The sequence below is a fragment of the Pyrgilauda ruficollis genome, unplaced genomic scaffold (genome assembly GCF_017590135.1).
Source record: "Pyrgilauda ruficollis isolate IOZ18807 unplaced genomic scaffold, ASM1759013v1 scaffold5, whole genome shotgun sequence".
Classification (NCBI taxonomy): Eukaryota; Metazoa; Chordata; class Aves; order Passeriformes; family Passeridae; genus Pyrgilauda; species Pyrgilauda ruficollis.
The window spans coordinates 8,717,496-8,861,674 of NW_024526599.1; the positions used below are offsets into that span (position 1 = coordinate 8,717,496).

At 37.9% G+C, this 144,179-nt stretch overlaps 1 protein-coding gene across 1 annotated transcript; it reads left to right on the forward strand.

Annotated features, from left to right (window-relative positions):
• Nucleotides 1–1,570: 1,570 nt before the first annotated feature.
• Nucleotides 1,571–58,224, forward strand: CPE (carboxypeptidase E). Its single transcript, XM_041479920.1, has 9 exons — nt 1,571–1,937; nt 39,430–39,626; nt 41,370–41,537; nt 42,466–42,583; nt 43,585–43,767; nt 49,950–50,089; nt 52,127–52,226; nt 54,200–54,318; nt 55,508–58,224. The coding sequence occupies exons 1-9, from the start codon at nt 1,652–1,654 to the stop codon at nt 55,604–55,606; spliced, it is 1,410 nt and encodes a 469-aa protein (XP_041335854.1). The 5' UTR covers nt 1,571–1,651; the 3' UTR covers nt 55,607–58,224.
• The last annotated feature ends 85,955 nt before the right edge of the window (nt 58,225–144,179 follow it).

The following is a 144,179-nucleotide window of genomic DNA, read 5'->3' on the forward strand; positions in this document are numbered from 1 at the left end:
TTCCTGTTTGGAGCCCTGAGAGGGCTGCACATGTTGCACGTGGTTCTAAAGCAATGTGATGTCATAAACAAATTTTTTTTAATGTAATCCAGTTAATGCTGTTAGGAAGGGGAGAAGTCAGAGAGAGAGCCCTTTTGTGATCCTAAATTCAAACAGTGATCTTTGGTCAGAGAAAAGACCATATCAAGGAGTCTCTTCACGTCCAGGTCTTGTGAAACACTTAGCGCAAATTAGTGTTGTGATAACCTCAGAGCTAATGGAACATGCTATGACAGGCATCTCCAAAAGTTTTCTAGCAGTAAGAATGAAGAGTTGAAGGCTTCAAAAAGTGCTCTGATGGTGACTTTGCTTGTGGCTGCCTGGAATTAAAGTGGACAGGGCAGCTTCTGAACCCAGTTGGCTTTGAAAGACGGTGAGAACTGGAAGGACTGAACTTTGGTTCTTGCTATGAAGAAACACATCAAATAATTCAGCACTGAGATTTAGGGCTCTGGAAGGTAGGAAGTATAGGTAAATAGAGACAGATATTCAAGTATTTATGCGTAGTAGTTTTACATTCAGGTCTGTTTCAGATGCTGAATCACTTTCTGAGCTGGTATATCACCAAAGGTCAGTGAAAACATTCTCCTAGAAGAGATTGTGTCCATTATCACCTTATTTGAAGTAGACACCCACAATTTAGGAAAATATTAATAATATCACCAAAGATCTTTAAAAACAATCTTCCTGAAAATTGATTCAGTATTCAGGGTCACCCTTTAAAATCAGAATAAGCATGCGTTAAATTATTCAGGACAAAATTGTGTTTGTAGAAGGATGAATTGGATGTGTAATTTTCAAAATTTTGAACCTCAAAATTTTCTGGCAAGTCTTTGTGTCCTTAAAAAAAAAAATTAAGCAAGCAAAAAAGCCCAAATCAACAACCTGATATGGAAGTTGCTCTTTAGCATTTAGCCTTTTGCTTTCAGAACTCGTCCTTTGCAGGCTGTTTCAACATAATCTAAACAGCTGTGCCTATGAAATTGAAAAGAACAAGGCTTCAGAAGACCTGTAGTATCTGCGGTCTAAAAGAAACGGATTTATTAATACATGGTTAGTGGTTCTTCACACGAGCATTTGCTTTGAACAGGCTGGAGCGTGCTCTCTAAGTACTGTCGGTATCAGAAAATAAGTCTAGCTTTATTCTCTCCTTTCTGTAATGCAGCAAAGACGCCTTATAAATGGGGATCAAAGCGACCCTGCAGATGACGGTTTACAGTTTTCCCTGTCAGTCAAACGCATCCGTGCTGCCCTGCAATAGCACTGAATCATTCATGGAGCGCTCTGTTACTTCACGCTTGTGGCAGTGGGTGAACCCGCTGGGACCGCATAAACTGATGAGGCGGTGCGGAAAACGCGCACCCGGCTTCTCGCAGCGTGTTTATCGCAGCTGGTAGATGACAACAGCTTGAGCGGCTTTCGCCTGCATCGTGCGGTGCCCGCCCTCCGCGGGAGCGCTCGGGACGCGGATCGGGGCGGATCGGGGCGGAGCGCCCGGTCCCGCCCCGCCCCGCCCGCCGCCCCCCGGCTCCCTCCCGCTCCCTCCCGCTCCCCGCTTCCCTCCCTTCCTCGCTGGGTGCCGCCGGCGCTGGCGGAGCAGCAGGCGGGCGGGATGGCGGCGCGGGTGCGGGTGCTGCTGCTGGCGCTGTGCGCGGTGCTCGCTGCCTGCCGGGCCGCGGCAGAGCCGGCGGCGGCGGCCGCCAGCCGGCGGCGGCGGCTGAGCGCCGAGGAGGGCATCTCCTTCGAGTACCACCGCTACGCCGAGCTGCGGGAGGCGCTGGTGGCCGTGTGGCTGCAGTGCCCCGCCATCAGCAGGATCTACACGGTGGGGCGCAGCGCCGAGGGCCGGGAGCTCCTGGTCATCGAGATCTCGGACCGGCCCGGCGAGCACGAGCCCGGTAAGGGGGGGCGCGGCCCGCGCTGCCCGCACCTGTGCGCCCGGTAACGGCGGCGGGCGCGGCCGCTGTCCCTGGAGCGCTCGCTGCGGCGCCGGCACCGGCACCGGCTGCCAGCGACCGCTGCTTTGTGCCGCTGCTTTCGCGCCCGTTGCAGCAAGGAACGCCTGGATTCCCCGTAACATGCCGGGTTCGCCGGCAGGGCAGGCGCTGGCCGCCCTTCCCCGCAGGAACCGCAGCGCCCGGGGAGCGGCGTGAGGCAGGAGCGCCCCGCGGGAGCGGCGTGTGGCGGCCAGGCTGTCCCCGGGGATGTGTCACCCACCGCGGCGCGCTGCGGGCGCCGGCACCGGTGCCTCGGGATGCGTGGTTGGGCGTACTTAAGAGTTTGGGACACCTTTATCAAAGGGAATGTGATTGATGCCGTGCGCTTGTATTCCACCTACGATGGTGTCAGTTTCATTGTTTTCGCTTTTAGAATCGATAGTGTCGCTGATGTCCGTCTGTGAAAGGGCTCATCCGTGAGGGCTGCTCGGTACCTTTGGCCCAGCCATCAGCCTTCTGCAGTCATGTCCTCACATTTCCCTCTCTGGGTTACAGCACAGGTCTGGAAGTCCGTGACTTTTAGGTGGAGGTGTGGCTTCTGTGTCTCTCCGGCGATTTGGCCAATACAATTAGTGCTTAATATTCTGCTTTATGGCCTGAATATAACCTTGCTTTGTGTCCTCAAGAGACTTAATGTTGGGGCTACAGATAGAACTTAGAGGTTATAGGATATTGGACATAAGGGGGATGCAAGAGGAAGCCAGGGTAGCAAAGCAATGTCTTGGAATGAAAAATATGGGGAATGCAGTGAAATTTGAAAAATTTCCTTGTGGTGTGTTACCATCTGATAAGAGGGGTAAGGATCCTGAAGCTAAGAATGAGTCTATTGCCGCTGTGTAATTTGTACACTAGAGTGCTAACAGTAATTCTGGGATTTTGCATTGCTGCCAGGGAATAGCAGCTATAGCTCATTTATGTGACTGTTGTGTCAGGCCAGCTGAAAGGGACAAAAAGAGCAGCACACTGTGCAGTCTCAGATGGGGCTATGCCTCTTCCCGGAGACACACTTCTCTTGGTGTCAGTGATGTGAGAAAAGGCTTGTCATTGAGCCCAAGCTAAAGGGAATCCACAGTATATTAATAAAAAACTGCAAAGAAGAAAATTTCCTATGGATTGCATTCACATACAAGCTATAGGCAGTGTCAAACATGTCCTGGAACCTGCTCGGCACCTTACTAAGGGAGCCCTATAGACAAAAATGCCACATGTTGCAATGTCCAAATCACGTGTCAGGGAATGTGATGAGGCCTGGCAATCTTTAGTGGTGGATGCTGAAAATGCTGGTTTTTGAAGGGGATTAACCAGGGTTTGAACCACAGCAAATTCATTGTTTTATTTCAATCCTCACTTTCATTCTGTCAGGTTCTGAACATTTCTCAAAAAGTGGAGTGCTACTCCTCTCTGCAGTGGTGCATGAAAAATACTTGGGATCTTTTTGGGAAGGGCACCAAGACAGACCTCATGCATAGTTTCCCTTGCACTCCTTAGAATCGTAAAAACATTGATACCACCCCTGCTTCTTTATTACAGAGCCTAAGCACCTATATATTGTGCCAATGGTTGCATTAGAGGTGTTTTCTTCTTAAAAATGTGCCCTTTCTTCTACTGTGTAGTAAAAGGCAGCACTGTTTATTTTTCTATGGGAGCTTTTTTGAGCTGTGCAGTAAAAGAAGTGGAGCCTTGTACCAGCCTTGGCAGGAAATGTGAGACTGATTCTGCTCATACCTGAAGGGGGAACCCTGCTCTCTTTTACCATCTGTGCTTGATTCCCAGGGCAACAACCAGAGTAAGGATATTTTGTGTGGTAAAGCTTGCAGCATCAGAATGTGATTTATCATCATCTATTTTTATTAAAAAATTATGTAATCAAAGACACACATATACATACATATAGTTACTTTTCATTTTTCCCAGACAGCCAAAAAGTTGTAAGTTCTGAACATAATCAGTTCCTGCAGGACATCCTGAGCGTCACAGGAATTATTTTTTAAATATAGGGAAGTATGAACAAAATATATGCTGTGGTTCACAGATTTATAGTCTATAGAGAGCTCATGCTTCTAGAAGGCTGATGAGTACACAGGGATGATACCTGAATCATCTAGTGAACAGCTGTGAAACAAAAAAATGTTTGTGTTCACTTAGTGAGCAAGTTGATGACAAAATAGATCAGGAAAGTGTCAGCAGAGCATCAGTAAAGACTCTTTGTACTGAGTAAAGAGGCTTTGTACTGAGCAAATCAAATACTGCATATACATGCAACCATTGCATAATCACATGTATGGCATGGCTGTGTAGCCTTGTTTGAACGCATTTGATTGTATGCAAGCGCATAAAATAAATCAAGTTCAATTTTTGAGTATCAGCTGTTTTTGAAAATTAATTTGTAATATATGTGCAATATTTGAAAAAAATTGCTTGAGAGAAATAGGAAAACTTAGAAATGTGCTTTAGACCTCCAAGGCAACTGGAAAAAATCCTCAGTGAATGAAGAAACTGGAACAAATCCTAATGGCCTCGTTTTTTCCTGGGGTAAATATTCATTAGGAGGATTTTTTTAAAGTCCTGATACTGCATTGGAAGTCAGAATGACTTCATAAGAGCCAGTCTGGTTTCTTGCACAGTCATACCACTTGTCTTTGCGAATGTTGGAAACCCGAATTAGTCACCTGCGCACCGCGAGCTGAGCCTGCACTGAGCTCTTCCCGAGGACACGATAAATGCCAGAAGCGTGAGACTGTCTGAAGCTTCTGATGCTACATTAAACACTGAGAGAATGTGCTGCCTTTCTGCAAACTTGAACACCACACTAGCTGGGCTTCAACTGTGCTTCGTGCCAAACAGTGTTTGGACTAATATTTGTAATTTTGTGCATTTTGTGATGTTGTTGTTTTTTTTGGGGTTTTTTTTTTTGTTTTCTTTTCTTTTTTTTTTTTAATGTTTGTTTGGGCTTTTCTTGTGGCAACAATTTCTTTAGGGTGATACTGCATTTATATGGGAGATTGGAGCCTGCAATCACTAATGGAAAAGAAGCCCTTGAATAAGCAAAAACACAACCCAGAGATGAAGATATTTGAACTTCATCAAGTTTTATACCAAGGCAGAAAACATCACTTTGAGTTGCTGAGGGCAAGGCAGTGAAGGCAGAGAAGACTTGAATGAGACTGTCAGTGTAGCAGGTGTTGCATGAACGTAGACTGGAAGCAATCCAAATATTTTGGAGTAGCTTTGATTGCATGAGAAAATATAGTTTCGTCCCTGTGCCCACCCAAAATTGACAAAGTTGACAGAAGCCTGTGGACCGCAAGGTCAGACAAAATGAGAAGAAAGAAGTTGGGAAGTGGGAAGTTGATGGTGGACCAGGGGAAAACAGGACATTTGATGGCAAAGCACAGATTTATTTTTGGTTTTTTCTGGGACAATACTTTGCCTTAGTTCACATGCAGGAGAATACCGACTACTCCTGAGAGAGGAAATAGGCTCTTGCTCTGGATGTCTGATGTTCTATTGAACAGAATGTTAATGATTTTATCGTTCATCCTTTTCCCCACAAGCATCTTTAAAAATATTTCAAATGGAAGGAAACTACTACTAATTTGTAGTAGAGTGAGACAACTGATTTTCTAGAGAATGACATTGTTTTTAGTTTCAAACAACAGGGCATCGTGAAGTGGTGAGGCAGGAGCACACCGTGTGTGAATTGAGCGGTGCAGCTGTGACTTGGAACATTCACAGGGCCCTGTGGGTGTGACTTCAGTCAATTTTATGAGGTGCAACTCAGCTACAATAATTCTTGGACCCATCACTTTATCAAAGACTCCACTTGGCAGGGTGAGGAAATGAGCTGGGTTGGTCACTGCTGGCGCTGAGCCTAAATAAGCTTCTAGGCTTCCCAAATTGCAGCTCCTGAACTAGCCCCTCCAAAGCCCCCAGATGTGAGGCTCTCAGTTTCCTAACACCCCAGCCATGCAGTACTGGAACCATTTCCTCCTGCAAAAAAATAATTAGAGGGTGACTAAGAGAGAAGTGAAAATCATGGCTCTGTATTGGTGAATGGATAAATCCAAGATCTGTCTGCTAATACAAACAGGTTTTTATTCTGTCAATGAAGTGCTCCTGTATTCAGCTGTGGCACCAGCCATGCAGACTGGTACTTTCAGTGGTAAGAAGGTGCCATAAGTAAAGCTGATGAATTTACAGGGAGAAAAATTGTTTCTCGTAATGCCTTTGTCACTGTTGCACAAAACCCATTTTAAAATATTTCTTGATTTATTGTAATCTAAATGAGTCTGCAGCCGTTTAAGAGAACCATGAGCAGGTGCTGCTCTTTTTCAAAAGACAGCAGGAAGAAGAACAAGCAAACGTGTAGGAGACTGCTGAGGTTTCAGGCCAGCATGGGCAGGAATCAGCTGTGCCACTGTAGGTGGCAGCCAGAGTGGGGAGTGACACTGGATGTCACCTGTGGGTGTTACGGGCTGCCCTGCTTCAGAGGAGTGGGTGCGGTGCTGGGCTTGGTGGCAGTGTTGTGTCCCTGGTGATGTCAGAAAGCACACAGCTCCTCTCTTGGTTATGGAGATGCCATCAGACACAGTTGTTCTAACCTCATTATCTGCAGTTAATTGCACTTGATTTTCTGAATCTTTGTTTTCCTTGTGCCCCAAATCTGCACGTAAAAATCTTATGAGCTCTTTGATTGGACCTGTTGATCTTTCCCATGTGTGAAAAGCATTAATACAAATTGCACATGGCAAGAGCTTGTTATTAAATCTAGATATTAGAGAGCAAGCCCAGTTTGTGTGCTCGAGGTTTAAGCAAACACCAGTTTATATCAAGGGCCACTCATGTAGTGTTCCCTTTTTAAAGGGAGACGTTGAAGGGTACAGAGCTGGTCGCTGGTGGATGTGTGTGCACTTCGTTCATGCTCACCCAGCTGCACTGCACAAAGGTAGGGGCTGTAAATAGGTCGGTGTCAGCAGAGCACTTTGTATCAGGAACACAGGAGGTGCTGTGCTGACCCTGTCGTGCTTTCACCCTTTCTGTCAGCTGTGCTTTAGCTGCTCTCCTGCTTAGGTTTGCAATCCTCTTTAAAGGTGAGCTGCTGCCTGGGCGCCTGCAGCACCAGGCGAGCAGGAGCAGGGCAGCTGCTGGTGTCTCCATAGGGGTGGATAGAAAATGCAGAGTAAAACATGGTTGAGCTTATTCCTCATTCTGCAGTTGGAATTTTTCTTTCCTTTGTGCCTCAGGGAACAGATTTTCTTTCAGAGTTGGTGAGGACGTTCTGGCTTTCTCATCACAAACTGTCAGGGATATGCTGCCGGCTCGCCTGCTGGGAGCGCAGATCTGGGGCGGGCTGTACCTCCTGCATTCTACGGAAGGCTGAGAAGCTGTAATTACCTTTCCAGCAAAATCCCTCATGGGTTTTTGTGCCGGTTAGGGTATCCCTCTGAAGTCACCCAGCTAGGATTTGGCCTGGGGCAGTTTCTGGCAGGATGATTTTAATGCTGCCTGCATTCAGAGTGGGATGTTCAGTGTCCTTCACAGACTGTGCGGGTTGTGCAGGTCTCGGGAGGGCTGTAGAGCAGCATGAAGATGGCTGCATGTGCGTGCTGAGTGAATTTTTTAGACTTTCAGATTCTTCTTCCTTAATTTTATCTTTCTTAAATAATATTTGCTTAATAGTTCCGATTTCATCCTATCTCAGTTCTCATGTTCAGCTAAAAATGGAGGTGTAGAATACAAAGCAAGAAACGTCTCACTGGTGCAAATCAAGGAGAGGCAGACACATTTACAGATCTCATTCGCAGCTCGTTGTTAATGCCATTCACGTTCCCATTGAAGTCAATGGAAATTCCCAGTAAGTGTGGTTAGGCAGCTGTGCTAGGCAGTCTGCAGTGTTCCCGACAGATACAATGCTCTCCTCACTCCAAATCACTTCACTGACCGGTATTTAAAGACATCCCTTTTTGTTAGAACATTTAAGAAAGGGTTAATAGAGGCTGTGTGCTACCTGCGGAAGCACAGTGCATCCCAGCTACAGCATCTCAGCTGTTTATCTTTTATTTACTGGAATGACACAAATGGCAAACAAGCCGGGTTAAAAAGGTCTGTAATCGTTAAGAATAAACATGGCTCTACACAAGGCAGTTGTTTTACTTTTCAGACTTGAAATGAATCTGAGTATGCAGACTATTCAGGGTTTGTTGATCTGACCCGGGCTGCTTTTGACAATCCCACTCCTTTTGAAAGAGTTGATTACTTTAATTTCTTCCAAAGAGAAGAGTTGTCATCACCTCCCACACCTTCAGAATGCCTTATCAGTTCCCAAAGAAAACAGAAGGGGAGCCTGTTTTGTTGTTGTCTCGTCTTAAAGTGATGTTTTATTAGGGTGGCAATAATGCAAACTCCAGACAATTTGTGAGGAGTCTATAAAGCATTGGTATTTCCCAAGATTTTGTGACATGTATTGTCAAAGCCAGTAAGTTGGAGTTGTGTGATTTATCAAAAGTGACCTCGTTATTAAAATATTTAAATTTTTTTTTTTTTCAGGAGAAGCTGTTTATTATTCTGTAATTTAGTAATCAATATCTCAAGTCTTTAAATAACATGGAGGATGAAAAACACAAGAGGGGTCTTCTGATTTCAGCATAAACACAAATTTTTGGTTGTGACAGTGGAGTTGCTGCTAGACTCCTCTGACAATTTAGTACTAAAACTTGTTTGGAATTAATTCTGTGTTCATTACATCTAATTTCTGTTTTCAAAGATGGCATGTGATTTAGAAGCCTACATACTGGGCATGCATATTCATGCTGTAATCTCCCTTTTCCTGGTCGGAGGAACACCTCTAGGCTAGGCTGCAGTGCCCTCTGAAAGGATCTGTTTTCTCCACTGGCTGTAAGAGCAGCTAACATTGGGTAGGCTTCTGACTTAAAAACGAGTGCAAGAGCTTATGGTTAAGATCTGGTGAATCCCAGCCTTCATGTATCATCATCTAATGTGCCTTGTTGTGCTTTATGCGCTATTTTTGCAAAACATACAGTTTATGAACCATGTCTGAGCTTTTTTCAGCACATTAATTTATTTTTCTAAGTCCTCATATCTATTTTAATTCATGTTCTTCCTAAGAGAAAAAAAAACCTCCAAAACCAAAACATCATGTCACATAATTTTTTGGTCTACATTTTCTTTTTAAACAAAAGTCTCATGCATGTATTACCACAGAGCCTTCTTGCTGTTTTGTTTTCTTGGTGTTTTTTTTTTTTTTTCCCCTCCAATTGGATTTGGAATTAAACTGTGAAGAAGACTAGTAACTCAATTCTCTTAAAACTTTTTGGAATCAAAAAAAGTGAAAACCACGGTATGTACCTCAAGGCATCAGGGTAAGGTAATTGAAATTATTGCTAGGGTTACAAGGAGCAGAGTAAAGGGTGTAAACAGCATTTTGGAGCGAGGTGCACATCAAAAGCCAGCGTTCAGTGAATTCAGTGGGAATGGGGTGTTATACATGAAGATTATTTTCTAGTGTGCTGGGGCTAAATGAAGACATCAAGGGTCTATGTAGTAAAAAGGCTGGAAATAGAAGTCCTTTTGAGTAAAACGGTGGCAGAGTAGGCAGGTTTGGTCTGCTGTGGGACAGGAAATTGAGCTCTTTTTTCTGCCATACTCAGCTTGTATCGTCTCAGGATAAGGGTGAAAGCTGGTGTGTTCTGGCAGTGGGCTAGGAGCTCTGCAGAGCAACAGTGCTGAAATTGAGCTAGTCCCAGCTTCACGTGCTGGGGTTTTGGGATTTGGAGCAGAAGTGCTGCCATACTGTGAAGAAAAGACTGTACGTGCCAGGGTGCCGTAGCTGCCCCTGGCAATGAAGTTGTTGCCTCTCTTGCTGCTTTCAGGGACACTGTTGGGGAAAAGGACACAACTAAAAGTGAGGTCTTGGTCCATGGTGTCCTTCCCTTTGAAATGGAGGTTTCCTGCAGGGTGCCAGCGCTGTGCTGGCTGAATTGGCATTGGTCACATCTTCGTGTTACAGCAGCAGGTATTGTCCAAGGGCTGTGAGGTTTGGGTCAATATGAAGCCGTATGTTAGAGATGTGTCTGTGTACCTACAGTGGCCAGGTAAGAGAGAATCTTGAATCATAAACCTGTGGCTGGCAGTTCAAAGGCAGTAAACATTTGTTTTTAATTAATTTCCAAAGAGAGACATTTATAATGTATAAGCTAGTAGCTGCTTCCTGTAGTTGTTCATACTGAATTATGAGCAGAACCTCACATCCTTGTTTGCTTGCAAATGAAGTCCCGTGGAGACAGGTGTTCTTTGCATGGAGCTGCACATGGCCTTGGAGTGTGAGCTGCCTGATTTATGATCAAAGATACTGTTCTGGCTGCAGAACCTGCCCAAAGCAAGAACAACCTGATATAAAATTTCGATAGCCAAATCGAATTTAATTTTTATACGTTTTAAAATATTAAAATATCTCTTCTTTTTAAAGAAAGCAAGCAAGCAGCACTGGGTGGCCGGGGAGTCACCGCTCTGCTCACGGCACACACCACTGCAAGTTCACCAGAGTATATATACTGTTTGTAAGCCTGCAAAGCATTTTCCAGTGTGCTTGGTTAGTCCAAATCAGCAAATATCAGTAAGCTGGGATCAGCAATTTCATAATCTTTCCAGGTGGTCGTTGGCTTCCTGTCATTCTTGTGGTTGTCTGCAGGGAGGCCTTTCACTGGTCTCTGCTACATCTTGTACAAGTGCATCAAGCTTTTTGTTATACATAAGCATGTAGTTGCTTTGTTGCAGTATCCCTCAGCTTTACCTCAACTTCCTCTATTTTTTCCTAAGTATCAGTCGTTTTTCCAACCTCATCTCTTTCACTCTACTACACTTGTATTTCTTTGTTTGATGCTTTATTTGGCTGTTTGGTCAGAAAGTTCAGAATCATTCTTTGTATCCACTTTTGGCACAGCATTTGCTGATTGCATTGCCAATTGACACGAATCACAAAAGCATTTTTCACACAACCTGAATGCCATTTTGAGTACTTATGCTTAGGGATGGACTTGCCTTAAGGCCAAAGGAAAAGAGTTGTTTGATCAGGGGAGACATCAGACTGGCCAAAGTTTATTGAACTGTTCTCTTGGCATCCTTGCTAGTCTAATGATCTGGTAGGTGTCTAGAAGGTATGGCCCAGACATTTGCCATATGAGTTCTCCAAACAAAAGAGAAATCATCCAGTACTTTGCTATGAGAAATGCAACTAAGAATTCAAAGATACAAAGAAAATGGAAGGACAGTGAGACATTTCAAAGGTTAAAACTTTCTGCATAGCTGTTTCCTCTACCATTACATTAGAGATATCTGGATAATACATGTGTGAACTACCACATGGTTGTCTCCTGACATTTTTGGCTGCAAAACATTCATTTGAATTTTATTTTTGGGTCCCTCAAACTCAGCTTCACTGTCCTTCAGTTACACATTGTTATCCTTCAGTGTTATGAGTGGTGCATTCCTTGCACATTGATCATTCAAGAAGAAACTTTTTTTCCTGTGCTAAACCAAATATTTTGCGGTTTTGGCAGCATTTTGGCTTATTGCACACAAGCACAGTTCTAGAACTATAAGCAAAATTGGGGTCAGTCTAAGACATGAATAGACACTTTTTACACACCTGAAAAATGGTACTTCAAAGGAAGCCTTGTGACTATGGTAAGCTGACTCTCCATGTCAGATCTGCACCTGGTAAGACTAGACTGTGATGAAATTTTTCCTCCCACCCAGCTACTGAGCATCCACAAATCAATCTGAAGTCAGTGGGAGATATTAATCTGAATTTAAACAGGAGACTTATAAATCCTGATAATAATGTACCCTAAATGTTTAAGCCAGCTTGCATGTGTATTCTAAAAAAAGAAAGCTAAATGTGACTCTAATTTTGTAATAGCCTGCACTTAAGGAGTGAGTGGTCCAAGTTTATGCTGCTCTTGATGAAATGTCTTCCTTTCTTTGGTGACATCAGTACATGGAGAGGGAAAAAGCTGTGTGGTTGGGAGCTGGGCTTTCATATGCTTAAATTTTAAACATGGCCATTGTAAGAAGTTGTTTCACAGAGAGGAAAGTCTACTTTCTGGTGAAGGATGGCTGGCTGCTTTCCTGGCTCTGGTGGGAATGTTTTGTGGTTTTGGGCAAGAGCACCCTCTCCCTGTGACTCAGGTTCTCCTCTCCTTGCCTAGGTTCTCAGCTTCCACGCTGGGTTTGCGTGTGGCTGTGCTGTGTATCCAGTGTAGAGGTACTTGAGAGACAGCATGTGGCTCAGCATTTGATCTGCCTTTAACAGGCAGTTCCTACCTGCTTCCTGTCAGATTTTGCCGAGTAGCAAGTAGCCCCAATATTTGTGTTGATTTAGCTATGCTAATGGACATATGGTGAGGAATTGCAAGAGTTTCTCCCCCTATTTGCCTGCTGCACAGCCACAGTTTTTTGTTTTGTTTAAAAATCTGCCTTCACAGCAGATAAATATAAAGAAGGAAGCAAATCCTTTTCTTCTGGTGCTGATAGGAAGAGTCACAACAGAGACATCAATATTTGCAAGGTTTCCACGTGTTGCAGATAAGGGAACAAATCCATAGTCAGAATGAATTGCTAACCTTCAGTGAAAATCTTTCAGTACAAATCTTTAGTGGAAAAACCTATAAATAAACAGAAACAGAGGAACATCTGTTCCTTGATGCTCCATGAAGCAGCTGATAAAAATAAAATCTGTATTATAACAGTAGCCAGTACAAGATGAAAAAGTACCTGACAATGGAACTCCTCCTGAATAGAGAAGTTTAGGAGCCAAGAAGCTCATCTGACTTGAAAATTGAAGAATTGTCTGAAATAGATGTTGCCATGGAGACAGATAGGATTAGCAGCCTGAGACTGATTTCATTGGTCTGCTGCTAGCACAAGTTGCTTGTTTGAGTAGCATTAATATGTTGTCTCATGCTGCTTTATATGCTGAGACCATCTGGCATTAGTGGTATTTAAAGGTGCAGTCCTGTTACGGAAGGAGTTGGCCAGCATGGCTTGATTTATGTTTGTAAGACAAGCTAAAAGAGTTGCAGGGTCTTTGAAAAGCTGTCTTGTGCACAAAAATATTCTGAAAAATCCTAGCTTGTACAGAGATGAAGTGGGGCTTTGGGAAACAGCGCGAGGAATTTCAGAAGTTTGCTTTATACTCAGTCAGCACATATTTGAAATATTCTCTGCACAAATACACACTTCTGCATGTTTCTTCAGGTGTGAATGTGAAAACAGCCAGAGTTTTTCAAAAATAAGCCTTTTCCCTGTAAAGCTGCTTGGGAACTACAGCTCCACCACCTTGAACGAACACAAGATCATATTGTTTATTAAGGAAAAGTATGTTGTAATGTTGCAGGGTTAAATGAAGGAATTAAGGTCTAACCAAACAGAGCCCCTTTAGCTTACTTCAGAGTCCATGATTTCAAGAAAAAATTTTTTCGTTTAGTTTGACTATATGCCTTCAAAAATATATATTTTTAGCAAAGGATTTGATAAGAAAGACAGTTTGTAGAGACTAAGATAAACCTTATCTTTGATCTATTTATATCAATGAGTCTTCATCTGCTTTCCTTAATACCACTCTGGAGTGGGAGTTATCTTCCAAAGGAGCTTATATGACAGTGCTGACATGCCTCAGATGCTTTTAAATTTTCACTATTTTGTTCTTTGATAATTATTATCACGGTACTTAATTATTGTCAGGACTTTTTTCCCAGACAGAGATGAATGGTTAGAGTGACCAAATAAGAGCCAGTAAATATTCCTGTCTGAGTTTGAGTTTTTCTGGAGGCTGGGCATGGTAAGGAAAGTGGCTAGGAGGAAAACTAGCTGGAGGCTTTGTTCTCCTGGGTAGACTTAAAACTGGGTGGAATTTGAAGTCAAGTCTCGATAATTATTCCTAAGCTTGATAGGCATTTTTACGTTACATTTTTACAGCTTACTGATATTCTGAAACTACTGATGGAGAGCATTTCTAGCAGTGTTCTTCAGCAGTGTAACATTTGTCCTCAGGTATCAATGTGATTGATATTTCTTGGATATCAGTGTGAAGTGTGTAGTACAATAATAAAATGAAACAAGGACAATGGGTCTGTTCCACAAATCTTTAGGTTTTAAGCTTTTATTCTGGAGCTCTGACTTTGGTGCCAAAACAAATTCTTCATATAATTTTGCTTCAAGTGCAGGACCCAAGAAATACATAGCTGTGAATGTCCTCACTCCTTCAAATAGCTTTAGAATGATTATATTTGGTGCTTGATGTTTTTACAGCTTAGTTCTGTTTTAACAAAATGAATATAGGGCATAGGAAGAAAGCCAAATAACTTGTGTTCCCAGCCTGCTCCCAACCCCCAATTCCTAGTTTGCAAATCAGTTTGCCCCGTTTTGTTTGCTTGTTTTTAATGCTGCCATTCAGTTCTCTCTGAAACAAAGCTCAGGTGCAGTTTTGGGTGTCAGTGCACCCCAAGACCCACCTCATGGTGACACAGATGTTACTGCCACAGAGCTGTTGGCTGCTGTTACCCCTGAGCAGTCTTCCAGCTTGTCATGTCTTGTGGCCTCCCGTGCATCTTCCTACTCTCACAGCACATCACGTTTCCACAGAGTGCTAAAGTATTAAAAACACCCTGAGAGGCTGTGCCCTAAATGACTGTGGGCACTGTGGTTTAGATAAACCCACAAGTAAGAACTTCCTGGAGACCCTGTGGTCCAGGAGTAGCCTTCTCCATCCCTGGGGAGGTCAGGAGGGATCCTGGCCTGAGGAGCTGGGGTGTAAGCCACCTACAGTGCTTGATGTAGGGGTCTTCTGGGTGCTTGTTGGTTTTCAGTTTTATTATTCATACTTAAATCTTCATTTCTGATTTTGGCCAGATGCTACTTCATTCCTTCACATTATTTCATTTGTTTCAGTTCTCCAGATACTGACATTTGACATACCACTATTTATAGTCTAGGAATGAACTTTTGTTTTTTCTCCATTCCATTCATTTCCAGGGATAGAATGATGCTTCAATTCTTGCTGCATTTCCATAGTATTGAAATGAGCTGACTGCAGCCGATTAAGCTATTCACTGAATATTTCAGTGTGAAAAAAGGTGATAGAATTGAGAAACAATAGCATCTGAAATAGCACCAGTTGTGCTACATAACATTCTGCTGAGTTGCAAAGTCTGCTAACTTGACTGTCTGAAACTGAAATAGTTGCAGTCAGGCTTTCTTGTCTGAAGTGTCCAACACAATTATTTAAATTTACTATTAAAGTGAAGTGGACTTAATGCAGATTAATGTTTTTCAAGTTTTGTGATAAATTTTACCAGTAGCCCTGAAAACTAATGATATGGAAATGTGCTTTTGAAATAGCCAGCCATAGGTGGCTCATGACACATTGTTCTCAAAGTACCACTGCAATAGCACTGTAGATACAATAGATTTATTTTAACAATAGATTTTCTATTTTCAGTGGATTACTAAAATATTATTCCATATGAGGTGGGCAATTTCAGAAACTTGTAGTTAAAAACAGCTGAATCATCAGAAGGTGGAATGTGTCCTGTATGAAGAATCAACACAAGGCTCCAAAAATGCTTTGCTTAAATATAAACAGAGCTGTTATTAGATTTATGCTTCCTAAGGTTTGTCCCAGGACAGTTGCTCCTTTGGATATCCTTCCAGTGCTGCTCCTGTAATCCCAGTGAAATCACAGTATGAGGTCAATCTGGAGTGCTCAGTTATTTGAAGTGAAGGCTGGAAGAAGATTTAGTGCCTGTGTATACCTCTGACTTCCCCCTCGAAGTTGCAGGGAATATTTGTTGTGCCTGCACTGCAGCTCACCCTCTGGGACCCTGGGGCAGCAGGGCTTGCGCAGCTTGTGGCAACCTGTGGCAGGGAATCCTTTGGTGTCTGAGATGGCCAGACACCACAGAAACTGGAGATACTGTCTGGTGCAGTCCAGTCCATTCTTCATTTTCTCTTTCCTAGCAGCTGAAAGGATTAGGATGACCTAAACAAGAAAAAAAGGTTCTTTAGTGTCCTCTCTAATGACTTAGTGGCATTGTCTTCTGCTCATACCCATCCACTCTGTATGGACTTGATAGCTGAGAATATGGTGTCTGTATGAGTTCCTTATTCACTTGGTATCAAAATTTACTTTATGTAGCTTTAAATATAAATTACAGCTTTCATGTTGGTTTTATTTTTTTTTTCTCCAGCGTAAAATACATTGTGAGGCAGGACATTGAGCATCATGCTACTAGAGTCTGGGAAGAGAGCTGCATGTTGCAAGGGGAAAGTGACCATCCACAGCTGAATAAATTAAAATTTACTTGTTGTCAGTGCCTGCATCTGGGAGCACTTCCCAGATTATTTGTATTAAATATATGAACATTGAGCTAGATAGATTGTACCCTATTGCTGGTATAAAAAATATAAGTCGAAACCTCTGCAAGCTTCCAGTTGGGATTTAGACACATTGCACCCTAGAAAGTGGGGAATGGCTTATATGTTTTTCTGTACAAAGATTAATTTTAAACATTTTTTCTTCCTTTGTTTTGCTAGCTTTTCTATCCTTTTTACCCCCTTTTTTTTTTCTTTAGTCACTGCAGTTGTCTTTTAAAAGCAAGCACTCAAAATACAGCATGGGTGAAATAGAGGTGAGGAAACAGAGAAGACTAAAAAAATGTGGCTTTGCTACAGATTCTGTAGACTTTCTGTTTTCTTCAGCCTTAAAGGCTTCATTATAGGGTGTATCAAGATTGTACTGTCTAGAAGGAGGCTGTAGTTGTAATGTACAATAAGATCATGGCACATTAGTCAGCAATCTGTTTATAGCATTGTGGTTTAGAGCAGAAACCCTTTCTGTAGGAGATTCTCCAGCAGAATCTCAGGAAAACTGAAGCAGCTGCAGCTGGAAAAGGAATTGTACATTAAAAAGGCCAGGGAGAAACCACGGATAGAGATCCTCCTCTGTTATTTATAGCTGTATCATTAAATGTCCCTTTCAAAGCTTTGAACAGAGATAGAAATCACATTTACATTTAGATACATAAAAGGAATACACAAATGATGACATCAGTGGTTCAGCAGATGGCAAAATGATTGCTGCAGTCCCTTATGAACTGGGATCTGTCATTGCAGTTTTGTCTAAATGGAAACCTCTGAGCAAAAGAACAGGGGATTTCAAGAGATAGGAAATGTACAGGGTCTAACCTAGTGTCTAGGAATAGAAGCAAGCAAAAAAAAAATTGTAATATTTCATCATTCAAAAAACAGGACTGTGGATCAAGCTCTTCCCTGCAATTGCTTTAGGTTAGAAATAAGTGCAATTCAGTTCAGACATCCTGCTTTTCTGTTGTTATCCCTTTGATTACCCTTGTTGCTCTTTGTTGTTTAAAAATACATTGAAATTAATGCAGAATAATTTCTCATTGTGTTTACTTGGCAAACTGGGTAGACCTTGTTTAATTTTTGAAGCAGTTTATAAGACATGCATAAGTGCATTTCAAGAAATGTATGTCAGGAGTTGCTTCTTCCAGCTTTCCCATTAACTGATTCACACTGTGTCTTCCAGGTAAGCAGTCAAAATTATAACCTGTGGAAATCTAGATGGAATTCAGTTCTGCATGCAATGAAGTCAATTGAAGCTTTGCCAGTGACATTAAGGATCCAGAGTTCGATATATTGCTTAAACTATTAAGTACTATAAAAGCAAGACTCAAGAGAGAGCTATATGTGTCTTCATAAGCCATTAATAATAATATGAAATAACATACTGTTAATTAAAATCATGTGATTGTGTGTACATATTCGTGTGTCTGTGCACATTTTATATCAGGAATCTTGCAAAAGGTCCTCATAGAAAGGGAAAATCCAATCTCTCAGCTATTGGCTGCAGAGAATCTGGTTTTTGGGCTCTGTAACAGAAGGTGCACCAATCTGTGGGTTAATTTCTGAGCTGATCTTTAAAGCTCCTGGAATACTCAGTAAGAAAAAGTAAAATTAAAAGACTGGAAAGACTTAACTCTAGTCCTTATCTTAGATAGGAGTCTGCATTAAAACAGATACCTGGTAAACTTTCCAGCCCTTCATATTCATGCTGCAAATACCTTTCATAAAGCAGTGGTAGGAAAATCTGAAAAGAAGCACAGCACCAATGGCTGTAGGATTTTTTCAATTCTTCTGTTTGATAAGCAAATGAATCCCAGATCGTACAAATATATTATGCAGATATGAATTAGGACATAATTATACCTGATCTCAGGTTGGAAGCTGTTTTGTGTTAAGTGTCACAGTAAAGCTTTAATGGCAGATACAGTATGTGAGGCCCATGATTTTCCCATTTCTAGTCATCCACAGACAATTGTGACCATTGTGACACAATAAATTGGGATGTTTTCCTTTTACTAATGTTATTAGCAAAGATTTCATGGTCTTCAGCATGTGCAAAATTGATCCTTTGATTGTTCTTCTTTCCTATTTGCTTGGCTATTGCTAGTAGCAGTTAAAATTTCAGACTACTTCAAAGACCAGGCTTTTTTGCTAAGCTCTTGGGGAAATCAAAAAACCCCCAACAAATGAAAACCAAACACCAAAATCAAATGAGAAACTCTTTCCAAACTGCTTTTGATTTTTAAAGCTTTGAAAAGCAGAAATTTTTAAAATTTCTTTGAATTTTGTTCTGTGCAAAATTACCAAAACAGAAACGAAGAAAAAGATCCATCTAAAAAACATTACAGTCTTGGCAGTTAAAAAAAAAAAAATTGTTTGATTTTTGAATTGTCAAAAATCGAATGTCTGCTGCCTTGTGTTTGTATTCTTTGTTTTCCTGGTTCAGTCAAGATGCTGTGGGCTTTTCTAAAGTGGTCAGAATATTCTTCAATGGCAATGTTTCACTTGAACAAAGATTTTTTTTCCCCCAAAAAAATTTGATTAATTGAGTTTTAATAAAAATGAATAAACTCATAAAATTGCCCAATTATGAATCAGTTTGAAATATGAAGGTATAGTTGAAATTCAAGTTTCAGTTTGCCATTCTTACATGGCATTGAAATTCACCAATTTTTTACCATGTCTTTTCAGGTGATTTCCTGGCATATATTTACCCATTTTTCAAAACTTGAAGCATTATTGCATGTCATAGAAAAAGATCTGTTGAGCTTTTTATCAACTCTATTAAAAAGTTACAGTGCGCTGAGGGAAGGTTTCTCAGGGCAGTCTGTTTGCTTGACTTGCAAGACTGAGGTCGGTATCTGTGACACTGTGGACACTCTGTCTCTCCAGAGGATCAAGGCAAATCAGAATACCATTGGTGGGTGGCCAAATGAAAGATACCCCAGAAAACAGTGTTTCAAATGTTCACATTAGGCTCAAAAGCTTCAAAGGTCTGCTACGCTTAAACTACGTTCAAGTCAAGAGCTTGCTTTGTCTGCAATTCAGTAATTTCAAAGGGGAAAAACATAAATAACTTCAAAAAGGAAGTGGTCTTAGAGAATGGGAACAAAAATACCAAAAGTAACTTTCTAAAACTTTGTCATGTATTGAAGGGGTAGGAGCAGATAGGTTAGAGGGATATGGTGCATTTTGAATAACTGTTTTATTTAGTTCTCTGCAAATAGAGAAAAGACATGAAAGAATCTAGCTAATGTTAAAGTCTGTGAAAGTTCTTTAGATAAAAAGAAACAGAATTCTCCCAAGAGTGCTGATGTGTTGCTATGTGAACAATTATAGTGTGGTAGCAGAAAATGTTTACTGAGTGCCCACTATTCTAGGAAGGATTTTCTGTAGGCTATATCAAAAGAGAAAGAAGTGTTTTGATGCCAGTTAAAAAGATCTGTCTGTTTTGAGATCTTTTCAGTTGTATTTACTCTGAAGAATCATGGCAAGCCTATTTACCACGACTCAAACAGACTGAAATCACACAAGAGTTAAGAAGATGTTCAAGGAAAGTTTCGTTCTTTTAAATTATTGATATGTGGATAATTATGTGTGTGGAGGTTTCTGCCTCTCTCTTCTGAATAACTTCATAGAGTATCCACTAAATAATAAAACTGCAGTTGTACCAGAAAGTAGAAATGAAAATATGTTACCAGAGGTTTTCCTCTCTGTTAAAAGAGCCTGAGGGTGTTATAGCTGGAATTTTTTGGTGCTTATTTGTAGTGCTAGCCTGTGCTTAAACCTGCATCTTCATCACTGTTGTCACCCACTTAAGTAGATTGAACTTGTCCATGCTGCTTTCACACCTCCATTGACAAGATTTTCTTGTGCAGCAGGACTCTTCAAATTGAAAGTTAAAGCAAAGACCAGGATGAACAACCCACTCATTAAAGGAAACATCACAGAATTTTTAATGAGGACAGATAGGAATTTATTATATTTCCTAATAATCTGGAGGTGGGCACCCTCAAGAAGAAATGATCTTCAACAGTGTGAGACATTCATTCCCAATTGGATTTGAGGTATTGTAATTGTGAAAAGAGGCAAGGAAAGAAATATTCTTTGTTGAAATGATGATGACATTATTATTATTAGGTTTTCCTTGATATTTTTGTGTGAAATAGTGTCTCTAGCTGATATCACAGAGATATGAAGTTGATTGTTCTCATTTTTTGATACCACTGTGTTAATAAACTTCTTAAGATGGATTCTTTTTCTTCACATTTCCCTAGAAAAATAAATATAATTTTTTAAAGTAGTGAAATTGAATATAGCTATTATGAGTTCTTAAAAAAATATTTGCTTTCTTCGAGGAACACTTTGGAAAGTAGTATAAAACTTAATTATGATTTTAAAGTTCTTTCTATGTTCTTCTTTACATTGTTTTTATGTTGTGTTTTTTTTTTTTTTTTTAATCACAACTCTGGAGGGAAATTCCTGACCTTTTCATTTTTCCCATGGAAATGCTGAACTGTGTTTGACATGTCAACTCTATAAAGTTGTCATAATGTCATAATTATGGTTTCAGACCTGTGTCTCTGTGAAATTTCCTCAGGAACCATGAATCATAAGCAATGTTTGTAGATAGACTCTGGAATTACATTTCACTGATAAGTGAAGTGCAAACAATGAATGAAGAAGTGTCCTTAGTTAATTATCAAATGTTAACTATTTTAGAATGATCAGAAGAGAAAGAACTGAGCAAAACTCTTTGTAATTCTAGTAAAAGTAAAATCACTTTTACTTTTATAGTAAGTATATATAATTTTTGTATGAATTTGACTTTTGAGAATAATCTGTAGTTGAAATGTAATTTTGGATGGGAAGTCAACACAGTAGTGGAAACAATGAGCTGGCTTTTCTATGAACAGTTATACAGTGCACTGCTTTCCACTGATCTAAGTGAGGGTAGAAATTGATTACAAGATATTTTCCAGAGGTAAGAATACTGTGATGATGGATATAATGGAAAAATGCAACAGAGCAAGGCTGAAAAATGTCTCAGAGGGAGCAGTAAGTTTTGAAGCACTGAGCCTGTAGGGACAGCAGCTAAAATAATGTCACCTTTTGACACATAAACTGGGATAGTGCATGTCCCAGCGCTGTTCCAATGCATGTGATGTTCCATCAGTTCCAGTCACTGGAATAAACAACCCCAGTGTTATGGTGGGGGCTCTAGGAGGCCAAGCACTGGTTTTAGTGCTTGTTAAGACCATAAAGGGTATAAATGCAAATACATCAGTGTGGCAGTAACCCAGGACACATAGCTGCTGCTGCTGCTGCTTTGGGTGTCTGACAGGTCTCCAGTGAATTGGTGCTATTACTGTGCCAAATTGAATATTTTTCGGGACAGATGGACAGAGAGGAAAGGGTAATATTAAGCAGTGGTGAGGTCACAGGTGGAAACACTATTCACTGTGGAATACTTCATCAGAGAGAAAGTAATTATTTAAACTTAGTAGTGAGGAGATGGTATAAAAGAAGAAGGTGAGTGAAGATGTGAAGTAAAAAAAACAGTCATTAAAAAAAACCAAAAAAACCCAGAAAAAAATCTAGTAGGATTGAAGCTAGAAAGTTAAATTGAGAATAAAAGATGGACAAATCCCCAGAAGTGTTCATTCTCTGCTTGTTCTTAGTCCAGTGCTAGGTGGTGTTGTCTGTGGTATGAGAAGTCAATGAAGATGCCCCACCTCCTCTCCTTTTTGTCCTTGGCAGCTCTTTGCAGTTTTAGGTGATGTGAAAACAGCAGAATGCTGTGGCTGATTGGTCTGGGCTCTTGGTCTTGTAGGAGGAATGATGATGAAAAGCTCCTTGTTACCGTATAGCAGGGCCATGGAAACATTAAGGTGGCCCAGTGCTGCCTGTCTCCGAATCTCTGCACAGCGCCTGGAGGAACTGGTCTGTGTTCCACCTCCAGGACCACGCAGTATTGGAAATGCAGGCGAGCCCCATGGCAGGGAAGAACAATGCATCTGACTCCGTGTTCTGAGAAGGCTAATTTATTACTTTATTATACTATATTATATTAAAGAATACTATACTATACTAAAGAATACAGAAAAGATACTTACTGAATGCTAAAAAGATACTAAAGAAAACTCATGACTCTTTCCAGAGTCCCGACACAGCTTGGCCCTAATTGGCCAATGAGTCAAAACTACTCACACTGGAGTCTAATCAGGCAATCAGCTGTGGGTAAACAGTCTCCAAACACATTCCACACCAGCACAACACAGGAGAAGCAAATGAGATAAGAATTGTTTTCCTTTTCTCTGAAGCCTCTCTTGCTGCTTTTCAGCTTCCCAGGGGAAAAACCCTGGGCGAAGGAATTTTTTCAGAGACTGTGAATGCCACAGGTGCAGCACCGAGGCGCTGCTTGTCTGAGGGCCGTGGGCTGCATGGCTCCACATCTGGCACCTCTGTTTCTCAGGCTTCAGGGAATAGCACTGTTTGGGATCAGACTGCCAGGTTTGCACCTTTTTCCTGTTGTCCTCGCTCTTTCTGGGTCCCTTGTAATAAAAATTTCTTCTCCCTCACCCTTTACTTTAGAGGACCTCCAATTTCTTCAAAGTATTTCTCTGCTGTTCTCAAAAACATTACCTTGAATCACGGAATAGGCTTCTGGGGAAGTGACTGAATTTCAAAGTGCTGTTTTCCAGACACTGCATTGCTGTGAGGCTGCTGCCTTTGTTCACTTACAAGCCTTGCAGCAGAACTGAGCTTGTTCCTTTCAGAGGCTGGCATGGTATGTGATTTCATATTTCATCTTATTGTCTGCTTCGAGTAGCTTACACTGGTCTTGTATTCTTCTCTATAATTGCCTTTATTGTTTGACCTCTTATGGCAGCTTAGCTCTTAACTCACCCTAAAATCCACAATAACTTTTGAAATATTTTGATTTGGTGGAAAAACTCAAGAGCGATTATCTTCTGTATTGAATACTAACCTCGGGAAATCCTGGCCTCCTGCTCCCCAGAATGAAGGATGTGTAAGTGCTGCAGGAGCACAGCATCATTTGTATTTCCACAGTGATTTTCAGAGGAAATCTTAGCATGTACTAAGTATTTTCTTCATTTTTTAAAATAAACTTCTCTTCTGAGTAAGTAGTTTTAATAAGCCTCTCTGTCTTCTGTTTTTAACATTCTGTAAATGGTAAGGTAAATTAAAAATGCACAAGCGTTTCTGAATGAAGAAAAGTTCTTGGAAGTTATAAAACAGACACTTTGTCTTAATGCTGTACTTCATGTATAGGATATAGGTTTATGAAAATAATTACAATGCCATAGCCTTAAAAATTTTAAGGAGAAAAAGTTTTCTATCCCCTCTTCAAGCCTTTATGATGAGAAATGAAGTTTTTGTGCAATGTGATGTAAAGTAGGATTTATAGCTCTGCTACGTAAACATTGATTGGATGCTTTTGGCTTGCTTCATTGCTTTTTGGATAATTTTTGCAATGTGCAAATCTAGTGGAGAGACTTGAACTTAGAAAAAGGTGGCGTTTAACTTGGTGTGCTACCCAGGATTCTGCTTCCAGAATAATTCTTTGAAATTACCTACATCAAAGTTTCTGTAAGAAAAAAGTAACACTAGGAATTTGTGCCAGCAAAATGTGTCAGGTTCAGTATCTCCAGGCAGAGAATATTGATGCCAAAGTAAAATCTCAATTTCCTATATTTGGCAGAAAAAATACATCTAATGGAAACTCTGCTTGAGGGGGATCTGTCATGTCTTTTTAGACCTCTGAAATGCACAGTGTCACTGAGAGCAGTGTATCTTCAGGGTGCATTATTCATGGAATGCACATCTGTTTTACAGGGTGCTCATTAGAGCTGTTCTGGGCTGCTTCTGTGGTTTGCTGCCACCCATACTTGGCTGTGCCCATCTGTTTGCATCTGTTACTCCTTTAGAACTAATCACAGTCAAATTTAGGAGAGAGGGAGTAATCCCATACCACGGAACTGAATGAGTAAACCCACCAAACAATAAGTCCAGCACAGAATAATTTTAAAGAGCAAAACTCTCTTTCTGTATGAAATAATTTATATAGCTAGGACCACATGTAATGGAAAAAAAGAAACAATAAAACCCAGAAAATGTTACTTATCCAAACTTAACACTTGTTTCTTTCAGATGTCCTTATGCATTTGAAGTGTGGTGGTTTTGCACTTTCAAACATCTGGGTTTTAACCTTTTATTAAAATGTGGGTACTGAAGTTATAATAAATAGACAAATAAATCATGTTATGAAATGGTATAGTGATCTTTATGCCAGCTCTTCAAACTTACTTCAGGCTACTTTTCTGCTCACCAGTAACTTGTTTAAATGCAGTATTGTAGTCTGATCATTTCAGACATTAATTCTTCAGTTGGTAGGCAATTTGGCACAGGATTTGGAGCAATGTGGTTTGACATTGTTTTGTCAAATCTCAGAAGTGCTGAAATATTTCTGTATTCTGTAGAGCTTTGATTTTTTATGAATTAATGTTTCCAGCCCTTCACAAAAGCCAGAAGTGCTTTTTGAGTTTGCATGCTCACAGAGGAACCGTAACACTCTGATCCCTATATCGATAAAGGTGAGAATCTGAACTGTCACAATACATTTAAATATCAATGTTTACTCTCTTACTGATGAATTTAACAGCCAGATTCACTTTAAAAATAAAATTATTGTGTCATGGACCTTTGCCTTTGACAGGTGCTTGGATGCTGGCTCTCCAGGATGCTTGCAGTCTCTTACATTGTTCACTTGGGGAGGGAAATAAAAAATTGTTTAGTTCTACTTCAGAGCAAAATCTTCTGGCAGAAGGAGGAGACAAAATTTCTGTGCAGACATTGTCAGCTTCTCTATCTTTCTCACTTAACTGATTAAAAAATAGTCTTTCACTCTTAGAACATTAATGAGATTTAAATGAGCCTACACAGGAAGGGCACAATAAAAATGCTTCTCTAGTTTTGTGTAATTTACCTGAAAAATGTTATGTCCACCAGTTGTGACATTGTTTTCACAAACCTTGTGTTCTTCTTTGTAGATGTATTTGTGTGACTGTAATCCCAATTCAACAAACCTAAAATAAAACCATAAAGATAGGACATTTCCTTCCTTCATGTAAATAGAAATGTGTATCTATAAAGCCAAATGATAAGCAAATAGCAGCTGAACATCACGTGTCATCCTGCTTTCCCTTGTGTGCATCGATGTGATACCAAAATTGCATCTGTTAGGATATTTCTGTAGCGAAAATCCATGAAGAAAAAGCTCTGCTGTTCTGCTGCCTAGACTTTCAAAAATATCATAAGGCTCTTATTTTGGTTTTTTTTAGTGGAACCATGTTAGCAATATACTGAAGTAAAATTTCAGTGTAATGAGAAGTGAGTGCTGTGTATTTTTTTCTCTGCCATTATTGTCTTGCTTTTGTACTAACTGTTCAGTGAAGCGATTTCATTTTGCTCACTCTTGCTTTTCTTACACCATCCTGTTTCTTCATTTTGAGGTGTTCCTATTAAAAATATTGCACTCATATTCAGTTGTCTATTTGAGCTGAATATTGCTTCTTCTTCCTGTTTTGGGAGTTTCTCTGAGTCCAAAGGCTTGGAGTGTAATTTAGGATAGGTACTTGATTTTGTTGAAACATTAACAGACAAAGTATTAGTAGATGTTAAAACCTCAGTGTAAGGTAATACAAATAGTAGATGTTAAAACCTCAGTGTTAAAATATTAATTTGTACTTCTGATCTGTTAATGATCACTTCTGTTGTCCACTGAGCAAATTTTCAAACCACCTTTCTTGAACTAACTCTTGTGACAGGTAGCAAACAAATTCCCCACAGCAGTGTCAGAGGCCATGCTTGATATTTTTCCTCACATCTCTCCTTAATGCTTGCTTTTGTCACAGCAGTTCTTAAAGGTAAGGGAGGAAAAGGGGTTAATGAGGTCTGTGGTAAGATCATGGCCTGCCCTGTGCCGGCCATATGGTTCTATTCTCTTTTTTTTTTTTTCCTTTTTTTGCCTGCATAGCAGACGCTCCCAGAGCAGGTACATTCATTGCTCAGCGATGGCACAGTGCTGCCTGTCCTTTCCTGGGGGTGCTGCAGGCTTTGTGACAATGGCACTGATGCTTGTTTGGGAAGTCTTGCACTGCTGGAGTGGCAGCTTCGAGTAAACCATGGTTAAAATCCTAGAATGGCTTTCTGCACAGTGACTATCCCTTATAATCATGCTTGTGTGCATGTTGGCAAGGAGGGACTGTCAGCTCTCACTGATGTGTTGGGTTTTTTGGTATGTGTTTTTTGGGGGGATTTTTGTTTGTTCCTTTTAATGTCTGTTGTTTAGTGATCAGTATAGTAAAGTGATTTTTTGTATTTCTTTGTCAGACTCAAGCCACTTTCCATTAACAAGCAATCTTAAATAGGAACTTTTCTTTTTCTGGGAAAAAACATCATGGTTGGACTATTTTTGCTTATTTGAAAAAGCTGTAAGCCAAAGCGTGAGATGCCTGTAGCAGACGTGTATAATGCATGGGCCAGAAAGCCTGATAGAGTCTGGCTTCCTACGTTACAGTGTTATCTTTTAGCTTGGTAGTTTGTAAGTTATAAAGTCATGAAAGAACAACATTTCCTAGTCAGGAAACTCACAGTTCCTGAAATTATCTCTTGGACTCCTTTTATTTTTTTTTTCTCTTGGGTTTGCCCTCATATCCTGCTTCCTTTGACATGTTGAGTTGATTATTTAGATCTAGTGGGGCCTTCTGAGTAGCGTAAGATGTGATAACAGCATTGTTCCCAGTGTGAAATCTTTTACAAGCAGACCTTGGTTTTGAGTTTGTCGCTTTTGTGGGGTTGCAGTACTAGACTTCCAGGTCCAGTGGGGGACAAAAAGCTTATTTTGCGATCCTGGAATGTATTTGGCCCCAGCATAGCCTTATTGCTAAGTGCTGCTTTGGTTTCCCTCTGTAAAAAAAGGGTAATTCTCTGATAGGGAGAGTCTGAAATAGTTGTCTTAGCATAGAAATAGTGTAACATAGATGTGATTTTACCTTCTGTCTTCCTTTTTAAGCAAAATCAGGCAGTTAGGCATTGACACCCCACTACACCTGTGTGCCCTTCTGTGCACTTTTTCTAGTAGCTTTTCAAATAGTGCCAGGATTCTAAATCATATTCAACATGGTGTTGTCAAGCTTGGTATAATCTTTTGGTTCATACCTGGTTTGAAGAGAAGGTTTCAGTGAAAACAAGCTGCCTGGAGAATTCTAGCGTAAAAAATTAATTTTTCTAGGTACACAACTGGAAAGAAAACATCTTTGAAAATAAAAGAGTTACTGAATAGTGCCTAATTTTTTTTACCCTCAGATAACTTATAGATACATGAAAAGCTTTTGCTTAAAAAATTGTTAAATGTGAATAGAAACCAAACGTAGATTAAAAAAATGCATCTGGAGAGGAACTTTCAGAAATAACTTGATTGAAAGTATACAGGAGTCAGTGGAAAATCTTTTCTCAAAGTTGCTTTTTCTTGAGTCTAATACCTTGTTCTGTTGAACTCCTGAGTATGTGCTTGACTTGACATTCCAGATGAACTCCTCCAGTGCTAATATGTTGAAAGTATTTATATGTTTAATGGTTCAAGTCCTACATAAAGGAGAACAGAACAAAACTGAGCTCTCAGTGCAATTTCAGTGGTAGTTTTGGCTGCAGGTAAAAGGGAAAATGTCCTTGTATACATATAGAAGAAGAATGGTTCTATGGTTAGAATCAGGTCAAATATCACTGGGTTGTTTGGGGAGAAAAGTATAGTTCCTTCATGTAGGGTTAGTAGTTGTCTTAGTGAGTTATGTGTTGGCTGCTCTTTCCCAAATTTGTTGCCTTTTATTAGGTTCAGTTTTTAGTGTTCAGTGTGGTAATCTTCAGTCCCTTTGCCTTCCTGTTATTGTGTTCCTAAAACCTGAACACGTTTTTTTGGATTACTTACATTTTGTAACTATTTCTTTTTTCTTTATGGTTTAGCTGGAAAAAATGTCCTGAAGCATGCTTTTGGCAGACATCACACTGATCATAAAAGTTAAGACCAGGTTGAAAGAAAAAGCGACATACATATAAAAAAAAGTAGAAAATGTGTCAAATACTGGAATGCTAATATTTTATGAAACAATCCAAGCAGTTTTGTCTTTTAGCACAAAAATATAATAATTTCATAAAAAATATTTTGTTTCAGATTGTTTAATTAAATAAGAATGAACTACTGTATCATATGATGTAACAGGGTTAATAAAACCAGGGAATACTAGGTCACTTCCCAAAAGGTTTTTTTCTCTGTCTGTCTTGTAATCATGTGGTTTTGATTTTGTTTGTGAACTGTGCCAAATCTGTCTTTGCATATGATTTTGAGTACCTGCAAATGCAATTTATTTAGTTAAAATTAGATGTGTGCTTTAGATCAAAGATGATGTTAGTGAAAAGAAACACAAAAATAATTTTCATGACCGGGGGATGACCTCCTTGTTGGTTGAGTCTCTCAGTGAGGGATGTTCCTGCCTTTTTATGAGATGTGTGTATCCACATACAAACACAAAGGTAGAGAAGTGCTTGTATAGTTAGAAAAGATTTTGCAGCCACACTACTCAGTACTGTTCCTCAGTTTGTTGTATTACTGTTCTTGAATTAAGAGCTTGATAGATGTGTTTTGGATCAGACATCACATCATCGTCCTATTTGATTGGCCTTATTATTTCCCAGGTTTCCTTTTTTCTTCATTTAGAGAAGTCTTCCTTCTCAAAGTGCCCCAAATGTCTCAAGTGAGAATATTGCTGTAGGGCTTCTCAGGAGATGCTTTTTGGCTGTATTATGCTCTGCTGTGGGCTGGCTAGTTAGATACTTCATGGCTAACTTGATGCCGTGAATAATGGCAGTATGTATGAGAAAAGTAATTTCACAAATCTCAGAATGTTTTGAATAGAGGTATAAAATGTATGAATCCAGCTTTTAAACATGCCAGATTTGATTATACCTCTTTGCTATACTTTGCAAGCTTTCTACACCTGCATAAAATTGAAATAAAATGCAATAAATCTGAAAGGTAGGTAATTATTTTCCTCCTGGTTTCAGTGCTTTAATATTGGTCTAAATTTCAGAAGTGTGGCAAAATGTCAGCTTCCGGTATTTTATTACACTTAACTAAAAATACAAGTGACTACACAAGAATTGTGGTGGAAACGCTCAGACTGATGTCAGATACCACTGACAGAAGTATCAAAAGCCCTTGGACTTTTATTAGTGAACAAAATTGTCCTTGGATAAAATGTACTTTTTCACTAACATGATGTTTCCTCTGCATTGTCAAAAAGGAGCTTGTCTGATCTACTGCTAGGAACATAAAAGAGAAAGGATGTTTCAAGTGAGATGAAAGGGACCACAAAAGATGGATTTTCTGTAGCTGCTTTGTATTGCTCAGTGGAAACAGTAATTAGACAGTGCTAGGGATTACTCCTTGGTTACTGACCTGCTGGTCATTGCCCTTTAATGTCCTTGGCATATTGGAGGCATAGTGGGCATAATGGCAGAACATGGCTATTATTTGCCCGTTTGAGAGGAACGTGCCTTGTTACTTTGAAGTAGCTTTTCTGTGTGCAATTAGAATAAGCCCTGGCTAGGTTCATTTTATACCAAATCTCACGGAGCTCTGTTGCCAGACATAGGGTTCATTATGAAATAGGTGAGTGCTCAGCTGCTGGTTGACTTTCTGCACTTACACAGTGCTCTTCAAGGTCAGGATTGCAATTTCTGTTGTTCTTGACTGAGACCATGTGCACAATGCATATTGTAAATGTAAATGCAGAAATATCTTACTACTCTTTGGAGGGAAAACCCAGTGGAAGCTCTGATGAAAACTGAGAAAATAAAAAGCATTGCGTTTGTTCCCTATATGAGGAAAAATACGGTTTTAGGATGCCACAGTGTGTGCTCTGAGCAGACCTAAAAGCCATTACAGATTTTTTTGTTAACCATTTCTATCTTATGAAGACTGTTCTGTGTCTCAGCTATACAGCTGTACCGTGCTTTGCAGTGTCAGGGTCAATGTCCGTACGCGATTTTTTTGTCTGAAGCTCCCTTTTTTAAAGGAAAAACATCTCCTGAAAGCCTTCTGGATCCACTCACACCTGCTGTGGAGACAAAGGATTTGTCTGGTTCAGTTATCTCCATCATTACTATTGAGTCATAAATCTGTTGCATGATTCACTTCTTCCTCTTACGCAGCAAGGTTGATTTTATTAGCCTCTGCACCAGTTTAGCTTCCTCTCCTTAAACTATCATACTGTCTTGTTAGGAATAATAATTGCTTCTTTGCTTTTTATTGTGTAGGATGACATGAGGGGCATTTTTAAAAGAGTATCTATATTTCAAACATATCTGAGTGTGAACACACAGACCTTCTCCAAGCATACAGGTCTGCATTTCTACTGACTGGCTGTAAATAAATTAATAAGGTACAATACCAATTTTTCTTTAAAATGTTTACAATAACACTGAAAACTTCTGGAGCCAGTATTGCAATGTTTGTATATGCAGTGTTGCTCTACCAGTGTTGATCACTCTCTACCCATTTCACATTTATTTTCTTCTGCTTTATACTGACACGATTTAACCGCTGCTGTCTGAAGCACAAATACAATTGAGCTTTACTGCTGGTTATCACATAGGCTTGATACCTTAAATCCAGAAACTTGAGGGAGCATTAGTTGCTAAAATCAGGCACTTTTCCATCAGGGTTTCACAGAGTTTGCCAGCTTTTTAAGGCTACAATGCAGATATGCAAATGTATTTTTTCTGGAAAACACCCCGCCCCTACCACCCCACCCCCAGCATTTGAAATAACAGAACTCTTTTAAGAATTATTTATATCAAAAGCATGATAATAAAATAATTTTTAAGACTAAAAGAAGCTACCTGGGTATCTACTGGTTTCTGACAATATTGACATAAATCAGGTTGGTTGTGTTCTGGTGTTGATGGTGTGTCCGTGTTAGTCATCACAAGTCAATTTTTCTTTTTTTTTTTTTTTTTTCCCACAAAGGAGCAAATTAACAACATAATTAACTTCTGCACTTTGCCTTTCTCCTTCTGTCATTTTTATAAAAAGTCACTTTATAACACTTTCTGTAACTTTCATGGCCAATAATCAAAGAAGGGAAGATCAGTAACTATTCAGGCTCATCTAAGCAAGGGAAGCTGAATAAATATGCCAGTGCAAAATGAGCTATTATTCTGTAACATGCTCTCTTCACAAGGGACTTATTGCAGGGGTACATTTTTGAGGAAATTTTATCCCTTTCCCTCTGTAAGCAATGACCAATGCACTTCAGCATCATCTGCCTGAATCACAGATCTGCAGCCCACAGGTTTTTTTTCACACAGTGTCAGATTGTGACAAAATAGCAGTGAAATAAAAGAATGTTCCAGTTACCAATCAAGAAGGAACATCCAGTACCAGGAGCCTTGGTGGAGTAACAAGTGCCACTGTGATGTCTCAGGAGGGCTCCTGGAAATCCAGGAAGCAAGTCTGGAGGCTTACCACTCGTTATTTCTTATTCCTCTTAAGCAGAGAAAATATATTTCCCAAGAACCCAGAACATCCTTGTGACAGCAGTTGTGCTACTTTTCAGTCAGAAATAGCTCTCCTCTATGGAGAGAGCAATGCCAGGAGTTTTGCTGGGAGAAGATGAACTCTGTGCTTCCCTCTCACGTGCTGGTGCAGCCCAGGGCCCAAGGCAGCGCAGCCCTGGACGCTGCCCGAGCTTGCTTTCCTCCTGGAAAATGGCCTTGCAGTGAGTTCTGGGGAATGATGCTACAGAGGAGGAGCCCTGGCCTGACTTTAGTCCCTCAGCTCTTTTCAGATTTGCTGTATGCTCTGGGCACTGCTGGAAAAATCACAAGGTTCATCATTTCCAGCTTGGAAGTTGCTGCCGCACAAGCTCTTGGCTGCAATTCTGTGTTTTTGGTCGCCCGCATGGCAGGGGGAATCACAGGATGGTTTGGGTTGCAAGGAGCCTTAAAGATCATCTAGTTCCAGCTTCCCTGATGTGGGCATGGATCCTTACACTAGACAGGTTGCTCAAAGCTCCATCCAACCTGGCCTTGAGCACTTCCAGGGATTGGGCATCCACAGCTTCTCTGGGCAACCTGTGCCAGTGCCTCACCACCCTCACAGTGAAGATTTTTTTTCTAATCTAAACCTACCTAGCAATGTTTAATTTGGCCTGTATAACTTACTGAAAAAGAATTATTTACATGTTTTCATTGACTCTTTCCTTGTTTGTTTCCAGTAATAAAGGAGACCTTACTTTCATTTTTTCAATTATTTGTCCAGCATTCTTGCCCAGTTCTTTGACTTTAGAGCCTGGAATCTAGATCTAAGTGTTGTGGATTTTTTCTGATTTTTATTTCTTCTCTTCATGAAATGAGAATGAGGAAAAGCAGAGCCCAAATGTGTCTCCTGCTGGCAGCAGGCGTTTGAACTAGTTTAGCTTTGAAATTCCTCACATAGTTGTTACATGCAAAAGGAATGAGATAGTTGAGCTCCGTCCTTTTGAAGTGCTGTGATAACTGGCAAGTACCTTTGTAGCTGAAGTGAAAAAGCTGATTCTAGAGTTTGCTGAAGAGAGAAAGCTTGTTAAAGTGAACTTGATGAGGAACCATCATGAATACATGTCTAAATTATGTGTCAACTTGCTCATAACTGGGTTTATTTAGATGATAAATTGATAGACTGAAAATAAAAAAATCTTTGCTCTTTCTGCCAACCAAAACTTGAAGGATACAGTGAGTGCTTTTGAAATGAAAATTCACTTGTTATAAATGGAAAATCCTCCTTTCCTACTGAGCACAGTGGAAGAGATGAATCTGTTACATCCCAGAGCCAGCATCACTGCAGACAGTTACTCATGACATCTTTGTAGTGCCAGTGTCCTTTACAAAGAATGCTAGGGTATGTTTTAGTCTGTGTTTTTTCCTAGCAGTGAGAGCAGAAACTGGTAAGCAAAAAACCCCGTTTTGTGTTCTGCCACAGACTGGTAAGGGTGGTTCACAGATTGGTAAGGGTGAAAACCAATTTCATGTTTGGTTTCTTAGGAACCTCATCTTCAGTGCTGAGCTAACAATGCTGCTGTAACACTAAGGAATTCTGTAAATACAAAGTCCTATTTAGTTTTCTTAGGGCAGAAGAAGTGCAATCTGTTAGAAAACTAATTTGGTTTATCCAGATGTATATATAGAAGGTTATTTGTTCCTTCTAAAGTTCTGATGATTTTTAAAATCTGCTTTGAACTTGAGAGGCCTTTTTAACACATTTACACAAAATGAGGGGGTTTTGCATACCACATTTCAGTGTTCTTACTAAGTTAAAAGTGTGTGATTAAGTAAATAAACTTGTTTTCCTTTACAAGTGATTTTTTATGATTTAAAGAATCATCACCACCTGTATTGGATGGAGCCATCAGTTTGTGTGAAGCAACACCAATCTCGTAGGGAAAGATGGTTGTATTCTGTGGTAGAGCAGGTGGGCTTTTCCCACAAGGCTGGATGCAGTGCTGCATTGTGCAACACTTCAGTGTAAGTGCAGCATATTGTGGAAAGATCACAGGGATGTGCCAGCACAGAGCTGTAGGTGGGGGCTGCAGGAGCTGAGCAGATGCTTTGCCCACTTCTTGTGGGAGGCTGTGCCAAGTCCTGTAGCTGCCGGGGTGAGAGTGGGATGTTGGAAACCTGGAGAAAGCACTGAGTCATCCAGAACTTTTGTGGTGGAAATAGCTGTCTTGGGCATGAGGTAATCTGTCTGGAGAATTTAATTCCCAATGCAAGGACATGCAAGATCCTAGTGTGAAGCCCAACTCGCAGGCTTTGTACTCAGTAGAATGGAGATCGTATCTTAATTTTTATGTCAAGGCCAGCAGAAACAGCTGCTGCTTGTGAGCTTTCACTCTGAGTTTAATCTGTTGTACAGAATTTATTGTTAATTTTGGTGTTAAGCAGCAGTGTTCAAGTAGTTATGAAAATTTCCAGAAAGAGCTTGAAACTGATTTTAAATCATAGCTGTTAAAGGTGCATGTGGTTTTTTTAAAACAAGAGGTTGCCAAAGATCCTTGATTTTCTTTTCATCTTGTTTTCTTCCAGTGTATTTTCCAGCAGCTAGTGGTGAGAAAGGGAAATACTATTTTTTTTCAAAAATCTTTGGTGTTGACTGTTGACCTGTTTCTGCTTTCATGTAAGCCACCTGTGAAACTTCCAGTCGTTTCTTGTTCAGCAAGTTTAGACCAATGCTACCATCTTAGCAAATGTTGTCCTACATTTACACAAGGCCTATCCAGTGATTTAGAAACTAATACTGCATTGTGGCTCTGTCTTTCAATGCCATTTTCTCCACAAATTGTGGAGATCAACATTTCCATTGAAATACTGTTATGAGGCAGGTTCAAGGCATTCAGTTTACAGGGTATTAGAAACCTACATTTTCTAGATTTTTCACTTTTCTATCTTTCACCTTCATTTATTCTCTTACTCTTTTTTTTTTCTTCATATTTGAAGGAGAAACCCATTTTATAATCTTTGGTTTTCCGTGTAGTTTATCTACAGATAATTTTTTTTCTCTTTGAAATGCTAATAAAAATTTGGAGCGTAAAAGAAGTCTTCAATAACATTTAATGAATGAATTTCTTGCCAGCAAGGTTCTGAGATTTTTTTCTGCCATTCATAGACAAGAGAATTTTGCTGGTTGCCATATTAAAAATGTCAAGCAACTATAAGTAATCAGAAAAACTAAATTTGTTATTTCAGGGATGTTGTTGGCTTTTCCATAAGAAATAAAGGACAGCAGGAGGACTTAAATTTTTAAAGATATTTGAGGCTGGTTTGCAGAAGATTCCTTAAGCACTTAAACTTCCTGTGACTTAATTGTTCTTCTCCCCTATGGCTTTCAGTTCCGCAAGTGAAATACTGTACATTTTAAGGCTAACTGCTTGACATTAGACCATGGCTGGTGGCATGCTGTTGCCTTGACTCGTAGGGTATATAATTAGTAGGTGGTAAATTTTTTGTCCCTATGTTTTAGAAAATTACTGCTTTTACTGTACAAATACAGCCTGACCTGCAAATTTTAGTGGTTAGTCACTGTTAATTGGATGCTCTGTCTGACATTAATGATGTACAAGCTATTCCTAGGAAACTGTGAAAGACCTTTGCTGACAGTGACTGCAGAAGCGAATGGTGATATTCCCAATGTTTGCCAGGCACCAGAAAAGCATGACATTTTAAAATCCTTTTTCCTCAATCATTCAGCAGGCTGTAATGAGTGTACCACACGTAGTCTAAGAGGGATGTAAAAGCCTTCTAAGAGCCATAATGATGTGATGGCTTAGGTTTCACCAGAATTACTAAGATGTTTACAAACCTGATTGCTGCATTTCATTTCTTTTGTTAGAATTCACTCATTCATTCCATATCACAAATCTCTGTGTCTGAAATTAGCTCTGAGATGAAATTAGGTGTAAGCATAAATGCCATACATTGTTTGCAAGACATACTTTTCTACTGGGAATGACAGGCTATCATTTGTCAAGATACATCATCAGAAAATTAATAAAATTCATGAAAGAAGAATTTTAAATATTCAGACAATGTAAATGTTCCTTTGTGTTTATTTTATCTTAAATCCTGGGAATCCATGAAAACAATCTTACTTTTTTTCTGTGGGGGTCAAAGAAATGAGAAAAGGCAGTTATTATTTCTGCAAGCTTCTTCTTCTTTGAAGCCACATCCAGTTCTGCAGTGGCAGAGAAGTTTTTCTACTGGTTTGAAGACACTGTTTAAAAGTTCTTCATCAAACTGGTACTTACAGAGTCTTTTAATTAAAAAAAAAAATTAAAAATTCTTTGAGGTAATTGCAGTTATGGAACCTTACAAAGGGTGATTAAGGTCTGCATTAAATGGCTCATGAAGGAGTAATGGGAAGAGCAGCTCTTCTCTAGCTAAGTAGCGTGCTGGCAACAGGTGACCCAGAGGCTGCTTTCCAGAGAAGGCTGAACTTTGTGGAAATGGTGTGGCAAGACATATTCTATGACTGGACCAGGGAAACCATAAAGTGCTGAAGTTGAGTGACCTGATTGCTGGCACCCTTGGCTTTTGAGGTGTGTGTTAGCCCATGCAGTGGAGGAGCAGCAGCAGCAGCTGGGTCTTTCTGCTGCAGCAGTGGGTGTGGAATGCTGGCTGCATTGCGCTGATGAAATGAACGAGTTTTCCTAAGACTTTTGGGTCTAGTACGACATTCAGTACTTATAATGAGAAGAAACCCAGTATTTATTTGCTTGCTGTGCCTAGAATTAAGAAAGTGGTAGGGCTGGGAGCTGACAGAGCTGTGGACAGGTGTGCACCAGGCATCCTTGTTCTCTGCAGCCAGAGGATGGATAGGAGGAGATGGATTTCTTTGCTTCAGAGACAGGGATAAGAAAATGCCCAAGGGAGATAAAATATAAATACAGAATTTACATTTTGAAGCAGGGCTGTTATTCAGCTTTCTGTTATCTTTTAATTCTTTTTACATTTGCTTTTCAATACTTTAACTAGTCTTTAACTCTTGATTTGATAGCAAAACTTAGGAGTTGTGCTGACACCTCAGTGCTAAGAGGATTCTTTGAGTACTGGTTTCACATTTTGTGTTATGAGTTGTGTAATTTTTCTTTATCATTCCAGAAACTGTAATTTCTTCCTTTCACTGAAAATCACTCCCTTGTTGGTGGTGTTGGGAAGTTCTGTTGTCCTGACCAAGCCCTCTGTGACATGATGATTGGTATATTTGACCTAAGGAAAATGGGGCTGACCTCTTCAATCACTTTTGATAGGAAACACTTTCTGTATTTCCAGTGACTCGGTACCTGTTCCTGGCTTATTTGGGCTGGATCATTACTACTGCACATACAAAGCTGTGCTCTTGGCTCAGCTGTGCACCCTATGTGACTGTTTCCATGAACCCTTACAAACACTGTTAACAATTGCTTTGGGGGAAGGCCAAGTAATACCCTGAGGGAAACATATGTTTCTCTTCACTCTTTTGAGCCAGGCCTGTAAAATCCAAGTGGGTGAGAAAGGTGGGAGATTTATGTACAGGTCTGGGAATTGAAGAAAAAGTTTCTCCTTCAGGCTTCCTTAGGGAATTGATATTGAATTGATATCAATGTCCTAGGGAAAAGCACAGGTGCAAAATGCAGCTGTGTTCATATTTAGGGCAGTAACAATTTTGCCTGTTAGTTTGTGAAGCATTTTCCCCATAAGTAACATGCCAGTGTATGTTTGTGTGAGTATTCTGAGTATATGTGATGTGCAGCGCTGCATATTTCATTATACAGTATCCATCTGTTTTCATGGGAGCAGGTTGATTGCGTGGTCTGATTACTCTTGTTGATTAAACCTCTTGCATTCCCTGGTATTAGCCGATAGAAAGAGACAGTAAATAGGATCTCAATGCCAAAAGAGGAAATGGAGGGGTTTAGTCAGTAGTGGCATTCTGTCTATCAGATAAAGTAAAACTGTTTCACTCAAATTGGGGAACTTTTAAACCTGTCAATCAAAACATTTCAGAGATGAATCCATATTTATAAAACCAAATTAGCTGGAAGTAAAGGAAGCCATGGTATTAATAGCACTGTGTGTGCTAGCATCTTATCACTGGATTAAGGTTAACAAGCACAGACTGAAGGGTTGTAAGTAGATATGGCTGCATGCTTGATTAGCAATTACTTAGGTCTTGTTTGTGTAACATTTTTCCTTGCTTGTATTTACCCCTTTAATAGTGCTAAAGGCTATCACAAAATGTGGTTGAAGACTATCCAGAGCCTACAATTACCTGAATGTTTGATTAAAGCAGTTACGACAGAACTACATTTCAAAATGAAAAGCATAAGGGAAAAGGAGCTTCAGCCTAGAAAATAACATATTCCTCATTTTAGTTCCAGGGCATCCCTCTTGATCTCATTTGGTTATTTATATTCCAGATAAAACCTCTCTGGAATGAGAGCCCAAAATGCAGTCTTTTAAAAGGCAAATCCTTCACTGCTCCATAAGACATATGTTGTATGGTTTTCATGTTCATGGTCATGAGAATGAGACTATTTAACAGTTTGGAATATTGGATGGCTTTTTTTATACAGAGAATATCTATTTGTTACACATTCTATATGTTCTACAACATATCTATATGTTACACATTTAATATGTGTATTGTATGGTTATGTAATATGTATAAAATTTGCATTAAATGTAGATTATATCTATGGAATATTTAAGCATATAGTTAATTCTGTTTATTAGAATGTTAAATGGAAATTGTTGATTTTATGAGTTAGGTTGTTCCATTTGGCCCATAAAGCCTGACCTTAATATCCAAAACACCTGCTGAGTAAGATTTTTCCATCACTGTGATCAACAGCAGGTCATGGCCTTGCTTTCATGAAAGAATTGCAGTTTAATGCATGTATAATAGAATAAGCTTTACCTAATCTTGGAGAGAACAGTTAAGATAAGAAGCTCTGTTAGTGTCAGTTTATATATTTTAAAACTAAGTGAACAAGACAGACTTGTAGTATTGATGCATCAACTGCATTAGATCTCAACAGCAGTAATGTTAATGTCAGTGCTTAGCATTTATTTTGGCACACTCTGTTGTCCTCTGTTCCTCTCTTCTCTGCCTTTGGCAAACAGCTCAATATCAATTAGCATTTGTTAAGCCAGAGTTTAGAAGGAGTTTTGAAGCTTCCTGGGGATACCATGCCCAGCTGTAGTCATAGTCACACCCACATCTCAGGTGGGCTGCGTGATCTGGTCCATGGGTGATTTTTATATGCTGTTCTCAGACATGTTCTTCTTTTTCTTGCAGGAGAGCCAGAATTTAAATATGTTGGGAATATGCATGGGAATGAAGCTGTTGGAAGGGAGTTACTCATCTTCTTGGCACAGTACTTGTGTAATGAATACCAGAAAGGAAATGATACTATTATCAACTTGATCCATAGCACACGTATCCATATCATGCCATCTTTGAACCCAGATGGCTTTGAGAAGGCAGCATCCCAGGTTTGTAAGGCTCTATGTATGAGAATATCTATCAGTGTCTGTCAGTTTTATCATAATGGCTCTTGGACCAACAGTTTTACGCGTACATGGACTCCTGGTGGCACTTGTTGAATGGAACAGCAAAACCAAAGTATTTTCTAATAGCACTGTACGCTTGTTATGTTTAACAAGGAGGATTTTATGCTTGACTGTTCAACAAGTGGCCTTCTCTCCTGTGATTTTAAAATATAATTATGCTTATGCTTCATGCATGTTCTTTCACTAAGCTCACAGATTGAACTGCTTCTTAAAGACATAACTTCCTAAACTAGTAATAAATGATGTTCCAAAAGTTCTAGAAAAGTGAAAGTTTTTCTTTAAGGATATTCCCATGGAAATACACTTTAAAAAAATGATTCATGTTCATCAGAGCTTGGTCTCAAAACAAGAAGCATTATGAGCCATCTTATTAATAACTTTGATTCTTAATTTCATGCATGAAGTACTTTAATTAAGGTATTAGTCAAGAAAATTTAGTATGCTTTTTAGGGCAGTGACTCAGTCAAGAAACATATAATATATTAATGCATAATTAGCAAATGGAAGTCAAATAGTAACCCTGTTATACAGATTCTGGTGTGTATTTGTTATAAACAAAAATAAAGAATTTCCTTGCTTACAACGTATATTTATTTTTTAAATTAATATTGAAATGTTGGAAGTTCTCAAGTTCTCTGTTTATGATTAAATAAGTTAAACCTTATTAAGATCTTTATTAAACTGATTCTCATGAAGTCTTTAAAAATGTGCACAGACAGTTTATATTCGGTCGTACATCTCCCTCTCGTGGCAGTGAAGCAGAAGCTGTCCTCAGATTGGTGTGGCATTTTACTACTTCGAAATCTCTCTCTCTCTGCAGAGGTTCATAATATTATCTGAAACTTTAGCTGCCTAGCCAAAGTGTACCTGCTTTTATATGGTTGCCTTAAAATTTAAATATTTATAATAAGATTCGATTTAGTACTGCTGTTCTAATTTAGAATATCTTGATCCTGTACACAGAGTGTGACAGTAGATTCAGTATACCCCAAGATTAAAACCAGTAACCAAACTTAACCTACATTAAAGAGTACTGAAAGCTTACAGAGAGAAGCTAGGGAAAACTGTGTGTTCTGAAGGCATTTCCTTAATGAAATCCAAAACTTATTTTAGAGAATCGGTTTAAAGAAATAATTTTGCAAAAATTCTCATGGCTACTATTTCAGTGAGCAGGGCTGCCAGTGAAGATTAAGGTCCTTCTTTACCCTGGAAGTCATTTGGAGGAACTTGAAACAAGTACAAACATTCTTTTTGGCTTCCAGATAAGCCTGTAGTGCTGTGACTCTCGCTACAGTGAGATCTGTAATTCATAGTCAGGGCATGAGGCAGTGGAGAAAAGCCAAGTCTTGGGGGGAGACACCACTGGCACTGAAAAACCTGATACTGGTGGTAATTTTACTCATTCTTAGTCCAAGTGTGCCATTTGAGAATAAGCCTGTCCTGCAAGACCCTCAGTGAAATAGGGGTTGGGTTTGTCCCCACAGAGCTCGAGGAAGGAATCAGGGTGATTGACTCAGCTCTTGGTGCCTCAGGAGTTTTTTGTCCCACATTTTTGTCCCTTCTTATTCTCAAGCACATGGAGTTAAACATACCTATATAAAGCTTGATATTCAATCTCCTGAATCTACTCATCTCCCTTCTCTTTGTGTTCCTTTCCTCATTTAGCCTGGTGAACTTAAAGACTGGTTTGTTGGTCGAAGCAATGCCCAAGGGATAGATCTAAACCGAAATTTTCCCGATCTTGATAGAATAGTTTACGTAAATGAGAAGGAAGGTGGCCCAAACAACCATCTTCTGAAGAACATGAAAAAAGCTGTGGACCAGAATCCCAAGGTAAGTAGAGACTGAATGCTGGATCACTGACATGCCCATCTCTTCCCTTTTATGTAAGCAAACAGTAGTGACCCTGAAAAGCTCTGTGTGTGGTCTTTATTATTCATCTTGCTCTGAATATTTTGTTCATTTTGTTAAATGTATCCATCTGATGCTTCTTGATTTGTTTCCTCAAAATGGATTGCTGTAGTAAACTCTTTTGATCCATCTTAATCCTTAGACAATTTCTCAGTCAAAAGATATCTTATAATTTTTTGCATCGCCTTCTCTCTTGATTTTAAGCTGGTTTTGCAAATATTCTGCATTTTTACCATTGCCAGAAATTCACTTGTGTATTGTGCTTAATTATCTTGCTAGCCAGATAGCTATTCTCACATATAACACATGCATTTTTGTTAAGTTTAAGCCTTTAATATGCAGCTGTATATCTGGAGGGATTTTTATCTTTTTGTGTTTACCCCCAGAGGAAGTTCTAGAAAATCGAGTGCTGTGGCTATAGTCCCATAGGACTGTGGCCTTAATAGTTGTGTTCTGTCTTCAAATTCAAAATATTAATAAAGTAATTTTACCTTCCATGCAGAGAAAAGACTGCACCAACAATTTATTTTTATTATTTTATATTCCTGTGTTTAAAATTGGGCAGGCTTTTTATCCATAATGGGAAGAAGTAAAAGATTGAGATTGCTTTTTTTAGTAGTCTTATTCTGAGATAGCTGACACCAGTTTTGGACTTCTGTTAATCCACTTAATATAATTATAAAGCTAACGTAAGGACTGATTTAATTTTCTCTGAAGCCAGAATAAAATTGCTGTTCACTTAACTGTCTTGCACAGTTTATGTGGTAATAATTAAGGCTACTGTATTTAATTGAATGTTTCTACATTGGATTATCGATTTGTAACTGCTGGTGATGCTATTTTGTTGTAGCTTGCTCCTGAAACGAAAGGTGTCATTCACTGGATTATGGATATTCCCTTTGTGCTCTCTGCCAATCTTCATGGAGGAGACCTTGTTGCAAACTATCCTTATGATGAGACTCGGAGTGGTATGTAAATAGAAGTTAACATGAAATAGTAGGAGATAGAAATTTCATTCTGTGCTTATTTCACTGGTAGCTAAGATCCACCTTTCAACCTTTGCAAACAAAACCATAAAACACTGCAAAACCATATAAAAAAAAATGGAAAAAAAACCATTATTTATAGCCATTGTTTTTTTAATGACTTATTTTATCATGCTAATCATGTGATTAAAGCTAGTCACTGTATGACCATATTTTCTAGTTTTGAAGATGGTAGTTTGTTTCAGTACAAAAATGATACAATGCCTGAGGGAGTCATAGTCCCTCAGATATATTAATCAAGTCAACTTAGCTCTTAAATTAGCTGGGGCTGTTTGTACCCTGTTTAAATGAATTGAGAAAGATGTATCTAGGTTAAGGTTTCTTTCACCTGTAGAAAATGAACTTCTAAAAGCAGTAGTGTGCTGACAGAAACAACTATCACAGTTACTGTTTTCAGTATTGGTTCCTTTTAAAAAGGATCATATTGTGGCATAGATGTTATCATAAATATACAGCAACATTAGTTTGCTTTTTTCTGCTACTATGGGTTTCATGAAATTATATTGTTTGCAATTCTCTTCTTTCAGTTGACTTTATCACGGTTTAATTGCAAATTTTTCTAATACCTGACTATAAAACTCCTAAGGGAGAAATCTGTGTTTTTGAACTCTGTGTTTTTCTAAAAAAATGTCTAAAGCCTGGAATAGTTTAGGTTTTGTGGTGCACTTTTAAAGTAATATTTTTGTAAATATTGAGACTCTTGTGATTAGCCACTTTAACCATAGTGCAACAATTGCTGTAGTAATGGGAAAATGTTAATGTTAAAAAGATAATGGCCTATTAACTTGTGATGCTATAGGATGCTTACCTGTATACATGGTATTTTCAGGCACAGTTCTGCTGTGCACTGATTGTCTTGTGAGCCTAGTGACTATGACTGCTGTTTTAATAATCTTTGCTCCTGGGATTTTTTTCCTCCCTAGGCAGTGCTCATGAGTACAGCTCCTGCCCTGATGATGCTATTTTTCAAAGCCTGGCTCGCAGTTATTCTTCTTTTAACCCTGCTATGTCTGATCCAAACAGACCACCGTGTCGTAAAAATGATGATGACAGCAGCTTTGTGGATGGAACAACTAATGGTGGTGCGTGGTACAGCGTCCCAGGAGGTGAGCCCACCTGCAGGAGTCTGCGTCACTGCTTGTTCTGAGCTTGAGTTATGTTATCCACAACTTTTGGTCTGGTTGAGGCTAAATCAAAGCCTGGTCGCTCACCACAGTACATCTGTAAAATCTGATAAAGCTCACTGTGATAACTATTAAAATATTATTTATTTATTATTTTTTATTGCTTTTTCTGCAGCGTTTCTTCAGGCTCCAGGTCATTGCAAATTTAATAGCTCTACCGTGGGCGAATGATAGCTCTGCTATAATGAAATATTAAGAGAGGTTTTTTGGGGGGGAGGGGTCAAGAAAAGAGTGAAAAATCCCCTGGCAAACCTTCAACAGAGCAGACTGCTGGTGGCTCATTTGAGCCTCAATAACAAAGGCATCCAAGCTGAAGGAAGCAGGGAAGCGTGGTTGCCTGATTTTGCAGTGTTAGAGAAAATGGCTGTTTGGCCTTGGATTTTAATGGGAACAAAACCAGTCATGAAGATACTTGCATTTGCATCTCCATACTCTGTGGCTTGGTAGGTGCCTGATTCCTGCCCAGGTTCTGTTTCCCTAGACGTTGGTAGAGCCTTCTGTGCTAAGAGGAGCAGCAGAGCTACTATGGGCGTGTCCAGATTAATTTTCCAGAAGTCCAGAAGAGGAGCCTGAAATGAGACACTTAATTCAAATGAGACATTTCATTCCTTTCTATTAAGAATTATGATATCTTTGTAAACTGAGCCAATCAGGTCTTGGGATATCTAAATCTTAGAGTGTTCTGCCTCCACTCAACTTGGAATGAAAACACAGCTGAAGATTTTTGAGCCAGCTTGTGTTGGAGTGTTTTGCCTGTGCTTTGGCTTTGTTGATTTATGCTGGATAACTTTGAACACACATAACTGTTTTATTCTTTGCTTTTCTCTTGATATTCAATTAGTCTCTGAAGGAATTTTAAATTTTTACCTGAAGTGAATAGGAATCTCTCAAAGCATTAGACAGCCTAAGTGGTCGCCTAACTGCTTCTCTTACAGTAAAGGTGGTACTAAAAGAAGAAAATATTTAAGCTTCTGTGAAGAAATTAGAAACAGAACAATGACTGGTAGTGCTCACACAGCCAGTGATCACCAGGGCTGAGTGTGAAGTAAAATGTTGACATTTCTGAATGTAACTAAAACTCCAAAATATTTGTGTGAGGCTTTTAAGACTGTGAATTGGAACCATTAAAACACCCTTGAAAACTGAAGTTTGCAAGAGCTGAAAAATATTAATATAAACAAAATATTGAAAAGTTTAGTAGTTAAAATTTGTTTTAATTCAGTTAAAATTTATCATAATGAAATATTAAATATTGGATATAAAAATGTGGATATATTTAATTTCAGCTTATTCTTCCTTAAGAAAAGGCTATGAAAAGCAGTTTTTCCATTGTTTTGATTAAGTGCTTTGATTCTGATTTAACAACATATGGCAAGGACACATTTTTCCATTGGAAAAAGTTTTTGGAAAGTTTGATTTCCTCTTTTTGGATCTTATTTTAAGTTAGACTGCTAATTCCCCAAGTGAGGCCTTTCTTTTTTTCATATTTGTATAGACATTAATAGGCAGGAATCCTAGTGCTAAGCATGCTCTATCATCCTAATATGGTGCAGCTAATAAAAAATAGAGAGACAGCAATATACTTTGGATCATACAGATTTAATCTGTTATTGGTTTGGAGGTTTTTTTCAAGTGTAGAAATCAGCTGGCAAGCTGTGACTTTTGAACAAAACCTCTGTGGTAGTGTTTGCTGACTTAAAAAAACAAATATAATTCAGTGAGAGCAGTTCTGCTCTTTCTATGTCTAGTGCTGGGGAAAATGACTGAACACTGCTCAGTTCAAGTAAAAGTTTTCTGGGAAGTTTTAATATGAAAAGTTCCATCTGAAAACCAAGATGTGGTAATGAAGTTATTGATGGTATCAGTGGTCTTTTGCTGTCCTTATAGTAATGAACTCAAAGTTAGCAGCAGCATAAACTGTTGAAAAGCCATTTATATTGCTTTAGGGAAAGTATTCCACTGTACATCCTTACCAGAGTTAGGAATATATTGAAAGTAACTCTGAAGGCCTTGTCTCCATTGCATCTGCTCATGTTGGAGCTAAGATGGTACTTCTCTACCTTTGCACCCTTGGATTCCTTTGGGCTTTTGTCCCCCACTTTCCCCTTTTCCCTTCCTTTCTCACTCTTCTACTAAAGATTCCTTTCTGCACTGAACACAGCTCCAGTATCCACTCCTGGCTATTTTCTGTCTCTATTCCTGGTCCTCTCCTAGGTTCTGCCTTTGACAGTAGGAAAGGATGATTTTTCATTCCAATGAATTACTATAGGTGCTGTTGCCCTACAGAGCTTATTATGGCGCCCCAGTTGTGCAACATCAATTCTTTGCCCGTGTAGTTGATCCTCAGGGCCTTGTACCTTCTGTAAAAGACAGGTGGGCCAGCAGCCATCTTCACTGGTTCTTCAGTCTGCAGGGGCGGTGTGTGGATGGCTCTCATGGAACTGTGGGTTGCTTTTCATGGCTTTCTGAATAACTGGATTCTTTCAGTAGGAAGGCTGAACATCTGTGGCAGGGACATCTGGTGATAGTCCTTGGCTATAACTGGAAGTAAGGAGGAACCCTCCATTGCATTCATGCTCTGTCCTTCCCTTTTGTCTGACCTCAGGATTTCCTCACCAACCTCATGCAAGGTGGCAATTCCCCTTTCTGGCTTTTTGGGTGGAGAGAGTGGATGACGTAGAGGAATATTTGACTTTTTCTTCTCTCTCTTAATTACAGTTTCTGTGAGGTTTTCTCAGCATTACTGTTTGGCAGTTACTTCCTTCTGTAGAGCAGGAGTACAGAGAAAAGTTCTCCCCAAGAGCACCTTTGTGCTAAGTCTGAGGCCATGATGCTGTTACACTTGTAGTAGTTATCATCTGCAATCAGCTGATCCGTATAGGTTTTTCAGAGACAGCAAGCCAAGGCAAAGAGGTCATTCTTCTGTGTTCAGGAATGGCTCTTTTAGCCATCAGACTCTGGGGAGAAACAAGTTTGTACACAAACACCATGTTGTTTTTAACGGAGGCTTTCTCTCTATCAGCATGTAATTAATGATGTCACTCATGCACAAGAAAGCCAAACTAAATTTGCACAAACAGCTTTAATTTTTGGCATTTCCTTAGCTGCTGACTGTATAACTTTTCAACATCCTTAATGACTTTTTAATGTACCTTTTGTGTGGAGTACCTATCTGGAACCATAAATAAGAAGAACAGATAGTAATCAATGACTACCTAGCCACATGCCTCTTCTGCTTTTTCTGTCATTACAGAGTCACCTGAGTCTAATCAGATTCATGACATTACAAAAATAGCTTTTTAAAGCAGCTTATTTTGCTGTACCATTAGGCTGTTGTTTAAGTGTCTTTTTAAATTTTCAGGTACTCTCAAATCACCCTTGGCACTCAACTAATTTCTAACTTGGATAATCAGTTTTGGAAGCAGTGTTAGATTTTTTTTTAGGATTTCACTAAATACTAATGTAGGAGGCATTCATGTTCTCCCCATTCAAGTACATCCTGTCCTGGTAAAGTTCCTGTCTTTTCTGTGTGAAGAAGCTGAGCTAACTTAGTGCTGTACCTTGCAGTTCAAAGTCCTAAGTAATTCTGATGCCTGGATGCCAGGGGCACACCCCGCATTCCATTTCATTTATGAAGCTTGGTGTGATTTTATTAAAACATGAAGAAATTAGTTTTTTCCCATATTCCAAGCTTACTTTTGTGAGCAGTAACATAAAGGCACTATAGTCCCTCAGTCACTGGAGTAGTGCAACAGAGAAGTTTTTGTGTTCCCAGTTTCAAAGTCCTCCTCATGGTCAGCAATAAAGGGCATTCATTGCTGAATCTCAGTTATATCTGAGGTATCTAAGCCTTTCTGATCTTCAGAGGGCAGCTCCTGTTAAAGTGTGAGAAAGCCAGTGCTACACTTTGTCACAGGGAGAGGCTTTGGAGTGTGATGATGTGCATGCATGTGATACCTGCCACGGATAGGGCACTTCGAGGACTTGATTGGGGCAGTGAAGTTGCTGCAATATTTGATAAATCTTTAGAAATGTTTTGGTTTCTTGTGTATTTCACCTAATCACCACTGTGAACAGTGAGGTCAAGAGTGCACAGTCCAATGCACTCCAGAATGCATATGTGGTAGGCTGTAGTTTAGATCTTGGCCAGCTTCATCCCATTCTCTGTCCCAGAGATACAAAAAATGAATTTTTTCAGGAGCAACACATAACCAAGGACAAAGCCAGGCCCTGGGAAACAAACTACAGGATATGGACGTTGTGCACAAAACTGGAAAATATATTGCTTCTTTTTTCTATTCTTGAGAAACCAGGGCATCCCTGAGTAATACTTGGGGAGGAAAGAGAAATTTTGTGAGAATTGGAACAGTAATGCTAAAGAATTACTGCCACTACAGGAAAATTACATTATGCCCTTTGGCTTCCTGTTCTCTTCTTCATGTATTCTTTCTTTCTTTTAGAAGAAGTACAAAAATGAACAAAAGCAGCATTATCTGGTGTCCAGAACAGACGCATGATAGTCAGCACTGCTGTCAGGATTTTACTCATGACTCCACTGCTCTCTTGCTGTGTGTTGCTGAATGGTCCATCTAAGAGTTCTGCCTACTGGAACATCAGAGCCATCCCTCCCAGGAGCCTTTGCCTTCTGTGTCCTCATTTTAAAAAAAAAAAAAAAAAGGGTTAGAAATAAAAAGGCTCTTCTAGCAATCAGAAAAATCCCTGTGCCTGTCAGTATTTGGGAGTCTCTTTGCCTGGTTGGCAGAAAAGAGCCTCTTCACCGTAGTGTGCTGGCAAAATCCCACCTGACTCAGTCTGTTTGCCATCCTTGGCGTTCTCTTTGGGATGTGACACCAGCTCTCTGGGCAGTTATGGACCCGTCAACAGCACTGGTGCTTAGTAAAGTGCCTCAGGTCTCATGTAGCTTGCATGGGGGAGCACAGAGCTGCATGAATTAGCTGTCCTGGAAATGCCTCTAAATCCCTCAGTGACCTCCATGGGTGTGCTCAAAAGGCTTGATAGCAGCTTTCTTTTCAGGCCTTCATTTGGGAATCCACTGACTCTGCTAGTTAGACTGGGGAGGGGAGAATAGTCCAACAGCAGCTTCTGCAAAATATATATTTATAACCCTCCTGGGGATTGCCATTGTCTCTCTGCAGTTGGTTGACAAAAACCGGGACAAAAACTGTTACAAAAACCGGGAAACCTTCGATTTTTGTTGACCAATTTAAGCAAATGGCCAATATACCCATAGTAGTAAGACAGGGGGCTCAGAAATGTAAAAGAATGAAAATTTTCCATCAAGTTTTTATTCTTAGTGATGATGCCACTATGCTACTTATTTTTTAAAATTTCAATTACTAAAGTTGCATTTATGGTGATGCTTCTTTTCTCTTTCAAAGGCTATCTAATATTGGTTTTGCAGAGGCATTGAGTTGGAGAAACCCTATCCATAGAAAAATTTTCATATTAATAAGTTTTATAGGAAGTTTTATTTTGTATATTTTTGGTGAATATTTGAAATCTGTGCAGAAATTCCTGACAACAAAATGTTTTCCATGTAAAGTGTTAGTAATGTGAAATGTTATATTTTCAGAAAAAAAACTCAACACATTTTTGACCCATCTTTATAAATCTCCTTTTCAATATTACTTTATTACAATTAATTTGCTTTATAATTAATTGTCATTCTTCTTGGCTTACAAGGTGAGCATTTTTTTGGTTGTTTATTTATATGGAAATATTTTAGCCATAATCTAAAATAATTTTATTTCCCAAAGATAAAAAATGTAATTCATATGTCAGCTATCCAAAAATGCGTCAGCTAAAAGTATACAGGTCATGTATAGCATCAAATAGAAGTATACAGCCTATTTATCAAGGCTTTTGGAAACTTTCCCTGGGAAGAAAATATATTTTGGAATTATTTGTCCTATTGGTTTCTCTGATCTAAAGCTTGTGAATTCAAAATTAAGCAGATGGCGTGGAGTTGCATCAATTGTATTTATGACGGTTCTTTTCTTAATAATCCCAGCATTTTGTGTGTCCCCCCTTATTTACTTCGGAGTAATTCCAAATGCATCACTGCCTCTTTTCTGGCATTGCAGGAATGCAGGATTTCAATTACCTCAGCAGCAACTGCTTTGAAATCACAGTGGAGCTTAGCTGTGAAAAATTCCCACCTGAAGAAACTCTGAAGGGCTACTGGGAGGACAACAAGAACTCTCTTATAAATTACATTGAGCAGGTAACAGAAAAGAGGATGGCAGAATCAGTTATTGTGCATAAAGCTTCTAAACTTTGTGCTTTGTGAACGTCTAATTCAAAACATCATATTAATCCAGATGTTGCTTTAATTCTTGTTTGTCTCTGTGGTGGTAAATCTTGTGTGATATTTCTAAATAAGTGGAAGAAGAGTGGAAAAGAAGGATGAATTTACAGTATGGAATCCTTCTCACCCTACTTAAACTGTTGCAGACATTTAATTTAAATTATTTGTGTTGGGTTCCTCAATGAAAAAGAATACAAATCTCCATAGTCTATGACTTGACTCCCCAGTGCTGGTATTTGTGCTCAGAGAGATGGATTGCCCTCTGCAGATATTCCAGTGTGTTTGCAGATGTGGGATGGATCATTCTGTGGATGTACAGGAACCTGGGCAGCTGGATTAGACTGTATAGAATTTCTGAAACCTGAATATTTTAGTTAAAAATTACAAATAAATCTGATGTCATTAGTAGTTGCACACCTGAGATTGTAAAACGAGAAACACACTTTGTGAGCAGAGCTGATCAATTGATACATTCATTTCTTTAAGGACTTAATTATGCAGAAATGCTTCAGTTAGCCAGAAATCTGAATTATTTGAATAGTTGAAGTGTTATACTGTTCTGTTAAAACATTATCTATAGGCTGAGGAAAAAGCTGTACTTGTCCTATGGTTTTTTACCCATTCTTTATGGAATCCATCTCAAAGTGTTCAGCTCCTCTGCACAGGGGTTAATTTTCTCTGACTCATGGAAAGCTATGTTGTCACTGCATTTTCAAAATTGTTCATGTATAAGATTCTATTTTGCCAACTTCCTTTGCTCCTGCAGAGCTGCCGGCTTTATCCTTGAAGTTCAGATGGTCTGTTTGGCATTGGTTTTTATCTTCTTGCAGGCTAAGATGACCAGGTCTATGCTCCAGCTCCCCTGGGAGTGCTGGGGACAGTGCAAATATGTAATTTCTGCTTTTCTAAGGCTTCTCCTGGAGTGTGTATTAGAGGAATCTGAGCTAAACTGTAGCAGCTGAATGCACCATATAGATTAATAAATGGGAACGTCAATATCCCAAAATAAAACTCGGGATCCACAAGCCTTTTCAAAGGACATGGAACCTGAGAGAAGCCTGAACTTCACAGTACTTTGCTGCTTAGTTTCCAGGCTCACAGTGAGCTGCATCTCCACAGAGGTTCCCAACATCCCTCCATCCCCAGCACCAAGAGTTCCCTATTTCTGGAGATGAAAAGGCAGTTGATCCTCAGTCTCTTGCTTCTGAGGAGTTTGCTTTCAGGCTGTGCTTAAGATACACTGGGAGGACTGGTCTCTCTGCACACTGAGATCATATCAGTCCTCTAATTTCATATATAGTGGGAGCAGATAGATTATCTACTGCTGGGGCTGTTACCTGGAGCATGAAGGAGCAAGGACATTAGCCACCACTGCCCTTCTCCCACAGTCCAGGAAGAGTGTCATGGCTCTCTGTGAGGTCCCAGCTCACAGAACTGGATTTTGGGGTGTGCAGTAGAAAGCTCAAGCATCTCACAGAGGGATTGCCCACTGAAGTCCAAGTGACTGTGTTTACTTTGCTAATGCTTCACCTTTAAAGAATAATGTCATTAGCTCTACATTCTTACAGGTGATGAAACTTCAAAGAAAAGGTTTCTGTAGGCTGTTCTTTCAAAGCTTTTCTGTGCATTCATTAATCCCCAATATGATAAAGATTTGCAAGTCAATATTTACATGTATTATGATTTGCTGTGTATTTCTGAGAATTACTTGCATTGAACAGATATATTATTATAACTGCCTGCTGAATTACTTTTCCTCTTCATTCCCTGTTCCATTATGATATTTAGTATTTACCATATTTATCATTTATCATTGATAGTGGTCATCTTGTAGACTGCAGGATTCATAGCATGCTTTGTTAGATATATCAATAGATATTCCATTGCCAAAAACCACCGTCTTTTCTTAAGAATATTTTATTTACCATTTGTTGGTGACCTTATTTATTTTAGATCCATCGAGGAGTGAAGGGGTTTGTTAAAGATCTTCAGGGCAATCCAATAGCAAATGCAACAATTTCTGTGGAGGGGATAAGCCATGATGTTACATCAGGTGAGTGTGGTACCTCAGCAGTGCTTCTCCTTGGCTTAGCAACCTGGGGCCTTTTCACATCTTTTTAACTGCAGTTTTAAGGGAGCAAAAGTTTGAAACCAGGACGGTACATTGTACCTCAAGAAGCTTGTTGCCCACAGGATTTCTTGAATCTTTCACTTGCATTTTGCTCTCAGAGTAGCTGAGACTGGGTTTTTTACTTCATGGGTCTCTGATGTAAATTTGTTTGGGTGGCTCTTGGTTATTAATGCTCTAGTCTGTCTTCTGGTTTTTGAAGCAAATAGTATTTCACAGCTCTGACAGGATTTAAAGCCCTGTTAACAGTGCTGTTTTCAGTTTGAAGGCTAAATTTTAGTCTGAAAGTGTTATATTTTTCACAATGCAGTCATACGTTTTGGTATGTAAATTCTTGACAGATTTCCAATTTACATAACTTCCTTCAGCAAAGATAAATTCTCTCTGCTGTTTAGAATTATGTTATGTTTTTTCAGAAGGGTGATTCTAAAAGATGAAAGCATTGTGTTGGTTGGTGTTGACAGAAAATGACGTGTCACCTCTTCAGTGATGATGTGCTTTGTTCTAGGAGTGAGTTCAGAAGGTAGTTTGCACAGTGTGCCAACTTTCAGCCTTCTCTATACACCTATGCTCCCCTATCCTGAGCAACATTTTTTGATTTGCAAAAGATATCAATAGAAAAACAATAAATTATGGTCATTTTCTCGATGATATGTCTCACTATGTTGTCACAGAAATGCAGAATATTATGGAACAGGACTGGTAGACTATTCAGTCACCTCTGATTGTGTTTGCTCATCACCTTCAAAGAGAACACCAGCACTTCTGCCAAGCAGGAGGACAGTCTGTGAAAACATTAGTTACCTTCTGTCACTGCAAACAAGGAGGCAAAATGTATAGAGAGTGGAAATAAATTGTCAGGCTTAATAAAAAGGGGATAAACTGTGCAAAGAGGTGTTTGAGAGAGAGGAGCTCATGCTTCTATGACACAAAAATTGCATCTAATTATAAATCTTCTCACATCATTGTGTGTGTATAAGACTTGAAGTCGTATTGTCAAAACAGGGATGAAAACAAGTACTTGAATATTAGCACAGTCAAAATGAGGGAGAAATATTCTTTGGCTTTTCTCCTGCTTTTTTATTCATGAGTTGAAATTCTGCTTTGTTCCAGTGACAGGAATTAGAATGGATCATTGCTGGAGTTCTACAGCAATTTTTTTTTTTTATTCTGTTTTATGAAGAGAAAAATCTGGGAACAACTGGACTGACTACTGACATTTTTTTGACTATGCAAATAGCAGATATTTAAGTAATTTTTCCCTTTGTACACTGTGTAGCTGCAGATGTGGTGAAAAAGCATTTAAGGGACTAGTACAAAGAGCATGGCCAAATCTTCTAAATGGCACTGCTAGCTGAACTTTAGAATAGCTCTGCAATCTTTTCTGGAGGTCAAGAAATTAAAATTATTAACCTGTGACAAATTAGACAATTGCCTACTGCTGGTGCAGGGAAGATCTGAGTCTTTGTGAAAATGCAATAGGGTCATTTCCAGAGATGATGATGATGCTGAGTTTTGATTCTGTGACTGGAAAATATAAACTGTGGTAACAGTGTGGGACGAGCCTTTCTTTGACCTGAGTGGATCAAGCTTCCATTTTCCATTTATTTGTTTCCCTGAACCAAAGGAAAAAAAAATTTTTTTTGATTACCTGAAAGGAAGAATATATGCTACACACACACGCACACACACACACACACACACACACACACATATATACATACAACACAGAGCTTTTACTGAAGGAAAAAAGAAGGAAGAAGGAAGGAAGACTCCTTTCAGGCAGTCAAAAAGAAAGCACTGACAGGAATATAAAAGACTGACATATGAGCCTTTCTTCTTAGCTGTGTAATTAGTTTTATACATATTTATTTGGGTTCTTTTCTTCTTCTTTTCAGCCAAGGATGGTGATTATTGGAGATTGCTTGTGCCTGGAAATTACAAAGTTACAGCCTCAGCACCAGGCTATCTAGCAATAACTAAAAAAGTGGCTGTGCCCTTCAGCCCTGCTGTTGTGGTAAGTGCTCACTACTTGTGTTCATTTATCCTCTATTATATATTTAAAAGGTTCCTTTTTCCTTTGTGGTATAAATGTAAGCAGGAGGTGATTTTTCAGAATATTCCAGAACATGTTAATTTTGAAAGTCTGGAAATCACTCACTAGCCACTGAGAGTAATCTCACTGTAAACTCATTTAATCTCTTGGCATTCCTATTTATAATAATAAGACACAGAGAAGGATAATATTGAGATAACATGTTATTGTTACATGTCTGAATAGCCAATCAGAATATTATGGAATATCTTTTAGTAGCACAACATAAAAAGTAAGAGATGTTGAGGTTTTGATTGAGACATATTTTTAATTTAATTTGTCAAATGAGTACCTGCTTAGGTTAAAGCCAGTGGCCAGCTCCATGCAGAAGGGTAGCAATGGGCCACTATGCTTTGCTTTGCATAGATATCCAGTATGTGAGGTTAATAACACCTAGACTGCATCTAAGGTTTCAGAAGCATTTTTAATTCACTCTCTGAACAGATGTGGAGGTATTTAAAATATTATAGCGAAGATGCTATTTCGCTAGTGTGAATCACATGTTAAGATAGACTAACCTAGCACATTGTATCTACATAGATGAGCCATGTGTTAGGAAAAGCTCTCTGGATATTTTTGATGGCACAAAAATGAATGCATGTTTTGAAATGCTGGGGGTGTGCAGTGCTAGGTGTTAGATGAGATTAGCTCAGCTGGTTAGAGAATGGAGCTCATAAGACTTGGACTTCATGATCCTCGTGGGTCCCTTCCTCAGAATATTCTGTGATCTGTGTTGGCAATATGCTGATGATGCTTTTTATAATATGCCATATGATTTGTGTGGCTGGCTATTATTGAATCTTAATTTCATTGGCCCATGCTTTCTGAAATTTTTAGTCAAGTCAAATGCAAGTAGACAGATGTTTGGGTCTTTAGGAAATTTTGCTCACCTGTGTGCATTTTTGGATAAGTTACTGTACTAATATACTATTGTTGCACATATGTAAATCAGCTTTGAGATACTTTGGAATAAACCCAGCCTGAACCAGAAGGTACCTCTCTAAGCCCAATGTTTGTGTTAAGCATCTTCTTTCAATAAATGACTCTTAAAAGCCTAACTATTCTCTATCTGTAAGTCTTACTGATATTTTTAATTGTTTCTCTTAAACAGGTTGATTTTGAGCTGGAGTCATTGTCTGAAAGAAAAGAAGAGGAAAAAGAAGAGTTGATGGAATGGTGGAAGATGATGTCAGAAACATTAAATTTTTAAATGAGGATTTTGGCTTTACAGCTTTTAATCTATTATATGTTGACTTAGTATAATGTACTGTGGAAACTCCCTATATTCTAGATTTTGTGCACTTCACAATAATTAACTCTGAATTTTTCAGTCATCTTTTGATTAATATGATTACAAATAACTACTAGCCTCCTAGGTAGATAAATAAGTTATTCATTTTCTTTCATATTGTTATTGAAAATTTACTCTTCTATAAAAATCAGAAAAAGTGAATGAATATGCAGCCTATATGACAGTGAAATCTGTTGTGTATTATTTGCAAGTTCAGAATACGTAGGTTAACACTTGATTTTAAAAAATAAATATGCTGTAGTCGATTACCGATACTGCCAGAAATATTTGACAGTGCATAGTAGTAGACAGTGCTCTTTACTGAGTTCTATAATGGATGTTATTGAAAAGATTTATAATAACAGTGTGTGGTGAAATAATGATTTACAGGGATTAAAATTCAGTATAACACTTTGTATGTCTCTGGTGTTGAAGCTATTTAAATACGTAAGAAACACAAGCTGACTTCATTTTAGTAAGCAGAAAGAATCTGCATAAACTCTTTAATAAAAGATGGCATACAATGAATTCAGGAAAAAGCAGAGCTTTATTCCTTAAACAGTTGATAATGTTTGAAGATCAAGTTTTAATTATTTCTCATGACTTGTTAAACAAATTAGAAATTCTGAGTGAAAGGAGAAGAGCTAGTGCATCTCATTTATATGCTGCTTGTGTTTGTTTTATGGCAAGAAAAAAATAATTTCAGGTGAAATCTGTTTTAATTAAATAATTACCTTTTCAACAATCTTTACTTGTATCAGTGATGTCTAGATAATCATTTGAGGGTTCATCTTTTCACTGAAGGCTGTCAAAGTGTTACAGTTCAGACAATGAACTGGAAATCTACTGAGATTGTATTTTTAGTGTTGCAAGTCAAGAATGGATTTGTTTCAAGCTCTGCTTCTTCTGCTGGCTAGTCTTATCTAAAACTAGAAACAAGACAGATAAGTGAAATTTTTTGCAGTGTGGTGAAATTTTCAGAAAAATGTTGAAGGTGATACAAAAGCAACTATGATTTAAAACAATTCTTTTTGATCCCTTTTTGATTTTTTTTTTACTTTAATTAACATGCTATAGCATTTTTGGCCAAGATAAGTGAAATTTGCAGAGCCAGAGAATATACATGGACCATAGTAGGTGCAAGTTTGGTGCAGTTCTTCGGAAGTGACTCTCGGTATGCTACTTGAGATAAGCTAAGCATCTCGTCTGTTTGAAAGCTTACTTATATTGCTAGTCTATTTTAATTCAAGATCAGATACTTGATACAGATTTCCTTCCTCTCTTTCTTTAATATCACTCTCTGTGTTTAGATTAGCATATTATTTTAGCTGATGCTTGTTCGGAACCAATCAAGAGTGTACTATCACTCTCCTGATGTAAGTGAAAAATCACATATTCAGGTGCAAGATCCAAATTTACCTCCTTTGGGTATTTAAAAATTTACTGCAAATACTGTTTTCTGAGAATTTTAAATTCTTTAATAAAAATAGAACTTGATCCTTTTAAGGAACAGGCTTAAGGTTTGACACGCAATGATAAACTGAACAGCAATAAAAAAGCATAAACTTTCTCTCTCTGATGAAGAGTTTGTGATGTAAGCTGCAGCTCATTGGAGTTGTAGATGTTTAACTCCGAATTTCAGAGAAAATTTATATACTATAAGTCATTATATAGCGATGAGCTTTGATTCTCCATTGCAATGAAAAACCCCAGGGGCAAATAAAGAACCTTATCTGAATGTGTCTTAATAACACCTTGTGGCTAGCTGTGCACAAGAGCATGCATAAAGGATGCCTGGTTACACCAACTTGGATGTCTATGACAATTTGAAAGGCACAGAACACATTCTGTGTCTGTAAGTAATGATCTTGGTTTTAACTGAACCAGGTAAAGTTGAAGTAAATGGTATAAAAATGAATGATAACGAGATGTTGCTGTCACATGGGCAAATGGCTACGGGAGTGTAAACTAATGTAATAAGACAGGTGTATATTTGTACAGAGCACCCTGGTCTGCCTCTTCCAACCTAAGAATTTCAATCCAAATTACAGTCCTTCATGGTACGATGCCTGTCATGCATCCAGTCTTCCTGTGGCATAGTTAGTGCAGACATTACATCAAAATGATCTCATAACAGGTTTCTAATCCACACCTGTGTGATGTGTGTGAGATCCCCTGGTCTACTGTTTCATACATTTGCGATTAAATGTGGTGTCCCTTAAGTGATCTGTTTGTTATGCTCTAGATGACTGCTTGCTATTACTGTGTTGAGAAAAGGTTAAATGTTTAAAGTGATTAAATGTTACAGCACCAGAACCACTGCCACTGTTCTTGCTCTAGGTAAACATCCTTAAGAACAGCGTAGCCAGGACTCTCGATAAATTAATTCATTATGTAGCTTGCTGAGCTGAGCTGTGTTGTAGGACTGTGTATGTTTAATGGAAGATTAAAGTGTTATGTGATGCTGAGCTTTTGGTTAAAAAGGCACATGCTGTACTATTGTACAATAAATCTACAGTTTTATTTAAAATGTAAAACGTGTGAGTAATTTGCAGGGTCAAAATGTGATCTCTGTGGCTGTACATGTCTGCAAAGTATGCCATAAACATCCTCAGTGGGTTGTATGCCAATTAATTTGCTGTTTGAGCAGAGAAAGGAGACCAGGATTACTGCTGATATCCCACTGAGAGCCATCCACAGCCCCTTAACTTTGTGCCAGAACATCCTCCTTTTGGAGTATATGTCTTTCTGAGCAGTTCTCCCATGGAGGCTTTCAGCCTGAGTAAGGGACAGTAATGACTCCAAGCAGGGTTGGTGGGGACAGGGCATACACTTCTGTGTGTCTGTTTTACAGTATTTACAAATCTTTTTCTGTATTGATCTCTAGGATTAGAAAGCACGTAGTGCAGCATGTTTGCAAATCTGTGGTACTACACATTCCTTATAACTGCAGGGGTCAGGATTGTAGAAAAATTGCATCTGAATTGTGTTTGCCAGCTAGGTTGTGGTGTTCACATCCATATATGTTAATTCACATACAGTCTTGGCTAGTCCTGAGATGCTAATAACATACTTAAAGTGTAAATTAAAACTGAGATGGTAGGTTAGAAAGAATTGCTACCAGATGTTTCAGCTATAACAGGTGCCTTAGGAATACTTAATAACCAGGCCATGAAAGGAAGAGGTTTCAGAGAAGATAGGTTTAGAGGAGCTGGAAATTAAAGTTAAAAGGTGCTGTTCCAATGAGCTGATTTTCTCCCGTATCTGTGTTTAGTTTGACTCATGTTTGTGGAGGCTGTAGAATAGCAGCAGTTTAATGACAGCCTCTCTGAGTTAGAGCAGCTCTCTAGAGCTTCCCAGTAAACCTGCTCCGCTGGGGGAGTGCCTTGTTTCCTGCTTGTGGTTAGCTCTGGAAATGCAGGACTGAGAAATGCCACTGCAGTGCTTGTTTTCTACCTTCCTGAATCTTGCAAAATACTTGTTCTGATCATCTCCTTGCAAGTATTTTATTCCTTGTGTATGTTTATGTTTGTGTAGAGCTATGTCTGCTATGAATAATTTACTGCTCATCAAACTGGCTCATAGGTTTGGCCATTGACACAGCCTCTCTTCCATTATTTCTGACTTAGATAATTAAACCCAGAAAACAAAAACACTCAGGAGATGTTCTGAAATTCATGGCATTAGAAACCCCAGAACAGTGGGTTTGTTTGCCTCTTAGCTTTGAGGGTTCCAAGTGAGCTTGCTTCGAGTTTTTGTTCCTAAAGCCTGCTTTAAGAAGAGAAATGGGTGACAACAGAGAAGTTGATAAATCCTACGAATCCGGAGATCAAGGCTTTCAGCAGTACAGCAAGTACTGGAATCAGCAGTATGAAAATGAGATACAACTGCTGTTTGCTTTTATTTACTCTGATGATGGGAGTATATTAATTGAGTTAAATGGCCTCACAATGCTGATTTTCATCCCTCTTTATTTTACTTCTCTGCCGCAGGCACTCTGTTTCAGCAATGACTTAAACACATCAATGATTAGGCATCATTTATCACAGTGCTACATTTTCCATGAATTAATGGTTAATAATCCATGTTATTTTATCTTGGTTCTCCTTTCATATTCAGTTAAGCCACTACAGGTTTTTGTAATCACACATCCCTGTGCACAGTGGAAATTGTCAAAGAGAGAAGCTGAAGAATTTGGCTCCTGCATTGGGAATGTAGAGGGAATTCAACATCTGGAAATGCATTGGAAGGAGTCTGGTGTTGAGAAATAAGTGGATTTTACAGACCTTTTTTCTAATTATTCTTTAGTAAAAGCTGGATAGGATTATGTGGCTGTGGGATTCTAGGAGTGCAGTATGTCCATGTCTTCAGTGTTAAGGTAAAGCTGCTCTGGAAAGGTTCCTGTTATTACAAGACCTTAAGCCTGGAATCTTAGTAGTCAGAACCATCTGCTATCAGGGCTGCTCATTCTGCATGAGCAGTAGTAGCTCTCATCTTTTCTAGGAGAAAGATGCAAAATAATGAACAAGAAATGAAGTCTACTTTCACAATGTGCAGAATTGGTTATGGAACTTAAGTTTCATTGCAAGACACAAAGTAGAAATCATGGAGGTGAGCTGGACCAGTTGCAACCTACAGCTCACATAAGCCTTTGAAATGCTGCTCAGTGAAAGGTAAATCTGCTTGCCATTTTTGTTACATTCACCCACTGAGAATGCAATCAGGGCCCTAATTTAGAGACAAAATACAGAGCTAGATGAACATCTCACCTGCCAGTAGCATGGCAGCAAAAGAGGGGTGCACAGTGTTGCAAGACCATGCTGCAATGGGGGATTCCAGTTCATGAGCTTAGCAGAGCACCAGCTCTGCAGTGTGCTGGAGTGCACGTGCTGGTATCCAAGGGTGTAGAAACAAACTCCTTTTCCCGTATTCCAGCACCCTTACACAAAAGGTAAATTAAACACATTTCAGAAACTATGGACAACACTCAAGAGAGGACTCGGCTGCCAAGAGCAGTACAGAATTACAGTCTGACTTCCCTCCCTTCAGCTCACTAAATATCCGCTCATGTGGCTTTTCTTGGCTGCTTCCAGTTCTCTCGCAGGGTGTGTCAAAAACTAGCCCAGCTTGAGAAGCTCAAGGATCACTTGTTCCAAGACCCATCAGGAGTGGATTACAGGGCTTTCTGGTGTCTACAAAGGTCCCAAGTTTGCATTTAGAATTACAGAATCACAGAATGGTTTGTGTTGGAAGGACCTCAAAGATCGTGTAATTCCAATCCCTCTGCAATGGGCAGGGAACCTTCCACTAGACCAGGTTTCTCCAAGCCGCATCCATCCTGGCTTGGAACACTTCCAAGGGTGAGGCATTCAGAACTTCCTGTCTACTGTCCACACCATAATTGGCACAACTGTGAATTTGTTGGGGTGCTGCAGCATCCTGTTCAGTCAGGTGCCTTGGCATGGCCTGGCATCGTGAATCTTCATGTCTCCAAAACAAGGACCCCACCAGGATCTTGCTTTTGGCCTGTGTGCTTGGGTTTCCTTCAGCAGAACACAGCTGCTAGACTTTCCTGGTGGTATAGAACGGATGAGCTGGCCTGTGCCTGTGACTCCACACCAGTGTGGGAGGCACACATTAAGACTTGGAAGCTGGGAGTTGTTCCTGAATTCCATAGGTTAGACATGATCGAGACATGGTTTCTGAGAAGTGACTGAAGAAACTCAAATCTGTAAAGGAATATCGGCAAATGTCATACCACCTATTTTCCCCTTCAGATTCAGGTAATATATTTGAAGGTTTATCATGTTACTCGTATTTATCCCTGTATGTGCATATATCAGCATATCTGCTTTGTTTCCTGTGGGGGAGGGAATGCTTTTCAGTTTAAAGAAGTTTTGGATGAAATACAGAAGCAGCTTTGGGAGCAGGAGTACACTGAAAAACATCTGACTGGCTTGTGCTGCTCAGCATTTATTATTAATGTGTGGGAAAGGAGGGCATTCACTCTAGGTTTCAATAGACATAAATAAAAGTTTTGGAGGTCCATTTTTGCACACATTTAATGCACAAAAACTTAGGATCCAGAAAGGTTTTACAGCAAAGAAAAGCAGTACTGCAAAGTTTATCTTTTGGATTCACTGTGTGCATACACACATAAGCGTGTGTGGGAGCAAGGGAGCAGGGCAAGAATGTACGTCATCTTCCCTAGGCTATTTTAGTCATTTAACTGCCCAGAAATCCTTAAAGGCACCTACTCTGTTTGCCATAAAGGGAATGCAGGCTCCTTGTTTTATGAATCGTGTCTAAATTAGACTCCCATGGCAGGCGAGTGACGCCCAGGCTGACCCTGTGTTAGGGGGCCGGGTGCCCCCAGAGGGCAAAGAAGGTGCCCCTGACTGGGGAGAGCCAGGCAGACACCCCCAAAAGGGGCTGTGGAAGCCTGGGATCCAGCTAGTGCTTACAGGAGTGATTTAAATTGCATATCGTAGGGCTCTGCTGTAGCCGTGGCCGTGTCAGGCTGTGTGGCTGACCTGCCTTGCCTCTGAGGCGCCCGGTGCCCGTCATGCACTGTGCTGAAGCCTGCAGAGCTGGGTCTTTTACTGCATTCCCACCGAACAATCTTACCAGCTGTTTTAGCAGGGCTTTTGCAAGAGAAACTTCTAAAGGGACTTCTTTCTTATGCCTTCTTTTGGGAACTGCAAGACTAAATGAAAATAAACTTCTTGTGGTACCAGGATATGATAAATGCCCTTCCAAATAAACACAGATTCTGTCTTCAGTTTTCTATTTCCACGTATGTCTGACAGGACTCAACATCAAATGTTTGTTAACATATGTGGTAACATGCAAGATGTTAAACATCTGCAAAATCTTCTGATCATTTTTGTAATGTCTGAAAAGTTAGACATAGCTTGCAGGGAATTTCCACTGAAAAGAAACAAAATTTGGAGGACGTCCCGAGTTAAGTCACTCAATATTTGTTTGCCAATGCAATGGATGGTATTATAAGATGCCAAGATAAATTCAAATTAACATGAAAAATATGCAGTCATATTTGTTGTGGGTTTACATAAGTTGCTGGCACATTATGTTAAGAATTCTCAGATAAATAGTTGCCAAGAAAACAAAGTTCAAACAAAAAAAAAAAATTATATATAATAGATTTGAACAAGTGGCACAGAAGAATGAAATTTTTATTTAGTGAGATTTTTTTTCAACAAAGCACTTAAATATGGAGATGTATTCACAGACTGTTTCCAAAGTAATTAATCTCAAACCCCTTATTTAAAATTTAAGAAAATTGGAGCCAAGATAAAAATAGAAAACACTATGAATTTCAAAACAAAAATACAACAAATACAAATTTTTAAATATAGAAAAATATTGCAATGAACGTTTCTGTACCAAAATAATTAATTTATTATAAAGCTTCCCAGATGCTTTAGATGCCTTTGGAAACTCTGGATTGAAAAATTATTTTTAAAAGGGCTATTGAAAGGTAAAGAGTAAAATTTTGAAAAACAAACTATTTTGTTTCAACTTGATTCTTTCCTCTATAAAAACGAAAATTCAGATTTTTTATATTTTACAGTATAATGTTTACACTTAAAAGCATTTTTACTAGTTTTGTAGTTTTTATTAATGTAGCCGCATAATTGAAACCACAGTCTAGCAAAGAAAGACTGAACAAGATCAAATAGTTGGCAGCTGAAACTAGGCAAACTTAGAAGCAGAACTAATGTTCAGATTTTCTCAGTGAGGCTAATTTACCTTTGAGATAGTTCATGTAGCTGTGCAGTAGGTTTTTCATCACAATAATTTTTTTGAAGTAAGACTGTTGTTTTTAAAAGCTGTTTAAATGCTTTTGTGTTCCTTGGCTGAGCTACTTTATTCTTCATGGGGTACGCCCTTTCAGTTGATTGTCCCACCTGGTTTAATTGTTTCCTGAGATTTTAGATAATCACACATCCCTCTGAGCTTCTGCTTCATTAATCTAAGAGCATTTTTGGATTCATTAATTACAGAGTTCTGAAAATTGAGGCTTGGATTCCGTGGGCAGTATTTGTATGCTGTTAAAAATATCTGGGTATTGATTTTCCGTGCTTGTTTTTGAGTTACTTCCTTTACTGTCTGTGATCTGAATGAAGCTGAGTGAGATTTTTTTAGCTTTGATTCTGAGCTGAATTTTCAAACACAACAGAACCTGCTGAAGTGTTACAGAAATGCGTTTGATATTCAGATCAATTTAAATGCTCTAAAGGGCTTTCTCTCCTCCTTCAGTCTTACACGTTTCTTGGTTTTCTTGTTCCTAGAATTTACTAATTAAAGACTGGCTTGCTTGCATAGTGTTTTTAATGTTAGCAGCTTCACTCCTATAATATCTAAGAAAATATTTTGTATTGCAAGACTGTATTCCTCAGAAACATACCTACTTCCATGGGGAGAGATGAGATGTCAGAGCCAGACATTCTTTCTTCCCCACTTCAGTATTTTCTAATTTTTCTTTCTCCATACCCTCATTTTTTTCATTCTAAGACCCCCTGAGATGGATGTTAAAATACTGATAAGACCTCTGCACTGCAAAAGGTGCTGGTTTCCAAGTCAGTAAATGTGAAAGAGATTGCAACATGATTATATATATTACCTAAAAGGTGAAACTAAGCTGCTGGTAGTAATAGAAAGTCATAGAGTCACAGAGCATGCACTGCTTTATAATTTCTGTTGAACAACATAATTTTTCTGGGCTTTTAGATAGAAATTGTTGAAGGCAATGAGTTCATGTTCTATCAGATTTTCACTCAGGAATTATCCTTCTAGAAGATAGGGCTAGAAAGGTGTGATCATAGAATGTAGTTCAGTTCTTCATATTGTTAAGTCTCTTATATTAGACCAAACTATTCCATGACAGCTTACAATTTCTTTTAGACAAATGGCTGCTTAGGTGGATACTGTGGAAACCATGAAAAAGCACTCATAAAAGGAAAACAAAGACTTCTAAAAGGATGCAAGGCCCAGCACTTTTCTTGGCATATTACAGTCAATTGTAGTTGATTCTCATGGTTTTATTCAATTTCTCATTTTTCCTTGCAAGGCATATTTTTCCTCCAAGAGAGGATGACCCATGAAATGGCTTTGCTTGACCTACCCTAATCCCCACCACAACAATTTCAATACTTAATAAACTTACTCTTCCAAATAGTTGGAACTGCTGCTTTATTGTTTTATAGTCTTGGATTACGACCTGGATAGTCTTAATCGTAGAATCAAAACCATGCTTGGTAATGAGAGGAAATATCAGGATAAGCTTAATTAACTGTAGGCGGGCAGCTAAGAACACAAACATCCAGGAGCACGTCCAGTGAAAAAATTCTTTCTCGCCTACAGCTGGAGCTGAGAACTGGAAAGCTGTGTGTATTTGGAGACACTTAATGTACAGTGAAGGAAAATAACAAAGTCACACCACACTTTATATTGTAAGCCACAAAATTTTGTGTCCCTTCTCTGGGCACAACTGTACTATGGATTTTCACACCTGACTAGTTAATCGGTGGGGAGGAGGGGAAGCTTCAAAAGAGGATTCTGTTTGATTTACTCTTCTTTACACTTCTCTGTCATCAAGTAAGTAACTACAACTCCTTAGCAATATTTCCTCTAATATCAGAGTCACAATTTATGTTGTTTAGATTCTGCCAATCTCAAGCATATATTTTCATTTTAAGTTTTCCAGATATTTCTTATAGAAATGATGTTGACGCCTTAAAACTTGATTATGCATTGAAACTTTGGGATAGAGAGATTAGGCTGAAGGTACACAATGGCCACCGGTGGCACTGCTGTGGGGATGGTAGCAGAGATGTTCCAATACGTACCAGCTGTGAATCTGTGTTCTGTGCAGCCGGGCAGGAACTCACTGGAATATTTTGAAGCATTTAGTTCACATTCATTTTGCTTATACCAACAGTATAATTTCTACCTCTGTGCAATGTATATGCCCATAATGATTTGTTTACAATGAGGTTACAAAGAGGCAATGTGAAGAGACACAATGGGAATAATAGCTGTGTGGAGATGACAGGCCCTATCCGCACAATCTTTCAGCTGTCATCTGTGTTCAAGTTCAAGGAATGTGTCTCAATTATTTTCACATCATACTTTTCCAAAGAATGTTTTCCCTTTAGAAAGCTGCTGATCAAAATAACCAAAAGATAAAAATCAAGTTGTGCAATCATTTCCAGTTACAGCTTCTTTTTTTCCCCCCAGTCTTTAATGTTTGAAAACCTGCTTTGAAAAACTAAAAAGCAAGCAAACAGAAACTACAAAACCCCTTGGAACTTAGATTATATATATGCGGAATATCTAATAATAAAATTAAGAACTGTGCAAATCCCTAAATACCTTTTAATTATTATTTGATGAACAAAATTAAAGGGAATCTGGATATCTATGCCATTATGTTTCCATCTTGAAATTCTTTGAAGGGAGAAATATGTTGTGTCTCAAACCAGCCTTCCTGCTGGGCAGAATCCTCTGCTAGAGAGATGCAAATACAACTGGATGAGATGATTACCCTCTGCATCACCCTAATCTAATATTTTACAAGTCATCAAATCCAGGTATTTAAGCACCTGTTTGGCCCTTATCCTAGGTCTCCGTAGAGGGGGGGAGAGACTAAATATGTGCTGAACTGACTGTCTACCTCCCATTGTGATTAAAAAGACATAACTGCCAGAGCCCATTTTCCACTCTGGTTTCAAAACCCATGAATTCAATGGAATCACTCTAGATTATAAATGTCATCCTTGGGAGTAGAAAATGACCTTGTGTCCCTTTTCTTTCCACCACAAAGATCTCTTTCCAGCTTTCCCATGTTGAGCAAGGACAAATTGGCACATGCTACCACTGCACATTTCCCTCCCAATTACCCATTTCCTCTCCTCTCTGCATTTTTGGAACAATGTGTCATGTTCTGAAACCTCACATACCTGAAACATTTGGAAACACTGAGTTCTGGATGCATCTGGTTATTAGATTTGAGACGGCTGCCCCTTCTGTGAGTAGAACCCTCACAACTGCCATAGGAAATTCCATTAAATTTTTCCCCTCTATGTTAAAATTTTGCCTCAAGTATTTTACTGATTTATTTATTTATTAATCAGTTTTACAGTGGCCATGAAAAACACTGCAGAAACTTAAATGAAAAATCCTATTTTTAGGACAAGGATGTAAAATTGTCTTTCAGGTGAGAACATGCATCCTCCACATCTAAATTCAGTGGTAGAATTTGCCATCCACTGTGGTGAATGCTCAGTGGCAGGGAGCCTTTGGGAAACAGAACTGTAGATGGACAGAAATAATGTTTTTCTGTATACTTTTACTGTGAAAATTTGTGTGTGGCCATATGATCAGCAAACAGCTTGTAAAGTTGTAGTGTGAACAGCTTGATAAACCTCTTGGTTGACTTCAGCCTACTGATGTTTGACATCAAACTGACACAGAGAAGGGCTCTTAGTACAAGCCTCATTCTCTCTTCTTAGGAATTAGTAGAACACTGTCTTTAGAAATGTCTTGACTCTCCTCTACTTGCTTGGAATAACATTTTTCCCATACCAGCAGACTGTAAATGAGAGGCTGGCTGCTAACTTAAATGCTGAGTAGCCTTGCTAGAGCTAGTAAACAAATTGAGCCTCATCAATTGTATGCATTGAATTCTGTGTGTTCTTCTCTGTGTCTTCTATCAAGAGGCATTCTTTCCCCTCTGAATTTTAAGCATCACACTATTTCTGCTTTGGATGAAAAGTCCCAACCAACCCATTAAAAGTTATTAGAAAATTATCAAGCATCCACTTATATATAATCTCTTCCGATTATAATTTTTTTTCTTCAGTTAACAAAAATTTACTTTTTTTTTTTTGAAAAATAAGGCAGATATTACAAATTGTTATAAACAGAATTACCTTCTTTTTACATCTTGCTGTCTGAGAAAAATCTCTGTTTATTTTATTAATTCATTAGGTAGTAGGCTGGGGATCAGGCAAGTGATAACTAAGGTAATAATTTGTAAGTGCTTTTATTTCTGGTAAATGGGTGAGGAACGAATCTCCAGTTACAGCAATGACAGCTTTTACTAACTATGAGCCAAAAGGCTAAGGATATGTCTGAACTAACTTGGATGGTGCTGTGCTTGCCTGTGACAAGTTGTGAATTTAGGGCTGAAATAAGTTTAAGGATAGCAGCAGAATGAGGAAAACAGTCCACAGGAAGGGATGGAAGAGGTATACTAAAATCTTGCACTACTTCTATAGATTATTACAGACTTTAATATTAAAGACTTAGCTGAGTGGCTGTCCTATTGAAGAGAATGGAAATATTTACACAGTTGGTGATTGTACTGTATCAGTATGTTGCTGAATTAGTGTTCAACATATTTAGAAAAAAAAAGGAATTATTATCACCCTGGAAGTCTATTTACACTTGCTACCTTTTCTCATGGCCTAATGCCCAACAGCTGCACTAACAAGAGACATTATCAGCCCTAATTGTCCTTCACCTCCCTCCCTGCTGGAAGGGACCAATCTGCTGACAGAGCCAGTGTAGTGTTTCATTTTAAAGGGCATTGGTTAGCTTAAGCAGTGGGGTTTTGCTAACTTGACTCTTTTAGACTGAAATTAATTAGGGTGCTTGCCAACCTTCACCCCTTAAGCCAGCTGCTTATGGGCTCCATGTGTGTTCCCATCCTGATGCACAGTGTAAGTAATATCCATGGGTCAATAGCAAACAAAAACTGAATTAGATAAAGGATATATTTTGAATATTAATTATAGTAATGACAAATATAAGTGGGTAGCACAGTAGCCAAATAACAGGCAAAAGTCTATTAAATGCATTTTTTGTTGCTATACACAGTGAAAAGTATCGTGATAAGAGCAGTAAAGCAAGCAAATGTGTTAATAAGGAGAGCCAGTAATTTAAGCCCCATCAGCTAGCAAAAAAGAAGCTAAAATCTGGTTTGTTCATGCATAAATTATTATGTATTAAAATATCTTTCTTTATGCATAAAATTAAGCCCTTGCTATATTGTTAAAATGGAAAGACAGAAAAAACCCAGCTGTAGCCAGTTCTTGTACAACTTGGTATTTGTAACTGGTATTGGGGCTTAAAGGAGATTCCTCAGTTCCATAATGTGGAAGCTGGATTTTGAAAGCAGACGCCACTTCCTTTTCTGGTAATAGTAAGGATTTTTTTCCTGCTCTTTCTTTCCAGTGAAGAGCCTGTTTCTCTCTCATGTGCACTGGCAGATGGTAAAAACATTCATTTTTTTCCTTTTGCACTCAGCATTCACTGCAGCATATGGTGGCCAAGAAAGGAATGAGCGGAAGGTGAGAGTGCTCAGTGGCAGTGTGGGCTCCTGGAGAACCTGGTGGCCAGGGCCTCTCATGCACTGTGCCAGAGCAATGTGTTCCTTTGTAGCTTTCTCTGTCTTATAAGTTAACCTTTGCATTCTGGACCTGGGTCAGTTTGTGTCTTGAAAGAACTCTTCCAGAAAAGATAAATCTTACCATAAATACTGGGGAAATATGCTTCAGAGGTCTAGGTCTGGGTGTAAAACTCAGATTCTTAAACTGGAGAGAGACTGAAGTGTTCAAAGTGGTGGGGCATTGCTCAGCACTCAGTCCTTGCAAGACTTCAAGATGGCCAAGCTCCACTTACACAAGCACCTAAATGTCTCCTGTTCTTAATTTGGGTGTGCTGTGCCGCCAGCAGTGGTCACAGCTGGGGAATTCAGCAGCCATTACGCAGTAATGCAGGGAAGGATAGCACTCAAAGTGGGGATATGTAGCTGCTATCAGCTCACACAGAGCGGTGAGCTGTGCGAAACACGAGTCTCCCAAACTTTCTTAGAACAGGTTTGGGAAACTGCCATGCATCTGCCTGGGGCAGTGATGCATGGCTTGGGGTGCATGGTGGGAGGACCCTGCAACTGTGGTGTGGGGCAGTCCTTTGCCTGCACAAAGTGGACTCTGCCTCCCTGCCATCCCAGGACTTGTCAGTGCAGTTTAGCCGCTGTCCTTGTCTCGATAACAGTTTAATTAGTTACTGAAAGTGGCATCAGAAAGACCAGAAACAATCAGAAAGGATTGTTCCCCTTTCCTCCACCTGCTTTTGCTCCAGAGTGGGGTAGCTGTTTCACTGTCAGGGATGAGATTTCACATCCCCTCTAAGGGAGGACCACTGAATCCAAATCACCTGTTGCTGCATGAGAACAATTGACATTCCTAAAACCTTCAGTGGATGAACCTGCCAAAGACACTGAGAATCAGCAAGTGGCTGCTTCTGGAATAGTGCTTTTTCAGAGGTGCTGAATCTCTCATTGGCACCAGTTGCAGGTTTCTTGGGATTGAGTAGCCTGGAGGAAATCTGTTCTGCTTTGAGAAAAAATGCATTGAGGAAAGCCAGCTAAGGGGAAAATTCTGGTTCTTTACATGATGCAAACCCCGGGAAACAGAATTACAATATATACTGCATACACTAGATGGCAATGTAATACCTGCATAAAGAGGTTACCCCCAAATTCAATAAAAAGTGTTTTCTGGTAGGTATTATGAGCTCTTTCAAAGTAATAGCTTTACCTTAACTCTTTTACAGTGACCAAATATTCTAAAAAGGGATAAAACACAGGACCAATTTGGATCAGTAAAGGACCACTTAATTAGTGTCTTGCTCATTCTCATTCGTTTAATAATTTTCAGAAAAGTGTATTTATTTGTCACAGAGCTTAATAATTATTTCAGACTGTGAACTCTGTTACTATGTAGTTCAACCTTTGTTAGGTTTTCATCTCCTATCCCGGTTTGACCTCAGCTCAAATAGCTTTGAAAAGTTCTTCCCGTATATTCCCTTTAGAATACTTTAGACACTGCAGATGTTCCCTTTTCATTTCCTCTTTTTTTTGTCTGATGAGCAAAAGCCTGTGTAATAGCTTGGTAATGTTTCTGGGACATAAGGAAGTTCTGTTGCATGTATAACTCAGGTTCACCTCCTTCTCAGACTTTGCTGTGCCTCTCTGGATATAGCCCAGGTGTGGATAAACCTGTGATAGTATTTGATTTAACATGTACTGTACTATACTTTAACTTTTCATATATTTAGGTGATTGCCTCATTCATCTAGAACCAGTGCTGAATATTCAGTAAGGCTTTGTACTATAGCGAGAAGCTTTTTCTCAACTGTTTTGTGTGGGGTTTTTTTTTGTTTTTTTTTTTTGTTTCAAGTAGTTTTTCTTTTGGTTTGGGTTTTTTTTTTTTTTTCAGTTGTTACTATTTATTTGTATCACATTAATGTTTAAATAAAATTTAAGGGACATCTACTCTCCTGATCTCATAGCAGAAGTTCTAATTTATTCTTTTGCAACACTCCTGTCATTAAGAATCAAACAGGGGAATTGTGTTGCAGCTTTTGAATGATAACAGAAAAAGTTCATATTGCAATTCTGACATGTTGACCTTTTAATCTAAATTTAGATTCAATTCATTCCCTTTGCAGTAAGTTTAGTTGTGCAATCATAATTAAATGCTTCTTAGTGAAATTCTTGATGTTGTTTTCAGTCAATGAAAGATTATTGGGACACTCCATGTGGTTTTCTTCAGTATTTGTGGTGTCTGTGCATGAAGAGCTGCAGTAACAGAAGGCAACCATCCGTAATCCCACATAACCCTCAAGAATCCACCATGTCAAATATCAGGCTGTATCCCAAATAGCTGCTCAACTTTGTTTTTCAGGTTTTCATTTTCCATCTCCCAATTAATTCTTCTAGTATTCCCCCCCCCCACCCCAAAACAGTTCCCGTCTGTCTCTCTGCTTATTATTTCCATTCTATCCACCCATCTGCCTTTTTTGTTACCTTTTCCTTCCTCCTTTCTCACTGTATAGAACATACAGGGAACAGGAACTTATATATTGGCTTAAAGGGAATTAACAGAAATACTTAGATTTCTTTTTTTTTTTAATCCTGGCTTTGTTTGATATTACTATTTCTTTATACCTATGCTTTGACCCTGTCATAGTTTGTTTACATTCATCTGCCCTGTTGAGAAAACATACATATTAAAATACAGAAATGTGCAACACTGCACTTCATACATGGCTAATTGTTGCCTTGTATTTATCCTGACTGCACCTGTCATGCCATCATACGTGGTATGCACGATGGTATGACAGGATGGAAAGGCCTTAAAGATCATCTAGTTCCGACCCCCCTGCCATGGACAGGGACACCTTCCACTGGACCAGGCTGCTTAAAGCCACATACAACCTGGCCTTGAACACTTCCAGGGATGGGGCATCTTCCTTCTTGTGATCTAATGTGATGAAAGCTCCTGTGCCATGCTTCCTTCCTTACCCACTTTTCCAGCAAGGACCTGCTCTTGCAGTTGAGGTTGACAGTGGACCAGTCCTTGAACAGGGACTTCTATTACAAACCAGCATGAGTTTGTGTTGTGCTGAAGTATTTCTTGCCTCGGGGCTTTCTTTTAAGGTGAAGCAGAAAGTGAAAACTGAATTAATTCATTAATTTATGGAAAATGCCTTCCCTAGCTTGGTAGTATGGCCTTAGATAAAAGTCGGCTGAAAATTCTCTGTGAAATCCTTTTGGTGTTTTTGATTGCTGAAGGGACCACAGAATAAATTCCTCCCTTCTTAATGCTGCACATACCATTGGGAATCTTTCATTGGAGACATTTTATTACTGTCATATTTTCAGCAAGTTAAAAATACAATTTTTAAAGCCTATTATGTATATATTAAAAATCTCTGTTTTGACCACAGCTGATTAGAGAATGTATTTTAGCATCTGTTATTTGATTTACGTTTTGATTTGAGTCTTTGACAGAAAGTTGCTTTGTCCTTTTGGTTTCTGAGTGAGAGATTATGTTAACAGCCTTGGGTAAAAGAGGTCTTCATACCTGCATATAGAGTAGAAGATGACTGTATTAAAAGGATTAATTTTACACAATTGAGTTTTTCACACAACTGAACACAAGTCTTTGCTTGGCAAAAAAAAAAAAAAAAAAACAACAAAAAAACAAAAACCCAATTTCACTCTATAATTTTGGAGCTATAATCTTATGTCATTAGAATATTCTATATCAGACAAATTTCCTTGCTTTATAAGCTACTGCACAGTTCCAGGTGTTGGAAAAAAGCAGAAGCCATTCCATATGTTATTGTATTTTAACATATAAAGAATGTGTATTAGGTAAGGAGGGAAAGGTCAGTGTAATTGGTTTAGCCTCCAGACATAAGTCTCCTATATAACTAATTTTCACAGTTCCTACAAGCAAATCCTGCAAAGTGGTTTTCTTAAGGAAGAGAGGAAAACTTGCTTCACTGGTAAACTGATTTGATTTGAGAATTACTGACTTATTGAGATAAAAATGAAAACTTTTATGTGTCCCTCTTTGATCAAAAATTCCCAAGATAAATCAAAAGTAAGAACCATCTAATAAGCCATGGATTAATGAAATGCTAGAATAACTGTTTTGCAGTGGAATGTCAGCCTATCTCTGTGGCACTTACAGAATCTCAGCCCATTTAGTGCTTTACAATTTCCAGCTGAAATTTTGTTTTAATTTTGCTGTTATTTGCAGCTCTTTACGTGAAACATAACAAATCTTATGTGAATTGTCTCTTTCTTTGTTGTAAGTTAGCTAGATTGTGGTGATGATTGCAGTAGCATGTATTTGTTTTCTGTTTAGGCTGGATTTACACTGGCCCATCAGGTGTTAGGGTTGGTTGTATTTTCCTTAAGTTCAAAGCCTTCCCCATAAAGGTTTCTATTTAGTTATGAGGTTCTGTTGTCTAAAATGAAAATGGTTGTAGAGGTAGTTCCCGCTGCAAATCTTCTGCATCTTCTGTCTAGTTACAGTGTTCAGATTGGACAGCTTTCCTATCTGACTCTGTTTTCCAGATTAAAATGCATTAACTGTGGAGTGAGTTAAAAAACTAATCTTGGCCAATTTAGCAAGAAATGCCCACAGTACTTAAGGTGTTTTGCAGAGCTCTTAAGCTGAGCGGATGCAGCAGCTGACTGGAATTCCTGGAGAGAAAAGCCATATGACTATTACCTTGAAAGCAAGACATGTCCGAAAAAAAAAAAATCTAAGTGGTATTAATTCTCATGTCCACATTTCCAATTATTTGACCTGTGTGTTTTGGAAAAACTCTTGCAACCCTTTGTTGAGCAATTGTTTCTTTAAGCATTTGCGTTTGCCTTGACGTCTTGGCTTATTCAGGGAGCCTGCTTTGGGAATGAGCTCATCAAAAGCCATGGTATCTGGAAGCCAGACTTCCATTAAATGTGCCTGAGGACACCATGTGGGCTGTGAAGAAGTATGGGACGTTTTGAACCTTTTTCCAAAATGATTCTTAAAAAAAACCCACCTTGTTGAGCTGGTGGTGGTAATGGTTATGCTCTCAAAGTGAAAGAGGCATTCAGGATTATCTTAAAAATCTCTTTGACAATCTTTGATCTTTATGCCTTAAACACAAGAGAGAAAAGGATGAAACAAAACAAAAATACCCTCCTTCCCACCAATACAGAGAATGTTTCTTTTTTTTCAGTATCCAAATATATGGCTGTTTTCTAGAGTATAAAAATTCTTTAATGTTTTTGTATGTGTAGTACAGTAATAGATAGAAACAAAATTTTATTGAAAGTACATCATGCTTATGTTGCATGCTGAATTCCCTCTCCCTCATCCTAAGCAATGGCTGTGTTTATGCTGCACAGAAAGCAAAATTGGCCTTGTTCTGAAGAGGCACAGTCAGCATGCTTGCTAATTCTGTCAGGGGAAGGAAATCAAAATGCAAAGAAAAAGAATTAGACGTAGTAAAAATAAACAATAAAATATTAAATTTTGCTCAAGTTGTGATGTAATATGGATTAATTAGGTGAAAAGAGCAATTTTTTCTTGCTTGCTTTTTTTTCCCTCTCTAAGAAACCACATTTTATGTCTGCTGGTAGCTGAAACATCTGTAGGATTATGAAAAATTTGAGAAGAAGAGATAGATAATTTGAGTGTTTGTAAAGCTCTAGGTAATTAAACTACTTTGAATATGGTGAAGAAAGAGTAGTGAGTACACAAACATTTCTCATTGCATTTCAGAGCTGTCTTCTGGTATCTTGTACAGGTTCATTGCAATAATTAGATGAGAAAGAAGCAGTTGCCATTGCAGCCAACTACTGCTGAGAAATGAAAGAAAAATCTGGGGAAGATGAAATAATGGAAGGCACCTGGGAAGGGAGCTCAGGATTTATTTAGGAAGAAGTTTCTGGTGGGTGATAAGGCAGTGATATTGCAAACTCAAGAAGGGGAAAAAAAGGGGGTTTAAATTGGCAATAGATTATCCTTCTCATATATAATATAGATTATTATATATGAGAAGGATAAAGTTTGGGAGATATTTGAGAAGGGAACAGCAGAGGTAGTGAGTTTAGGGGTGGAGGAAGTACTGGCTAAGGAGGGAAAATGGAGACAGATTTTCAAGGCAGAGAGAGAACTTGGGAGCTTAGACCAACAACAAATTCAAGATTAGAGGCAGCAGTGTAAGCACAGCTCTGACAAGATGATGAAGGGAAGAAGGGGCAGCCTGTGCTCATTCTGGCATGTGCTGAGCTCTTCTGGCAAAACTGCCATGCTGGTTTGTGAAACAAAGCATGGTACAGCATCCAGAGTTTGGGGATGGGTGTCAGCTCCTGGTACCCTGATCCTCCAAGAATGCAGTCACAATATTAGCTAATGACTTCTGTGAAGGACTGTGTGCAGCAAACAAGCTCAGGAGGAAGGCAGGGTAGCAAACCTTCAGGTAGCAGTGCAGAACTGCCTAACTCAAGCAAACGCCTCCTCAGACGGATCTTGTTTGCACTTCAACTGGTTTCTGATGTTGCTCGAGGCTGTATTCTACTGAACTTGAATGGTGTTAGGCAAAAAAAGAAAAAAAAAAAAAGAAAAAAAAAAAGTGGAAAATCTCCAATTCAGAGTGCTGAGAGAGCGTTTACAGGAAGTGGTTAATGGGAGTGCAAGGTCTGGTGATTAAAAAGCTGGCTGCAGCCTCTTGTCTTTGATCTTACCATGGTGCTGGTCCCATCGATCATTCCAATTTATTGCCCTATCTATGCACATTTGCTCTTTGTGGGACTATTTACACAGTCCATCCTCATCAGATTATCAGGTGATTTACGCCCTGTCTACACAAAACCAATTCGCAATGGGTGATGCCATTGATGTGCAAGTGGGTTTTATACAATTCAGTTGTCACTGAAGTAAATTGCACTGCCGTAAACTCACAGGTTTATAGTGTGTGTGTGCACAAATGTGGATTAAGGGGTTGGCAGAATATCAATTAGACTGATGTGGATTGCTGTACAGAGCAAACTTTCAAAATAGAAAGAAACTTAGATAAGAAATATTCCAAGTACTATTTTGCAGCATGGTGACCCGGATTAAAACCTACTCTGAAGCAGATCATTCCATGGTTTAAAAAACATCTAAATCTGAATATTTTTTACTTGTTAAAAAAAAAAGGAAAAAAACTAAGCAAGTTGTTTAACACTTGGAGTACTGACTTCCCCCCCCCCCCCCCAACTTATAAATAGGGGGAAAATACCTGAAAATATATTATTTTTCAGTAAAGGAATAATTTAGATGAAACACTACAGTAAAAACATGGTTCCTACTCTCTGCCCCCACTAAACTTGAATAATACTAACATACTTGTAAATTTCCCAAGAGCTCAAACTACTATTCAATTTTAGGCATATTTTTTAGTGAAAAGAATCAAGGCCTAAGAGAGGACTCAAAAGAAGAATTGCTGATAGAAGTAAGATAAGGAAATAAAAATAAACCCCCACAGAATAACACATGTAGTCACATCAGGGCATCTGCAGTGAACTTTGCCCCTATCTGGATATTGGGGTATGAAGAGCAGCTCTGGAAGCCAGTGAGTGATGATGAGGATGGCTGCGGAAGCAGTATTATCTCTTTTCTGTCTCTGGTGTGCTTGTGCTGCTCAGGAGAAAATTTTCTTTTCTGCATTTGAGGGAAGTGCTTCCATACTTTGTTTTTACATCTACGTGGAAATTGAAAAGGAACAGAAAACCCTGTTTTTCTGTTTGCATGGATACTGCTGTTTAAACCTTGGGCTCTGGTTCAAATGTTTTAAAGCTACTTTGATTATTTTAATATTGAGTCTTATCTTCAAAAGAAGGAGCAATAATGATTAAAAATTAAGTGTGGTACACTGAAAGCAATGAGGTTGAAGTGTGATTTCTTTGAGACATCAGTTCAATTTACCAGACACCCCAACAACCGGGTGCTGATGTTGGATTGGATTAAGCTGATTGATTCTGTATTTGGGAATTAATGATAAAGATGTAAACATCAGCTCCAATGGTACTATTATGAAATATTCTATGTCATTGCCCCCCTTAGGCAGTGTTCTAACTTATAAAAACAGGGAGTGAGCTATAGGCATTTAGCAGTTGCACTCTGAACTGTGTGTGTTTAGCTAGATTTTGAAAGAATGTGCAATATTTTGCTCTTTACTTAGCACTCTTGCTGCTCATTTTTTCTCAATAAAAATATGGGAGGGCAAAAACCCTGCATCTTATAAACTACCAGGAGTAGAAGCCTGGCTTTCACAGAGCAGTCTCCAGTAGGAGAAAATAAATTTTCTGATAATGGCATTGCACTTTGTTTCTGTAGACAGCAAATTCAAAGAACACTTAGAGCAAATATCGAGCCATACAATAAGTCTCTTGGGATAGACATTTATTTGAATCCTGAATGATGTATCACTCTAATAAAGTCAAAGTCAGACAGAACTGAATAAAGGATATCCTTCACCTGCTGCTTGGCCTGTGGCACATCTAGGAGATGAAGTAGTGCATTACATTCACACAGCTCGTGAAAGGTCTTAACAAATGAGAGAATATGCTAAGGAGACAGGGCCGTAGGTCTTGTTTCAATAAGAAACCAACTGTTCCCAAAGTGCTCCTTTTTTTTTGGTCCCTTCCCCCCACGATTAATCCGTATTTGAGACTGTTGACCCAAGTGATCGTTCCCAAATGATTGTCTTTGCTTCCGCTCTGCTTAGTCACTATTATTCTACAGCTGAGGCTCTGCGCTTTCCTCAGACAGTTCCACTTGTTCTGCCTGTCTCAATAGCTGTTTTTAGAAGACGTGTCTTTAATTAAGCTCAAGAGGAGTTAAACTAAAAATTCCAGGAAGGGTTTTAACACAAAGAATGAAGAACTGCTAAAGTTTAAATGCTGAAACATTTTGGCAGAGATAATAAAGTATGTTCATTACATTTGCTAGGAAGGGGAGACTGGAATGCCACACGCTGAACAATTGCAAAGATTTAACACTTGGGTATAAGAACATTTTAGAAATAAATGTATAGGGTGGTGATTTTCCAAGTGGGACTGAAAGTTAAATTAAAATCAGATCAAGATGCATGAAAAGGTATTGCATACCATTTTAGACTGGTGTTCTGTGATACGCTGACATTATTTTGGCAATACGAAAAGTATCACTTTTATAAGTGAGTTCACACTGCCCTGGTAATTTCAGCCATGGAACTACAACAACATAAATGGTGAAGAAAGATGAATGTGATTGATTGGATAGAGTGCATGGATTAATAAGTGTCAGAGCAGAGAAAAAATGTGCAATGAAGAGAAACGGGGCATGGGAGGAGAAGGAAAACAGGTGTTGTGGCTTACTAGAAGGTTTATGGAATTTGGCACAGAGTATTATCCCATATTTAGTGAAGCTGATGGCAAAGCTCCCATTAACTTTAATCATCCAGAATCCAGACATTTCCCAGGGTATCCAGAAAAAAAAATTGTAGAGGGGCAAAATAATAATGAAAATATGGGAACTTGGACAACAGCAACAATGCAAGCTTGTCAGGAGCCAGCCAACAGAGAGCAGTGATTTATTAATAATAATCTTATGCTTTCTTATTGACCAACTGAATGCGACTGCAAACAAAGGTAGAACTGCTTTGAAAAATTCCTCTCCTGTTCTCTGCATCTAACTAAATAAATGTCCAAATGTTAACTCTTGTGAAGTACCATGGCTCAGAACAACATATCTGTTATTTGTTGGCTGTCTGTGATGATTTATAAAAACTCTCAGTTATTCTGTTATATTTGAACAGGGTTGGTGGGGCTCACTACAAGATATCTGTTTTGAATGCTACCATTGCAGTAGGAGAATAACTTCCGTTTTCATGCTCACACCACAGTTCTCTCAGTCTGTTCAGAGAGTGTGTCTTGAGCTGTTCAGTTTGCCACATATTGGTAAATATGTCTCCACGGTATTTTTAGCCTGTCTGAGAGTACCTGGCTGTAAATAAGCTGTGTACATTATGCAGAAGGGAGGAAATCTCAAAAACAGTTCAAAAGACGCTAACCTGATCTGTCCTTAAATTATCACTCCAATATTTTTTTTTCAGTAGAAAAATCTGGGTCACAGAAAAAATGGAAATTAAAAGTGTTCTGATTAAGATATTATGAAACAAGTTGCTTGATGCTATCTTGAGATATGGAACTATTTAAAGGAAGGATTTATGAACAGCAGAGAATGTGGTGTGGTCTTTATTGTTATTATGTGGTTGTGAGTATAGTCTCATTCAGTGGTATATACCATATTCTTTATTGGATTGCATGATTCTAGATTCAGTGATCCATGACCAGAAAAGGTCTTGGATTAATTTACTTCTAAAATTCAATTGCCTGCAGTCACAGCACAATGAACTGTCTATAATTATGTTTGAGTAGTGCTTGGACAGAGGAAACAAGATTTTTTTAATGAATGGATTTTTAATTCTGAGCAGCAGTTCCCAGAGTTATTTTCATGGGCTGTACCTAATAGTTTGGACTTAGAATAAGAGCCTTATAAAAAAAATAATCTGTGCCATAGTAACTTTTTGTTCCAAGTCAGTTACAGGATGTTTGTATGCAAAGGAGACTCCAGCACCATTACTGAATGAATCATTGAGAGGGACTAATGCAGTTGAATTTTCTAACAGTTATTTCAGGCAATATAACTTTCTGTCTCTGGCACCTGGCTTTGCTCTCCATCAGAGAGCAGTCAGTGGATGCCAGGTCTACTCCATAAATCCTGTTTCAGATTATACATGAGAAGAGCTTTCCTATGCAGCTCAGTTGCTGTCACAGCCAAACACTCCTGTCTGGGATGGTACCAGCAGCCCTGGCCTCCCTCTCCTTTATCAGAGATGGCCACTGGGCTTTCTTGACTGGCTGTTCTTGGTTTGCAGGTCATGCATTAGGCAGGATATCTGTTATCTCTGTTAGCAGCGCTGGGAAGGACTTGGTGGCTGCAGCAGCTGTGGTAAGCAGCAGGTTCTGCTGAGATCCACAACTGAAAGGTTCGTGTATAAACACCTTAAAAGAAATTTGAAGGTTGCAGTTTTGGCAGCCTTGGCATTTCAGTAGAGATTATTTAGTGTTAATTATGATTTAATTTTTTTCCCTCTTGGAACTTGCAGTGTAGTAAAATCACTTGAGCCAGCTTGAGCAGCAGGAAAACTTCAGTATTAATCATTACAAATGTGCATATATTTTACATCAATATGTGTTCAGGATTAATGATTATATATGCTTGTCTAATTATAATAGTTACTATCCAGTTATTTCTCTGCATCTGAAAAACTGGTACCTTTTGACTTAGGTATTGAAATTCAAAGTTCTCCAGTTATCATCACCTTTAAGACAGGTTAATTACATATACTTCTGTCTTATTCTGTCCCTGGCTTTTACATGCCCATTCACATAAATTCCTTATGTTGTCAAAATGCCCAATATTAGGCATAGATTTTATAGGCTGTTTTCATACAGGGAGATCATGTATTTATGTAACCGAAGAGGAATGAAAAGCAAAGGCCATAAGCAGTGCCCACATGAATCTTGTTGAAGCTGTATTTGCAGAGAAGATGAAGAGCCCTGGCATGGGCAGATCTGCCCAGGTAGCCAAGCAGAGCACTGAGTTTGTGAGAAAGTGGGCACTGGTGTAGGGTAATATCTTGAAGGACAAACCTGTTAACAGACATGATTATTTCTACATTAATGCAAATCTTAGTGTTTACTTATTCTGTTAATTTTTTCAATTCAGTATGAACTACATAGATCTATAATTTAGATAGATACACCCATCTTTCAGTCTCCTTAAATGACACTTTTCTATCTGTTACATTTGTTAAGAACTTGACCTCATTAATGATGACAGAAACATCAGTTAGCTGAGTGTATGCCAGTACTGACAAGAGACTGATTATGAACTTTTCTGGGATTTGAATGAGAGCTAAATAATGGATCATAAAGGTATGGATTATATTGTCAGTGTCTGAGACTGTCTGTCTGGATGCTTGATTACAAAGATGACTGTCCCCAGCATATTCTGTGGTCTAGCACTGGAATGCTCAGCATGATGAATAAGACAGTTGAAAATTCTGCAAAATCCAATCAAGTATGGATTATGAGTTTAATACCATGTTTCATTTTACCAGTGTCTGATTTAAATCTGTAGGTCTGTAGAACTTAACTTATGAAAGTTCCTCTGATGAAATATCATTAATCTGCAGCACTCAGAATAGATATGTGAATATAGGTTTTCATTTAGTGTTGGGAGGAAGAGTCTTTTGAATGTAGTGAAGCAGTGACTTTCATGGGATTTTGAGTAACACTTTCATGTATTTCTGAATAACTTCTCAAAAAACTGACAAGAAAGCTTCAGAAAGTTTGTCTCATTTGAAACTTCTAAAATGTCACTTTGATGTCTACATGTATGGAACCAAAGTGGTTTCCTCTCTATAGTAAATAAAAAGATTAAACATTGACATGCCACTCATTTAAAAATGGCTTAATTAACGTGCTTCTGACATAAAGTGTGTAAGTAATCTGGGACAATGTACTGTCTTCCCTTGCCCAGGAACACATTGGAAAATGTGCTGATGGCAGGTGTAACAGTCTGCTATTTAGAAAGTGCTGCTCAAACACTTTGTCTTGTCTCTACTTCTCCATTTGGAAGTCAATGTGCTGTTCCTTCTCTGTCTGCCTCAGACCTTATTTCGCTGACCATAGTTGAAAAACGGCATCCAATACCCTAAAATGGCATTAAAGAGTGATACCTGTTACTCTGAAGTAGCAGTAATTGTACCTTGTATTCAAGATTTATGTCAGGGAAACCTTGATTTCAGGCAATTATTTAAATCTTTAGTATGAATGTGTATGATCGAAAAACATTTTTGCTTTCTATCACCTACAATGCCTCATTCCATCCTGCTGAAAGGAATAACATGTAACATCTAAAGTCAGGGAATTATTTAATGATATGGCAGATAGTTGTGTATGGAATTAGCAGTGTCCATATAAAAATGTTAAATATGAGTCCCTCTGTGTTGTACTTGTGCTCAACAGTGAGCTATTTTTCTTTTGCTGTACAATTAATCTACTAGCAAATCATAGATTTACAAACATGCCTCTTGTTAGAATTATGATTTTTAAAGTCTTCAGTTTAGATGTAGGATCTTTTATCCTAGGAGAAGCCAGTATAGCAGAAAATGCAGTCTTCAAGGAAGTGAAACATACAAGTCACAAAAAAGCAGAAGGGAGAAAGAATTATTATTCTAATCTCAGTATTAAGTACATAAAGAACCAATCTACTGAAACTGAATGACTTGCCTCAATGTAATCCAGTTTTTTTGGTAGTAAAGCCAAGAAGATGATTTTGATTTCCCTAATGCTTAACCCCACCCTTCCTTCACAATATTCATTATTTTAAAACAATCCCTAAATCCTGTTCATATCAAGTGAGAGCAAAAGAAATCTTTGCATCTTGACAGAGACATGCTGTTAATTTGCAAAGAATGCCCAAAGGTTTGACAGCACAAATCCTGCAATACCTGATAGCATATGGATGTGTTCCTTGTCCCCAGGGTCTTTGATACAGGGATTAAGAGTTTTTTTAAAAAGTCTTCTTTTACCTACATGTAGAATGCTATCTATATGTTAAAATGTTCAATCTGCTTACTCATTACTGGCAAGAGAAACAAATATTGAATCTTCTTCTGGCACATTTCCATCCCTAAATCTGCTGCACATAGCTGTTCTAACGTTTCCTTTTTTCTCCAGAGTAGGCACAGTCACTCTTTGTCCTCTACAGAGCAGATCAGTGCACAGGGAAATCTCATCTCAGCCCCAGTACAACTTGACTCCTGTGGTGTTTCAGTACTTTATTCTGGCCATCTGTGTCTAACTGCTTCAGCAAGTTTCCTCTTAGTATTGTCATTAAGCATTTTCTGCACGCAGGCTTTGCACTTGGAAATGAGCAATGTTGTGTTAATCTAATTCTAGTGAATCAGCTAGACTGTGTAAATTTGCAGGGACATGTTGTTTGGACCAGAATACATATTTCCTCTGCCCCCCACCCCCCATATTTCCTATTTTCCTTTTTTTTTCTTCTTGCTACTAGTCTTCTAGCCACTTTCTATTCAGATATCTGTCCTATTGCCCATTACTAGTTACTTTACTCTGAAAATAAACCGTGACTTTCTCAGGAATATAGTGCCTCCTTATAAGTGAAAATTGTTCAGTTATAAAGGGCAGTTATCAGGCCTTCCTGATTCTAAGACATGATGCCAAGACATTTAGGCAAGTGGAAGGGTTCACAAAGCAGTTCAGTTTTAGGTGTTGATCTTGGTTTCCTGTCACCTGCTGAATATTATACGCATAATATGCAGTGGTGTAAGAATATAAATGTGCTTTTGAAGGAGGTAAAGAAGCTTCTTTTCTAGAGACTTTCTACTGCCATTCTGCAAAGGTGTGCTGTTTTTCTCATCAGAGATCTTTTAAATAAAACACAAAAGCAACACAAACCAAAATAAAAGCCAGCAACACATTTTCTATTAAAAATATATATATAAAAGAAAAGCAAGGTTTCATCTTTCTAATTAATAGTGAATAACAATCAGATGTCTGTTAGTGATGGGATGCGTGTTTCATTAGCTATTCTTCACAGCAAACAGATGCTTCCTACCATAAAACATTTAACATCTAAATAGATGATGAAAAATGCGCAGATATGGCAGTCAGGAAACACAAAGAAACTTGTTGAGCTACAGTAAAAGCAGGGAAAGATGGAAGTGGGTAGCTGAATAAAGAAAGCTGACAGCTTCTGCACAGACCAAGGTATCAACTGGATCAGGTTGACAAGTGCAACAGAGAACAGAGGGCTTTTGGGCATAGTACCTTTACATTTGCAGTGCTACAGGGTCTTGGAAATAGCTCCAAGTGCAAGAATATCCACTTCTGGAAAGTCAATGTTCCATCTTCTTTGTATTATACAACATACTTTCCTCTGTTTATTGGCTTTGAGTTCAACAGGGGGAGCCTTAACAATTCAGGAACCATAAATCCGTCTCTTTTTGAGCTTGTGAAGCCTGGTCCAAGGAAAAACACCATAGTGAATGTGTTCACACATTTTTTCCCCCTTGGCTCTGGAGCACACTGTATTTTGCAGGATGACTGGAGAAATGCAGAACAAGTGGCCCACTGCCACTGCTGCAAGGACAAGTGGAGTCATCCCAGTGATGATGAAGATGGTTGTTGTCATACGGCCCTGCTGTCACATGGGTGTTTCCAGCAGCTGGCTGGGCTGGAAGCTGTAGTTTTGTGTCTTTTAATCACTATTACAATTCCAGAAGCTTGTTTCATGGTTACGTAAGGAAAAAAGTTTTGTTCCTATCTGTTGCCTTTTCTTGTCTTACTGACAGCTTTCCACTGCTCAGTTGCATGAGTAGGTTGGTCAGCTGCATCCTTTTTACTTGTCTACTTTTTGTGCACACTATTTAATTCAAGTTAAATTGTTCACTGTGTTTTTTTTGACTGACTGTAGTGCACAGATACTGCTTATTTATTGCTGCCCTTTTATAGCTGGTAGTGACAGAGACCCCTGTATTAGGGAGCAAACAATTCTTAACCTCACTTAATATCTCCAGTGTGTAATAAGCTGCATAGCCCTACTGAGTAGAAATAACTTGCTTAACAAAAATCAAGGAAAAGAAATGGCAGCATGAGAAAGCTGTTCATAATGACCTGCATGAGATTTGCACAGCAGTGATTTAATCTGAACAAGATTGTCCCTATTAAAAAAAAATCCTCTTGGATGAGTGGAAGAGTCCTTCCTGATCCCACTACATATTGGATGAGGTCATTTGTATATGAAACTCCTTTATAAATTTGTACCTTGAACATTCTTTGAATTTCCCTGAATAAGAATTGAATTTAATTATTTTTTTATTATCTTTCATGTCGTATGAATTTGCATATTTTTCTTTACTCTGAGAATGAACGTAAGTGTTAGAAAACTAAATTTGTGGTAATGGGTGCTCCACAGCAGCTGAAAGTCCTTGGGTGAAGGACTCCAACTGCTTGCTTGTGCTGTGGTCTGGCACCTGTGAGCCAAGTGTGGTGAGAGCCTTGGATAATGAGGGAGGTTGATGAATGTAGGATAGTCTGACATATTTTTTTTTTTTCATAACAGCACAGCAGTTCTGAAAATATACAAATGTATTCTAAATGTTTGGCTCAGGTTGTCAGATTTATTATTCTTTTAGGTTATTGCAGATGGTAAATTCTTTTTAATCTTATTTTTTAATGTTCTGCACATTTGTTTGTAAATTCCTTTACTTTAGGAACTGTATTTTGTTTTCCCTAGTATTATTAAAGTTACATCAGATTTGCACTCAGAATAGCATTATGTGCAGCAGTGCCACCAGATTAAAGGGGTTGTTATGATTATGAACTCCCTATACATTTAGTTCTCAGTTCTGTGCCAGTCTGTGAGCTGCCTGAGTGGATCTGCTTTGCAGCACGGCTGTTTTCTACAATATGCAGATGATTAAGGCCTATAATTAGCTAATGATTTATACAGCAATTTGACAAAACCTTTTTGCTCTCATTGTCTACTCCCAACAGAAACCTTTCTGTACCTTCAGAGAAATTTCTGCTCCTGTCTCCTCTAAACCTCAGCTGTGAAACATCCTTTAATTTATAAAGCAACTTAGCATTCCTCCTTGTAGTGGTGGAGATGGCTGTGCAAACTTCACAGCTCAGCATGGAGCATGAGGGGAAATACAAACTTTAAAAGCCTCTAGGTCAAAGAAGAGCTTTTTGCAGCTATCCTCCAAGTGCAGCCAGCAGCAGTGGCAGCCAGCCATCCTCTGCAGAGAGTAAAGCTGTAAACATGGCTTTTGAGGGCAGAACAACCCATCATTTCTGAAGTAACTGTACATGTAACATCTCCTTTAAGTGACAATCTGAAACAATGATAGTGTTTAGGAACAATGCCTTGTTAAGAGTAAGTGATGCTGGAACAAGGGGACCGTAGCCGCCCTTGACTTTCTGACAGCCTGGGAGCCAGTGAGGAAGTGCAGATGGAGCCAGTCTGCATCAGCCTCTTCACACTCACTTCTTTTTCATTTCAAAGAGCAGGAAAATATTGAGCAGTGCCAAAGTCCAAATGAGCCACTCTGCATACAATAGGAAAAATTGTAGAGCACTGAAGACCACCTTAGATGTGAGTTCAAAAGAAAAATGTGTATACACATCTTTCATGTATTGCTGATCCTCTTCCTTTAAATCCCGACTATGAATTTTCCAGGAAAATGTGGAACAAACAACAAAGAGAAAGTTCTCTGATTTATGTTCTATTCTAGAATGGAAGAAGAGAATATTGGAAAATATTCAGAGTGTTGTTTAGAAAATGGGGGCACATCTCAGAAAAGGGAATTTAGAGCCCTATCAGTCTCCTTTTTAAATCAGTGGCAAACTTCCAAGTAGCTTCAGAGAAAGATTCAGCATTGAGAAAACAGACTATGAACATATTTTTTAGCTTATTCTGTCCACCTTCCCTTTTAAATTACTGGAAACATAAACCATGTTTAATGCAGATGGTTCTCGCTGGTAATATGAAATGCATCCACTTGTGTTGTAACTACTTTGACAATACCAGCAGCTACAATACCACCCTATCCCCCTCAAAAAATTATTATAACTATGAGGAACAAGTTTCAACCATTAGAAGTAAAAAAGAAAGCTTGTATCTTCAGTCAAAGGAAAGGCTTAGAAGAAAAAGTAATTACAGCAAAACAGTATAAAGGGTAAGAAAACTGAGGTTAAAACCAGAGACCATCTGTGAGAATGGAAAATACCTGAAGATCAAATTTCTTGGGACAAATAAAATCTTTTAAATCAAAGGAGATGTGCTCATTGTTTTCAGTGGCTTTGAATTCAGGTTTTAAATTGGATTGAAATTATTATGCCAGAGCGCCTATAGCAGTAACGGTCTAAAACTAGGTTTTTGCAAGCTGGTGGCCTGCTATGTGTAAGGGAGTCATGGGTCAAGTCACCAAATCAGGAGAAAGTTGTATTTATCCTGACTATTGAATTATATTTTATATTTTGGTCTTCAGACTGTTTTGTCACACCTTTGTACTCCCTCAGCATTAACTGAAAAGATATTTGTCGTTCTTAACAGTTGGGGGAAAATTGAATTCCATCTGTTTCTTCCATAGTAAGTAACAGGAATGAAGGTCTTAACAAAGAACTCCCCCTTGCTAAACACCACATCAATGCTATTTGTGATGAAATTCTAGCTTAATGTATTTGGGTCCAGAAAAACTGCTTTCCTATGCAGGAGCCCATATGATCAGACAGCAGTGACAGATGATCATCCAATCTGGTTAAAAATGCACAGCCATTTCTGCTGTGTAACAGCTTTTGGAGTTTTTACTAGTACATAAAATCAATTTTAGTAGGATAAGTTTTATACGGAAAGTTGTATGAATGAGAATTCCAGGTCTTTCTAATGAGCACTTTAATTGTGGCACAGTCATCCAGAAATCTCTATAGGTTTATTAAAATGTTTCTCATTCTTTCATAGATTTGACTCTTTCAGATTTTTCTATCCAACCTTTTTTTATTCTTTTGTTTTACATTGTGCTTACTTCTGTAAGCACAATGTAAAACAAGATAAGTAAAAGATAAGTAAAAAATAATCTTTTCTGCAAGGACCTAAATGTTAGAATTTGGATGTTGAAGCCTATCTGTCATTACAGACTCTATCTAATACAACAGTCAGTTCTATTACTTGGATATAGATAGCAGGGTAATACAGAAAATAAACCCAGAGAAACTGTACTCATAGGCATTGAATACCCACAGCTCTAGTGACCCCTGGGTCCAGGGAAGAAGTAGATCTGGGGTATATCAGAGTGAAGACAAAGGAAATGGGTAGTGAATATTGTACTAAAATATTTTTGTATGTCTGATCTAACTGAGGAGAATGCGAGGTGCATCTCTTCAGCCACCTTACATCTGCTTACTCTCTTGTTATTCAAGATTATTCCCTAATTTATGAAGAAATTGGCACGTGTTCCTTGACAGTTTGTTCTGAGTGGTCCTAGAAAAGGATGCAGAGTCTGTAGGTATCTGAAAGCAAGTGTTGGCTGTCCCTTTGGACACAGAACCCACCAGTGCAGCTCTTGTGTCCCAGTCATTCCCCAGTCACTGCCAGAGATACACAGCGATTTCTAGGAGCAAATAACTCTGCTGCTAGAGATGTTTGTCATTGCCACAGATAAAACAGAAACTGGAGCTGAATATAGTTGTTCCTGACCAAAGGAACTAAAAGGTGGAGTCCAGCAGCTCTGCACTATGCTGTTTTATTCTTTTCCTGAGAAAATAATGGTTTGGAAACTATCACGTAGTAATCGTTTTCATTATATTTCCTTTCCATGTCCCTCTTATATGTCCTTTCTGCCTAGTTTATGACTTCACATGCAATTACAATCTCGAAGTGCAGGTCACCATGTTCAAAATGTTACACCCGTTTCTGGCAACATCCTCATAAATAGCCTGGAGCATGTGCTTCCTGTATCGTCCCCCTGTCTTGGGGACAGAGGCTGTTGCTGCTGATAACAGATCAGCTCCTTGGTGATTCACGGGAATTAAAGGCCAGTACAACCTGAAACATTTCTGTCTCCCCCAACCTTACCGCTTGATACTGTGTCCTTACTCAGGACTTCCTAGAACGGTGTGGTCACCACCTCCTGATGCTCTCTGGCGCGGGTGAAGTCTTCAATGCCCTTGGGCAAAATGACTTTACTTTTTGGAACAGAATTTTATTTTCTACAGCAGTAGTTTTCACTGATTCCATGGAAACTACTTGCAGGACCTTGTCTATTTTTCACTTGCATTTATGGGCAATTTGCCATTCAGCATTGGGATTATTTTTGCATTCAAATATTTTTTCTCTGTGACTGTGTATTAGAAAAAAATCATTAACAAACTGACTTCTAAAAGTCAGAGAGGTGATTAAAAATAGTCTCATCTCAAGACTTAGATCCTCTGCTACAGTCTGCTCCTTAGATAAATTGTTCTGCAGATCAAGAGTAGTGAAGGAAAATGCTGTATTTAGAACATCTGAAGCTCATGGAACATGAAGGGCTCATTGACTGAACTAGCAAATGCTTTTTCAGACAGATTTCACCTATGTCAGTCCTGCACAGTGTGTTTTGTGGATCCTTCACAGCTGGAACTGGGTATTACAACAAAAATTTCTTTTAACTTTTGTCAGAATTTCTCACATTCAAGGCAAGCAACCCTTTAAAGCCACCTTTGTTACAACTGGAACTTAATAATGCAAAACAAACCAATTTCATCCTAAAGCATATTGCAGGTCTGTTTTTCACCTACAAAGCTGTATTGTTTAAAACTATGCCCTACAAAAAAAAAAAAAAATTATCTGAGTGAGCAAGTATGAGTTTGATCTTGAAAAGATAAAAAAGAAAAAAACCTTAACAAAGGTATAATCAGAAAATTATTCTAATACTGTGCTTGAGAACATTCTCCTACTTTAGAGTCAACCTAGATATCCAGTTTGAGAATCGAATCAATCATTAATTATGGTTTTTAAGCAGAACTGATACAACATCCTTGCATTTCTCAGTAAATTTAATTGAATGATCAGCCTCACCTTTGAAATCCAAGGATCATTTCACAGCATGTTGCCAGGACGGTTTCTATTTGCAACACTCTCTCTGTGTATATATATGTATGTATGTATTTTAAAGCAAAGTAGACTGAAAAGTAAAACTTCAGTGAAGGCAGTATTTGAAGGGTCTGTGACTAGCTGTTCTGGAATTGCTTGAAGTCCACATTTTTTATAGCTGATTCGTCTCTGGTTTTCTCCCATTCTCACAAGCACATCTGTGTAGTTGTCTGCCTGCTCTGGATTTGAAATAACATGTATTACAAACTCCAAAAGAAATGGGTGGGGTCTGAAGTTGTGTAGCTTTTAAACAAAAATGTCAGGTAATCAGTAAATTTGTTGTATCTAAGAAAATATCTGTGCCTGAGGCGCAAAGTAACTCTCTGCCGTATCTTTCCATGTCTTATGGATTTGATTTTACTCAAAGATGTCTGCAGAATGGAAAAAAAAATCCAAACCAAAACAGCCCAGGAAACTCAGCACTGAAGTCATTAAGGTTGTTGAGAATTACTATCACATTCTCAGTGTTTTGCTGATTAATTGAAAGATCTCAGTGTGTCTGATGGCACAATAAATTTAGCAGATCTAGGAATGACTTTCTGAGCAGGATATGCTAATGTCAGGGTTATTTTCCACCTTTCTCTAAGAGCGATCCTACATGCTGCATTATTTTTAGAATGTAGCCTGTTGATAAAAAGCTCAGTAAAGATGGCCTTTAAAGAAGCCAGGATGATTCTTTTCCCCTCACACACCAGACTCTGCCTCTCCTTCTAAATCCCAACTGAAAGCAGGCACTCCTGCCCCTTGATGTTAAAGGGTGCTACTTCACAAAGAGAGAAGTCATGATCTGACTCAATACTGTCATTTTTGGTTTCCTAAGGATTATAGGAAACGTTACATCTATTTCTTTGTAGTGTATTTTTCCACTGTATTCTTTGTCCTACAGGTTTTTAGGTCTTTTCTGACAAGACAGCTGTTTTGCCCACACTGGTTCTTCTGGGGCAGGGAATAATAAAGCCTGGCATGCCCTCCCATCACTTAATTTAAAAATAAGCTTTAAAGAAACAAAAATAACCAGCAGGCTTTCTGCAGTGAATTAGTGAGACTATTTGCTTGGTTTTTTTAATGTCTCTTTAAATACCTTCTCTGATAACCTGCAGTGGGAAGGATTTGAAGCCCTACCTCAACATCTATTGAGGTACCAAAAGGGGCAATGCATCCTTTTTCCTCCCTCTGTACAGGGAGGGGGAGCAGTGGAGGTGTCTGGCTGTTGAGAAGGGCTCCCAATCCATGGGCTGTCAGAGCAGCAGGGTGCAGCAGGCACCAGCACAGCCCAGGGCTGCACTGTAAATCAGGGAAGGAGGAATCTGCTGTGAGGCTGCTGGGGTGAAATGGGCTCTGTGGAGCAGCCCTGCAGCTTCATAGGAACTAAGGAGAGGAACACAGGAGGATTACTTGGCAATTGCCATTCAGTCTGATCCTGAAAGAATCTAATTATGCAAGTTAGTTCAAGCATTCCACAAGATGCATGAGCATTCAGCACCTCAACATGTTAGGACCAGAAATGGGGAGAAAAGGGAAATGATTGCTCCTCATGACTGCCAAATCTCTGTATCTGTACAAATCTAGCACCTAATAAATAGCCAGCTATGTCCTTGTAACAGTTAATAAAATATAAACATTCATTTAAATGTTTTCTAATCTAAATGTGATGATTAGTTGTTGGTTTGTGGTTTTTGTTTTTCTTTTAAAAAATGTAACACACATTCATTTGTTAAAATCTTGATGGAAGTAGAGAACAGTTTCTGCTTATGTCCTTAGGGAAATTGGCCCATCAATTTTCAGCTCCTATAAAAGGGGATAGAACAGAGTTCCCAAGGACTAGACTTGAGCAGATTGTGGAGGTCCATCCCATCCTACTTAATGCAGTTCAGATGTAGGAGTTTCCACCTACTCCAAAAGATGATTAGCTTCTAGTGATTTTCCATCACTAGCATAATTTTTAATGCTGTGCAATGTCTGTCTGCAGTCCAATGGTTCTGGTGAAAGCACTGACACAGATCGTATATACCAGTGTATGTGGGCACTAGAAATTTTTTTCTATCTCTCTCTCGACCTCCTTCCTCCAGAACTGAGTTTCCAGACACACCCAAATGTACATTGATCCTTAAAAAAACCCAAGCAATTATATTTAAAGGAATACAGAATAGTTGTTCTATTTTTATCTGACTCTGTCACAGACGGTGGGGGTATAATAGGCTTTGAGGAACTGTGGTGTGAGTCATTCCAGTAAGATTTGTAATCACAGGCTGTGTATCTTGTTAGTTAATTTGGAGTACAGGAACAAAGTTTCATCAAAAGTTTGTAGGAGCAAAGTGATTTGTCTCCCTTAGGCATCCAGCGAAGGAGAATCTGAAACTGGAAAGAGTATAAAGTGCATCTGACAGCACTCAAAGCATTTGTTTGCCTCACTATGCCTACTATGAAAAGTCACCACAGTTTCTGTTGCCTTAAATTGATTGTAAAATGTTGCTGTCACAGAGTTTTGGGGTTTCTTAACAATGTTTCCAATATGCTAATTCATATGACTTTAATGCAATTTAATCTCCAACTTCTTCGTATCTAATGACATGCCTGTGTTATGTTTTTTGTTTGGATCAAACATATCCTCTCAAAGGGAATTTTCTGGTCATCCTCCCCTTTCACTGCATTTTGGTTTGCATTTGGGTGTATATGAGTTAGGATGTGCTGACTGGCCACTGTAAGCACCCCAAAGCCCACATAGCTGCATGGCAGGCCCTCTGTCCAGATCTCCTGTGCTGAATCAGGTGTTCACAACACTGGGCAGCATCCTGGGGCAGTGCTCTGCCCTCTGTAACCACTGAGGGTTCGGTCTGGGCGGCTGTGCACGGCTCCCAGTTCACTTACAGCATCTCCCTGTGTGCCAGGATGGAAGGATGAGGTATCAAGCTGTGAGCGAGCCAGCGCTGTGCCGCACACAGCCTGCTCTTCCCAGCTGGCTCTGTGTGCCCGTGGCTTGGTGACTGCTGCTGTGGAAACTGCTGCCATGATGCCCAGTGTCCTAGTCCCCTGCCTCAGTGGCAAGCTATTCCACTCGCAGAACACCCAATCACTAATTTGCCTTAATGGGTAGGACAATGTGAGAAAATTGCTAAGTGAAGTTCTGTTGGTAAATGTGAATGTTTTTTCTTTCAGTGTACATTAGATTAATTTCACCATTTCTACCTTTTACAACCTCCATAGCATTCAGTTTTGCAAGTAGTCTCCCAAGTACTGTGTGAGCATCTATTTGAAAAGCTGCTGGCAATACCCCCAAAGATTTCTCTCCCATCTCCTCTGTGAGTCCTCAGTATTGAATCTGAACACGGAAGGTGGTACAGATAAAAAACAGAGAAGGGAGAATGTGAATATGTAAGAATTGATAAAATGAGCATTGCCAAAGTCCTCCGCAGAATGACAAAGTGAAGAAGCTTGGTAGAAATGAGGACTGAGAGGTTCCTTTTAGTTTTTCTCCTTTGTTATACTCCTGTTGGTGCCACTCTGAGGTATTTTGGGGAAGCCTCTGTGTAATTCAGGACCACAGGAACAGACTGAGTGACCAGCCACTTTACTGCTTGCTGAGTGACCTTCTATTGTTTTACTTCTGTGTCACAGTATTCTTCCCTCCCTAGAGTTTGTTGAAAAAATAAAATTTTAGTAAAGGATTCCTGAACTGTAGCTAACATTTGCAAAGGATTTTGCTTCACACAAAAAAGCAGTCTAATGGCACCATGACATGACACTTATTACTTGGCTTTGTGTGTTTTTTATTTTTCCACAAATAGCTTTTTGGCTCAACCAAAAGGAGTGCTGGATGAAAAAATTCAGTGTCAGCAACTCCATATCCTCTCTATTGCTTTATTTACTTACTTACTGAAAAAATCTCACTTGTGTTCTTAATTTTACTGGGCACTTGCTGATCAGTTTTCTCATCACAGCAAGACAAATTGCTCTCTACAGACATTATTTTCACATTCGTTGGTGGCAGGGGAGGAACCATGTGGGTTTATCAGATTGGCAGATGTGATCTAGGAGAACTTCGGTTTGACTTCACAATCTCTATTTTCCAATTCCTCTTTTATGTTTTTTTAACTGGTCTTTTAAAGAGCTGGATTCTGTCTTGTCTTGTTTGTTTAGAGAATAAGTAAAACTAAGAGAAAAATAATCTGGCATGAGACTCTGCTCTGCTTGGTGCTGCTGTATGGATCAGTGAGGATCGGTACAGTGCTGTCAGAGCACCTCACAGAGAGGATGCTGAATCCCATTGCCTCTGGGATGCAGAGACACTCTGCAAAAGTCATCAGATGATCTTCAAAGTATCAACAGCAAGGTCATTAAAGACCTGCCAAGTGCAATGTCTGCTGGACTCTAGAAAACAAAACACTATTTCAGGGCTAATGGAAATTTCCACGAAACAGGCAGGATGTGACAAAAAGCCCCGCACCCACCCAACCCTTAAAAACATTGCAGGTTATAAGGTGAATGTATTAGTAATGCTTAGTGGACCTATAGGAGGCTTTCCACAAAAAAAGTGTAAGATGATGTCACAGTATGTGATGCCTGAAATATAGAAAAGAGTTGGGTTTTTTAACGCATAACTGTATTTACATATGTACATCAAGTTTTTATTGCATATCATATTTCAAGTGAATTCCCTTTATTTAAAATATTGCTGCAGCAAAGAAAAAAGTAAGAACAAACACAAGGCTTGGTTCTCCAGTAGAAAAAAAGTTTTGTAAACCAATAGTTGTCCTTTGCTTAATGAGAAGCTAAGCAGAATATTTCTGTCAGCTCTGCTGGTGTAAGGGATTCAGAAGCAGTGTGGCCAAGGAACATAAGGAAGAGTGACCTTGGTATCTTTAAATATTTCTTTGTTTTTCTTCTCTGTTTTGGTGAAGCTGTGCTAATTTGGGGAATTTGTCTTATTGTGATCCAAATGATAAATTATGTACTAGCAAAAGCTGCAAAACAGAAATGAAATACTTTTGAAGTTGTTCAAATTATTTTTAATACAGTTTGGAACATTTTTCTTAGTAGTTTTACCCTAAAGAATAAATCTTGAATATGATTAAGTTGAAGAGACACTTTAAATCCAGATTAAATAACAGTTTGTTTGTTCTACTTATTCTCATCTGTCTTTGTCTTTGGTTGCTTTTTTGTTGTTGTTGTTTGCTTTGGGTTTGTAGGGGGATTTTTTTGGCCTTTTTTATGCTGATTTTTTTTCCTGTTTTCTTCTTTTATCTTACAAATGTATTCCTCTTTCACAATATTCTTTCTTTTCTTAATTTAATTTTACCTGGGAACTCCTGAAACATAACTATTATAATTGTTTTACCTTTTAAACTCTCCTTAAAAATAATTTCTTAATGTGCAGCTATGTAGAATTTATAGAATTATGCCCATATATCTAATTCTGATCAGTGAAAAATCAAATATTCCCTTTTTATATCATCTAACAGAACAGGAAGACTTAATTGACATATTGTAAGAGATTCAAGCAGAGGATTTGTAAATACCTGCAATTTGCCTAGCAGGAAAAATTGTGGATTTTTTTAAATATTGGATATTACTCCAGCAGGATCCCTCTTCTCTTGTGACCAGTGGCAGGAGTCTAGGAAATAGTGTGATGCTGAGTCAGGGGAGGTTTAGCTTAGATATCAGGAGAAGCTTTTCGTGCAGAAGATGACTGGGCACTGGAACAGGCTCCCCAGGGAAGTGGTCACAGTGCCAAGCCTGTGTGAGTTCAAGAAGTGTTTGGACAGAGCTCTCAGGCACATGGTGTGACTCCTGGGGATGGTCCTGTGCACTTGGACTCGATGATCCTGATGCATCCCTTCCAACTCAGCATATTCTATGAAAATGATAAAGCTGATGTCTCCCTTTAAATGGACTGAAAAAGAGTTACTATTGATGAGTCAGCTTTGCTTCAATGTACGGAAAAATACTGGAACTAAAAATTAAGCTAAGTATTTGTAGGTACTTTGAAAAAGGAGAGTAGCAAAAGGAGGTAAGTTATAGTCAATACAGACCTCTCAAAAGTACATTAAATCTAATTAATTTCCACTCAGGACTGGCTAATACCCCTTGTCAGTAGAGGAATGGTATTACATATGGTTACATTAAGGCTGTAGATATTTTCATAAGCAAAGGAGATACAGTCTAGACACTAGATGAATCATTAGAGGATGAATTCAGACTCAAAGACTATACTCAGCAGTTTTGTGCAGTCCTCTATCAACACTTTTAATTATCTATCTGGATAGTAGGTTAGGGAATGTTGTTATCTTTGTAAGCAGCATCCTCCTGGGAGAGCCAGCAAGCACTTTCAGGCAGGGTTGGACTCTGAGATGAGCACTCTCATGGGGGGAGGATCATGGTGTTGCCCCTCAAGCACAGGACAGAACCACTGTCTTTGGCAAGAGGTCAGTTTGGCCAGCAGTGACCACAGATGAGCCTGGTTCACACCAGTGCCACGCTGAGATCTGTCGGAGGGGAGTGCTGGAGGGGTGACAGGGCACACAACAGCTTCCACTCAGAGGTGGGAGAGCCTTGGAGCTGCTTTGTGGGGTCAGCCTTGGGACACTCCTCTTTCTGCAGGGATTGGCTCTTGGAGACAGTCAGTGGCTGAGCAGCTGAAATTATCAGATCCTGTGAAACTGGGAAAACATTGTTGAATCTAGAGAGACAAGAAGGAAGCACGTTAAGTCTTCAAATAAGTAAAATGTTTCCATTAAAGCTGGGTAATACAAGAGGAATATAATTAATTGTGCCATGAAAGATTTCTGTTAGATTTTAGCAAAATGTGATGGCTACTCATAAGGTTAAATAAGTACTGGGGTAGATTCTTGGAAAGGGCTTTCATTACTAAGGGCCTGCATAGCTAAGTTAGAGAAGTGTCTACTTGCCATGAACATCTGACATGCACTTTGATCCTGCTTGGTGGAGGTAGAGAGTGAAATGGACGACCTTTTAGCTTCCCTTCCAGCTTCATGTTTTAAGATTTTTTGATAAGAATATAGATTCCAGAGCAAAAAGATAGCTTTGTATTTCAGCCAGTGGAGAATGTTCTGAAGAGCCAAAATTCACATTTTAAAGTAGGCACATGTGAAGTTTATTTGACAAGATCCAAGAAAATTTAAAGATGGGCATATGCAACCTTTAGAAGACCTCTATCTCCTTTTTCTCTAATATGCTAGCAATTAGGGTAACTTCTTCTCCATAATGCCATAGCATTATCTGATTTATGGAGTGGCTGATGTTCTCCAAAGATCTTTCCCCCCTCCTTCATCTATAAAAATGGCTCCCCTGGAGGTTTTTGATTAACATGGAACAAAGAAATATTATTTCACTTGTGAGAATATTTTTGTGGTACTAGAAATTTTCTCAAGACTGTGAACTTTATGGGGGGTGTTTAACAACATAGATTCCACCTATTTTCCCACATTTGCTTTATAATATCAAGCCTGAGTTTAAAAAAACTTAAGCATTTCCACTGAACATTTTCTCTAGTAAAACCCTATTAAAACCATATTTCTGAAACAAAAATTACAGTATGACCAAAACAGTTGGAATGTTCCCACTAAGGCGTATCTGCAGTACTTTGATAGTTATTGGCATTTTAGATTTATGAAGGGCCAGCTGCGAGACATTCACAAAACAGAACTTTTGATTTATTTATTATTAATAACAAGCAGAAGTCTGCATTGAAAAACAAATTGCACAATGTGACAAGCTAAGGAAATGAGTAAATTCCTTGTGCCAAACATGTGACTGCATTTGCATAATGAATTCATTTTCCCATAAATGGTCAGAAAAAGGCCCATCCCCCATGTACAAAATATTCCATGCTTTGATTTTTTTTAAAGTTTTTATGATGAATAAACATGGTGAAATTGCATTTAAGCATATATCAGAAATTAGTTTTGTTGGTTGCTAGTAATCTGCTGTCAGAATGCCATCAACTTATCCATGTGATCTTTGGCTTTGAAAAATACATTATTTTTCTCTTTTCAGATATGCATGGCTAATTATTGTATAATTGTTTACAGAACTAGCAGGGGAACTACTGAAATTCGTTCTGTTTTTCAAGACAGCTTGCCAGCTCATACACAGATATTGACACCCATCCAGTTTCCCACTCATAGGGAGTTTCCTTTCTATTTATTAGTGGTATTCTACCAAATATCTACCTGCCTCCTCCTTCAGATTTATCTACACATTTAGCAATACTATTTTAATAAATCATAATTTCAGTTTCTCTTTTAATACATCTTTGGTTAGGATGAAAGAATGTAGCATTTGATAACGTCCTTGTAATAGTCTATTTCTGCGCAAGGGAAGATGTTATTGCTGGCAGTGTGATAAAGCAAATAGTTTATTAATTATGTGTAAATCCAGTTCATTTAAGGAGGAGCCATTTGGGAGACCAAAGTACTCACAGATTTTTGGTTTCAGATTTATCTAAATGTTGTGGTGTTTTTTTTTTTTTTTTTGTTTTTTTTTTTTTAATTGAAGGAGAAGATATATCTGATCTACTGCAATTCTACCAAACTGCCAGGGGCCCAAACTATATATTATTGAACCTAAAAAATACATTCCATTCTTTGACTGTAGTTTAAATTCTGAGACAATATGTAAAAAAAACATCAGGGTATTTACACACCACAAGTTATATGAACAATAGAACTGGACTATATATTCAAATTGTCTAGTTTATTAGAACATGGTGTTTAAAATTGTGATATCACAGAATAATAATATCAATTTATGATTATAAATTTAGTAATGAATAAAAAATTGTTGTAGATATGCAGTAGGATTTGAAATGGTACTATTTTTTGCAGGAACTTACTCCAAACTGTAGTAAGTCTTCTTCCTTACTATTGCTGTCCAATGACATTTTGTTAATCTTTTGTTACGCTTCTGGTTGAATTCTAGATGAAAAAGTAGGAGCCATGGTGATGTTAATGACATGGCTCCCAGTGATGTCAATAAATCCATACCCCATTATACTCACATTTCTGCTTCAGGTCCCATGGGTATGTGTGATATTGCATAGGTGGTAATGTCATATAAGTCTATGCTTGTTAATTATGGCAATGTAAATTTAGAGTATAAAATCACCTTAGAGTATAAAATTTAATAAAATAAAAAAATATATTTGAAAAAAGTAAATTAGATCTACAATCTACAGAACCTTCTTTTCAAAATCAGTAATCCAATATGGCTTTTTTTTTTTTTTTTTTTACATTTGAAACTGAATCAGCAAAAGAATGAACCAGTGCTCATTCTGACTCATGTCCAAAACCATTTCAGTGAATCAAATGCACCTGTTGAGACATTCAACACTGACCTTTGGCTCACACTCTACCTCATGCCTATAGGGGTTGAGATATGTAAAATAGGTGAATATATATTTGATGGGCCATCAGGTTAGAAAAACATCATGCTACATGGTTATCAACCAGCTATCAATTTCTCACTTGTGTGGTCTTTATGTCTCTAAAACCTTCATGGATATGGCATGAAAGATGCAGAGCTTTCCTTTCTGAATGTTTCAGCAGAATGCTTAAATTGGGTAAAGCTGCAAAAAAATATCTGACAGTTTTGAAGCCCATTTAAAAAATCTGTATCAGTTTTTCTTATTCATTTGTATGACAGCAGTCAAGGCTATTTACTGTAACATGGACAGAAAAATCAAACTTCATTTGATGAAAGGAGGAAAAATGCAAGGAGGAAAAATGAATGCTGACTGTTCAATAAAGCAGGTAAAGTAAATTCATCTCTATAGGATACTTTTAGTGAGAACTCCTGAAAGTTAAGTAAACAGAACAGTCATAAACTTGTAGTTTTCCCTGGTTTTCAAAATTCAAATCCCTGTTTTTTGGGAAAATGTACCAGGAATACTCTGGTGAAAATCATGTTCCTATTTCAGGATTAATTTTTAAAAGTCCTTAATGTAAAGTGCTGATCATGCTTTCTTTCATCTACCAAATCTCTGAACTTCTTGCTTAACTATGAACAAATCAAGATGTCATTTCTGATAGGACTGAGAATTTCCTGACAGCTCATTTGTCTGCCAGTAATAAAATTTGATCTTTCTCATATGGGCCTGATTCCTCACTGTGGATCAAATGAAAATGAAAAGCATGTGATGATACTGGCTTTTCAAAGATAAAATAATGATCAAAATCCTGACAGATATTTATTATAATAAGCTTTCTTTTCTGAAGCAATATTAATAGTTGCATGAATCAGAGTTATTCCTCCAAAGAAGGCTCTGGTCTACTTCCACCTCCCTTGAGATTTTGAGAAGTTAAACATGCCTCTCTCTTGCTATTTTTCTTCATTCCCTGTCTTGGAAGAAACTGCTCTCAAACAGGTCTGTATTCTTTCTATGCCAGAAGAAAAAGAATATACTGGGAAGCAGGGAACATCTTGAGGTGTTTGGAAACCTACCTTTGTAGACTCACTTCACTCTTGGTGAAGAATAGCTTGATGAAAACTACTTGTTTGGATATTATGGTAACCTACAATAAGATAAAATACAATAAAAATACATTATCACCTTATATATACTAAAAATATAGTTCAAAAATTCTGTTCAGATAGGTAACAAAGTGAAAGGAACCCCCACCATTATGACCTACTTAGTGACAGATCAAACCAAAAAGATGTCTCAGGAGGTCTGGTTCTCTGCTAGCAGCTTTCTGGCTGTTAAGGGTTGCAATTATATTGCAATATCTTATTCTGGGACTGCTTTCCACAGAAGTATCCCACTCCCTGGAAAATGTGAAATGTGCTTACTTTTATAGGCAGATTCTTTCTTGGAGCCTTCCAGGGATTCCATTCATATCTAGATTTTCTTTTGTGTTTTGCTCTAAATTTTTGGTGGAAGGTTTTGATAAATTCCCCATTAAATTACTAGGAGTCTGTCCTTCCTTTGTATGTAAAAGTCATGTCTGCATCCTCTGGATTTGACTAGCTTGCAGGAGACTGTGCTTGGAAGGCAGGCCTGATGATCTTGTCAGTGTCTGAAAGTATCCTGTCTTTCAAGGAAATACTGATGTGAGAGGATTTGGTTGGTTACTGGAATCATGCAGACGGGGTTTTTCACTTTGCTACCGTCTCAGATGTGGTTGCACTTTTTTGTGTGGATGTGTTATAAAACAGGTCCACAAAATAGTTCAGGTTAAGAGTAAACTCCCCAAGGTCTTATTATTCAACAGCATAATTTCTTTTTAAAGTATGTCCAGTGAAAAGGACTTCCATCCTCTGAAACTTGTAATTGAAAACCTATATATTGTAAAAAACACTTCATATACACACCTAGATGAGGTTAATGTATGCAACCACAACATGATCTTAACTGAGCCTAAACATATCAGTAATTAAATATTGCAGGATTGTAACATGTATGAGGCAACTACAGTAAAAATCTATATTGGAAAAAAATTATTCTTGGAAAATATTATTTGCAATAAATTCTACCAGTGATTATCTCTGTGCTGTAAATCTAAGATCTCTGAATACACAAGAGACTGCATATCAAACAAATATGCATAAAATATAAATAATATTAAGTTCTTATTAATTTGGGTTTTTTTCTGTTTGTTTTTGAGCATCAATGGACCTTTCATCTGGGTATATAAATAAGAGGAAGAATGAAATAATATGCTGATAAGAAATCCCCTATCAAATTGCTTTCAGAGCTTTCATAAGCTTTCTGCAGCGCTTTGGTGTGGATGAGTGGTTTTCTAGTGTTTTTTTTTTTTTTTTTTTTTTTTTTTTCCTGGTACACCCACATATCTAGTTCTGTCCAGCTTCCAAATCTTGTGCAGTCTCAGAATAACATCAAATCAATACAGATCCAATACTCTTGCTTTTGCCTCAACAGTAAAGACCTAATGGTGCTGACAGCCTTTGAAAAGCTTTCCAGCTGGCCCAATATGGAATAAATTATCCTGAAAAAGAAGTCTTTTCCAGCTATGCTATTATTGTAGAATATTCCATCAACAATACCTATAAGTGTTTAATAATACATTACAGCATTACAGACTAATGAGGGATATTACCTTTAGTACAGCAAAACCAGTACATTTTATCCTTTTTTCTCTAAGAAAATTACTCCTCAAAGCAGGAACTGTTGACTTTCTATCGCAGCTTCAAACACTAAGCCTTTAAGAAATAAACAAATTTAATGTAAAATGTGCGTGTAATTTCCTTAGGAACCAATTTAGGGAAAAAAAGGAGCATAACATTTTGTTCCATTTTCTTAACACAGGTGCTAGCTGTGACTTATTTTCAGGAGGGTTCTTAAGCATGTGTCCCACTTTAATTCTGTAAATCTACACATGCTGGTATGACTTCTCACGACACACACATGTGCTAAGGGATGCTCTTTTGCAAGGAGATGCTGATATGACTTCTCATGTACAGGCATGACACACACATGTGCTAAGGGATGCTCTTTTGCAAGGAGGAAAAAAAAAATCTCATCTTGTGTCTTTTTTCTGCTTCCCTGTCCTATTTCTTCTTTGCAAATGTCCTTGCCTTTTTATCCTCCTCCCCACAGATTTGATTTCTTATCCTCTGCCCTTCTGGTACTTATCTAACCATTTACTTCTCCAGACAGATCGTCACACACATTTTGGTGATCAGAGATATCAGATGCAAAATGAACTTGGCCAATATCTATTACCTCATTAATGCCCACAACCCTCCTGTGCTGCTGCCTCTTCAGCAGTGCTGACGCTCTTGTTTGTAGAGCTGTGTAGAGAAACACCTGGGGATGAAAAAGATTTAGTAGGTGTTATTTAACAAATTCTCTTCTGGGATTACTCATCTGGCTCACCGTGCAGGCTCAGCTGAGGCTGGTGTGCACAAGTGAGTCGCAGTGAACTGCAGCTCAGCACTACAGAGCAGTGGAAGCAAAAGGGCAGTCATGGCAAGGGTCAGGGCTACCACAGGGCAGGGCTCAGGATGGTATTTCTGACAGTGCTTTGTACCTCACATAAGGCCTGAGGACAACACTGCTCTAAGAAGTGAGCACTGCCTGATTTCCAGATGCGAAGTTGAAAAGTCTGTGGGATAACTAGTGATGTAACTGGGGACAGCTTGACCTCTTCAATTTAGGAGGAAACTGCCTGTACAGCAGTCAAAATTCAAAAGGTCGTGTCTACTGATAATCATAAATAGTTTTATAATTTTATTAAATTCATAGGAATGCAATCTATAAACAATTGGAGTTTGCTTGTTTATAATGTCTTTAAACTTTTGCCTATAAAAAGTTGAGATGCATGTTGTACTTATAAAACAGTTTTTGAGATTCCATGTGAAGTCAAGCCTTGATACTGTGATTCCAAGCTACGGAATTGCATTGAAAAATCTGGAGGGCTGTCAGAGATGTTGTAGATCTCATACAAGGGGGACACTATCATGTAATGTGACTCTTTAAACATGCAGATTTTGTTCCTACTCTTTTTGTACTTTTTTTTCTGATGGTATGGTGAGTCCATCTCTGCGTGCCTAAAGAAATTCACCTGAAGCTTTTACTAGTAGTACTGTCTGCACTGGAGCAAGATGGAAATTTCTTAAGTCTAAGTTTTTAGAGTGAAACTCCCCAGATAGTTGTATTAAAAAAAAAAATATAAGAAGGGATTGTTACTGTTAAGAATCAGAAACCTTTCCCACTAAATGTATGATAATTTTTTTTTAACAGAAGAGGAATTTTATTATTTGTATGTTATCAACAAAACAATTATTTTCAAACTTTATTTAGTTTGGACGTTTAGAAAGGAAAACAAACAGTCACTGGATCAAGTATTTATTCTGGCCAATTTTCAGCTAACTTCATTCTGTGTACTTTTTTAAATAAGAAAAGGATTTTTGCAGATATTGTGTTTTGTGGTTTTAAGTGCTCTTGGCAGGAAGGATAGGTATAGAAAGAACATTCTGTATGGAGCTATTTGCTCCCAGATTTTACCATTTCTTCTCAAGAGCTAGATATACAGATTGGGAGTGCAAAGAGTGCAAAAAAGAATAGAAGGAAATCAACCAAAACCCCCAACAGACACACAACAAAAATGCCCAAACAAGATTGTTTGTGGGGATTGTAAATCACATGTCTGACTGCAATTAGCACAGGGCTATTGTTCTTTGTCAGTTAGTTTAATTTCCATTTACCTAACATTGCTTTACTTTTGGTTTGCAAGCAGACCATGGCTATACTTGACAAGATTAAAACTCACCTGAGTAATTACAGCCTATTAGCAAGGCTAAAAGGGCAATGAGAAGGAGAGTCAGAGAAATAAAAAGCATCAGTGGTGTTTTAGTACCAAGAAGGGATGGGAAACTGCAATAAATTTACAGTGAAACTGGAGTATAGCCAGGAAGATGAGGGCAATATTCTTTCTCTCTTCCCTTATCTAGGGTGAATATAATTCTTTTTTCCAAGATGCTTTTTTCTTCATTTTAGGAAATTTTTGTTTGTTGCACAAACCTCCACAGAAATATTGAATACCTTATACCAGCTAATCTAATTTGAAAGGTATTACCCTGTATGGTATGATACACTAGTATATGCCATACTCCTACATTGCAAGTAACTGGAACACCTAAGACCTCAGAGCAAGAGAAGTCAATAATTTTCCTAATATCAAATATGAAAACATTTGTTCTTTGGTATTTTGGTAAAAAGGGGCTTCCTAGACTCTTGAGAGTTTTTGATTATTTGCCCCTTCTTGCCTATGAAACCCAACCTGGGAGTCACACTGAATTAATAATCTATGACTGAGATGGCTGACATTAGTAGAAGAAAGCAGAAATGGATAATGTGGAGGTATTTTTTAAGGTTCCCATTGCTGTGGTTATATATCATTATCACATAGAATCATGACATTAGTGCAGACTCGCTTCGGTTCTGTGTTTCTGTTGCAGTTGGAGTCTCTTGTTTGTAGGTAAGTGACCTTAATAACTGTGAACACAGAGCAGATGCCCCAAGGTGCCCAGTCCTTTTAACATGCAGAAAAGATGTCTCTAATCAGTGAGCTCTGATTATATCCAAGTGTTAGGGGGGAAAGACTGCTAGCTGAGATGCATAGAGGTCTAAAGAATAGAAGATTTTAACTCTGTAATGAATCAATTTTAAAATTACCATATTTGAGATTTTCAAGTTTGGAACAAAATTTTTGTCCTGTCTTTGGATTTATGAAGAGTTCTGTTTCTACTGAGTGTATCTATATACTTTCTCCTGAAGAACATAAGTTTAGTTCAATAAGCTAGCTATTTCTGAATAGCAAAATGTATAAGTTTCCCCACACCATTTCTAATTTTTTCCATTTTTCAAAAATTGCCACAAATTAGCATCATCTTATAGGTGATGATATTAAGGACACAAAGTATTTCTTTAGTGTTGTGTTTTACTTATCTGTTCTAAAGTTTCCATAGTTAAGGATTATACTCCTTATTCTTCCTGATGGCAAATGAATTAATTTATTATTTACTGGGGGTTGTGGTTTACAGCAAGGATGCATGAAATTGAGAAGATTGTCATCTGAGGGAAGACTACCTGTACCTATTTAACTATCAGCCTGGAAATGACTGGAGCTGTTTATAATTTGTTGAAATACTTGGAAAAATTTCAGTTCAACCTTTTTTATTATTATTTTGTTGAAAAAAAAGAGCTACGAACCAAACAAAACAAACTCCTTTTGACTAGCAACAAAAAAATGGTGATGAATCAAAAATAGGAAAAGGAAAAGAAATATAACTCTAGAGCTGGAAGCAAAGAGCTAGAAAAGCTGGAACAGAAGCAGTTTCTAAATGTTCTTGTGAAATTCTCTCAATTCCAGCTTTCCACCCAGACACTTAGCAGAAATGTGATCACATTGTATTTGCTAAGACATATGCTTGCTATTTTCCCTCATCCTTTTCATCTGCCTAACTGTTGATAGGAAGTACAACCTCTGTACTTGGTGCTAAAGTGAAGTTGCAGATCTAGCTGATGTTTAGTTTCGTGCTGATGGCTACCTTCCATTTCCCCCAATGAGAGTTCTCACTGTTCTGATAAATTATAGCTGTTGCCAATGGACCTTTTCCTTCCCTTTCTTCAGCACTGCAATCCAGCTGTCTACTGAGTACAGGGAAAATAGCTGACTGCCCAAGGTTAAAGCAAGGACATTTTTCTCTTGCTGGAAAGCTGACAGTGAGCAGCATAACTCTGCCTGAAGAAAAGGGCTTACCCAAAACACTCCTATTAAAATATCTTTTCATTCCACTTGACATTCATGCATCTACTGGTGGTGGTTATTGAATAACTAAATCCAAGGCAACCATTTTAAATCAAATTAACTCTAGCGGAAACTCAAAATTTTCCGGACATTTTTGACATTGCTTTAAGGCATGTGCGTGCCTTTACCAGCAGCCTGTTAGACACCATTTTGTTTCAGGAAAGAAAGTTTCTGTTTAAGATGTGTATAATCATCAAGTATCATCTATATAATTTGTATGTTGCCTTAAAGAAAAATCTGAGATTGATGCTGTTGAAATAATTCTGAAATTTGATTCCTAACCTATCATCTAATCTGCACTCAGTTGGAAGTTCTTGTCGTGAAAGGTCAAACCTCAGTGCACCAGAAATTCAGTTTAACATTGACTAGCAACACTATTAGATATGGAATTCTAAAACTTCAGTACCTCAAGACACTGACAAGTATTTTGTGAGTTGTAAGAAATTCTGTAAAAATAATTATTTAAGTAGGAAAAAAAAATTAAAGGGTCACTTTATACTCATCCAGTGTTATTTCTGTCAATGAATTTCTGGATCCTAAGCACTTGCTATAGGTATTGTCAATCTTAGCGTTTTGTCAAGAAAGTGGTAAATATCCTTTAAATGTCAGAGCAATCAAGAGCCAAAGGAAAGACTCCAGCTGATTCCTCACGGAGCTGAAAGTAAGAATAGCCTCTCTTTATGCTACTGGTTCAACTACACCCTGCTGCTGGTCAGCTTAACGTAAGTTTGAGCTTCATTGATCTGCAGTCAGAACTTTCTGCTAAAGATCAAGAGAGCCAAGAACGATTAACTTTCCAACATTGTCATAAAGTTTTCCTGCACCAGACATATGGAAGCAAATTCATTTAAAATTGTTGGTTCTGTTAACGACCTTCCAATGAGTTTTTTAGTCTGAGATCTAAAAACATCTGCCAGAGCCCAACCACAAGTGTTCAGAATCTCACACAACATTTTAAGTTCTGTTAATAAAAATGCCAAAATGAAATAACGTTTGAGCTTAACTTCACTACTGTAATATGCAGAAAGCAGGTGAAAAGTTAATTCAAAAAGGGAAAAGCATAAATGTAAATAAAAGATTTTTTAGCATGGGATTCAAGAGTATGTCATTAGTGAAAAAAGGTATTAATATGGAAACAAGGCCAGAGAAATTCAGATTTTTTTTTGCAGTGGCCTAGGATGAGGTTGATTTAAAGATTAGCATCAACATCAAATTGAAATTTGACCCTAAACTTACTCTTGAACTGATGTCTGTGGTATTTACTTGCTAGTGCTAGACCCGAATTCAATTCCGAGTGACACAACAGTTGTAAAGGTTCTCCTGCAAAGACAGTATTTGAAAGGTATTTCACAAATTTAGAAAGTAAATCAAAATAGCAGACCAGTATAATTTTCTGTGTGATTGAATCTTTCTCAGACTGTACCTTACTGAAATTGAAGGATGATGAAGGTGATGATGGAAGACTGCTGTTACTTTGACATTGAACAATAAATGTTTCTTTTACAGATTGAATTCTAGTCTTATAGGGCTTCAAATTCTTGCCAGAGAATAAAAAAGTAACCTACGTGTCTCATGCAGAACTGATGTTTATTAATATTTTTAAATCAAAGATAATTGTTCAAAAATCTCTAAACAATGCTCTGTACACAGGGATCATGTTATGAGCAAGCTTTCTGGCAGAAAAGTGTTCTTGTTTCTCATGCTCTTGACATTATTTAGGATTGACTCTTCATTGGGGGATTTATTTCCCTAATCTCAGTTCATTTCAAATTTCTATTAAGAATTAAAAAATGGTGAAGTATCTTTATCCTCCAGTTTCAGTGAACAGTGGGCTAAGCACTAACCGTTGTTGTGCTTGTGTAGATGCTGCTGGATCATACTCAGGTTTCCTTCTGATTTTAAGTAGTAAATCCAAAAAATGTAACACAGTAGAACCTTTACAATTAAAATGGAGTTCCTGTTGTATCTCAATATCATATTTCTTAGCTGAGTTTTTGAAAGATAAGCCAGTTTAAGTCAGATGAGGTTAAAGACTGAACTCCCGTATCAGGAGAGCTGTATGTGACTCTTCAGTAGATGCTCTCCTTTGCCCCATAGCTATCTGTCTCTACTTAAATTGCCTGCCAGCAAATGCATGCAGTTCACATTTGTTACCATGAAAATGTGAATAAATACTAAGTATTGCTTTATTTCCATCCCTTGCTTGAGGCTGAGCACGCATATCACATTGCCACATGCCACTTTTCCTGACCTTGTATCCTGGAGACCTTTGAACATCTGATTGGCTAAACATGAATGATGCACAGCAAGAAGAAGTTGGGCAGTCAAGAATCAAATGCCTCTGAAAATAACACTGTTATAGACAGTGAATTATCTTAATTTAGTACTATTGCTACTGATTCTCTGTAAACCAGCTGTTGGCAGTTTTACAGAGTCAGAGATTTCTGAGTAATGAGCATGCTAATGGAGTTGAGCACATAGCAAAATTACTACATATACTATATTTTAGAAATTCATTTACTAAAAAATAATTATGATGAATCCTTATATCATGAAAATACTAGTGAGTCTGGCTGCTGGTGGTGAGTTGTGACCCATGTACAGCTAGATCTGGCCTTGAATGTGGATAACTAACTTAAAACTTGAATTTCAGTTTAAGAATTTAAAAGTTCAGTAGGTGATTTCTGTTTCCTAGAGAAATAGGACCAAATAGGACACAAATAACAAAATTTCTTGTCTGTTTTCTATGTGTAAGAGAAGACCACTTTCCTCAAATGGGAAAAGCCCAGTGGAAAAGGACATGTTGAAGTGATTATGGTTTTAGCCATTTCTCCCTGCAGCCTTCTTAAAGATTGAAGCACTCAGTATGAAGTAGTGTTGTTGTTATATATATCTTCTCAATAGGATTAATTATTATAGGTTCATAATGTCATTTAGATTGGAAAAGACCGCTAACATGGTCCAACAGTTAATTGATGTGAAGTGTAAACTTTTTACATTAAATTCACATTGATAGAAACCGTAAACATATTAGGGTTATGTAATTACAGAATTTCATTGCAGAAACAGCAAGTACATTCAAGAAACATTTATTTCTTTGTGCACTGAATGCAAGTTAATATTCAGCAAAATGCTACTCAAAGCCACTGTGATTTGCTCATCTAATTAATTTAGTATCTTATTAGAAAGATAAAATTCTGGATAAAGAAAGATATACATTTGGTACCTTTTTATACCTTTATACATTCATGTGAATTTAAGCGTATAAAGTTCCTTAAGAAACCCAAGAATGAAAAAAGAACCAGTTACTCAGTGGTGCATTTTTTGTATTTCTTCTCTGTATTCAGTACAAGACAATAAAAGAGCTTATGAAACGTCCTTCTTGTTTTAAGTTCAGACACTCTATAAAAAGTAGAACAATTGAACATGTTGGAACTTAGATTTTGACAAGTCAAAATCTAAGTTTCATTTTTACTTGAAAAAAAATGCATTCCAATATGATCATATGTGCTGGTTTTCTCAAAAATCATGGCATTATTTATATACTTCATCACATTAAAAAATCTAATATTTATTAAAGGCATCTGTATGGTTGAAATCAAAAATTTTATTATTCAGACTGTTCACAGAAAACCCAAGTCAAAAATGTTAAATGAGTTCATGCTTTCTTTTCAAATACCTTTTCCAAAGCATTTTGTGGTGTTCATGCAGCTTTACTCTGGACCTTAAGGCTACTGCTCATGCCTTAGCTTTATTTAGCCTCTTCAAAAGAAGTGAGGGAAGAAGGATCAGACTTTTCTGCTGAGAGTATAGGCTTTTTTAATCTTGCTACCTTTGACAGAACTCACAGGAAGAATCCAAGCTGGTGAGGGAAAAGTGCTTTTGAAATTCCTGGGTAACATCTCCTGTGTTGTTACCTTGTTCTTTCATCCCAGACACTTTTAGTTTCAACATGAATAACTGTCACAATAAATAATCTTCACAGGTTTCAGAGAGCATTATTTGCTCTGTTGAATCTTCTCAATGATTTTGACTCAAATATCAAAAACTCTTCACAGAGGTGGGAAAACCTTTTCATTCCCAGACCAGGGAAACAATTTTGCTGGTACAGCAATGGAGCCAGCTCCAGTATAGAAAAGAATGCAGTTCTTCCATCACTATGCCGGAAAAAAAAAAAATCCAAGTAATTGTTGTTGTTCTCGCTGCTGTGGTTTCTCTTCCATGGTTCTGTTTCAATCTCTGTGACCTTGCAGCTGCTGCAGCCATGATGCTTTGTCTCAGCAATGGGGCCTTAGCATTTTTTTCCTTTATGCTGTGAAGACCGTGACCCATTGACTTGTTATGATTTTTTAAAAGCTCTCCATAGAATTTAATCCAGTTGTTCACATCTGGAAAGTAGAAACATAACTGCCTGATTTTTTTTTTTTTTTCAGTGTGGGGAATGGGGAGGGGAGGAGAGGTAAAGGAAAGGGTCAGGATTTGGATTTTAATTACTTCTACTTCTTTCTGAACTAAGTCTATTGATTTGTAGAAATTGAACCCACACAGAAGGAGAGGCCCAGTTTTATTCTTCAGACAGTCAAAGTCTAACTTTTCTGTACAAAAATCTTAATAGCAACATGCAATTATGTGGCTGCCAGCTAAAGAAAATACTTCCACATTAAAACATGCCTTCATCCTGTTTAAATGCAAACTTTCAGGTTACTAGGGGTTTCTGTTGGTTGGAACAGGCTTTACAGGTATTTGCATTCCAGTCAGTCAGATTCTTCCATTTTACTCAGAATGGATTCAGATAGGTAGCACAAAAAAAGGTTTGATTTTTTTGTTGTTGTTGGTTCTAGTTTTTGATATTTTTAAAAATATCATTCGATCATTTCGCACTTTTCCAATCTGTTCTCCAAGCCCAGCACACATTTCTTGTGAGAGAATTAGTTGCAGTGGGAGCTAGTGACCTGAACAGCAAGCTCACATATTTTTACAATCTGGATGTTTTCACTGTGCTAATTTGAATATAAGACTTGTGAATGTGTGATTGTTTATCTGTGTGCAGCAGTACATGACACCACCACATACTTCTCCAAGTTTTACAAAAAACAGAAACAAGAGAGAGAAAAATTATTAACTAAGGAGTAATCTGTGTTTAGTAATGGGATCTATAAGCTGAAGCAACCAATAAATCTACAATGTTGACAAAAGTTTATTTATTACTGGACAGTCAGTGTAACTAGTAATGATCTGGGCAGTAGTTTTCTTACTGAGGCAGTAAGAAAATTAGGTGCTTTTACTGGCAAAAAACCTGGATCACTAGGGAATTACACAATGAGATCTGGGAAATTTAACATTTTCTTGGTAGTGTAGGGGTGGTGGGGTTAGTCTGGGAAAATGCAAGTCAACATAAATTTTCTAGTGAAAGAAAAATTTGTGATACAACATAGAGATTAGTGCTCATGCATGGCTTGAACTTTAACCTGTGACCTGTGATAAGAAGGGACAGGATTTATTTAGCTGCAATGATGGTATTAATTTCTGTATAATTAAATGTGATCATAGCTACATGAATCCATTTGGTTCTGAGCACCAGGAAAGCAGAAGAATGCTGAAGAAATTCCTTAAGTAGTAAAGGGAATGGTCAAATCTAAGGGTATTTGTAGGCACAGCTAGATGTCAGATACAGTAAAATCAGTACAGCTGCATGAAGAATGCCACAGCAAAAGAGAGAATAGTGTCTTCTATTATACGATTGAAATTTTTGTCATCAGGTTCATTGTGAGTTTTCCTCAGCCACCTAATTCTCTGAAAATGTATGAATTGTGATATTTCTTAGCAATAATAAAGTGGCATAACTTAAAGAAGTGAAAATAAACTGAAGGAAAAAGGCAATATTTTCAAAGGTTTTAGTAAATGAATAAATGCACCGTTACAACATCTTTGAACAACTGGATGTCCATTAAGCAAATCAATCTTTTATACTTTGTATTTTCATAATTTATTAATTTTCATAACTTCACAAGTCAGTCTTCTTGACTTTTTTATACTTTCGAGGTAAGATTGTTGAACACATTTTCCACTTGATGGTCTATACAAGTTCTGACCCTGAAATCTTCGACTTATTTTATGTTTTACATTGTATGCATACTAAAATGAATAATTATGACATATAATGATTAAAAGCTGATTAATGTGTCATAATGGCTGATTCTAACACTTTATAGGAAACCAGCTGTATACGTATTTCATTAATTCTTAATATTTTATCTTCTAATTATTTCCAATATTTCTCCCTTAATAATTAATTTGTTCTGAATATAAGAAAATGTATGGATGACTTGGAGTTGCTCTTAGGGTAAAAGTACTATATAAAAACTATTTTCAGGGCCAGACACCTTGATCTTATGCTGATTGTACTTGAGCTATAAATAAGGAAATATGTAGGTTCACTGTTTATTCAGGAAATCAAAATATTGTTATTATAAAGGGGGAATAGAAAAAATTTTTGAAAAGATACTTAAAGTAAATGAAAGGAAATTAAAAGCCGAAGGGTTTTTTGCATGTGTTTTTTTTTCTTCTTTTTTTTTTTAAGATAAATATATTTTTGTTCTCTTGCTTGTGAAAAAAAGTGCATAAATTTCATATGAAGCAGTGTGTTAGCAAGTTAGCATGTTAACATTGCTAGGTAGTAATATACAATCTATTTGGACAAGAAAAGCTCAGAAATTATATTTCTAACCTGGCATTTCAAAATTTTGTAAGGTTTTTAAAGATATTTTTGTTCTGGCACTGTTCACCTTTTCCAGTATGCTGGACATCAAAAGTACTCTAGCTGCATAAACATGAGAAGTATAAGGAAAATATTTTAATTTCCTTTAAAAGGAATCAATAAAAAGTGGGTTATGGATATGTTTGAATATATCTTAGTGAGTTTCAATTACGTTTGAGTATATCTTACTGGGAATATGGATTAATTTGAGAGCACAACATTTCTCAAGTGTATAATCTGTTATTTTTAGATTGTGCCTTTATTAATGGGAAATTTGCTCAGTGAAGATTTTTAACAGAGCTTATATAAAACAGTCAAAGGAGACCCCTATTCATTTACCAGTGTTGTAAATAGCAGGTTTAGTTTTTTGTGGTTGATTTGGTTTTGGTTTTATTTTTCCTTCACTGGCTGGATCAGCTCGTATTTGTGGTATGTAGAGTAATGCTATATAACTACAGATGCGGTCAGAGGTGTCTCTGAAATGTCAGATAGTTTTATTCAGATAGGAATAAATTTCTAAGTATTAAAGGTAGAAGTATTTCTCCTAGAGCCAAGTTTGTGAATAGCCATTGTATCCTCAGTGGTTTGAATACTTTAAATTTTGAACGTTTTGAAAAACGTTATCAGAATTTGATGTCTTGGTTTATCAGTACTTTTTCATATCACCAAATTCAGATTTAGTAAATTCATTGTGCTTAATAATAGCGTGGAAATCACCTACATAATTTCTGAGTCAGGAGGGCAAGAGTGAGCTGTGCTGCTCATGGCAAAAGCTGTGAATTTGCTTTCTGTGCATTAGGAGCACAAGCAACAAAAGTTTAGCATCATATCTGTGATGTGATCCAGAGCAATTTTGCTTATTTCAGGTAGTTCTAGGCTGTTCCTCTCTAAATAGAAAAGAGCATTGTAATTTCATTGGTATGGAGTTAGGGAAATTCAGTTGTCTGGGAAAGCATTTTGTGCTGCTTTTGGTTTTGCTCAAAAATAGTTAGGAGTGGCCAATTCTAAAGGGAAAGGGTGTGTATTCTTTTATCCAGAATTATAATTTTAAAAAAATTTTAATAAAGGAGTAAGTTAATAAGTGTTTTATCCAATACACAATTGTAAAGTTAAAAATTAAATTCTATTCTAAAGTCTATAAAAGCTAGCACATATCAGAGATTCAGTCCTACAGATGAAAACTCCTATCACTGAAATGAACAAAACTGAAATAATTTTTGCTAGTATTATGACATCTTTTTGCCCTTTTGGGGTTTCTAAAATAAAGAAAAGACTTGTGCAAGAATTTTTGTATAAAACTCTAACCACAATTTAAAAGATGTTCATGACTCACACCGACCTTTTCGTCTCACATGTGTTATGACTGTGACTTAGATGCACAAACTCAGATGTAGTATCTGAGTGAATAATAGTGGAAGTGGCCAGAAAGACAGGGGCTTGGACCATCAGTGGGAATTGTGTCTTTTTGTCACTTTTCAAGGAAGATGGGTTTTGATTTTGATTTTGAACATGTCACAAGCCCTTCAGAATGATCCAGCTTGCTTTAAAAACCAAAGAACTTTACTATAAAAGTATTATGTTGTCTTTACTGTCTCCTGGGTTTTTATCAGTTTTGTGATTTTTAGATTTTTAACTATGAGGTCTAGGATTGGCAAGGGTTGGGGAGTGGTTAGTTTTGCTTTGTTTGGTTTCAAATAAAATCTCCTGGTTTGAATACCCACTTCCTGAAGATGTTTGCAAAATACTAACCACTGTCACAACATGGCAACTAACAGGCAGAGGAAACCCTCTGCTGTGAGGACCCTGCAGCCAGAGAAGGTGCTGAGCACTACCTAGAGCTCTTCTCTGGCTGGGAATGGAAGTGCTCCTGCAGCACAGAAACAGGGGGAATATTCCTTTTAATAAATGGAAGAACTTGCAGGAAACAAAATGACATCTGCGTCTTTTCGGTACTGCTGTTGCATATACAACAGTTGACAGTCCTCCAAAAAGTGAGGCAAATGTTTCGGAAATCTCACTGTAAATTTTATCTGCTCATTTATGGATGGAACATGAATTAAATGAAGTGAGTCCTTCCAGTCTGCGGTTCTCCCATGACTAGATAAATAACAATAAAATAATTAAAAACAGTGTTGCCCTGGGGACAGTAAGTCTCTCAAGATTACTAGTTTGTATTTTTACTGTGTCAGCAAGGATGTAGATTTGTAAATATCCCAGACTACCCAAAAGGGCAATAAGTTATTCCCCTTTTGTTGTTTTCTTACGTAATATACTTCCTTATTTTCACAGAGGAGGAAATATAATGCTGAGAACCAGTGCTAGAAGTTGCCTACTCAGAGTCTTTCTCATAAATATGAGTGAGTCAGAAGTTGCCAATTTGTTCAGGAAAAGCTATGTAAGACTAGCACACAGAGATGAAAGAAATGTATTTTTTTAAGGATGCCTTGTACTACCAGAGTTTTAAAGGCTGATTAATTATAAAGGTCAGAAGTTAATCTTTGTTTTCAGGATAAAAACTCTGCTTTGGGAAAAAACTTGAATCATTTACTGTCAGTAGTGACAGCTTGTATTCTGCCATACATTGTCATGCTATTATATGGAAATGACACGTCATAGGAAAGCATGTGTAACAAAGTCTGTGCTAAAGGATGTAGGTATTATTGAGCAGTCATTTAAGACAAAAAAGAGTTCTACTGTTAATCTCAGTGAAGGTATGATTTCCACCCACCCCATCTCTAGACCACTGCCAGTCTTAAAATGATGCACTGGCCGGGGGTTTCCAGTAAAACCTTTCTCAATTTGTAACTAAACCCCTTCTTTGCGTGTCTTGTTTCTGCCACCATCTTAGCTGTTAGTATCCAGGAAGCTTTTCAGCTGACTGGCTGCTGAAATGCTTCTTAGTACCTCTGGGACTCTGTGCACTCAGTTTGGTTGCCTAAACTTCCCTACTTGGTGCCATATGGACTGCCATGATGTATGTGAAGCACTTGTGCAAGAGATAGAGAAGGAAGATGAAAGAATTTATGAGAATTCAGTTCAGTGAGCCCTTGGTTACACTGTGGGTAGTTTATAAGGATATTAAAACAATATCCCACAAAAAAAAAAAAAAAGGCAGTTTCAGAAAAGCCTTTGTATTTTATTCTGTCTTTTTCTGATTTAGCGTCTTTGAAGTATTTGTTTTGAAAGCATAATTTGCTTTTAAAATGAACACTAATTATTGCAAATAAAAATGGGGCTTAAATTCTATACATAATATTGTAAGTTATGGAAGACAATTTTTTTTTATGAACTTCAGAAAACATTTACTTTGTTTCAGTCTAACCATATCTCCTGCATTGTATTCATTAGTTCAGGGCCAGAATTAACATAAATTCATCCTCTTTTCAACCCTTGACTTTCCCACAAAAATACTATTGCAGGATTTCTTTCAGAGTAATTCTCTTACAACTTCTTCCAATCTGAAGGACTGGTGGGAATTATAACACTTTGTTTTCCTTTGCATCTTGTCAAGTTTGAAGGGCATAGTTTGAGCCAGAGCAGTGCCCATTGTGTTGTCAGACCTCTGAATCCTACCCAGTCTTGAATTACTCATCTGGGCTCTGGCAAGGAGATGTGGATTCCAGGGCCTGCCAGGTAGCTGAATATTAAGACCAAATCCTCAAGAGGTATTGAAGGTCTTCAGCATTTGCTCTCACTCAGCTCTGAGTGCTTGGGCTTTAACTGGATGGGATTAGTCTTCTTGTTAGGGAAGTAAATGGCATGCCAGAAGAGGTCTGCTCTGGATAATGGCATTTCCTCATATTTTACGGCCTTGGTGTGAAGTTCTGATGCCATTTGGTAATAATTTTGCCTTCCACTGAACCGGCTCTAGAGTTGGTCTTATTTTTTTTCTTGAAACTGGAGCTATGTCAGGTTTTCTATATTTTTTCATATAGAAACTTTTGTCAGCCTTTTGCCAAGATAAATAATTCTCTTAGGGAACATAAATTGAAATGTTTTCATCTCCTCTGACTCTAAATGATCTACTGATCTGTTTATCTAATCGGCCTGGTTTCTTTCTTATCTATTGTGTTGACATCTGAATTTTCATCTGTTATGTGATAGATTAAATTTAAACAACTGCCCTCTAATACTTCAGTATTCTCTCAAACTTCCCTCTCTGTTTTTAACCTACAAGAGATGTTTCAACAGTGGACTTCAAAATGATCCCAGACTGACTTATATTATTTTTCGATTCAAACTTCAGTTTTCAAACCTAATGCGCATTTAGAGGGAAGTCTCTCTCTACTAAATATCTCTAAAAATCAAGTTACATTTAGGTCAGTGTTTTCAACTGGTGATACTATTCTGTAGAAGTGCCAGTGTTATTAAATATTGTATTCAGATATTTGTATTTAAAATCAGTCTTCTTATAAATTTTATTTGCAAAAGTCAGAAATAAAGCACTCAATTCAGTCTTGTGGTGTGACACAAAGTTATAAATTCACACACACACACACAAAAAACCAAACCCAAAACCAAAAACTAAAACAAAAAGAAAAGCAAAAAAGTTTACAGTATAAACATTGTTTTGTTAGTGTAGTTTTACTACACATTATTCATACTTTCTCAGCTTAGTTAATGGGCAACAGAAGGGACCTGGAGTTACTGTGCAATAGGTACAATTGTTCCTATTGTCTATTTTTTACTGTGTGGAGTGTTTTATTTATTATTTTAGAACTGTTAGGCTCCTGCATTCTGACTACTTAGCTGTCTCCTTTGTGAGTAACCTGTAGGATTGTTCCCCTACAGGTTACTCACATAGGTAAGCACAGTTTAATCCCCTGAAGTGCTAGAATCCCATTGTATTCAGAAGTTTTCCGACGTTGTGGGCTTTTTTCTGATTTTATTTTTCCAAGGAACTAAAATATCTTTGTGAGAAAAAGATAGTTCTGTGATTGAGGTGGTGTACTGTAAACCACTGTGATTGGTCTAACCTCTGTGATATGTTCCTACATCATCCTCCAAAGCCAAACTTGTTTGAGTTGTTTTTTTTTTTTGGGGTGGGGGAGGGGTGTTAATTATTTTTTTTAAATTAAGAAGTAGATCTTCTGATTAGATAGAGAACCAGGTAAGGGCTTTACATCCTTTTTTTCACAGTTTTCTATAACAGCTCTGTATGACTCAATATCCTGCCTCCTAGTCCCTCAGAAAAGGGGGAACCAATTCACTGAGGCAGTGGTAGAAACTTCAAAGAATGAGTTCCTAGCACAACTGAACTGAGAACTTGATTCATGCTTGAAACAGTTCAGTCATGGCCTGGATACTGGTGTCTGTATTTACTATTCTTAGAGGGCCTATATATATTTTTTCTATATAAAAGGGAATAAGTATTATGTGCAGGATTAATGTTTGTAAGAAGTGATATGATGAAAGATGCCATGGAGCTAAAAATTGTTTTGAGTATATTTAAGTCCTGATTTTTATTTTTTTTCCCCTTGGATGTGACTGAATTTCCCTACTAGACTGAAACTAGGTCAATGAACAGATAATATTTGCATAAGTACAAGTATTTTTTAGGGTTGTTGATTTCACTGTTTTTCTTGTTTATCATGATAGATATTAATGAGATTTTGATATGTTCAGCCAATTTCCATTGGCTACTAGATTTGCACAGTTATCTATTATGTGTATAGAAAAGAAGGAGCAGGTCTTGCAAGGTGCTGTATGATGTAAAATTTCCTTGACACGAGTAAAGGTCAGCATTTTCATTGCCTCCCAGGATTGCAATGGAATATATGAAAATATTTTATTGCTACAGTTTAATATTTATGGTTTTTCCTTTCATGCATGGGATTTGAAACCACACTACAAAGCAACAATGTAATGTGAAACTTTCAAGAGGTTGATTTTTGTGTTGAAGGCATTGTAGTGTTCCCGTTGAAAAAAGTGGTAATGGACTCCAATTAATATCTGGGCTGCAAAGAAACAGAATTATTCTTCTAAATCCAGATGACTCATAAAAAATATACAGTCCAATGAGTTTTTATTGGTTGTTGGCCACAGAACTTAATTTTTCCCTGTATCAGATCTATGCTGGCTTTTTGATATTTTTTCTTAATACTCTTTAACAGTTCAGCCTAATCTAATTTTGATGTTTAATATTCCTTTGTTTAAACAGTATCTCATTTTAAGAAAAATATTTTAAAGGGCATAATTGCACTCTCAGGTTTGCATTAATATCTTGTGAAATAAGATACATGTTAAATTAATATTGGTCAGGAATTAACTATTACCATGAGGCCTCTGCGTTTCCTTATGTTTAACCACTAAAATGGTGAAAGTTGAGAAAATTTCTAACTTCCACCTCTTCTCAACAACACAAGTGTTGGCTGCACTTTCAGCAAACCTTATGCCATTTAACAAAAACTGAAGAGAAATACTGTGTTTACTGCAATTAGTAGCAGATTGAAATAATTTCCTGTGGAAAAGCTACTCGTGAAAGCAGACTCCATCTTCAAAAGCACTGAATCAAATCCCCTCCTGTCCAGCTCAGAGGATTTCTTCCTGGAATCTCACTGTGCCCTATGATAAAAATCCAAAGACTGAGATATCATATGAAGTTTTTTGCCTGGCCACTTTACTCTGGGGCCACTAAGTTATCCATTAGCTTATTTGTAACTGGCTACAAATTTACATTCAGAGCATAGAACAAAATCATAGAACAGTTTGCATTGGAAGGGACCTTTAAAGGTCCAAAACCCCTGCAGTGAGCAGGGCCATCTTTAACCACATCAGGTTGCTCAGAGCACTGTCCAGATTGACCTTGGATGTTTCCATGGATGGACATCTGCCACCCCTCTGGGCAACCCATTCCAGTGTTTCATCATCCTCACTGCAGAGAAATGTATTCCTTATACCTATTCTAAAGCAACCCATCTTCATTTTAAAATTGTCCTTTGTCCTGCTTTGGCAGACCTTACTAGCAGTTTTGTCCCCTTAGTAATTTTACAGTATTTTATCCATCCCAAACCTTAGTAATTTTATAATATTTTATCCAGCAACTGACCAAACCTTACCTGCCAAACCTGCCTTCTCTCCCTCCCCTTCTTCCTATCCCCTAAACTAGGGTAATGCTTTTCTGGGATGTTAGAAAATATTTCTGTTATTGGAGGAGAGTTTTGGAGTACAATCAAAACCAAATAGAAAATATTGAAACTACTTTAGCTTTTTCCAACAGATGTTTCAATTTTCTGCCTGAAATCACAAAGGAACTTGAGTGCCATTCACAAGGTGAGGCATAAGGCATAAGATGTGCCTATACCCTTTAAATTCTTAGGCACTATACAGACCAAAGTAGATCTCTAAATACAAGTGTGAGGAAGGTGTTCCAATTTCCCGATTTTAGAGTAATAAGACATTACTGTTTCTTCTGTTAGTAGTAGTCCTCCACTGTTCAGTGATGTAGAATTTGAATTTACTCTCTGAGAATATTGTCTTTCAATATTCTAACTGCTTCAATTCAAACCTGAGTTAATGATGAACACTGTACCCTTTCTACAGGCTATGTTGCTAGAGAAAGATATATTATCCTGCCCTTTATCCTCACCTGATTTTTTTTGGAAAGAGAATCATCCTAATGTTTCTTTGCATGTTTGCAGTAAAATAGAATGAACATGCAATCTGGGATCTCTTTTTTGTGTATACTAAATACAGTCAATATTTTCCTTATACATTGTGGGAAAAGTTGATGACTTACAAGGAAATTTTTTTCCAATTTTCTATGAAATAAGTACTTTCAAATAAAGTTGTATTATTTTTTATCTCATGTACGTGACACTGTCTTTTAAATTGGAGAAAGAAAGGTAATAGCAAACTCACTGTGTTATGCAAACCAGACCTTTTAAACATGCAGAGCAATAGTAGAAGGAAAAAAAAGTCCTGTGCTTTTTATTAGAGCTTATTGAAGAGGTCAATATTTATAAAGTGGACTAAATGTTCCTCTGGCAAGGACAATTTTCCCTTTATTTTTGGCCTCTCTTGTTTCGTTAACTGGTATCAGTCCTTGAAGGTGTATCTTTAGTAACTCTTCTCCACAGGTGTTCAGTGCAGTTCACAAGCAATTTAGCACTGCAGTATTTCAGCGAGGGCTGCAGTTGATGGGAATAATGTTCAAAGAGACCTGGCATACTCCCCAAAGAATTGTGTGTCATATATTCTGATATGAGATGCGGGCCTCTCAAACCCTGCCCTGCTCCTTAGCCACAGATCAAGGAACAGACAAGAAGAGAGTAGGTGTTATAACACATTTAGGGTTAGGGTCTGTAGAACATAGAAAGTTATATGTCACAGTAAAGTGTAATTTTTGTAGTTTTATAGGGGCGTCTTCAACACTGACTTATGGTATTAGCATAGTAGAATTATTCCGTGTGATTAATACTTATATTTTATTCTGCATTCTAATTTATGACTTCCTATCAGCCTCCTGACAAAGGCATGTTTCAAACTTATTTCTTTAGGTGAGAAGCATAAGCAGGTATTTAAGTCTTGTACTGACACAGAAGTATGGAAGGGTATTAGTATTAATGTTTAAGAGATAAAAATCACTGAATTCTTCTTATCTGATTTTCTCAGTAGAACATGTCACACTGAACAAAATACTAATTTTCCATGTTACTTTTGCAAAGCTCTTGTTTTAAGTATTACTGACTCAAATGTATGAAAAAAGAAATTGTCATGAATACTCTCTTGCTAAACAGACTATGCTCTTTGTGAGTTCAAAGGCTAAACTATTGCCAGAATGAAATTTAAACTTGTCTCTGTTAAACATCTGTGCTCTCAGAGTTACCAGTGATGTGTCCCTTTGACCTATTTCATTTGAACTTTGCTGAAAATGAATTTTCAAACTACTAAATCTAACTTCAGGGTGTGAATCACTACTGGGTGATGATAGGTAATTGGATGATGAACTCACAAGGGGCATGAGAGTACCGGAGCTCATACGTTCTCAAATGAAAGAACAAAAAAAGTTAGGGTTGCAAGTTAGGGATGGGTGAGGGTGGAGTTTCTCTTTATTATAAAGAAAGCAGATTTTGCAGTATTTTTGTTTTATGACAGTTAATTTTTATATCAACAGGTGAAGTTTTTTTATGCATCATGTATTAATATAAGTGATGATAACACAGAAACATACTGGGTGGATGAAACATTCTTATTTATAGCAGGCAAATACACCTCTCTAAGCAGGTTTTTTGAGCAGAACAAGCATGAACGTATTCTGCTGTAGCAGGACTTGTAACACTCCAGAATCCTTAAGACTTCTGGACGGCCTGACCTGGGAGAGGGTAATCCTTGCCCACAGGCTACTACATCAGTTTCTGTGTACTTAGTGGTGAAAATAGCAGAGAGTGGGATAGACTGTGTGATACACACATACTCCTCTGGAAAAGATGAGCTCTACTAGTTCTGCTGGTTTTATTTCTATGTGAAAGAGGCAGCATTTGCCTGATGAAATCTGCTTGTAAAATCATTCTTACTAGAACCATCCAGTTCTACTAATGAAACTGGTTTCCCCTGTATTTTCTGAAACTTGGAAAAACTCATCAGCCTTGGGTTTCCCCAAGGTTATGGTAATTGTGTCAAGTTTTCCTCTTGGTAGCAGTCCTACCTACACGATGAATTCGCTGGTGTTTTGAAAGAGAGAGCCTATCTGCTGTATGTGTTTGCAATCTTGTTTCCATCTGAAATTACTTGTGTTAATGATTTTTTTGCCTGATGCGATTGCCAGTCATCTGCTGGGAATGCATGGTGTGTTTCTGTGTAGATGTAGGTCCTTAAGCAAAGTGTGTATTGCTCCACAGGGAGCCAGCCGGGTGAGAAGCGGGTGAGGTTTATTGTTGCAGTGAACTATACTAATGGGGATTCAAAACATAGCGGAAAAGGACACTTTGGGATTCATTCAACAACATGCATAACCTTGGCACAGATCCCAGTGTATCGGTGTTGAACTGAATAAAACAAATATTGGATTGCTGAACAGAGCTTTCTGAAGTGTCTTGCATGTGTTTCTGCTTTACATGGTAAATATTTGTAGATCTGTTTTTAGTTAATATTATTGACACAGATTAGGTGAGGAAAAGAGACCCAAACTCAAAAAACATTCAGAAGCTTGCTTAAACTATTAGTTTATCCCTTCTAATGCTCTGTGATACTACTTCAGTATGTATTTATTTCTGTGGAAATACCAGAGTGTCTGATATGTGTTTCCTAACCATACCATGTTTAATAGCACTTCTGAGAGAAAAGCTTACTGTATGATTGATATAATATTTTTATTGAAGACACAATGAAAAACAAGAAAGAAAAAGTACAAAAACCCTTCATACAACTTTGAAACTTATTTCTTTTATGTTGCATTGCATGATTAGACAAAAAGGAGCATGAGAACTATGTCCTGTCTTCTAATTAAAAAAAAACAAAAGCTAAATGTTCTACTGAACATCCTTTTTAGAGCTCTTCTTCTTTATCCCTGCCCCCCTGAAGAAGTTCACTGTGCTCTGGCTCCCTAAATATTAAGGTCAGTGCAGGTTTTCCGATTATGGAAGCCCATCCGTACATATTTTTAATCAGTAACTGTGTTCTTTCCTAATCGAGGAAAATGGCTTCAGCAGCACCTCCCTCTCTGTTACCTTCTCCCACACAGGCATGCTGGGCTGCAATAGCATTTGGCACTTTTTTCAGATGTTTTCCCCTAATTACTTGTGCCTGTTTTCTTTCTCATGTTAGCCTCTGTGAGAATGGCTTACAACCATGTTTATAGAAACAATGCTTTGTAGAAAAGACCCAAAAATACTGCAGATGTTATGTTACTAATTTATGAGCTGCTGTTGTGAATTTGGAGGTAGAGTTTTATTAAGAGCACTTGTGCAAATAGTCATGGTTGGTGATATGAGTGCTGAAGCATGGTGTCTTCAAAGACTCTAAATGTAAATGGCACCAGTCAGCTTGTTGCTGTAGACTGTCCTTGGTAGCTTTGGCAGCATATGGCTCTTAAAATTCCCTTATCATGGACATTAAGCTGGCTAATTGAAACACTCCAGCTCTTCTGCAAGGGCAGAAGAAAATTACCTCAAGCACTAAGTAGAGACCAACATTTGGTGTGTCCTGCTCTACTTTGCTCAGCAGCCTCTGTGCTGCTGTGGAAACAGCATTGCTGGAGCGGTAGTCCTACCTGGACATCAGTGCCACAGTTCACAGGGAGTTTTTCAGAACACAGAAGTAAACACCCCTTCTCTGCCTCTGCGCTTGCTCTGCAGCAGCTGTTGTTGATAAGAAATTCCTGTGTTCTTGGAGGTCGAGCAAGCATTACAGGTGGTGGATGAATCTCCCTGGAGGGATGTACACAAGAGTGCAGTTGAAACACAACCCCTCCATTACAATACCTTTTGTCTGAGAATCTAAAAGTAATCCCTTTCCAATCTTATTTTTAAACATCCAGTCAATGCATGAGCTGGCCAGTGAGCTGTCAGCCTATGTTTCTCTTCAGCTGCGTCCTTACATCTAAGGAAAAAAAATCAAACCCCATGTGATTTTATGAGAAATCAAAACTATCTTTGAACACACTTCTTTCTCTACTGAGATTATCAGGACAAATATTAGGTAGATGGAAACTATATTAGAAGGTGCTAATTTAAGAGTAAATATTAAACATAAATCATATTTCTCTTTCAATTTTTCTAAAGATGCTAATGAGAAATACCTGCTAAGCTGCCTTGATGTTACATTCAGAATTCTTTGTTCTATATCCATATTTGATAAATGTTGTGTTCTGAGGTTTAGAATCTAGAAACCTAGTGTCCTGGGAGAAGGGCAGGTTTCTGGAACACAATAGGAAGCAAGAAATCACAGAGAAGTGTGGCTATGGAGTAGAAGAAGATAGAGCTCATGAGGAGAAACAAACAAGGTAGGCATATGTGGCAATCTAAACACATTCACAACACCTGACCTTGTCAAACTGTGATCTCTTTAGTGAAAACCTTGCTGAAATGAAAACTAATTCTAAACATCAGTTAGATGTGTGTGATATTGCACCTTTAAAAGGTGAATATTTACTGTTTTGTAAGTTGATTAGTCTTTTAAAGTGCATTCAGCACATCAGACAGGGCACAGTAATGGTTTCTAGCCCTACTCAAGCTGTTATTATTGGCATATTCTCTCACCGGTAATCACTTTGGCAAACAGAGTGTAGCCAACAATGATTCTGGTTGATGGGTGTAGAAAAAGTTCATTGCCTAGTTAAATCCTGTCAAAATTTCCTGCACACATAATTTGCCTGGTAGGGTTTAAAAAATTGCTCTGTAATAGATCCTATTGCACCAAGCCGTGCATGACTTTGTGTTATTTACAATTAAAACCAAGTCATTTGGGATCTGAAATACCATGTTTCCTGATCCAACTTGTATTTGTACCTACACAGGTCTGATTATTATTATTACTATTATTTTAAATTTCATAGATACAAGTTTTCATTGTGATTGAAATTTTAATGTCTAAAACCCACTCCCAGGAAAAGGGAGTAATACTGATTTTCCTATTCTTTGTTTTTTCTTCTTCTTTAAAACAAAAAGTAGCTATGATCAAATGTGAAACCTTAATAAATTTACTTTCCAACTCAATGTGGAGGCCATTCATAGAAAAGTGTTAGTAAAATGGAAATTATGAGAAGAACAGTTTTCTCATTGTACTACCTTCCCTCAAAAGGAACAACAGTGAAAAGCAGCATGCTTTTGTATGACAAGCAAGAAATATACCCCTTCCTTCCCTGGTTCCTGTGGCTCCAGAGCAGCAGTGGAGATCCTTATCTGCAGCTCAGCTGGGCCAGGACTGAGCAGTGCTTGCCTTCAGTGTGCTGCCCAGGACAGTGAGGGCTCAAGGATGTGTTGGAGGCGTTTGTCTTTAGGTCCTGCTCCCTGCCGAGACTGACGAGGCTGTGGGAGGGCCCAGCGAGGCTCTGAAAGCCTCATTTTTATAAGCACAGGATCCAGCCTTATTGGCTCCGGTGCTTTTGGCCATCAGCTTTCTCATAAATTGTTTCAGAGGAGTGGAATGACAGGAAGGTGGCTTCCTACCAACTGAAAAGAAATATTTTCTGATTCAGTGGTGAAATACCCAGAGAGCTCTGTCTTCCAGGCCTTGATGTTGGCGTGTGGACCTCTAGCCTCAACACAAATGCTCATAGATTATGACAAGCTACATCTCTGCCACAGGAATTCTTGGAAATTTTGTGCTGTACCCCACTGCTGACTGATATCCCTTGGCCTGCGTGTGGCTTTCAGTTTCTGCTGATGGCTTCTCATTCTGCCGCTTGGAAACCTCCAGATGCAGGTGGGGCCTGTTGTGCAGGATTCCGGTCTCTGTCAGCCATGACAGCAGCGTGTGTGGGGAGAAGGAGCCTCATGGATGGCTCTTTTGGCTGTGGTCTGTTGCACTGGGACATGAAGGACACAGCATGTTTTCAGACACACTGACATATTAATTTTGGGCAGGCTGGGAAAAAGAAATCGCAGCAGGTTGTGTTGACATCTTCTGTAGGTTTAGGACATCAGTATGTCTTGTTAGCACCTGGTTTTCCTTAACATGCTACCTCTGTATTTCCCCTTAGAGTGGAGTCCAGACAAAAAGGAATAGAAACAAGGACAAGTGATAATCTACTGTGGCAGTGTAAATGCAGCTCGAAGCTACTGCAGCAGTTCAACAAATGTAGGCACAGGCAGCAGCTGTACAGTGGTACAGGTTAGCACCTGGAGGATTTTGCCTGGTTCTTTTTGTTTTGCATCAGATGCTTAGGAAAATTTCCTAGTTATTAGGTTACTGAACTGATTTTCACCTGCCATTTTGTCTGAAACTGGAACAAATATCATGGAAATCAGCCTGACAGTAAGCATTTGGTCCCCCAGCATAGCACAGCAGTTTAGCAGTGCCTGTGGGCAGTCAGAGGTAGCTGTATGTGCCATTCAGGAGAACCAGAATACACTCCTGGTACCAAAATGGCTCAGAGAATCTCGCATCATACAGACTGTGCAGTGCAGGTATACCCCAGTTATCAAGGCCAGGGCAGACAGTCCCACTTCCAATGTTTAGTAAATCTGTCCCTCCGTGTTTTGACCAGTGCAGAAGTGCTTAAAATGCTGTGAGTCTTTCGGGGTTTATTGAAGTATTTAATTTTATAAAGTGTGCTCATTGAAGGCAGGTTTTGCTGTCATCGCTACAGATGCAGATATCATCACTGCATCACTGCAGGTTGCTCTTGGGACTCATATCTGAACACTTTGTCCTTGCATTCCTAAACGGAGAGGCAAGAAGTTTAAAAACCCCTCATTCACATCTTAATGTATTTAGATTCCTTGATACCATATTTTTAACGATATCACATATGAAATGAATACTCTGTGACACTTTCTGTGTTTGTGTATTCCCAAGCTTTGAACACACTTGGAGCTAACCTTGTACTTCAGCATCCAATCCATTTAACATATATTTCACAGTCTTATTTTCTTTCATCAGAAGCATCTAGCTGCTGCTTGAGGCATTTATAAATTATTTGTAGAAGCACATACAAAAATTATATTGGATCAATATTCACAAACCAGCAAGGTTTCAAATAACATGTAAGCATTTTGCTCTAAGCTATTAAAGTCTGTTCCAGTTTTGAAAGAACTATTACTTTTAAATCCTTATACATCTGTGGGAAATGATAATATTGATCCTTTTATTTTTGTCTTGCTGCACATTCAATTTGTATCCTACAGAGTGCACTATATAACTTTTCCTAAAGTAAACAGGACAGGATCATCTATACAGAAAAGAACTGCAATATATTGCACCTATAAAATAACTTTATAGTTGGACAATGATTAAAAATAAAATGTGCATTGCACCAATCTCATATTTTTGTGTTCCTACACACTGTCAAGAATACCTAAGAAATGTGCTTATCAAGAATTGACGGAGTATTATACAAACATTGACTTTTTATTGCAACTTCCATCTGGATTTATGCCTGAAAACCTCTGCTATATTGTTATTTTGAGTAATGAGAGGCATTTATAATGCACTGAAGCATGAACAAATTTTAAAGGCAACTGTTATATCTCTCTGAGGTCTTTAGCATGCTGAGAGCCTGCAGTTGAAGTCTTCCAGGCCCAAGGATTTCTATGACAGCTACATTTCAGATTTTTTAACATATGAATTAGGGATTTATATTTTTTTACTCTGTTGGGACATATTTTAAGCACTTCCAGTCATTATGAAAATGGTCTGGGATTCGAGGTTAATTCAGATCCAGATTCACAGTTTCCTGAATTATACACATATGCACAAAAAGAAAGTAATCTAGAAGGAAACCAGGTACATTTATGATCAGACCTGTCTGTTTTTCACAGGAATTTTGTTGGAAAGACATATTCCTGGGGGGTATTTAATTTTCAAGTAAGTAGCGTTCTTGTTTAGGGCAACATTCTGTCAAAAAATGTAGAGCTGTCATCACCAGGTTTTGCTGCTGTGCTTGGAAATGGCTGGTGCAGAAATGGCTGGTGAATTCTCAACATTTCTGTGTAGGTGATGTTACTGTTTTCCTTTGCAAAATGAGTTAAGCACTGCCACAGACAAAAGCTTCAGTCTCCTTTACAGCAGCCTGCTGGGACAGCTGAGTCTCCTTTCTAGTTCACATGCATGCATTTGGAAAACACAATTTTCCCCACATCTGCTACAGGGAAGACGAGCATGTTGTTAGACATTTAGCTCATCATTTGATAAATGTTTGAGCAGAAGAGGTAGATCATGGATTACTCTTCCTCTTCCAATCTGTATAAATAGTTCCAGAGATGCTGATGACTCTGTATCCTGTAGCATGAAATGTTTTTTAAATTTAAATCTGAGGGCAAGTGCTGTCCTCTTTTAATACAGTTCTCATTTTTAGTGACAGAATTCTGGACAGAAAGAAAAAGTAGTGTTGCTTCAATTTGGGCCTAGACTGGAAAGATAAAACAGTATTTTACTTTTTTTGGTAATTCTATTATCAGCTCATATGATGACTATAAATGTGTTTTTCCTCAACAGCTTTACTAATGCCTTGACAAATTGAAATGATTTACACCAAAAGTTATCTATGTTACCAGGCCTTTAGGGTAGGACATATATAATTTTTGTTTATACACACTTGGGTACTTGTGATGTTCAAACAAAAAATAATGCATCTGTAATGGTATGCAAGTGACACATCCGTATGTGGTGTCACAGCAGAGGAAGTGTCAAAATTCCCTGAGCTCTCTTTTGAGCAAATCCCAGTACAAACCTTTCAGTGAAGAGTACACTGGTCACAAACTGAAGTTCTGTATTGGATTCCTGTAAAAAAGGCATGATGGTTTTCTGCACTGGAAGTTCAAATGCCTGGAAGTTGGACTGTGCTCAATTTCCAAGCCAAAGAATGTGGGGACTTTCTTAATTGCCAGTATTGCAACTGAGGCGAGTGCCTAAAATTCAGGAAGAGTCATAAAGATGCTGCCCTCAGAATTAAAATGGAGACTATTTAATGTACAACTAAAAGGAAAAAAAATATTTTTTTTGGAGTTAAGGAAATATTATTTGGCCTTCTTTCATCTTATTATTAGTTAAGCAAGTGAGAACTAAAATTCAAAGTGTGAAGGGATCAAGTACTGTTTGATCAACTATCTGACTAGAATCTTTACAGATTAACACTGCATTTTCACACTGATACAGATATAATTTTCAGTTTTGTTGGTGTATGTGGTTGAATTTCACAGCAGCTCAGGACTATTTTCCTGATAGGAATAGATAAGGAATAATTCAGGCTAAATCAGATGTAGTTGAAAAAGGAACTACATTTTTTTCAGGGCATAGCAGAGGCTTATTTTTTGGAAATATCTTGATAAACACCACTTTTAATTCTATTTTTAATGGGAAACTCCAGTAGAATGTACATTTTTTTTTAAAAGCCCTGTGTTTTCAGTTTTAACTTTTATTTTCCCTTTCTTTCCTCATTAAAAGAAGAAGGAATTATGTCATCTGGGATTATTGTGTATATGTTGCCTTTTATTTTGACTTTTCAAATCTTTGCCAAGCTTAGAAAAATAATTATGGGAAAGAGTCAAAAAACCCCACTTTTGAAACTTTGCCATTGTGTGCTGAAAGCATGGAGAGATTTTAAAAAGACAAAGGGAAGGGGAAAATATGAGCATTATTCATTTTCTTGTAGCTAGTATCAAAGCAATGGGAGTACAACACAAATTTAAGTCTGATATTTAAACATTTGTGTTTCCACTATTTTCTAGTTTCTTGAAAGCTGTTGTTTGAAAAATAGTACCCAGCTTTAAAATTTGCAAGTATTTTCTAAATAGTTTTGCAATAACTTAATGAGTTCTAGATGAACCATTTTAAGGTCATAAGGTATGAGATTAACTTGGTTGCCTTGTCGTTATTGCCAGGTTCAATTCTTCAAAGACCAGAAAGTACTCAGCAATGCCCACTCAGTAAAGTAGCTCAATTTTTATCAATTAAGCTATAGAAATCTGTCCCTGCTGCTGATCTGACCTACATTTAGTGTCTGTCACTAGCAGCTATGAACAGGTTTTATTCTTGTTACTACTGAAGAGCCTCACAGTAAAATTAAATCTGTTGTAACTTAGAACACCCAAGAAATTAAATTACTCATGTGATGGAAAACTTAGCTGAGTAATGGCTTATGAACCATGAAATAAATTATATTTGGCTTCATAGCAGGACACAACAAAGTGATAAATAATTGAAATTTATTTCTGCCAGACAGTCTCAAAAATTTTGAAGACACGTTTTTTTTTTTTTTTTCTGACAAGACCACAAGGAACTGTGTAACTTGCCCATGTATCTTTTTAAGCAGCCTATTAATGTGGTGGGTGTACTGACACTTGATACAGCTTTTGAAGTGGTGCTAGCTGCTTAGTTGAGATGAGAAAAGCTTTTCAGTTTCTTATTTTGTTTCACAAAATGCAAATTATTTTCTCTGAGGAATCAGGGAATTCTGTGTTTTGTTTATCATGGAGTTATTTTGCTCATATAGCCTGATGATTTATTTTTAGTTTCATGTCTAAAGCTACCTCATACCTAGTCTTAACAAAATTCTTTCCACAGTTAAGTGTTGCAATGTAGAGTATTAGAAATGTAGCATATTGTTAGGAACTTAAATAGCAAATGAATGTGCAGTGATCAATATTGACCACTTTTGCTGTGCTTAGTTTTGACTAGGAAAAATTCTCTGTTAAGACATTCAGAAATGGAAATGTTACTGACATCTTTGGCCTTTCCATTGGATTTTTAAGACACATGGATCAAAAGGTGAAGGCAGCCATAAAACTTGTGCAAAATGCCAACACCTGTCACAGAATTTCAATACAAGCAATCCTTATTTGTTCCTGCAAAATTCACCAGGGCCATCTTTCCATGCAGAGCTGGCTCCACCACAGTGCAAGAGCTGTATTCTGTATACTTTAACTCCACCCCACAGTCAAGTCCCTGAGTACTGTATTCTTTGGCTGTCATTCAGTATCCAGAAGCCAAATCATCTGTGTTTGTGTAACTTGGTAAAAGAGAATTTTTCAAGTCTATTCAGTTTAAGGGAGCTTCTGCTTCTAGGTCAGACAGACAATAACTCTTCTCTTTACTACAAAGCCTTACATGCTGAATCAGTAATTCTAGGCCATCTGAACAATAATATCTGAACATTATGGTATCATTTATGTATTCCCAAGGAACTAAAATGATTGCTTGAAGAATGTTTTTCAGGCAGTTTTTCCCTGAATAATTCTCCCTTGAAAATTTGAGGCCACATAAATGAATTGCACATGTAAAGTCTCGGATTCACATGTCAGCTTATCTGAGCAAGCACTTAAATCTCAGTGCACTCTCCAACAATCAATACACAAATGTAAGAATTCATTTGTCACTGCAGGTGTCTCAGGAAAAAGTGTGCCTATATTTCTGAAATACTACACAACTCTTTTTGGTACTAACTTTCTGTAAGTAATAAGCATGTATATGACTATTTCAACAATAAATTGCTGGCACTTCTACATTAAATATTCATGTTTAATACAACTCAAGTGTTTATATCTTGCATCAAATAGATGGTCATTTCTCCCAATCCGAAATGTCTGGGTTATTCTTGCTCTATACAGGAGACGAGTCCTAAACACCAAAGAATTCCAATTTTTTCATCAGTTATTCCCTACCATGCCAGTCTGACAGGTGATCAGGTTATGAAGTATAAAAGACTTAAAAGGTGATAGGAAGATAACTGTATCCATGTTATTGAAAAAGATTTTCCATGGATTATATTTCACTTAGCCTTGAAATCTGCCTCTGACTGAACAAGGAACAGCAGAACTTCTGGATTTTAAGGCTACAAGCAGCCCTGATAACTCAGAGCCATGTTTTTCAGTAAAATGGAGATGCATCAGCTGTTGATATTTAAAGCACAGGTCTCAAGTTTTCTTAAGAATGGGCACCCAAAAGGTCACTAAAATATAAGAAAAATTTATTCTGAGAGTTCTACCATCAATGTCTAGGGAGAAAAAAAAGCAACAAACAAGCATCTTCGATCTTGCAGTCTTGTTGAGGAATGCAAAGTAGATTTTCTGATCTAATTTTCATTAAGATTTTGTCCAGATAGTTTTAGATTGAACTGTATGGATGCCATGATTCTTCTACTTTCTGCTAGAAATTAACTAGAAGTACCAAGAAAACTTGGTTTTGAAAACATCTAGCATGAATGGTCTTCCCTAAAGGAAAGTTATCATGCACTCTGGCTACCCAACTATCTGCAGTAATAGTTCTATTAAACTGGAATTCTTGTGTGGTTTATCTCTGTGAACTTTTCGATGGCTGGTAGCAAGTCCTGAAATCTTTCACTTCAAGTCTCATTCAAGGAGAATTTACAGCAACATCCATTGCCAAGCAGGAATTCTTGCCTACCAGCGATACAGAGTTCCAGGCTAGTCCTGGATTTTTCAGACTCTATATCCTATCTTTGCAACAGATAGCCTCAAGTAAAATAACCTGTTGAAAAATCAAAGAAAACAAGCAGGGAAGAAGGAATGGCTGGGCTGCTCAAGAGTCAGAGCCCAGGAGTAGCCGGAGCCGTGGTTTTCTTGGGGCCTGCCCTGAATCCAGTGTCCCTTAATTTTTCAGAGTAAAGCACCTTAATTCTGGAAAGTTCTTGGGGTTTTTAGGATTATTTGGGGTTTTTTTGTTTTGGTTAATTGATTGGTTTTTAAAATTGGTCTTCAAATTTTCCTCTGAGAAAATTTCCAGCTATGACCTCTGAGTAGTAAATTAAATTTTGGTGATGTATGCAGTCTAGTATTGACTAGAAGCCAATTTTCTTTTGATACTCTCTAAATGTTGATATTCTGTAAATTGGTGTCCACAAGGGTGTTACCAAATGCTTGACCCCAGTCGGAAAGATGGAAAATCACTGACTTAGAAGTAGCAGTCACCCAGGTACTTGTGATCATATCTTATGCAGATCAGTTTATATATTTATATAAAAGTAACAGTTTCCCAAAAATTTATGTCTTGTTGCTGTAAGTGACAAGGACTACGAATTCAAAAGAGAAAATATTCATGGAAACTGGTGTCCAATTAGACAACCCATAAGAAGCGCAAAAAGACATGAAGAAATTGTGCTGGGCAGAAAATAATCTGGTTGTAAGAAAGTGTTAGAACAGTACTGCAAAACAAAAAAGAACAAAAAGCTAGAACAAAACAAAATGAACAAAAAGCTAAGTTCTGGTGAATTTAAATAATTAGTGTCAATGACTGTAACTTAGAAGCTTAAAAGTGTGTCTGGCTGACAAGAAATTTAAACCCAGATTCATACCAAGACAATCAGAATATATTTAAAAGTTAAAAAAAAAGGCAGGAATTCAATTTCTAGATGCAGGTGTTGAAATCAAGGATCATCAATGCAAAAATACAGTCAATAGTTATTCCTATTCTGTATTTAGAACTAAGTTTCAGGTATCAAAAATTTATAGAATAGAATTACATTTAAAAATATTTTCAAGCTTACTTCCTGGGGGAATGGGAAGAATAAAACAAAATCTGTTTCCCCCACCACCCTCTCCACCCCTCAATCAATAATTAACTAACTCTCAAAAACATGAAAAAAGCTCACAGAGTCATATGAAAAACCAGTAATGTTTGTTGGGGGCTTTTTTTTGCAAACCTTATAAATTAATAGATGATTATATGGTTTATCCTTTAGTCTAGTGCCAGATTCTATTTATCTATTTCTTTTTTAGGTGAAGTTATTCTAAGGAAATTTTATTGAGAACTAAAAACATTTTATGGTTATAGCTATCCCATCAATTGAGGGATATTACTCCATGTGGTTGAGGGACTGATGAGTTTGATAGGTCAGTTTCATGATCTTCTCTGTGCTTGATCATCTTTGAATAATTTTCATATTAAGTTATTATTCTGTTCTAGGGATATTATTCTAGGGGTGGGGAGTGGGGAAGTTTAATTTATTTGGTCTGAAGCTGGAGAATTTCCTACATCATTTCAGAACTGAGACATTGATTTCCATTGGCCAGTGGACTGTAACCAGTTAGCAGATGTCAGATCACAAACCCCTAATAAAAGACATGGAAGTGCTAAATTGGCCGAGATTGAGATGAAGTCACTGTGTTTAATTGAAGCTTTGCCATAACATCCTTACAGTCCGTGATCAAACATATCCCAGTGCATTATACAGCTGCTCAAATATATCACTGCTTAGACTGCAGTATGTTTTTATTGGATTCAGCCCATGCAAATACCCTTTCTAGGGGTAGCATTTTACACAAATTATGTTAATTTCTTCCATGAGTTATTAGGCTGGAAGTGAAGTCTCCTGTAGGAGAAATAAATATGATCTAAGATCTCCAGTTCTATTTGTTCCATCTCAGGAAAAAAAAAAAATTAAAATATGTTTATTACATTACTGAATAAAACAAAACAACTTTAGAAATATCCATGACACAGAAGTCTCCTCTCCATTTTCTAGACATGTCAGCCAGAAATATCCCTGCTATTTTGTGCTTAGGTCCTGACCTTCTTATTTTTAATAATAAAAGTATGTTCTTGCCATTGACCCTTTATTCAGCATGAAGAACTACTGCTAAACCTTATTTCTACTGTAAAAGGTTTCTTTTCATGCCTGCCTGCCATGTCTTTTTGCGCCACTGAGATGTACTCTGCAATCCGTCATGGCTCATGCTTTATCACCAGAAATAAAACTGAAATAGCTCTTCACCTAATTTTGTCTGATAAATTTGTCCGTATTCTGCCGAGGTGAAGAAATGGCAAGTTTTAGGTGAAGACACTATATTGAGAAGTATAAGCTGGTAACACCATTTATATTCAGTTAGTAAAAGATTATGAAGAGCTCTTTTCATGGTGACAATAAGAATGAAATTGGACAGTGGGAGTGTCATGAGCTGGTAGGCAGAAGACCTCAAAGTTGCTGTCAGGGAAGAGAAGCAACCTAAAGAGAATATTCTACCTTGCCTGTAAACATTCACTGGGGAGAGTAATGCAGTGCAGGCAGCTGTGTGTCATCCACAGCTTTGGCTGGCTCTTTGTGGAACCTGGGAGTGTGATGGATCCATGGCCATCAGCCTCTTACCTAGAGTGGAGCTTTGTGTTTTGTGGGTGGCTTGAAAACCGCTGCTTGCCCAAGTAGGATTTGTGACTGGTTATGATTTTGGAATGCTTCCAAGGCATCTTGCAGCTGCACTCCCAGATAATTGTCATTTCTGTATTGTGTCAGTCACAGGTTTTATACAGTATGGTGTTATGTGCCATTGCTTCATCATAAGTAAGATGTAGAAAGTTGTAGGGCAGAAGAAAATAAGTAACTGAAGGACTATTATATGGTTTAACTTGGGAAATGCTTACAGGAATTCTGTTGCTGGAGATATCATATTGAGGACTATAAAATACTAAAATATAGGTGCAGGAGACTTGCCTGAGCATGGCCAGCTTCCTAGGTCAGAAATTTACCTGTAAACAGAAATATTGCCACCATGGATGCGCCTGTTATCCGCATGTAGGGCTGGACTATGGGAACACTGAAGGCAGTAATGCCTTTTCCAGCTGTGGGAGATATGTGTTCTTCCACAAAAAAACTACTGTAAAGTATTTTGCTGCAGATAGGAATCTTATCAAATGCTTAGATAGGACTTCAGACATAAATTGCTTTCATAAAGGTAATTGTGCTCAAACAAGCAAATATGATTTTTTTTAAAAGCTAGAAATACATTGACACAAGAGAATGTTTGGTTGGTTATTTAAGAAGGAAGTTATTTTGTTGTCTTAGCTACCACTGTAGAATGTAGAAAGCGGTATGATTTAGCTGGTTTAATATTCCACTTTAAGAACTGTCCAACAGAGTCCCTTCCTGCCCAATGCACTCAGCTGCGGTTCCCCTGGGTTGTTTGATTCATAGTTACAATTGCTTCTCTGACGTGCATCACGTCCCTGGCCATAGGAAGCTTTGGCATTAACAGGTACAATTCCTTCCGAAGCACATGAGATATCCACTCAAGCTGAGAGCTGGGTTTTACTCCTGAACTGTAACAGAACAAAAAGTTCCCGCTACAGTGCGTCTGAGAACACATCACGTCTTGAATCTTTGTATAACTAGAAATTGTCTTTGCAGCTTGCTGTGAATATGTTAATGTGGCACAGACATGGAATTGCAAAGACTTTGTGTGCTATCTTCACTGCTGCTTGGCTTTGATGGTTTTACACACATTATTACTTTAACAATTTTATCTTGTGTGTTTGCCCTTGAATTTGACGCTAATGTATACAACATTTGTTGTGGCTTTTTGTCCCAGATGAGGAAAATTTTTGTTACAGAACAAGAAGAAACACCACAATTTCTTAAAAAAATATAACTTGGCTTTGATCCAGTTAAAAAAAACCAACAACAGAAAGCTTCTGTCTTTATTAGCAAACCCAAGGGGACCATTAAATTGTCACTGAATCCCAGATGAAAACATTTGCTTTGCACTCAAGTTGTTATTTTAAATCAGTATAAAATTTAAATTTAAAAAAGATGTGTCTGGAAAAAACTTGTTGAACTGATGTTTTATTTAGATATTCCATATCTCTTACTGAATAGAGATACTCTGTATAAATTATACTTGTGGGAAATAGTTTATTTTGTCTCTAAGCTCTTCTGCATTTAGGACATAGAATAAAATCAGTAGCAGTTCTTCTGCAAAATACCTGTTGCAACAGGACTGCGGTTTATTTTCTACCAGGCTACCAATGAGTACTTTCAGTATTTAAAAACATATTTCTAACTTGAAAATGGGGTTTAAGTAATTATAAATAATTTATTAAGTCATAAGTTCCTAATTTAGCATTAGGAACTCAAAATTGTGCTTCTGAGAAAGTGACCTCAATATAAATTGGACCAGAAAGAGCTAGAAGGAGAAATTCTCTGAGAACAAAAGGCATAAAGTAGGGAACTTCTTTCTTGCAGAGCCAATTGCAAAAAAGCCCCTAAAACAGGCTAACAAAGTTCACTAGATGAAAAAAAACCCCAAACCAGAATATCCCCCAACCACTAAAATAACTAACCATTAAGCATAGAATACCTCTGATATTTTCAATACTAATTACTTGCCTTCTACCTGCAGAATATATTGCTTGTCCTATTCTCCATTTTCTTTGTCTAGATCATCTCAGTTTTTGCCTTTTTCTAGAAACTCTTCAGGCTGCTATTTGGGCATAATAATTTTTAGAACATCTTTGCTTCTCTGGGCCATTTCTCCCAATTGTGCTCTCCTGTCATTCTGATGGTCTCAACGACTCTGCACACGTGTTCCTATCCGATGAAATTTTTTTCCTTAGAAATTTCTTTCAGCCTGTTATCATGATAAACTTAACTAGAAGGATGGGCAGGCAAGGGATTTTATTTTATAGCTTTGTTAATGTTAATCAAACATCCAGTCTAGGCTATGGAATATAGTACTATTTTTCTTCTTTCTCTGTTTTTCTCTTGACATTTGTAGGACTCTGCACTAGAATTCCAACATTGATCACAGTTGTATTCAATAGCAGTCATGGGCAAGGTTGGTGAGTAGATGCCCATTACAAAACTATTAGTGGGGATTTTCACGTTTTTGTGTTTCAGTACAGAAGCTGAGTCTCTGTGTCATAACTAAAGATCAGCTAGGTAGAAGACAAAGATTTTAAAATTGGCTGCAGAGAAACTGTGTCTAAAGGGTCTCAATGTTTTAGATGTTTAGCTCTTGTTTGATCTAATATCATATAAACAAGTAATTCCTATAAGAGATGACAAATTTTAATCAAATTACAGCATATTCCTGAGTACAAACCCATGATTTTAAGTTATTTTCCAAGTAAAATTGTGGGCCTTAAAATGTAGGTCAGAAAATACTAAATTCTTCTCCTCTCATAGATTGATATGGAAGGGCAATTGGAAGAGAAAGGTCTTGTCTTGCTCCCACCTCAGGGTCTTATTCTTGTTGCCTTGCCTCGGAGATGGATGTGGTTAGGAATGTCCTATTTTATAAGCTCAGACCTTCTCTCAGTTTCAAGAGACAGTTATTATGAAAACTGGTAAATAATGCACATTGGTTTTCAACATGTAGAGCTCTACTGGAAATAATTCAGCCATCATAGATAATTATTTTACGCGATGACACATTTCCGGGGATAATTCCATGGTGCTTGGTACATCTTCTTAAGTGCTTGGGCTTGTAAGTGGTGAAGATATTTTACAGAGCACACATTGTATGTGGTATTTCTTGGATAGCAAAATTAAGTTTCCTTTGTTCTGGTTGAATCACCTGTTCCTAACTTCTATTAAGAGTTTTTGAGGAAAAGTCTCATTTGAAATTATCACCTAATAAAATAATAAATCTTGAGACAATGTAGATAAATCCTGCCTTTTATTTAAAAAAACCCCTTATATCTAGTGTGATTTTCCAGAGGAAACTGAACCCAGATGTAGAACATCCATGTTCTGCATGATTGTTTTTCATTATGGCCTTTGATGGCTAAATGGGATTTTTCTTTTGGTGATTGCTACAGCCAACATTTGAAATTAATTTTTTTCAAACAAACAAGTGGCTATTGTTATGTTTCAATTCTTGTGTGGTCAAACCCTTCTTCTGAATAAACTCTGTTTAAATTTCTGTCACTTTTTTATGTGCATTATGAGCATTGGATCTCTGTAGGGCTATCTTTGATGAAAAACTAAAAACAACCCTTGGGTCATATTTTTAATCATGGAACCACTTCACACATGAGTTAGATCTCTTTTTCCAAACAAACATTTACTATGAATGCATGTTATAACAACTCTTGTGAATATAAATGTGTTTTGAATAGTTATACTTTCATTGGGGTAGGGTTAAACCACATTCTGTAAGTGAAAGGAACTTCTCCAGTAGCAAAGGCACAACATTCAGTCAGCAGAACTGGGCCTGAATAAGTGTTTTTAAAAGGCATCTGCTAAGTTAAGATCTATTTCTCCTCTTGCCTGTGACCAATCCAGATCTGTGAGTAAAAATTGCTAGATAAACATTGGCTTATATTATTTCACACTGCATTGTTTTGCTACTGTCAAAAATTAACTTCTCTGCAACATCTGACAGTTTCTTTCCTTAGTCTAATCACATTTATTTGTCAGAAGGTAGAGATCTAACAGCACTTTTCAAGACATGCCTTTCAGTTGCATTGTAACAAAGGTGGTGGCAAGCACTAAAGCTGACAAACTGTCTTCATTAAAGAAATTAATTAATTTCTTTGGTTTTTGTTTACTGTTATCCAGTTATTTGGCTAAAACATAAAGAGCTGGCTCATAAATAGTTTCTAATATATATTAAAATTCTGTAACTCTTAGGCTTTTACTTTTTTTTTTTTTTTGTAAACCAATGGACTAAATTAATATTGATCTGAACACTAACACTTTCATGCATGGGTCCTTACACTGCAAAGGCTTTCAGAAGTTATCCAGCTTGCAAGAGGGAGTTTACAGGCCACTTAGAAGAGAAGTTAGCAGGGTTGTTTGATGTTGTGTCAGAACATATGGGTTTTGCACCAACATAACACTGTCATATGGAAGCAGTACATTTCCTTAAACGGGCTTTTGGCTTTGTTTTATGGAATGCTTGTTACAGAATTTATAGAGGATAGTAAACATAAAAGATCTTTACTCTAAAGCTTACTATAAAAACTTCTGTATGGTTTATTTCACTGTGTAAATTTATTTTCTTCTCAAGTGCTTTTAAAGCAACAACATTGTGAATCTCTGCATTCAGACATTAATTAGAATTTTTAAAAATATCATTGACTATCAAAGTTGTAGATTGTCCACTGAGTTTTTCCATTTGTAATTAGAGGGTCTTAGGAATGAGTTTTTTTCAGAAGTCATGCAAATTAGTCATAAGAGCATGGTCAGAAGATAGGTTTTCTCAGTGACCTAGACTTGCTGTCACAGTAGGAGGAAACATTATATTGTAACCAAAGGCACATTGACCAAGTCCTAATCTAAAGTCAGACTACAAGGAACAAGTGAACAAAGAAATAATTAAGAAACCTAATGCAAGTTTGTTGGCAGATTCCTTTTTCTGAAATGTCAGAACTAAATGGCACTTTTTTATTTTGTCTCTTTTTTTCATCTTTCTCCCTGCTGTCTAACTGTAGTGAGCTTGTACATATATTAAAAAAAAGTACTAATTCAGGTGTGCTGCCCCCTAGATAGTGTCATGTTTTTGAGGGCTTTCCCCGAAAGTAGGAAAGGTTGCTCCCTTCACATTTCTCTAGCTCAGAGAAAAAAATGAAATAAAATTTTTACTGTTCTTAATGAGCAACATAATGTTTGGATAATTCATATTTTAGAGGCAATCTGTATCAGTCTTGCAGTATTGCTTGTGTATACAGGAAAGAGGACACTTAAAAGGCATTTGATGCTGAAAATCAGAGTGCAGTATAACCAACCAGTGAAGGTGGCAAAACTAGACTTCCATTTAGACTAGGGAGAGGTTGTCCAGCTTCTTGATTTGCTTTATAGGCATCTGGTTTTCATCTTTCAATTTCTTCTTTTATTTTTAAAAGTAAGTTTTACATGCTACCTTTGTTGTGTGTAGGTGGAAGGTTCTGGATTGCCCTTGTAGGGTCTTACACTATTTTTTACCTGTCTGGGGAAAAAAAGGATTTTTCTGTTTGTTAGTTTGTTTCAGGCTGACCTAGGATGTTTTCAGTTTTCTGCCCAAACACTATAAGTCCTTTCCAGACCTGCCACACAGCCCAAGCCTTCTTTGTGTAACTTTACACCAGAACAGAAGTGTGAGCCAGTTTGCTTGGACCATATTCCCATGGACAGCCTGCTATTTTTCAAGTATCTTCACATCAAGCAAAACCAGGAACAAAAGAAAGATATTTTTTCTCTTTTAATTCCAACAAAGATAGAAGAAGGGCAAATGAAATTCATGTGTGTTGAAGAGCAAAAACTGAGGGGAGAGGTAAATAGTCCTCCAAGCTGGCACAGATTAGAAACAAGGTATTTTAACAAAATTATATATTTAACCATATAGTTTCTTTAAGCTTCCTGCTAATTAGAATTTCAGCTTCAGCAAGGCTCAAGGTCTTGCTGAAGAAATGTTTTTTTTGTCTTGTCTGTGACAACAGAAAACAGCAGTATTACTGACAAGGAATTATTATAGAGATAGCTCATCATTTTAAATATAAGAGAGGAAGTAAATCATGGTCATATGTATCATTTGTCTTGCTTGGAATTATCTCTATCATGTTGGAAGTTTTTATTCGGAAGTCTGTGTTGACTCTTATGATTAGGGACAGGAATCTTACAGCTGACAGGAAAGTGACCTATAAATAATGGCCCATGATGGACTTGTCATATAGTCACTAAATGAAATATTCTAGTACCCGTTTCCTTTGTCTTGTTTCTCAGTTTCCGTTTTGTTTAAGGTTATTTCTCTTGACATATCCCACTAGCTCTCTGGTAGAACTAGGTTTTTTTGTTGTTGTAAATGTATCTCATTTTCATCAGAAAAGTATCACTGAAAATATTATTGGAATTATTTTTTATAAACAAGAACTTTACTTGAATATGATTGAATACACTGTTGATAACAGATTTCCAAGTAAAAAATAAATAACTTAAAAAAAAAGGTAAAGGTTTATAATTACATGGATACCAATATTTTATAAAATAGGATTAGAAGAATTGGCTTACAAAGCAATATGAAATCTGGATTTTTGAGCAAATGAAAGTGTAACAGTTTAATAACAATATATTTATACAATTCTATACAATATATATATAGTGTATATATATACAATTATATACAATAATTATAGTATATATTATAGTATATATTATGATCATATGATACATGCATTCTCTTACTACCATGCAGTAGTAATAGCTGTAGAAAATCAGTGACCTCATGATACCAGCCCATTTATACTCTCTGAGTCAATAAAAAATACCAATATTCTACCAAGGAATACATTATTTTATTTAATTTACAAATGGTGAAAAATGTGCATATGGGATGATAACATCATGTAGCAGATGTGCTCTGACTTTGCATCATAATTTGTGTGGTCATGACTCTAATGATAAGAACCTGATGCTTCTAATTGACAGTTGCAAAAAGGATCTGTGCTACATCTGTCCTCAAAAAGTGGACATTCCTGTTATTGAGGTGGAGAAAGATGTTAGGAGAGAGGAATCCTGCCTCCACTCTAGCTCATGTGAATTTTACCTTTCAATTCATTAGGTCCAGGGTTTCACCCCAAACTTGTAGTTCAGATGTCCTTATTTACTCATGAGTAAAGATGCAAGCAGAAACAGCCATGCCAAATGTGCTTGGTTAGCCTTGGTTAGCAGGGTTTCAGCAAGCCTGCCAGGAGTGAACTTCCCTTGCAACACAGTTCAGTCAGTGTTGCACACATCACACTGGCAGCTGACACTGCTTAGAAGTCTATAACAGTATACTGCATGAAACAAGAGCCATAAATGTGGGGTTTGGGCCACCTATATTTCTGCAAAACTTGCAGAAACTTTATGCTGGCAAATAAATTAGGCTTTGCTCAATAAAAAGTAGTAACTCAGTGGTTTTGACCTTTTTTTTTGTTTATAAGATTATGACATCTACCAAAAAAAAAAGATCATATGACAGCAAGACCCTCATTGTTGTGTCTGCCAGTCTCACCTTCCCTCTCTTTTGAAGTCAAGGTGATTTACTACAGGAACAGGAATAATAAATATGGCTAAGTGGCTTAGTGGACCAGATACTTCCGCTTGAGATTATGCTTGGTTGATGGAATAAATTACAGTACTTGTGGTTTTTCTCTAGGTGAACCAGAGGATAAATTTTATCTCATTTATAATTGAGATCACTGTGTTTGAGTAACTCAATACATACACTGCTTAGTCATACTGAATTCAAGCTTTTGAGTCTACATAATTTTCTAGAGTAGAAAACAGGCTGTGATCTGTGCCATGACCATTACTTGTGATGTCTGTGAGACAACTGCAGTGACTAACATACCTCTTTGAAGACTACTCGTATGTGCAAGCTCTACTTATGATTTAATTTGCTTTGTCAAGGTGGCACATCTGCTCATTAAAATGTCACTTCTTGTCCAAGCTGGAAATGATGTTTTTCTACTGCAGAGCTGCAGTTCTTCTACTCATCTGTCTAGTCCCACACTAACCACAAAAAAGAGGAATCACAGTTCATAACTGGAGATGGAGCTATTCCACTTCTATTTCCCTTTTGTTTAGTAAGCTTCAACAATGGAGAAGATACAGCAATAGATGGTGAAAGGCATGCTTGCAACAGTGCTAATAGTAAAAGCCCTACAAATACCAAAACCAACTTGCTCTTACTTTTCTTCTCTCATCAGCTCTACAAAACAGTCTTGGAGAAACACAAAGAAAGTACAATAGTTGAAAGAAAGTTGATATAAACACAAGGTAGCTGATACAAACAGACTGACCTTAAATGTGTAAAATAAGGAAAACAATGTTTTCATACTTGCACTGCAAGAGTTTGAGTTAATGGCCATAATTGCGTTAGATGGAGTCAGTGACATTTTAGTCAAACTCTTCATTTTTACATACTCATTTGCCCTATTTACTCATGGGCCCTATTTACTCA

Coding starts and splice junctions, on each gene's coding strand:
- CPE (XM_041479920.1), top strand. CDS start 1,652: ATGGCGGCGCGGGTGCGGGTGCTGCTGCTGGCGCTGTGCGCGGTGCTC. Junction 41,538..42,465: donor CTGTGGACCAGAATCCCAAG/GTAAGTAGAGAC, acceptor ATTTTGTTGTAG/CTTGCTCCTGAAACGAAAGG. Junction 50,090..52,126: donor TTATAAATTACATTGAGCAG/GTAACAGAAAAG, acceptor TATTTATTTTAG/ATCCATCGAGGAGTGAAGGG.